General features: G+C 42.5%; 1 protein-coding gene, 1 long non-coding RNA gene and 1 other non-coding gene across 9 annotated transcripts; 2 read left to right on the top strand and 1 right to left on the bottom strand.

Moving 5' to 3' along the window:
* Positions 1-44388: 44388 nt before the first annotated feature.
* LOC130267898 (U2 spliceosomal RNA) lies at positions 44389-44575 on the top strand. The gene has a single exon (XR_008843328.1). It is a non-coding gene; the product is annotated as a U2 spliceosomal RNA (small nuclear RNA).
* Positions 44576-47444: 2869 nt separating this feature from the next.
* LOC130366965 (uncharacterized) lies at positions 47445-55459 on the bottom strand. Of its 4 annotated transcripts, XM_056569352.1 has the most exons (7): positions 53499-53553; positions 53316-53376; positions 50489-50577; positions 49720-49836; positions 49363-49475; positions 49219-49287; positions 47445-49127 (listed from the first exon to the last, which is right to left on the bottom strand). In XM_056569352.1, exon 7 carries the CDS (start codon positions 48566-48568, stop codon positions 47657-47659), a length of 912 nt encoding a protein of 303 aa, XP_056425327.1. In that variant the 5' UTR covers positions 48569-49127; positions 49219-49287; positions 49363-49475; positions 49720-49836; positions 50489-50577; positions 53316-53376; positions 53499-53553; the 3' UTR covers positions 47445-47656. The 4 variants fall into 3 exon arrangements, with proteins under 4 accessions (XP_056425327.1, XP_056425328.1, XP_056425326.1 ...); XM_056569351.1 differs by lacking the exon at positions 53499-53553 and having other exon boundaries at positions 53316-53454; XM_056569353.1 differs by lacking the exons at positions 53316-53376; positions 53499-53553 and adding an exon at positions 55358-55459.
* On the top strand, positions 53585-131512 carry LOC130366966 (uncharacterized). Of its 4 annotated transcripts, none has more exons than XR_008892015.1 (6): positions 53598-53692; positions 105330-105369; positions 118515-118544; positions 118769-118900; positions 127080-127159; positions 131147-131511. It is a non-coding gene; the product is annotated as an uncharacterized LOC130366966 (long non-coding RNA). The 4 variants fall into 4 exon arrangements; XR_008892016.1 differs by lacking the exon at positions 53598-53692 and adding an exon at positions 66992-67177 and having other exon boundaries at positions 131147-131512; XR_008892018.1 differs by lacking the exon at positions 118515-118544 and having other exon boundaries at positions 53585-53692; positions 131147-131512.
* The last annotated feature ends 2105 nt before the right edge of the window (positions 131513-133617 follow it).

Genomic DNA, 133617 nt, shown 5'->3' with positions numbered 1-133617 from the left:
AAATACTAATAATGACCTGGGTAATAGTAACGGAGCAGAAGCTCCGTTCTGAGAGGATAGAACAAGTACAGGTCCCGACTTAGCAGCCGTTCCAGCTGTGACCGCTAAGCAGATGGATCTCGGGCCAGAGCGGAGATGGGAGACACAGTCCTCCAGCTGCTGTGACAACGGTGTTATCAGCTCTATGGAAAGTGAGCACCAGTGTTATTGGTTACAAATTTGTTTGCGAGATCTAAAATAGAAAGTATTACTTTAATACAGGTGAGTCACCATTCTGAATTATTAATCTACCGTGCTATACTCCGGTGCCAGAGTATTGCTTTGTTGCAGGTTGGTCACCATTCCTGATTCTTGATCTGCCTTAGTAGACACATTGTAAGCTGACAACAAATTATCTATGGAGAAAAATGTATGTCCCGTACCTCGTTCAGGCAATATGAGAAAAAAAAAATATTAATAAAAAAAAAAATATATATATATATATATATATATATATCACATCCTCTTCTTACATATGAAAGGGATGATAACTTTTTTCCTCTATTTATTAAGGCCATTAGTAGTTGTAGTATTAGAAGTGGGAAGGGATATTCCATAGAATTATTTGATCACTTCTGTGACTTCATTAAGGCCTGTTGGTTGTAGGCATCTCAGAGTATATATCCAGAACATCTCTTTGTGTGTTAGAGCCTCTAACCTGTTGTTGCTGGTTGCTGGAATATGCTCTATTGATGTGATTGAGATCATGCCAAAGTCACCTTTGTGTGACATAATGAGATGTCTGGATAAACCGTGAAGTAGGAATCCTTTTTTGGTATTGCTCCTATGTTGATTTAGGCGTTGGTGGAGTTCTTGGGTCGTCCTCCCCACATATTGTTTTCCACATTTACAGGTGATAAGGTAAATGATATAGGATGATTGGCACGTCATAAAGGATTTTATAGGAAATGATGTACCAGTTTGTGACAAATAGTGTCACAGCACAAGCAGCTGGATTTGCTACACTGAAAAGCTCCCTTTGGTAGGGGGGCAATTAGTGATGGCTGGTCGTTTCTAGTCTTTTCTTGGTTCCCTCTGCTGGGTGCAATAATATTGCGCAGAGTGGGTGCCCTACGGTAGGTAAAGCGTGGTTTCTGTGGTAATAACTCTGCTAGATAGGGGTCGGAGCGTAAAATCCCCCAGTGTTTGATTATTATCTTTTGAATCTGTTTATGTCCTCCCGGGTAAGTAGTTATGAAGTTTGTGGTAGAATGGTTCTTATTTCTATTTTTATTTATATTTTTCATTATACTTTTGTCTCTGTTTTTGTTTGCATTTTCATTTGTTCCTGTTTTTTTCTGTTTTATCTGGTTCTTCTGGATTTCTTATGTATGATCCAAAGTCCGAGTCAATCACCACCTGGCTTTCAGAGGTGGACGGCAAGCAATCTTCCTGGGTAAGTGGATTGGCTTTCTGGAATGCATTATTAACCAATTGTTTTGAATATCCCTTCTCAGCAAATCGTTGTTTTAAAGTTCCGGCCTGTTGTATAAATGTTGGATTCTCTGTACAGTTTTTACGTATTCTTCTGAACTGTCCATAAGGTATATTTTCTTTCCACTTGCGATGGTGGCCACTCTGGAAAGGGATGTAACTGTTTGAATCGACTGATTTAAAGTAAGTGGATGTGATGATTTTTTCGTCTTTGTGGGAAATCTGTAGATCCAGAAACTCTATAGATACCTTTGAGTGGTTCGGTGTTAGTTGAATGCCCCAATTGTTAGCGTTGATTTGCTGAACCAGAAGGGGGTATGAGGTTGGTGTCTCCTTTCCATAACAAAAACAGGTCGTCTATATACCTTTTATAGACGACAGCATGAGAGGTAAATAGGGGGTTTGAGGTGATGAATTTTTGCTCAAAACACCCCATAAATAAATTTGCGTATGAGGGGGCCACCCGGGTCCCCATTGCTGTGCCTCTTGTTTGGTGGTAGGTTTTGTCTTTGTATGTGAAGTAATTGTTTTCAAGAACCAGTTTGAGGCAGTCCATCAAAAAGGTGACTTGTGATGCAGGAATGTTTGCATCCCTAGCTGATGTTGAATATTTGTAAATAATGCGGTGATATCCATTGTCACCAGCATCATATCCTCTTCCCAAGTTTGTTCCTTTAGGATGTTAATTAGCTCATCCGAGTTTTTGAGATAACTTGGAAACTTCTGTACGTAGGGCTGCAGGATCAGATCTAGATATTGAGAAATGTTACAGGTCGCACTGTTGACTCCGGAGATGATGGGACGCCCGGGCGGTTGTTTCTCATTCTTATGCAGCTTAGGTAGGTGGTAGTAGAAGGGGATGTTAGGATTGGACACGAAGAGAAATTTATTTTCTTTTTTTGTAATTATATTATTGTAGAAGCTTTCGTGGAGTAATGATAGAATAATTTTTTGTTGTAGTTTGGAAAAAGGATTATTTTCAATCAGTTTGTAGTAATTTGTGTCACTTAAGATGTTCATAGCTTCTTTGTCGTAATCCTCAAGGTCTTGGATAACGATCCCGCCCCCTTTGTCCGCAGGGCGGATTATTATGTTTTTGTTATCTTTCAAAGTTTTCCGGACTGCACGTTCGACTATGGTAAGTTGTCCCTCTTGTGATTGACTAGTGAATTTGGTAATTCCCGAAAATCGTTTTCTACTAATTCGTGGAAAGTTCTCAATAGGTGTCCCTGGCTGTGTAGGGGATAGAACTTGGTTTTTGGCTTGACATCAGGGTGTACCCCTGGGGTGTCCATGGCAGGATGGACCTCTTCCAGATTTTGATTGGCTGGAAGTGAGAAGTGGCGTTGTAAGGTCAAGCACCTGGTGAATTGGTGGAGATCTAAAAAGAGCTCCAACTTTTTCGGATCGAAATGGGGACAAAATTATGATCCTTTTTGTAATAAGGAATATTCTCCTATATTAAGTAGATGGTGAGACAGATTGAATATCTTGATAGTGGTGGGCTCCTTTGGATTTTTAGTTCCTAGGGTACCACTTGCTGCTAATACAGGTGTTAATGTTTTTTTCTGTATTTTTCCGCTTGCTGATCTTGGAACCTGCTCTCCTACCTCTTCTAGTTTTCTTTTTGTAGCTCTTATTGGAGGAAAGAATTTGGTGATTTTCAACTTCGTCGGAGTCCAAGGAGCCAGCTCTAAAAAATGCTGAGAAGGATGAGGAGAAGTTCCCGAGGGAATAGAGGATGGAGCTATGGAATCCTACTCCTTAGGCGGTTGATGAGGCACTATTGAGTTTTTCTTCATAGAAAAAGGACTTACCATAATCTCTAGTGCTTCCTCAGCTGGATCGTGTACTAGTGCCGTAGTAGTAATTTAGGATTTTTCAGGTATTAGGGGTTGTAAAAATGGTACTGAGGCCAGTTGCCCTGCTGTGGTGTTATCTATGATGGTAGACGACTAGTCTAAATTCTCATTCAGAGAATCATGAATAGTGAGTATGGAGCGATTAGCCATGTCAGTGCAGGTGTCATTTAGTAGTAGACGTTCGTCTGCCCCTATTTCTGTCACTAGCTGAGTCATACCAGGAGAGGGAAAGGACAGTGAGGATTTCAGGGTATCATCATTTTCACCCGTTGGGGTATCATCATTTTCGCCCTTTAGGATGTTCGTCCTTAGTTTTTCCCTTAGATGGGAAAAATTACTTTTGATCTCATTTAGGTGCTCATCCAAAGAGCGGGTCGCTGGTGTGAAGGGTGAATGTGGATCCAGAGTCTGTAATGTTTTATGTGATATCCCTGGATGACAAAGGGGTAGTTTCTCTTGGGATCTTCTTCTGGGTGGGGTTTTTACTGTTGGATCGTTTTTGGGTGGGGTTAGGGTTCTCTTTTTTGGTGTAGTCGTTTTCGGTGTGTTGTTATTTCTATTTCTTATATGTTCTCTATTTCTTATAGGTTCTCCTGTATGAAGGCCAGGTATGTAGGTAGGTAGCAAGCTATGTAGGTAGGTAGGTAGTTCAGCCAGGTATGTAGGTAGTTAGATAACCAGGTATGTAGGTAAGTAGTTAGGCATCCAAGTATAAAGTTAGGCAGCCAGGTAGTTAGTCAAGTAGGTAGCCAGCACCCCACTCCACCCAGTGGCGAATCCAGAGTCTAGTCACGGGAGGGGTATCAGAGTAGTTTGTGTTAGTGCACAGAAAATAAGGAGTTTCTTACGGAAGTTACAGGTAGGTAATGTCCCCAGGAGGTAGTGGCCCCTAACAGATCATGTCCCCAGGTAGGTAGTCATGCCCTTTATAGGTAAATCCCCCAGATTACTTCCCCCTGTAGGAAAACCCCCTATGTAGGTAGCCTTTCTATTAGTTTGGTAGGTGTAGGCAGCAGGGTCCCCCCCACAGTAGGTGTAGGCAGCAGGGTCCCCCCACAGTAGGTGTAGGCAGCAGATTTCCCCCACAGTAGGCGTAGGCAGCAGATTTTCCCCACAGTAGGTGTAGGCAGTAGGGCCCCCCCACAGTAGGTGTAGGCAGTAGTGTCCCCCACAATAGGTGTAGGCAGTAGGGCCCCCCCCCCATACAGTAGGTGTAGGCAGTAGGGCCCCCCTACAGTAGGTGTAGGCAGTAGGGCCCCCCTACAGTAGGTGTAATCAGTAGGGCCCCCCTTCAGTAGGTGTAGACAGTAGGGCCCCCCACAGCAGGTGTAGGCAGCAGGCCCCCCCCCCACAGTAGGTGTAGTCAGCAGGATCCCCACCCACAGTAGGTGTAGGAAGCAGGATCCCACCCCACAGTACATGTAGGCAGTAGGGTCCCCCCTACAGTAGGTGTAGGCAGCAGCCCCCCCCCCCACAGTAGGTGTAGGAAGCAGGATCCCACCCCACAGTAGGTGTAGGCAGCAGGGTCTCTCCACAGGAGGTGTAGACAGCAGAGTTTTTCCCCCTCCCCGAGTAGGTGTAGGCAGCCAAGTTTTTCCAACCCCCCCCCCCCCCCAATAGGTGTAGGCAGCAGAGTTCCCCCCTCCAAGGTTGAAGAAAAAATTATGCTCACCTGATGTCCCATGCAGCGCTCTCCTCTGGAGCTCAGCAGGGGCCCCTGTCTTCCTTCCTCCACAGTGCAAGCGCTGTTGAGTGACGTCATCGGTGTAGGCTGTGTAACGGCGGAGGTCACGTCTCCTCTCTGTGTAGGCCGCAGATGTGGCTCACACAGAGGGGATGCCTTCTACTGTGTCCTGGATCTTCAGCAGCAGCAGACCCTTTACCCGGCCGGGCCCTACGACCATGTCCGATCAGACCAGCCTGTCAGTCCACCCCTGATGGGATCCGATGCCAGAAGCCACTTTGAAAGGTATGCGGCATGGAACAGGGAACACATCAAGATCCATTCCCCAGTCCAGCCTTCCTGCATCTTGATGGAGATGACGGATAATTGAGCACTATCCCATTCAAATTAATGGGATCAGTTCTTGCATCAGAGCATATATGTAAAGGAGGCCTTACAAGCTATCAGGCCCACTAAAAAGAGAAAGGGGAAAGAAACTGCTGCAGCTCAAGTTATTGTTCCAGTGTTGTACTTGAGTAGGGCATATAAACGGACAATACAGGGCATGTTGTTCTGCAATCTACCTGGCATTAAAGGCTGACAAGATCCGGGAGAACTAGCGGGATCCCAGCAATGCAAGAATCCTATCATATACTACGGTTTCATGTTGTCTTTCTAGCAGCATGCTGAATATCTACTTCTTCAGCATATAACAACAAAATAATGAGTTATCTGTGCTTAAACTAGCACTGGTGACACAATAAAGCTTAAGGCATCAAAACCCTACAATAAATTTGCAATATGACAGGTTATTGCCTTTATATATCATTCCTTATTTTGTTCCTTCTGACTGTCGCTCACAATCCTCTAACAAGTATGACTCGCATACCAGCCCCATACTGATGAAGAAAATCCACAGTGGGGTCTAGGCTGACCCTCATTAAGGTGATAGCTGACAACTTGGCAGCAATGAATCTTTTCCTTTTTATTTATCACTGTGCTTTAGAGAATCTCTGTCATTGTTTTGTGTTTACATATTTGCCACATAGTTTTCAAATGTTAAAAAACACACAAGGCAGAATTGGCACATTTCAACTGAATGCAATCTTGTGTAGGAACAGCAATAGAGATGAGTGAACTTTTCAAAAATTTGAGGTTGAAGCATGAGGAGACCATATAGTAGCTGAATGACACAGCGTGTGGAGGTGTTGGCAGCATGAGGAGACCATATAGTGGCTGAATGGCACAGCCAGGAGTTTGCAGCACCATGGGTAGACACTAGGCCTTCACAATCCCTAAGATTATAAAATTAATTCTGAAATTTAAACCAAAGATTTTGGGTAGCTAGTGCTACCATAACAACATTTTTAATCCCAGACCCAGGCCCAGTAGCATCAGTAAACTATATATTGCCTGGATGACACAGCCTGGAGTTGGCTGAAGCATGAGGAGACCATATAGTGTCTGAATGGCACAGCCAGGAGTTGGCAGCAGCATGAGAAGACACTAGGCCTTCACAATCCTTAAGATTAAAAGATGAATTCTGAAATTTAAACCAAAGATTTTGGGTAACTATTGCTACCATAACACATTTTTGTATTCCCAGACCCAGGTCCAGCAGCATCAGTAAACCATATATTGGCTGAATGACACAGCCTGGAGTTGGCTGAATGAGGAGAACCCCAGGGCTTCACAATCCCTGAGAAAAAAAAGACGAAGTTTGAAATATAAACTGAAGATTTTGGGTAGCTAGTGCTTCCATAACAACATTTTTATTCCCAGACCCAGGCCCAGCAGCATCAGTAAACCATATATTGCCTGAATGACACAGCCTGGAGTTGGCTGAAGCATGAGAAGACCATATAGATTTGAATGACACAGCCTGGAGTTGTCGGCAGATGAGGAGACAATACGGCCTCACAATCTCCAAGAATAAAAGATAAATTTTGACATTTCCATTGAAGATTTATGGTACCTAGTGCTACCATAAACATATATAGATAATGTCCTAGGCCCAGCAGCATCACTAAACCATGTAGTTGCTCAATGACACAGACAGGAGCAGGCAGTAGCATGAGTACACAAGAGGGGTTCACACCCCCTAAGATTGAAAGATCAATGTAGAAATCTCAATTAAGCATGTATGTAAGCTAGTGCTAGCATCCAAACATTTAGGGCCCAAGCCCAGCAGCATCAGTAAGCCAAGTAGTTCCTGAAAGACACAGTCAGGAGCAAGCAGCAGCAGTACTCAAGAGGGTTTCATAACCCCTAAGATTGAAAGATCAATGTTGCAATCTCTATTGGAGAGGTATGTTACCTCGTGCGATCATCAAAGAATTTAAGGCCCAAGCCCAGCAGCATCACAAAGCACAGTAGTTCCTGAAACACACAGCCTGGAGCAAGCATCAGCATGAGTTTACAAGAGGTAAAATGTTAATGTTGAAATTTGATAGAAGATGTATGTAAGGCTGGGTCCACACTACGTTTTCTCCCATACGGGAGCGCATACGGCAGGGGGTAGCTAAAAGCTCGCGCTCCCGTATGTAACCGTATGTGCTCCCGTATGCCATTCACTTCAATGAGCCGACCGGAGTGAAACGTTCGGTCCGGTCGGCTCATTTTTGCGCCGTATGCGCTTTTACAACCGGACCTAAAACCGTGGTTGACCACGGTTTTAGGTCCGGTTGTAAAAGCGCATACGGCGCAAAAATGAGCCGACCGGACCGAACGTTTCACTCCGGTCGGCTCATTGAAGTGAATGACATACGGGAGCGCATACAGTCACATACGGGAGCGCGAGGTTTTAGCTCCCTCCTGCCGTATGCGATCCCGTATGGGACAAAACGTAGTGTGGACCCAGCCTTAGCTAGTGCTAACATCAAAAATTTTTAGGCACAGGACCAGCAGCACCACTAAACCATATAGTTGCAGAAACACACAGCCTGGATCAAGCAGCAGCAGATGTACACAAGAGGGCTTAATAACCCCTAACATTATAAGGTGAATATTGAAATCTGTATAGACTATATATGTTAGCTAGTGCTAACATCAAGAAAATTTAGGCACAGGCCCAGCAGTATCAGTAAGCCAAGTACCTGAAACACACAGCCTGGATAAGGCAGCAGGATGTGTACATAAGAGGGTTTCACAACCCCTAACATTAAAAGACCAATGCTGAAATCTCCATTGAGCATGTATGTTTGCTAGTGCTACCATAAAAAATTGTGGGTAATATCCAAGACAGTCCCAGCAGCATCAGAAAATAAGATATTGGCTGAATGACACAGCCTGGAGGTGGGGAAAGCATAAGGAGCCCATATAGTGTTTGAATGGTACAGCCTGGAGGTGGCCGAAGCATGCGGAGACCATATAGTGGCTGAATGGCACAGCCTGGAGTTGGCAGAAGCATAAGGAGACAAAATGGTGGCTGAATGAAACAGCCTGGAGGTGGCCGCGGCAGCATCAGAAGTCCTGAAAGTGACCCGGTGACAGAGTGGTACGGTGGGTGTCAATACCAGTACCTGGTGATGAAGGTGGCTGGAATGTTTGTAACTGGGGATCAGTGCCTTAAATCTGTTTGGCACTATCCATATTTGTGAAGTGTTGGCATAGCACCATAGCCAATCTACTCTGATGCATCTGGCATTGGTGGGTGGAATGATCCATGCCTGATTCATCTTCACAAAGGTCAGTGTCTCCACATTTTTCGTGGACAGACGAATTCTCCTTGGGGGGACTATGGCCCCCGCCGCACTAAACACCCGTTGTGATGGCACACTACTGGCTTGGCCAGACAGCCTTTTCAGGGCAAACTCTGCTAGTTGCGGCCATAAATCAAATTTGGCTCCCCAGAAGTCCAGCGGCTCTTCAAGGTTTGTTTACATGGCCATGTCAAGGTTTGCCATGACCTGCTGGTTCAGGTCCTGCACCATGTCTACCTGCGAATGATGAGCTGCTTCACTATGTGGGTGAAGAAAGGTACTCATCAGCGACTGTAGACTCAAGTTGCTGCTGATGGAGCTGGTACTGCTCCTGCCACCCCACCCCTCCCCAGCAGCCATGGCAGTGGAAGGTGAGCGCAGAGGGTCCCCTGAGTAAGACCTGCTAGTGGATGGATGAAGGCGCCGATAGGCATCAGCCAACTGGCTATGTAGGATCTCTCTGTAGTAGGTCAGTTAAAGGCCCTCATTTTGTGCTGGTAGTGAGGGTCCAATAAGGTAGAGAGCCAGTAGTCATCCCGCTGCCAAATGTTGACAATTCGTCAGTCACTACACAAGCAACTGAGCATGCATTGTGCCATTTGTGCAAGTGACTCGGAGGGACTCCCTTCCTCCATCTTCACTGCATATTGCCACGGTGTGTCTGGGTCCTCTGTCTCGCCTTCCTTATAACCCCTCTAGGTCCTCTAGTTCATCATGCTCCTCCTCTCCTGTCAAATGACTAGAAACATTGCCCATCTCATGAAACATAAACTGTGCTCCATTGTGCCCCTCATCCTCCTTCAGTTCAGCCCCCACAGGGCTCATGTGGCCGTGAGATGTAGGCACAATGTCTCCATTGCCCTGACCAGTCATTGTTTCCAACACTTGTTGTAGGAAATGAAGCAGTGGAATGATGTTTTTCATCCCGTAATCCTGGTGACTTACATATAATGTGGCTTCCTCAAAGGGCCTAAGCAAATGGCAAATGTCACGTATGAGCTGCCACTGGTTCACATTGAAGTTACACAGGAGAGTACCCCTATCAGTTGGATCATCAAGAAATCGGTGATGGTTTTTCTCTGTTCGTACAGTCGGTCCAACATATGGAGGGTGGAAATCCAACGTGTGGAAACGTCACAAATCAGACTGTTTGGGGATACCATTCTGATGCTGCAGCTGAAGGAGGGTGTGCTTTTCAGTGTACGAGTGGCTGCAGTGCATGCAAAGTTTCCTTCCCGTTGTTAGGATGTCTTGCAAATGGAGAAAACACTTCAGGAACTGCTTGACAACCAGATTTAACATGTGTGCCATGCAGGGCGCATGGCTGACACTTCCTTGTCGCAGCACGGCCAATTCAGTTTTCGTGGAGTAAGCCATGCTCCGATTTCTTTACAAATGACTTTTAGCAGTTCCTCCCCTGTGTGACTCTTTTCGCCAAGGCAAACCATGTGAAGAACAGCATGACACCGCCGTGCCCTGTACACATGGTATGCTGAAGGACCACTGAGACTTGTCCGGGCAGTAGAGGCTGAGGACACGGTGGAGGCTAAGGAGGCTGTGCAGGAACCACATTCACCCAGTGAGCCGTAAAGGACATGTATTGTCCATGACCGTAGTTACAGCTCCAGACGTCGGTGCTGCCATGAACTTTGGTACACACCGACAGGCTCAAGGACTGGCCCACCTTCTCTTGCAAAAAATTGTGCAGGGCTGGTACTGCCTTCTTCGCAAAGAAATGACGGCTTGGAACTCTCCGGCTCGGCACAAGCCAGCAGCTCTCTGAAAGGTGCAGAATTCAGCTTCTGCGCCGTTAGATAATTAGACGCATTGTTTGTTGTCTCTTGGACATGGCTTAGCGGATGAATTGTTTGTGGAATGGCTGACTAAAAGTGGAAGAAGCAGGAGCATCTGGAGCGACAGAAGGAGGGTATGACACACAGATCCCTTCTGCTTAGGTGGTGGAGCCTACGCTGGCTGAAAGAGGGAGTGGCGTGCCACTGGGGGATGCAGCAGGCTGGACCACTACATCAGAGCCACGGTTCTCCCAGGCCGCTTTATGGTGGCAAAGCATATGTTGACGCAGCGCCGTGGTGCCGATATTTGGACCCTGGCCACGCTTCACCTTCTGTCTACATATCTTGCATGTGGCTATGTGAACCTCCTCCGGATGCTTGCTGAAAAACTGCCACACTGCCAAGTAGCTGATTTTCCCACCAACAGTCTGCACTAATTGACTGCTACTGCCACCATCTCCAGGAACCCCTTCTCCACTACCTCCTAGGAAGGTAGGCTGCCGCGAAGCAGGTGGTCTCCCCCGGGTACGTTTGGCTCCAGAATTTCCACTTCTGCCACCACGCTGACTGCCAACCATGCTACCGCCTTGCTGGCTCAGCTGCTGCCTCACGGGCAACCTACAACTCTCTTCTCCTGATGATGATGAAGCCCCTTCTGCACCCGGCTCCCAATTGCCATCAGCTTCATCATCATCAACAAGTGTCTGCACGTCACTGATGTCCTCCTCAGGTTCCTCAACAGTGTCCTAGTGGAGGAAGCAGCGCATATTTCCTCCACTTCCTGGCTGGGCAATAGCTGCTGACCGTCCTCTAGTAGAGCGGAACCCACAGCGTAAGATACTTCTGTAGGAGAGGGAACAGCATAGGACAGAGGCAATGGGAGGACAGGGACTACTCCCGGGCCATTCCAAGTGAGGGTTGTGTCTGAGGAACCCACCAACTGTTGACTGGGGGTGTCAGATGTCACTTGTGATGACCGTGTTAACCAATCGACAATGGCAGATGGGTTGCTGGTCGAGACACGACCTCTAGCTGATAATAGGAGCTCAGGCCTCTCACTGCGACTCATGCTGCCACTCGACCCTAGTGTGCTGCGACCCCTGCCTGAAGTATTTAGGCCTCTGCCACTCCTCTGTGCACGTCCTGGTATTTCTTTGCCTTACATACTGACATACTCATGCGTATATGAGGGGAGTACAATACGCTTTACTACGCTTAAAACAGTAGTTGTCTAGAATAGCAGCAGGTGTGCACTTTTGGCTGTCCTTTCACAGTATCTAGGCCCTTGACAGATTAACAGGTACAAAATAGTACACTACTTAGATGTACGTATGCGGTATGCACTTATGAGGGCAGAAAAATGCGTTACAATCTGTAGATTTTTTTAAAACACCAGCTGGTGATTACTTTGGGCTGTCCTTTCACAGTATGTAGGCCCTTGACCAATTAGCAGATACAAAATCATACACTACTTAGATGTTGGTATGTAGTATGCACTGATGAGGGCAGAAAAATTCTCTACAGTACACTTAAAAAATATATATATTTTGTAAAACGCCAGCAGTACACAGCAGTGCTGCAGCCAAAAAAAGCTGTGTACCAAACACAAAATTGCACTCTGTCACAGACTATTAGGAATGGACTGCTGGTTACTATACCAGCTACAGACTAGTATAACCAGTAGATGATTTTTTGTGGAACAAAGACACTGACTTGCGTTGAAAAATTATTCCAGCCTCCTCTGCTAAGGTCTCTGAGCCATAACTTTATTATGCATGTTCCAGCATAACTTCCAAATGGTCGATATATTTAAATGAAACTTGGTACACATGTTACTTATATGTCGACTAAAATAATAGTTAAATTAGCCCTAAGCCACCCTCTTAGGCAAGGGTGGAGTTTTTTTCTGAAGTCCCATGCAAGTCTAAAGGACTTCTGGTACATCTCTTGATCGCATTACTCTCGGGGTGCAGAGATTGGTCAGGACTTTTAAACATAATCCAGATAGCGGAGAGAAAAGTAGTAAAGCAGCACTCACCCCAGATGACAATTCTTTATTCCAAATGGCGGTAGAACAGGGAGTAGGAGAACATACAGCGGGGAGGACAAAGACGGTAGCCACGGTCAGACGCGGGGGCACACCAATGAACAGCAACTAGTTTCGCGTCACACCGACGCTTCTTCCGGCTGCAGGTGTATGCCTCCTCTAAGCAGGTAAGTCTCTTATATACACCGTCCCACAGTACATTTTACAAAACAGTGAGGCAAAAAAGAATAAAACAATAATGTGCATATTTAAAAACACTTAGAAAAAGCATAAACGATAATCACAAGAAAGGGGAAAAATCGTGTCTTTCATTCAGTCCAAGAGGACCAACGGCATTCAACTTCAGTATCCACAGCGTTTCTTGCTGTAATAGATACTGATGCCTATCCTCACCTACGGGAGCGGGACCTACTCGCTCAAGGCCGGCAAACCTCAAACCATCAGGGCTACCTCCATGGTTTTCAGCCATATGCGAGATAAACCTGGGTGAGCCTTTGCCCGACCTGAGCAAGTATAGATGTTCCCTAAACCGTGTATGTAGTGTACGTTTTGTCTTTCCTATGTAGAAAAACCTACAAGGGCAAATAAGACAATAAACTACGTAGGTGGACTTACATGTTATTAATTGGTTAACAGTGACCACAGTGCCTCCTAGGGAAAACTGTTTAATTGCTAAATTATAATGACAGTACCTGCAATTTCTGCATGCAAAATTCCCCTTGGGTTCTGAGTCACTGAGCCAATTAGTAACAGCCTTGACCTTTATGTTGTAATTTCTTTTGACCACGTCACCTAGAGTCTTCGACTTCCTAAAGGTAACTATGGGTTTTTCCTTTGCCACTGGTCCCAACTCTTCATCATTGTCGAAAAAAAAACCAATTATCATGTATGGCCTTACGGACTAAATGGTTGATGGGGGAATTGGCAAAGGAAAATGTGAAGCGTCTGTCGTTTTTGTTTCCATTATTACTGTCAATAAGTTTTTTAGGACCTAATAATTCAGCACGTGTCTTTTTTTCTGTTTTTCTGTAAGCTCTCTCAATCACGTTTTCCGGATAGCCACGCTCCATAAGGCGCTTCTTCAAAGCACATGCTTGAGCAAGATAAGTATCGGGGTCACTGTTGACCCTTTTTAAACGAAGGAACTGGCTATACGGAATATTGTCCTTGACATACCTGGGATGGGAACTCTCATAGTGCAACAGGGCGTTCTTTGCTATGTCCTTATGGTACCCAGACGTGACTAAAGATCCACCAATGATTTCTAGGCGGACATCCAAAAAATCCAACCTCTTGTCTCCAAACATACTGGTGAATAACATGTTCACTGTGTTTTTCTCATTCATGTATTGTAGAAAAGCATTAAAGTCTGTCTCCTCTCCGTCCCACACCAACAGGACATCGTCCACATTGCGTAAATAGTATTTAATAAAATGAATGAATGGGTTCTTAGTATAAAAAAATGAAATCCTGTTCAAAAACAGCCCAAAAAATGTTGGCATAGGTACATGATACAGGCGTGCCCATGGCTGTGCCATGGGCCTGCCTGTACCACTGCCCATCATGAAGAAAGGTGTTATTTTGTAGGACGAAGAGGAGTGACTCACAAACAAAATCAACAAAATGACGCTCAATTTCTGTTTTGTTAGCTTCCACACTCCAAACTACAGTAGCCCCTCCTTTATCTGCTTTAGTTATATGTAATTCCTCTCTTGTCCTCAACCATTGTAGGGCTTTCTTTTCATTAGGGGGGAGATTATCTAGAGGGGCAGGATATATAAGGGCCTGTATATCTCTCATGACCGCCTGCTGGAACAGGTCGAGATTTCTGCCCGGAGTGATGGAGGGACTGAAGGTGGATTTATTACCACCTGAAAAATAACTATTGTTTATATGGCTGATGCCAGTGACAAACCCACTGGGGATGTCACTTTCAACTTCAGTCTCATCCATCAAACCGGCCAGCAACTCGACATTAGTTTGATCAGTTGTAGTAAATTCCTTGGACACATAAAAACCCAAACTGGAAATACTGCAAGGTTTTTCACCCTCTAACACAAGTGTAGATTTTTTTATTTTGGCCCCTTTTTTGAATACGTGCAAAAAAAAATTTTAAATTAACTTTTCTTAATGCTTTTTGTAAATCAATAGTGAAATAGTCCCGATCAAAGGCCTCATGCAAACCGAAATTGAGCCCTCTAGACAAAACTGCCAAGCAGTCTGAATTGAGCTCCACATCAGTTAGGTTAATGACATTGTTCGGATTACTCGTTATGTCCGCCAGGAAATATTTTTCCTCTTCACAGAGGCTCGCCGACCGTCTCTTTTTCCTGCCTCTGCCTCTTCTCGTTCGTCTGGTCTTGCAGGCCTGTCCCCCAAAGGGACCACTGCATTACCTTTAATAGAGGTGGTAGTAGGCGGTTTTCCCTCATCGCCAGTGTTGTCAGACGGGCTGGAGTCTGACTCTGTTGTCAGAAAATCAGTGGCCTTTTTATGAGCCTTTTTCTCAGCTGGGCGTTTATGGCTGGTAGTGCGTCTCCTGTTGTTCGTATTTACACCAGGTGGATTTTTCCATATGAAGATTTGATTAGATTCAAAATAATTTTTATCACGGACATACTTGTCACGTTTCTGTTCCTTGATATCGACTTGGAGAGCAGCTAACTTTTTTTCTAGGTTTTTCATTGAGATGGCAAACTTATTTTCTAGCAGACGTGTTTTTAATGCGTTTTTGGCTCGGCACAATTCTTCCGTGACGCGTGCATATTCGGCTTCGTTCTTTCGTAGCACCAGTAGTTGTAACTTGTGGAAGTGCTCTAAATAGGCTTGTTGCCAAGCCGCAACGAAAGCCGCATCATCTGTGAATTGCGACGGAGCTTTGTATGCTCGCAAGCCTCTCGGCACGCGCTGACTTTCAACATAGGCGCTCAGTGATTGTATAGTCCAATACAGACGCATCTCCTTTTCCCCCAAGGAGAAGACTCGGTGTTCAAGGTTCTTAGTGCTTAAATTTAAGAGGTCATCTTGTGTATCGCAGGACTGGAAGTATGCCCCCGCGTCAACTCGACCCACTCTAATCCCTGTGTGCATAGCCTCTGGTGTGTGTTCGGCATCAATCACCATGCTCGCCGCACCTTCCACGGCAGTGTCTTGTTGCATGCTCATGATTGTATGTAGACAAATCCCAACAGAAGGTATCTCAGAGAAAGAAAAGGAATCAGGCACTGCAACACTGCCAACAAGGTTTTGCGGGGTGGTGGATAACACGTAGGCTGTATAGGACAACCGCATATAGTCCTTATGGGGGTGCACACTTATAATGAAACAAAGTCCAGGTAATCCAGATAGCTGAGAGAAGAGTAGTAAAGCAGCACTCACCCCAGATGACTTGTGCAGACAGGAACGATTCTTTATTCCAAATGGCGGTAGAACAGGGAGTAGGAGAACATACAGTGGGGTGGACAAAGACCGTTGCCACGGTCAGACGTGGGTGCACACCAATGAACAGCAACTAGTTTTGCGTCACACCGACGCTTCTTCCGGCTGTGCAGGTGTATGCCTCCTCTAAGCAGGTAAGTCTCTTATATACACATCGTCCCACAGTACATTTTACAAAACAGTGAGGCAATAAAGAATAAAACAATAATGTGCATATTTAAAAACACTTAGAAAAAGCATAAACGATAATCACAAAGGGGAAAAATTGTGTCTTTCATTCAGTCCAAGAGGACCAACGACAGACATTTCACATTTTCCTTTACCAATTCCCCCATCAACCATTTAGTCCGTAAGGCCATACATGATAATTGTTTTTTTTTCGACAATGATGAAGAGTTGGGACCAGTGGCAAAGGAAAAACCCATAGTTACCTTTAGGAAGTCGAAGACTCTAGGTGACGTGGTCAAAAGAAATTACAACAATAAAGGTCAAGGCTGTTACTAATTGGCTCAGTGACTCAGAACCCAAGGGGAATTTTGCATGCAGAAATTACAGGTACTGTCGTTATAATTTAGCAATTAAACAGTTTTCCCTAGGAGGCACTGTGGTCACTGTTAACCAATTAATAACCTGTAAGTCCACCTACGTAGTTTATTGTCTTATTTGCCCTTGTAGGTTTTTCTATATAGGAAAGACAAAACGTGCACTATATACACGGTTTAGGGAACATCTATACTCGCTCAGGTCGGGCAAAGGCTCACCCAGGTTTATCTCGCATATGGCTGAAAGCCATGGAGGTAGCCCTGATGGTTTGAGGTTTGCCGGCCTTGAGCGAGTAGGTCCCGCCCCCGTAGGTGAGGATCGGCATCGGTATCTATTACAGCAAGAAACGCCGTTGGTCCTCTTGGACTGAATGAAAGACACAATTTTTCCCCTTTCTTGTGATTATCGTTTATGCTTTTTCTAAGTGTTTTTAAATATGAACAATATTGTTTTATTCTTTTTTGCCTCACTGTTTTGTAAAATGTACTGTGGGACGATGTGTATATAAGAGACTTACCCGCTTAGAGGAGGCATACACCTGCAGCCGGAAGAAGCGTCGGTGTGACGCGAAACTAGTTGCTGTTCATTGGTGTGCCCCCGCGTCTGACCGTGACTACGGTCTTTGTCCTCCCCGCTGTATGTTCTCCTACTCCCTGTTCTACCGCCATTTGGAATAAAGAATCGTTCCTGTCTGCACAAGTCATCTGGGGTGAGTGCTGCTTTACTACTTTTCTCTCCGCTATCTGGATTACCTGGACTTTGTTTCATTATAAGTGTGCACCCCCATAAGGATTATATGCGGTTGTCCTATACAGCCTACGTGTTATCCACCCCCCGCACAACGTTGGCAGTGTTGCAGTGCCTGATTCCTTTTCTTTCTCTGAGATAACTTTTAAACATAATGTTGACTGTCCAGTAGGCAGGTGCAGAGAATAGTTCGTGCTGGTGATGGAATAGGAGAACAGGATATCAATGAGGATGGAATGTGAGGACAGGATTAGAGATGAGCGAACTTTTCAAAAATTCGATTCGGCCGATTCGCCGAATTTTCCGAAAAAGTTGGTTTCGTTTCGAATTTTTTCGCGCTGAATCGCTATTAAAAAAGGCTATTTCTAGCCTACATCCAGCCTCTATAGTGGTATAGAACACTTTGCTGTGTTCTAAAACGCATATGGAGTGTGCTGGGTTAGTGAAATAATACTGTTGTTCAGAATAACATGCAGATTACCGGCCTCACTTTTTGAATCACTGCCGCACAGCAGCACAATTACAGAGCCTGGTGGTGGCATCAGTGTCAGGAGACCATATAGTGACTGAATGACACAGCTTGGAGGTGTTGGCAGCATGAGGACACCATATAGTGGCTGAATGGCACAGCGTGGAGGTGTTGGCAGCATGAGGAAACTATATAGTGGCTGAATGACACAGCGTGGAGGTGTTGGCAGCATGAGGACACCATATAGTGGCTGAATGACACAGCTTGGATGAAGCTGAAGCATGAGGACACCATATAGTGGCTGAATGGCACAGCGTGGAGGTGTTGGCAGTATGAGGAGACTATATAGTGGCTGAATGACACAGCGTGGAGGTGTTGGCAGCATGAGGACACCATATAGTGGCTGAATGACACAGCTTGGATGAAGCTGAAGCATGAGGACACTATATAGTGGCTGAATGGCACAGCTTGGATGAAGCTGAAGCATGAGGACACCATATAGTGGCTAAATGACACAGCGCGGAGGTGATGGCAGCATGAGGACACCATATAGTGGCTGAATGACACAGCTTGGATGAAGCTGAAGCATGAGGACACCATATAGTGGCTGAATGACACAGCATGGACAGCTTGTCAGCATGAGGAGACCATATAGTGGCTGAATGGCACAGTGTGGAGGTGTTGGCAGCATGAGGACACCATATAGTGGCTGAATGACACAGCGTGGAGGTGTTCACAGCATGAGGACACCATATACTGGCTGAATGGCACAGTGTGGAGGTGTTGGCAGCATGAGGACACCATGTAGTGGCTGAATGAAACAGCTTGGATGAAGCTGAAGCATGAGGACACCATATAGTGGCTGAATGACACAGCATGGACAGGTTGTCAGCATGAGGAGACCATATAGTGGCTGAATGGCACAGTGTGGAGGTGTTGGCAGCATGAGGACACCATATAGTGGCTGAATGACACAGCATGGAGGTGTTGGCAGCATGAGGACACCATATAGTGGCTGAATGGCACAGTGTGGAGGTGTTGGCAGCATGAGGACACCATATAGTGGCTGAATGACACAGCATGGATGTGTTTGCAGCATGAGGAGACCATATAGTGGCTGAATGACACAGCGTGGATGTGTTGGCAGCATGAGGAGACCATATAGTGGCTGAATGACACAGTGTGGAGGTGTTGGCAGCATGAGGAGACCATATAGTGGCTGAATGACACAGCGTGGAGGTGTTGGCAGCGTGAGGACACCATATAGTGGCTGAATGACACAGCTTGGATGAAGCTGAAGCATGAGGACACCATATAGTGGCTTAACCCCTTAAGGACCAGGCCATTGTACACCTTAAGGACCAGAGCGTTTTTTGCAATTCTGACCACTGTCACTTTAAACATTAATAACTCTGGAATGCTTTTAGTTATCATTCTGATTCCGAGATTGTTTTTTCGTGACATATTCTACTTTAACCTCCCTGGCGGTATGATTCTGTCTGGAAATGTGTACCAAAAGCGGTACAATTTTTTTTAACTGAATTTCACATCTCCCTCCGCCCATTTCACATCTCCCCCCGTCACATTCCCCTCTCCCTTGTCACATCCCCCGTCACATTCTCCCCCCTCCTTGTCACATTCTCCCCCCTCCTTGTCACATTCTCCCCCCCTTGTCACATTCCCCCCCTTGTCACATTCTCCCCCTTCATGTTACATTCCCCTCCCCCTGTCACATCCCCCCCTTGTCACATCCCCCCTTCATGTCACATTCCCCTCCCCCCTGTCACATCCCCCCTTCATGTCACATTCCCCTCCCCCTGTCACATCCCCCTTCATGTCACATTCCCCTCCCCCCTGTCACATCCCCCCTTCATGTCACATCCCCCCTTCATGTCACATTCCCCCCCCCCAGTCACATTCTCCCCCTTGTCACATCCCCCCCTGTCACATTCCCCCCCCCCCAGTCACATTCCCCCCCTGTCACATCCCCCCCTCTGTCACATTCCCCCCTTTGTCACATTCTTCCCCCCCTTGTCACCTTGTCCTGCAGCAGGATACGCTGGGTTTGCCGGCAGATTTCAAACCTAGTGTATTTGCTGCAGAACAAGCCCTTTCCCCTTCAGCCAATCACAGGCTTTACACCACTGCGGCCTGTGATTGGCTGAAAAGTGAAAGGTCCTAGAAGATGAATAGTGAAGAGAGGACACCCCGGACCGCACGGAGGGGAACGGCATCTGCAGGGACCGGGACTAGGTGAGCAAAAGGTTTTTTTATTTTGCTACTTCTTCCTTTTACACTTAGCTCAGTGTTTTTCTACCAGGGGGCCTCCAGCTGTTGTGAAACTACTACTCCCAGCATGTCCGGACAGCCTTTGACTGTTCGGGCATGCTGAGAGTTGTAGTTTTGCAACAGCTGGAGGCCCCCTGGTAGGGAAACACTGACTTTTAGTATTTTTCTTTACCTGCTCTGGCCGGCCCCCGCAACGGGAGCCGACCAGAGCAGATAATCGCATGTTTTCCCGGGGGCTGCATCCCTATATCGCACTGCTTTTGCGATATATCATGCAGCCCGGCCGGGAACTCTGCAATTCTACCCCGAGCGTGACTCGGGGTTACCGATCCTGGCAGGGAAAATTAACCCCGAGTCACGCTCGGGATTACCGCTCAGGAGGTTAACTTAGTGGTAAAATTTTATGGTAACTTGCATCCTTTCTTGGTGAAAATCCCAAAATTTGATGAAAAAAATGAAAATTTTGCATTTTTCTAACTTTGAAGCTCTCTGCTTGTAAGGAAAATGGATATTCAAAATAAAACATTTTTGGGTTCACATATACAATATGTCTACTTTATGTTTGCATCATAAAATTTATGAGTTTTTACTTTTGGAAGACACCAGAGGGCTTCAAAGTTCAGCAGCAATTTGGAAATTTTTCACAAATTTTTCAAACTCGCTATTTTTCATGGACCAGTTCAGATTTGAAGTGGGTTTGAAGGGTCTTCATATTAGAAATACCCCATAAATGACCCCATTATAAAAACTACACCCCCCAAAGTATTCCAAATGACATTCAATAAGTGTATTAACCCTTTAGGTGTTTCACAGGAATAGCAGAAAAGTGAAGGAGAAAATTCACAATCTTCATTTTTTACACTCGCATGTTTTTGTAGACCCAATTTTTGAATTTTTGCAAGGGGTAAAAAGGAGAAAATTTTTACTTGTATTTGAAACCCAATTTCTCTCGAGTAAGCACATACCTCATATTTCTATGTTAATTGTTCGGCGGGCGCAGTAGAGGGCTCAGAAGGGAAGGAGCGTCAAATGGTTTTTGGGGGGCATGTCACCTTTAGGAAGCCCCTATGGTGCCAGGACAGCAAAAAAAAAACACATGGCATACCATTTTGGAAACTAGACCCCTCAGGGAACGTAACAAGGGGTAAAGTGAACCTTAATACCCCACAGGTGATTCACGACTTTTGCATATGTAAAAAAATTAATAAAATGTTTTACCTAAAATGCTTGGTTTCCCAAAAATTTTACATTTTTAAAAAGGATAATAGCAGAAAATACCCCCCAAAATTTGAAGCCCAATTTCTCCCGATTCAGAAAACACCCCATATGGGGGTGAAAAGTCCTCTGCTGGCGCACTACAGGTCTCAGAAGAGAAGGAGTCACATTTGGCTTTTTGAAAGCAAATTTTGCTCTGGGGGCATGCTGCATTTAGGAAGCCCCTATGGTGCCAGAACCTCAAAAAAAAACCACATGGCATACCATTTTGGAAACCAGACCCCTCGGGGAACGTAAAAAGGGGTAAAGTGAACCTTAATACCCTACAGGTGTTTCACGACTTTTGCATATGTTAAAAAAAATTTTTTTTTTACCTAAAATGCTTGGTTTCCCAAAATGTTTACATTTTAAAAAAGGGTAATAGCAGAAAATACCCTCCAAAATTTGAAGCCCAATTTCTCCCGATTCAGAAAACACCCCATATGGGGGTGAGAAGTGCTCTGCTGGCGCACTACAGGTCTCAGAAGAGAAGGAGTTACATTTGGCTTTTTGAAAGCAAATTTTGCTCTGGGGGCATGCCGCATTTAGGAAGCCCCTATGGTGCCAGGACAGCAAAAAAAAAACACATGGCATACCATTTTGGAAACTAGACCCCTCGGGGAACGTAACAAGGGGTAATGTGAACCTTAATACCCCACAGGTGATTCACAACTTTTGCATATGTAAAAAAAAAAATAATAATTTTACCTAAAATGTTGGTTTCCCAAATATTTTTGATTTTTAAAAAGGGTAATAGCAGAAAATACCCCCCATAATTTGTAACACAATTTCTCCCGAGTACGGCGATACCCCATATGTGACCCTAAACTGTTGCCTTGAAATACGACAGGGCTCCAAAGTGAGAGCGCCATGCGCATTTGAGGCCTGAATTAGGGACTTGCATAGGGGTGGACATAGGGGTATTCTACGCCAGTGATTCCCAAATAGGGTGCCTCCAGCTGTTGTAAAAGTCCCAGCATGCCTGGACAGTCAGTGGCTGTCTGGTTATACTGGGAGTAGTTGTTTTGCAACAGCTGGAGGCTCCGTTTTGGAAACAGTGGCGTACCAGACGTTTTTCATTTTTATTGGGGAGGGGAGCTGTGTAGGGGTATGTGTATATGTAGTGTTTTTTACTTTTTATTTTATTTTGTGTTAGTGTAGTGTTTTTAGGGTACAGTCACACGGGCGGGGGGTTCACAGTAGTTTCTCGCTGGCAGTTTGAGCAGCGGCAGAAAATTTGCCTCAGCTCAAACTTGCAGCCGGATACTTACTGTAATCCTCCGCCCATGTGAGTGTACCCTGTACATTCACATTGGTGGGGGGGGGGGGGGGGGGGGACACATCCAGCTGTTGCAAAACTACAACTCCCAGCATGTACGGTCTATCAGTGCATGCTGGGAGTTGTAGTTTTGCAACAGCTGGAGACACACAGGTTGTGAAACACCGAGTTTTGCAACAAACTCAGTGTTTTGCAACCAGTGTGCCTTCAGCTGTTGCAAAAGCTACAACCCCCAGCATGTACGGACAGCGGAAGGGCATGCTGGGTGTTGTAGTTATGCAACAGCGGGAGGCATACTACTTTGGCTGGGGATGCTGGGGATTGTAGTTATGCAACAGCTGGAGACACACTGGTTTGCTACTTAACTCAGTGTGCCTTCAGCTGTTGCAAAACTACAACTCTCAGCAGTCACCGACAGCCAACGGGCATGCTGGGAGTTGTAGTTATGCAACCAGCAGATGCACCACTACAACTCCCAGCATGCACTTAAGCTGTTTGTGCAAGCTGGGAGTTGTAGTTACACAACAGCTGAAGGTACACTTTTCCATAGAAAGAATGTGCCTCCAGCTGTTGCAAAACCATAAGTCCCAGCATGCCCATAAGTGCATGCTGGGAGTTGTGGTGGTCTGCCTCCTGCTGTTGCATAACTACAGCTCCCAGCATGCCCTTTTTGCATGCTGGGAGCTGTTGCTAAGCAACAGCAGGAGGCTGTCACTCACCTCCTGCTGCTGCTTGATCGTCGCACAGGTCAGTCCCGCTGCCGCCGCCGTCATCGCTCCTGGGGCCCCGATCCCAACATTAACGCCGGGGATCGGGGTCCCCAGCACCAGGGGTGCACGTCCCGCACCCGCTCACGTCCTTCGGAAGAGGGGCGGAGCGGGTGCGGGAGTGACACCCGCAGCAGGCGCCCTGATTGGTCGGCCGGTAATCCGGCCGACGAATCAGGGCGATCGTGAGGTGGCACCAGTGCCACCTCACCCCTGCAGGCTCTGGCTGTTCGGGGCCGTCTCTGACGGCCCCAATCAGCCAGTAATTCCGGGTCACCGGGTCACTGGAGACCCGATTGACCCGGAATCGCCGCAGATCGCTGGACTGAATTGGGGGGGCATAATGACCCCCCTGGGCGATATGGCGCGATGCCTGCTGAACGATTTCAGCAGGCATCGGGCACCGGCTCCCCTCAGGCTAGCGGCGGGGGGCCGGGAAAGGACAGGACGTACTCCTACGTCCTCGGTCCTTAAGGACTCGGAAACGGGGCGTAGGAGTACGTCCATTGTCCTTAAGGGGTTAATGACACAGCATGGACTGGTTGTCAGCATGAGGAGACCATATAGTGGCTGAATGACACAACGTGGAGGTGTTGGCAGCATGAGGACACCATATAGTGGCTGAATGACACAGCTTGGATGAAGCTGAAGCATGAGGACACCATATAGTGGCTGAATGACACAGCGTGGACTGGTTGTCAGCATGAGGAGACCATATAGTGGCTGAATGACACAGCATGGAGGTGTTGGCAGCATGAGGACACCATATAGTGGCTGAATGGCACAGCGTGGAGGTGTTGGCAGCATGAGGAAACCATATAGTGGCTGAATGACACAGCGTGGAGGTGTTGGCAGCATGAGAACACCATATAGTGGCTGAATGACACAGCTTGGATGAAGCTGAATCATGAGGACACCATATAGTGGCTGAATGACACAGCGTGGAGGTGTTGGCAGCATGAGGACACCATATAGTGGCTGAATGACACAGCATGGACAGCTTGTCAGCATGAGGAGACCATATAGTGGCTGAATGGCACAGTGTGGAGGTGTTGGCAGCATGAGGACACCATATAGTGGCTGAATGACACAGCGTGGAGGTGTTGGCAGCATGAGGACACCATATAGTGGCTGAATGGCACAGCGTGGATGTGTTGGCAGCATGAGGACACCATATACTGGCTGAATGGCACAGTGTGGAGGTGTTGGCAGCATGAGGACACCATATAGTGGCTGAATGAAACAGCTTGGATGAAGCTGAAGCATGAGGACACCATATAGTGGCTGAATGACACAGTATGGACAGGTTGTCAGCATGAGGAGACCATATAGTGGCTGAATGGCACAGTGTGGAGGTGTTGGCAGCATGAGGACACCATATAGTGGTTGAATGACACAGCGTGGAGGTGTTGGCAGCATGAGGACACCATATAGTGGCTGAATGGCACAGTGTGGAGGTGTTGGCAGCATGAGGATACCATATAGTGGCTGAATGACACAGCGTGGATGTGTTGGCAGCATGAGGAGACCATATAGTGGCTGAATGACACAGTATGGAGGTGTTGGCAGCATGAGGACACCATATAGTGGCTGAATGACACAGCGTGGATGTGTTGGCAGCATGAGGAGACCATATAGTGGCTGAATGACACAGCGTGGAGGTGTTGGCAGCATGAGGACACCATATAGATGCTGAATGACACAGCTTGGATGAAGCTGAAGCATGAGGACACCATATAGTGGCTTAATGACACAGCATGGACTGGTTGTCAGCATGAGGAGACCATATAGTGGATGAATGGCACAGCCCGGAGTTGCCAGCAGCATGAGTAGGCACTGGGCCTTCACAATCCCTAAGTTTAAAAGATGAATTAAGAAATTTAAATCGAAGATTTTGGATAGCGGGTGCTACCTATGAGAAAATTTGAAATTCCCAGACCCAGGCCCAACAGCGGCATCAGTAACCCATATATTGGCTGAATGACACAGTCTGGAGTTGGCTGATTCATGAGTACACAATAGGTCTTCACAATCCTCCCCAAAAAACACAACATTTTTCGAAATTTTTGTAAAAGATTTTGGATAGCGGGTGCTACCTATGAGAAAATTTGAAATTCCCAGGCCCAGCAGCGCCATCAGTAAACCATATCTTGCCTGAATGACACAGCCTGGAGTTGGCTGATGCATGAGTACGCACCAAAGCTTCACAATCCCTACGAAAAAAGACAAACATTTTTTACGTAAATTTTTTACGAAAATTTAAGACAGCGGTTGCTACCTATATATTAACTGAATGACGCAGCCTGGAGTGGGCTGAAGGATGAGGAGACCATTGAAATGTCTAATTTTTTTTTTTAAATTTAGATCAAAATTTGTGTCCCGGACACCGCCGTGTGGGTACAAAGGATGTAATGTCATAAGCACCCACAGGGCTCATGTGGCCGTGAGATGTAGGCGCAACGTCTCCATTGCCCTGACCGGCCATTTTTTGTTTTTATACCTTTGTTTAAGAACAAGCGCATATCCAAGAGTCCAGAAGACTCTATAATGCAGGACGGTGGACCACCAAAAGACATTCTTCTCTAAAGTAATTTTTTCTGAACTAAAGAAGCAGAGTTCATCCCTCTCCGTATTATTTTTGAAAATGTAAATTAAAAAAAATCATACACAACAAGCGTTCCATGGTGTAATGGTTAGTACTCTGAAAAATTCAAGTTTATTACCAAAAATAGTATCAGAAACTTTTGAAAAAACAGTACCCAAGAAGGTTTAATAACCCAATACATTGCACCATAAATGTTGAAATTTAAATTAAGAATGTATGTATCTATTTCAAAAATCCTAAAATTGAAGGGCCAAGCCCAGAAGCATCATGAAGGCAAGTAGTTCCTGAAAGACACAGGAGCAGTCAGGAGTAGGCATCAGCAGTACCCAAGAGGCTTTCATAACCCCTTACATTGCACCATCAATCGTGAGATCGTGTTATTCCCTCAGATGTCCGGGGCTGCACGCGCGCTACACTGAACGGACCAGCCTGTGTGTATCCTTCAAGCGACAGGTGCGGGTAATCTGCTGAACCATGTTCGTGATAGGGATTGGGGATTGCAATTATTTGCCATGAAAGAAGAATTCTCACTAAGTGCGGGTCATAAGCTCGGGTTCATTAAGTCCCTGACCTTTGTACACACCGCCTGTCTCTACTACCGATTGGATGGTTTAGTGAGTTCCTCGGATCGGCCCCGGCGGGGTAGGCCACGGCCCTGACAGAACGCCGAGAATTTAAAGATCATTGTTGAAATGTGCATTAAGCATGTATTTAGCTACTGCTAAACATCCAAAAATTAAAGGCCCAAGGCACCAAGCATCAGTGTGGCAAGAAGTTCCTGAAAGACACAGGATGAGTCAGGAGCAAGCATTCGCTGTACCCAACAGGGTTTCATAACCCCTTACATATAAAGATCAATGTTGAAATTTGCATTAACCATATATCTAGCTACTGCTAAACATCCAAAAATTTAAGGCCCAAGGCCCGAGGCATCAGGGAGGCAAGTAGTTCCGTAAAGACACAGAATGAGTCAGGAGCAGTCATTCGTAGTACCCAAGAGGGTTTCATAAACTCTTACATTTAAAGATCAATGTTGACATTTGCATTAAGCATGTATTTAGCTACTGCTAAACTTAAAAAAATTATAGACCCAAGGCCAGAAGCATCAGTTTCCCCCATATTAGGAGCATAGTTGTCCCCCAGATTAGGCAGCATAGATGTCCCCCAGATTAGGAGCATACTTGTCCCCCAGATTAGGCAGCATAGATGTCCCCCAGATAAGAAGCATACTTGTCCCCCAGATTAGGCAGCATAGATGTCCCCCAGATTAGGCAGCATAGATGTCCCCCAGGTTAGGAGCATAGTTGTCCCCCAGATTAGGCAGCATAGATGTCCCCCAGATTAGGCAGCATAGTTGTCCCCCAGTCAGCATGGGCCGGTCAGAGCCAATCAAAGGACCGTATATGGCAAGCGGGCCATACAACGCCCAGGTCTGCCCCAGAGGGTTTCATAACCAACCATAATTTAGAAATTTTTGTTGTAGGAGCATGGTCAATCTACTCCGAGCCATCTGGCATTGGTGGCTGGAAATCCAGGCTGATCCATCCCTGATTCATCTTGACAAACGTCAGTCTCTCCACATTTTTAGTTGATAGACGAGTTCGCCTTGGGGTGACTTTGGCCCCGGCCGCACTAAACACCCGCTCTGATGGCACACTACTGGCCAGGTAGGACAGCATTTCCAGGGCAAACTCTGCTAGTTGTGGCCATAAATCAAGTTTGGCTGCCCAGAAGTCCAGCGGATCTTCAATGGTTGTTGGCATGGCCATGTCAAGGTATGCCACCACCTGCTGGTTCAGGTCCTGCTCCATGTCTACCTGCTGCTGATGAGTTGCTTTACTATGCGGGTGAAGAAAGCTACTCATCAGCGACTGTAGACTCGGGGTGCTGCTGATTGAGCTGGTACTGCTCCTGCCACCCCTCCCCTCCCCAGCAGCCATGGCAGTGGAACGTGAGCGCAGAGGGCCCCCGAGTCAGACCTGCGAGTAGATGGACCATGTGGCCGATAGGCATCAGCCAACTGACTACGTAGAAACTCTCTGTAGTAGGTCAGTTTGTCCTCCCTCTCAGTGGGTGTAAAAAAGGCCCCCATTTTGGGACGGTAGCGAGGGTTTAATAAGGTGGATATCCAGAAGTCATCCCGCTGATGAATTTCGACAATTCGGGGGTCACTACGCAAGCAACTGAGCATGCATCTGCCATTTGCGCCAGTGACTCGGAGGGACTACCTGCCTCCATCTCCCCTGCATACTGCCACGGTGTGTCTGGGTCCTCTGTCTCAACTTCCTCATGACCCTCCAGCTCCTCTGGCTGCTCCTCCTCTCCTGTCCGAAGACTAGAAACACCGGCCATCGGCCATCTCATCCAACCTAAACTGTGCTACTCTCTGCCCCTCATCATCCTCCTCCTCCAGTTCAGCCCCCACAGGGCCCATGTAGCCTGGAGATGTAGGCGCAACGTCTCCATTGCCATGACCAGCCATGTTTTCAATCATTTGTTGTAGGAAATGTAGGAGTGGAATTACGTCGTTCATCACAAATAATGTGGCTTCCTCAAAGGGCATCAACAAACGACAGGTGTCACGTATGAGCTGCCACTGGTTCACATTGAAGTTACACAGGGGAGTACTCCTATCTGCTTGGATCATCAAGAAATCGGTGATGGCTTTTCTTTGTTCGTATAGTCTGTCCAACATATGGAGGGGGGAATTCCAACATGTGGCGACGTCACGAATAAGACTATGTTGTGGGATACCGTTCTGACGCTGCAGCTCAAGGAAGGTGTGCTTGGCGGTGTACGAGTGGCTTAAGTGCATGTACAGTTTCCTTGCCATTTTCAGGATGTCTTGCAAATGGGGTGAATACTTGAGGAAGCACTTGACAACCAGATTGAACACGTGTGCCATGCAGGGCGCATGTTTCACACTTCCTTGTCGCAGCGCGGACACAATGTTCTTCCCGTTGTCGGTCTCCATGGTTCCCATTTCCAGATTTCGTGGAGTAAGCCATACTCGGATTTCTTTATGAATGAACTTTAGCAGTTCCTCCCCTGTGTGACTCCGTTCGCCAAGGCAAACCATGTGAAGAACAGCTTGACACACCGCTGTGCCCTACACACGTGGTACGATGAAGGGCCACCAAGATTTGGCCGTGCGGTGGAGGCCGAGAACAGGGTGGAGGATGAGGAGGCGGCGTCGCACACTGTAACAGGACCAACTGCCTGGGAGCGAGAGCATGGAGGAGGAAGCGGTGGGACCTGTCCAATTTGCTGTTGTGGCTGTGCAGGAACCACATTTACCCAGTGAGCCGTAAAAGACAAGTATTGTCCCTGCCCGTAGTTACAGCTCCACACGTCGGCACTGCCGTGCACTTTTGAACACACCGACAGGTTCAAGGACTGGCCCACCTTCTCTTGTACAAACTTATGCAGGGCTGGTACTGCCTTCTTCGCAAAGAAATGACGGCTTGGGACTCTCCACCTCGGCTCGCCACAAGCCATCATTTCTCTGAAAGGTGCAGAGTCCACCACTTGAAAAGGGAAGGACTGCAACACCAGCAACTTGGACAGGAGCACATTCAACTTCTGCGCCGTTGGATGAGTGGGCGCATACTGTTGTCTCTTGGACATGGCTTTGCCGATCCATTGTTGGCGGAATGGCTGACTAAAAGCGGGAGAAGCAGGATCGACAGAAGTAGGGTTTGACACACAGCTCCCTTCGGCTGAGGTGGTGGAGCCTTGGCTGGATGAAGGAGGGAGTGGATGGCCACTGGGTGACGCAGCAGGCTGGACCACTACATCGGAGCCACGGTTCTCCCAGGCCGCTTTATGGTGGCGAAGCATGTGGTGATGCAGGGCTGTGGTGCCGACATTGGGACCCTGGCCACACTTCACCTTCTGCCGACAGATCTTGCATGTGGCTACGTGAACCTCCTCCGGATGCCTTATGAAAAACTTCCACACTGCCGAGTAGCTGATTTACCCACCCGCAGTCCGCACTAATGGACTGCTACTGGCGCCGTCTCCAGGAACCCCTGTTCCACTACCTCCCGGAAAGGTAGGCTGCCGCGAATTAGGTGGTCTCCCCCGGGCACGTTTGGCTCCTGAATTTCCACTACTGCCACCACGCTGACTGCCAACCGTTCTACCGCCTTGCTGCCTCAAGGGCAACCTGCAACTCTCTTCTCCTGATAATGAAGCCCCTTCTGCACACGGCTCCCAATTGCGATCGGCTTCATCATCATCAACAGTTGTGTGCATGTCACTAATGTCCTCCTTAGGTTCCCCAACAGTGTCTGCTTCAGGACCCTGAACACTTGCAACACCGCCTCCCAAGTCACTCTCCGCATCACTACTTGGCCGTCTAGCGGAGCAAGCAGCGCATGTCTCCTCCCCTTCTTGGCTGTCCAGTAGCTGCTGACCGTGCTCTATTAGATCGCCCTCAGTAAATATTGGAGCTGAACCACAGCATAAGATACTTCTTTAGGAGAGGGAACAGCATAGGAGAAAGGCAATGGGAGGACAGGGACTGCTCCTGGGCCATGCCAACTGAGGATTGTGTCTGAGGAACCCACCAACTGTTGACTGGGGGTGTCAGATGTCACTTGTGATGATGTGGATGAGCGTGTTAACCAATACACGACGGCAGATGGGTTGCTGGTGGAGACACGACCGCTGGCTGATAAAGGGAGCTCAGGCCTCTCGCTGCGACTCCTGCTGTCACTCGCCCCAAGTCTGCTGCCAACTCTGCCTGAAGTATTTAGGCCTCTGCCACTCCTCTGTGCACGCCCTGGCACTTCTCTGCCTGACATACTTAGTGCATTTATGAGGGTATTACAATACGCTACACTACTCTTTAAACAGTATTTGTCTAGAACAGCAGCAGGTGATTACTTAAGGCTGTCCTTGAAGAGTATGTAGGCCCTTGACAGATTAACAGGTACTAGATGGTACAATACTTGGATGTACCTATGCGCTATGCACTGATGAGGGCAGTAATATGCCTAACTATTAGCAGAAAAAACTCTGTATTTTTGAAAAACACCAGCCCGTGGATACTATGGTTTGGACTTTGACGGTATGGAGCACCTTGACAGCTTAACAGGTGCTAAATGGTACAATACTTGGATGTACCTATGCGGTATGCACTGATGAGGGCAGTTATATGCGTAACTATATGCAGAAAAAACTATTAAAAAAAAAAAGACAGTGAATAGTATTGTTTGGACTTGCACAATATGTAGCCAGCCCCTTCACAGATGAACAGGTACAAAATGGTACAAATGCACTACAGTCCACTGAACAATCACGTATTTCTGAACAGCAGCAGGACCCAACAGTGCAGCACCACAAAAAAAAAAAAAAAAAAAAAAAAATCCAGGGATTAAACCCTAAATTGCACTCACAATTCTGAGCAGCAGGAGATTTGTGGAGCAAATAAAAATAAACTCAGTTGTGCTGAAAAATGAGGACATAAGATGCTTCAGAAAGTTCAGGCAGCTTGGAGATCTGTATGAGGCAGCTGACAGCTATCTGCCCCTCTCTGCTGCAATGCTCAATAACGTGAATAGGAGGTTTAGCTATCAATGATCCTTCTTCTCAGTGTAACAGGAAAGCACTCCCTTTCCCTAATGCTGATGTGACCAGTCCCGTCCTCTCTGACTGCATAGATGAAATGAAGAGAGGCAAGATGGCCGCCGATTATATAGGGCCTGTTACATCACAGGGGTCAGTGAACACTGATAAGCTGCATCTCACATGTGATTCAGGGTCAGCCCGCCTACCTTCATTCCCGCCACTGTTTCCCACCCTACCATAATCCCCTGGCCCATGTACTCACATATGGATCCGCCATCTTAGCTCTCCAATAGCCTGGAATGCTGTAAAATGGAGTTTAATGAAGCGATTCGCGCAATAGAATCGCGGCGATATTCGCATTAGTTGCAAATCGAATTTTTCATGAAATTCGTAACGAATTTGGGTTCGTCAACTTCGATTCGCTCATCTCTAGACAGGATATCTATGAGGACTTGTTACTTTTTCCTCTCCACCAAGGTTTAGGTAGGAAGACCAAGCAATGCCTGGTACTCTGCTATTCTTTTTTTTTTTTTTATAATATCCAGGATTAACCTTCCCTTCAGTTTGTGCTACAATATTTCTTCTGTTGGGTTGGATTTCTAAAACAAGCCAGACATGGAAGTGTGGTGGCCCAGTACAGGAGTTGCACCCCTGTACCCTTGCTGCCCTGTCAGGCAAACTCCATTCAGTGATCCCTGGGCCCCTCTTTTGTCTGTATTCCCTAAAAAGTTAACTACCACCTGTTGTCTAATGTAATGTATATAACTTGTCATATACTTTTTTTAAATACTGTTGTCATGTGTTGAAACCAAGGAAGGTACCAGTGACCATGTCACCTACAGGGTGACCTATGGGACCCCTCTAGAGTCTCCTTCATATAAACCCTGGGTGGAGCTAGTTTATTCTCTTAGTCTCTACAGAGAGGGGCAGAGAGCTGTATGTTGCCTCAGCTGAAGAAACAATTTCACAGGAGGGAGAAATAATTTTTTAAGGGCAAATCTGTGTTTGTGTTCCACAACAACCGGTCGGCTGTTTATACTAGTCTGTAGATGGTATAATCCATACCCAGCATTCCATTCCTAACTCGTATTTGAGAGTCTTTGTGCAATTTTGGGTTTATTACACAGTAACTCCAGCATTGTTGTGTACTGCTAGTGCTGTGCACAATTTTTTTTTTTAGCATACTGTAGTGCATTTTTCTGCCCTCACAAGTGCATACCACATACCTACAGCTAAGTAGTGTACTATTATGTACCTGTTAATCTGTCAAGGGCCTACATACGGTGAAAGAACAGCCAAAAGTAATCACCAGCTGGTGTTTTACTCTAATAAGTTTTTTTTAAGCGTACTGTAGCGCATTTTTCTGCCCTGTTTGTTCCACCACAAATGGTCTGCTCGTTATACTAGTCTGTAGACGGTATACCCAGCAGTCCATTCTGAATAGTCTGTGAAAGAGTGCAATTTAGTGTTTAGTACACAGCGACACCGTGCTGCAGCACTGTTGTGTACTGCTGATGTTGTGCAAAAAAATGTTTAAGCGTATTGTAGTGCATTTTTCTGCCCTCATAAGTGTATACCACATACCTACATCTAAGTAGTGTACTATTTTAAACCTGTTAATCTGTCAAGGGCCTAGATACTGTGAAAGTCCGGGCAAAAGTACTCATCGGCTGGTGTTTTACTCAGATACTTTAAGTTAACTGTAGCGCATTTTTCTGCCCTCATAAGTGCATACCACATACGTACATCTGAGTAGTGTACTATTTTGTACCTGTTAATCTGTCAAGGGCCTACATACTGTGAAAGAACAGTCAAAAGTACACACCTGCTGCTGTTCTAGACAAATACTGTTTTAAGCGTAGTTAAGCATATTGTACTCCCCTCATATATGCACTAAGAATGTCAGGCAGAGAAGTTCTAGGACGTGCACAGAGGAGTGGCAGAGGTCCTGCTCTTCCTACTTTTAGTCAGCCATTCTGCCAACAATCCATCGGTGAAGCCATGTCCAAGAGACAACCGTATGCGCCCACTCATCCAATGGCGCAGAAGCTGAATGTGCTCCTGTCCAAGTTGCTGTGCTGCAATCCCTCTCTTTTCAAGTGGAAAAGGGAGGGATTTGGAGGAAGAGAAGGTGGGCCAGTCTGTCTGCACGGCAGCATCGACGTCTGGAGCTGTAACTATGGTCAGGGACAATACATGTCCTTTATGGCTCACTCGTGAATGTGGTTCCTGCAAAGCCACAACACCAACTTGGACAGGTCACGCCACTTCCTGCTCCATGCTTTCAGGCCGTTGGTCCTGTGACAGTGTACGACTCCGCCTCATCTTCCACCGTGTCCTCAGCCTCCACTGTCCAGACAAGTCTCAGTGGCCCTCCAGAATACCATGTGTGCAGGGCACGGCGGTGTCACGCTGTTCTTCACATGGTTTGGCGAACAGAGTCAAACAGAGGAGGAACTGCTAAAAGTAATTCGTAAAGAAATCAGAGCATGGCTTACTCCACGAAAACTAGAAATGGGAACCATTGTGACTGACAACGGGAAGAACATCTTGCATGCTCTGCAACTGGGAAGGCTGAGCCATGTGCCCTGCATGGCACACGTGTTAAATCGGGTTGTGAAGCAGTTCCTGAAGTGTTCCCCCCATTTGCAAGACATCCTAACAATGGGAAATAAGCTATGCATGCACTTCAGCCACTCGTACACTGCAAAGCACACCCTTCTTGAGCTGCGTCAGAATGGTATCCCCCAACATAGTCTGATTTGTGAATTTGCCACACGTTGGAATTCCACCCTCCATATTGTTGGTCTGACTGTACAAACAGAGAAAAACCATCACAGATTTCTTGATGATCCAAGCGGAGAGGGGTACTACCCTGTGTAACTTCAATGTGAACCAGTGGCAGCTCATACATGACACCTGCCATTTGCTCAGGCCCTTTGAGGAAGCCACATTATTAGTCAGTCACCAGGGTTACGGGATGAATGACGTCATTCCACTGCTTCATTTCTTACAACATGTGTTGGAAACAATGGCTGGTCAGGGCACTGGAGACGTGGCGCCTACATCTCACGGCCACACGAGCCCTGTGGGGGCTGAACTGGAGAAGGAGGGGGAGGGGCACAGTGGAGCACAGTTTAGATTTCACCAAAATGGGTGGTTTTTCTAGTAATCTGACAGGAGAGGAGGAGCAGGAGCAGCCAGAGGAGCTAGAGGGTTATGAGGAAGGTGAGACAGAGGACCCAGACACACTGTGGCAGTATGCAGTGGAGATGGAGGCAGGGCGTCCCCCCGAGTCACTTGCACAAATGGCACGATGCATGCTCACTTGCTTGCGTAGTGACAGCCAAATTGTCACCATTTGGCAGCAGTATGACTTCTGGATCTCCACCTTATTGGACCCTCACTACTGCCACAAAATAGGGGCCTTTTTTACACCCACTGAGAGGGAAAAGACAAAGTGACCTACTACAGAGGCATCCTATGCACCATCGTCCATCCACTAGCAGGTCTGAATCTAGGGGCCCTCTGCGCTCACCTTCCACTGCCATGGCTGCTGGGGAGGGGTGAGGTGGCAGAAGCAGTAAGAGCTCCATCAGCAGCAGCCTGAGTCTACAGTCGCTGATGAGTAGCTTTCTTCACCCACATAGTGAAGCAACTCATTAGCAGCAGGTACACCTGGAGCAGGACTTGAACCAGCAGGTGGTGGCATACCTTGACATGCCCATGCCAACACACCTTGAAGATCCACTGAACTTCTGGGCAGCCAAACTGATTTGTGGCCGCAACTAGCAGAGTTTGCCCTGGAAAAGCTGTCCTTTCCGGCTAGTAGTGGGCCATCAGAGCGGGTGTTAATGTGGCGGAGGCCATATTCCCCCTAAGGAGAACTCGTCTGTCCACAAAAAATGTGGAGAGACTGACCTTTGTGAAGATGAATCAGGCATGGATCAGCCAGTATTTCCAACCACCAGTGCCTGATGCATCAGAGTAGATTGACCATGGTGCCACACCAACACTTCACAAATAGGGATAGTGCCAAACAGATTTAAGGCGCTGCTCCCCAGTTACAAACATTCTTCTGCATCAGACCTTTTTTCGTCCACCTTCGTCACTGGGTACTGGTATTGACACTCGCTGCACCACTCTGTCACCGGGTCACTTTCAGGACTCCTGATGCTGCTGCCACCTCCAAAATGTATCATTCAGCCACTACATGGTCTGTTCTCATGCTTCAGCCCACCCCAGGCTGTACCATTCAGACACTATATGGTCTTTTCATACTTCAGCCAGTTCCAGTCTCTGCCATTCAGCCACTATATGGTCTCCTCGTGCTTCAGCCAAATCCAGGCTGTGCCATTCTGCCACAATATGGTTGTCTCATGCTTCAGCCACTATATGGTCTGTTTATCCTACCACAAACTCCAGGCTGTGCCATTCAGCCACTATATGGTCTCCTCATGCTTCAGCCTCCTCCAGGCTGTGCCATTCAGCCACTATATGGTCTCCTTATGCTTCAGCAATCTCCAAGCTGTTCCATTCAGCCACTATATGGTCTCCTCATGCTTCAGCCACCTCCAGGCTGTGCCATTCAGCCACAATATGGTCTCCTCATGCTTCAGCCACCTCCAGGCTGTGCCATTCAGCCACAATATGGTCTCCTCATGCTTCAGCCACCTCTAGGCTGTGCCATTCAGCCACTATATGGTCTCCTAATGCTTCAGCCTCCTCCAGGCTGTGCCATTCAGCCACTGTGTGGTCTGTTTAACCTGCCACAAACTCCAGGTTGTGCCATTCAGCCACTATATGGTCTCCTCATGCTTCAGCCAACTCCAGGCTGTGTCATTCAGGCACTATAAGGTCTCCTCATGCTGCCAACACCTCTACGCTGTGTCATTTAGCCACTATATGGTCTCCTCATGCTGCCAACACCTCCACGCTGTGTCATTTAGCCAGTATATGGTCTCCTCATGCTGCCAACAACTCCATGCTGTGTCATTCAGCCACTATATGGTCTCCTCATGCTGATGCCACCTCCAGGTTCTGTCTTTGTGCTGCCATGTGACATATGACTCCTTGTTATATTTGACCATTCAGACACTATATGGTCATTTCATACTTCAGCAAACTCCAGGCTGTGCCATTCAGCCACAATATGGTCTCCTCATGCTTCAGTCAACTCCAGGCTGTGCCATTCAGCCAGTATATGGTCTCCTCATGCTTCAGCCACCTCCAGGCTGTGCCATTCAGCCATTTTATGGTCTCTCCATGCTTCAGCCTCCTCCAGGCTGTGCCATTCAGCCACCATATGGTGTATTCATGCTGCCAAAAACTCCAAGCTGTGCCATTCAGCCACTATATGGTCTCCACATCCTTCAGCCAACTCCAGGCTGTGTCATTCAGCCACTAAATGGTCTCCTCATGCTGCCAACAACTCCTTGCTGTGTCATTCAGCCACTATAGGGTCTCCTCATGCTGCCAACACCTCCAGGATGTGTGATACAGCCACTATATGGTCTCCACATGCCTTAGCCACATCCAAGCCGTGTCATTCAGCCACTATATGGTCTCCTCATGCTGCCAACACTTCCAAGCTGTGTCATTTAGCCACTATATGGTCTCCTCATGCTGCCAACACTTCCAAGCTGTGTCATTTAGCCACTATATGGTCTCATGCTGCCAACACCTCCACACTGTGTCATTCATGATCTCCTCATGCTGCCAACACCCCCATGCTGTGTCATTCAGCCACTATATGGTGTCCTCATGCTGCCAACACCTCCACGCTGTGTTATTCAGCCACTTTATGGTTTCCTCATGCTGCCAACACCTCCACGCTGTGTCATTCAGCCTCTATATGGTCTCCTCACACTGATGCCATCTCCAGGCTCTGTGATTCTGCCATTCTGCGGCAGTGATTCTAATAGCGATGCCTGTAATCTGCATGTCATACTGAATAACAGTATTATTTCACTACCCCAGCAAACTCCATATGCATGTTAGAACAAAGCAAAGTGTTCTACACCCCTATTGAGGGTCTCTGTAGTCCAGAAATAGCCATTTTTAATATAGATTCGCTGCAAATAAATTTGGATCAAACTGAATTTTTGCGGAAAAATTCGGTGAACCGGCCGAATCGAATTCTTTAAAAGTTTGCTCATCTCTATTTATAACCAACATTAGAAATAATGTGACATCCTTTTCATTTTAATATGGTTCATATTAAAGTAACATTCCAATGAAGAGGCTATAAATAAAACTGACCACTTCATGGAAAACTGAGGAATAGTTCAGCTTACATAATGTGTTATTCCATGTTCCCAATACTAATGGAAAGATTTGCAGCACATTGTATGCACATGGTGTATTGCCTGCATAAATGAGTTTTCTCTGTTTGTCATGTGCTTCTTGCTTTTCAATTCTTCAATCTCGCAGTTAGCCTCTTTCTGCTTCACACTGCCTTGAATATAGAGCACGCTCTGTTTCATGCAGTTTTGCTATGATTACCCATGTCCACAGATGACTGCTCAACTGCCTTTCCTCCAGAATATCTGATATCTAGGAGATGTTCAGCTTTGGGGCTTTTGGATCTAAATGGAATTTACATTTCCAATATTTAACCCATTTAAAACCATATTTCCAAATAATTTTGGCTTTAAAAGCTGAAAGTTATTTTAGCTAAAGGTATCCTTTAGCTGCTTCTACTTGATTTTTGAAGTTACCATAGTTTGAGATTTGTCATTCTCAATATCTACCCATACATTCAATGTTATGTTGTGTAGTATGCTATAATGTACCCATGTACCCAATAAAGTCTGGGCACTCCTCAGAACGTAGTGAAGGAGTGGGGTCACCATTCATGTGTTAGTTGAAAATGCAAGAAATGGTGTTCCTCAATGCCAAGGAGGTGTTCGTTTGCAAGGTGCCTTGCATCAGACTTAAAGGTGGATACTGTGGAGCTAGAAGTGAAAAACTGAATTTTTGTCTCCGTTGCAGAAAAGCCTAGCTTTACCTCTAAGTGGCTGTGTATTGTTCTGGATCTTCGTATAGCCTCATTACAGCATAGTACTAGGACTGTTAATCCTACTGCCTGGACAGAGCCTAGCAGATGGCTGAAGAGTGTGGAGAATTATGGGACTATGGGTAACTGGATCAGTAAGAGAACTATGTGGGATCAGCATCTATAAATACTCTCCTTTTGCTGGTTGAGAAAAAGTTGCAAAACATGTCAAGAAATAAGTGGTGCAAATAGCAAAAAAGTTACAAACAAGTTGAACTGTGCGCTGTGTTTTAAGTTAAAGTAATTCTCCATAAGGTAAAAGCCGTGTAATAGACTTTGTGAGCTTTTGACTTGAGAAATACTAAAGGGACTGCACCCTGAATATGTTGCAAGTGTATTCGCATTCCATCTACTGTCCACAACGGACCTGTTCTTGAAAATTCCAAAAAGCAAAAAGATTTTCTTGCTTTTAGGTTGCCATCTTATGTCAAATAAGCCAGTTTAGCTTTGATTTTCTGTCACTGGCCATTTATCAATGATGGTACTTTACTAACAGGATTTTAATTTTGCACCATTCTTTTTGAATCATCCTATAAATAATTCTGAAAATGCTACAATATGTTAGACTTCAACAAAGGAAGCAGTTTAACAGCTCAGGAGGACCATATTAATAGCTGTAAGCACTTTGAAGATATTATTACTGTAAAATCTTTGCACTGGAATAAGCCCTTGCCCTTTAGATTACTTTTTGGTAGTTAAATAATAACTGTTCTATCTAACACCTGGGACTGGATCCCACTTGGGAAATCAGGCACCCTAACCTCCGGCAACTCTCTATTAAAGTCACTCATCCGACACCTTATACCTTTACAGATCTGGCAGTTTCCTTCACTCATTATTCAGAAAGGTAATTTAAGAGCTTAAAAATAACATCTCCAAAATGCATCTACACTACAGAATGTAATATTCGGCTTAAGGCTTCTCTAAAGTAGTGTTGGACTGTTGTCTGCGCTTATATTTAGGTTTTGTCAATGCTTTTCCCCACCTCTTTTCAGCTTGTCTTTATCATTGCTTAACCCCGTAAGGGGCAAATCTGACCACCTTCACTTTATGTATTAATAACCCTGGGATGCTTTTACTTAAAGAATTTGATTCAGAGATAGTTTTTCCTGACATATTGTACTTTAATATAGTGCAAAATTTTCATCTATACTTGCATAATTTCTTTGTGAAAAACTCAGATTTAATTAAAATTTTGAAAATTCATAATCATAAAGTTGACATATTGTTAATTTTTGAAGACATACAATTTTCCAAATTTTCTCGAAAAATTCTAAATTTTAATATTTTAGCGGCCAGTTCAGTTTAAAGTGGATTTGAGCAGCAAAGTGGAAGAGAAAACTGAAAATCAAAATGTTTTAGCAGTAACATGTTCTTGTAGCCCCATTTTTTTCAATTTTAAAAGTGGTATAAGGAGATTAAGCCCCCCAAAATTTGTAACCCAATTTCTCTCGAGTATGGAAATACCTCATATGAGCAACTTTGGGATTTTCGAGAGAGAATTTTGCTGAAATGTTTTTTTTTGTTTTTTTTGGGGGGGCATTTAGTAAGCCCCCATGGTGCCAGAATAGCAAAAAAATTTATAGCAAAAAAGGGGTACAGTGAGCCTTGATGCCCCACAGGTGTTTGTATAAATTTTTGTTGAAGTTGGACGTGAAAATGAAAAATTAGATTTTTTTTCGCTAAAATGCTGGTGTTACCACAAATTTTTCATTTTCACAAGGGGTAATAAGAAAAAAAGCCCCCCAAAATTTATAACCCCATCTCTTCTGAGTATGCAAATACCTCATGGGGACATAAAGTGCTCTACCAGTGCACTACAATGCTCAGAATACATGGAGCAAAATTTGGCTTTTGGAGAGAGAATTTTGCTGAAATTGTTTTTAGGGGGTATGTTGCATTTAAGAAGCCCCCATGGTGGCAGAACAGCAAAAAAAAAAAAAAAAAAAAAAAACACATGGCATACTATTTGGCAAACTGCACTCCTCAAGGAAAGTAACAAGGGGCACAGTGAACCTTAACACCCCACTGCTGGTGTTCCACCAAATTTTTCATTTTCGCAAGGGGTAATAGGATAAAAAGCCCCCCAAATTTTTAACTCCATTTCTCCTGAGTATGAAAATACCCCATATGTGGCTGTAAAGTGCTTTATGGGCATACAACAGGGCGCATAAGAGAAGGAGCACCATTGGGCTTTTGGAGAGAGAATTTGGCTGGAATTCAAGTCTAGGGCCATGTGCGTTTAAAAAGCCCCTATTGTGTCAGAACAGTGAATGCCCCCCTCCCCCACCACATGTCAAAGTCTGTCTGGGCATGCTGGGAGTTGTAGTTTTGCAACTGTTGAAGACAACTGTTGGCAGAACATGTTGGTGCTATGAATACTGGGAAGTACACAGTCTCATAGATGGCAATGCACTTCTGTTTGGACTCCACAGGAAGAACAGACATGTCTATGCTTACTGCGGAGTCCGAATTTGGTATTTCTGCTGCAGAGACATCTGAAGCAGGAATTCTGCCGTGTGCACAAGAAGGCATTGGGGTGCTGGGCTGCAAAAGTTTGTTTGAGCCACCATCAATTGACAAAGTCCATTTCATTGAGGACTGTGGGGTCGATTTGGCTTCCTAAGCGGCCAACAAACCTAGATATCAGTGGCTCATATAGGTGACCCCACCGGGACTGGGGTCCAGACAGGGTCACCTATATGGGGAGGGGGGGGGGAAACGGAGGGACAGGGGGAATTGTATAGGGGACAGAGTCACTAGTATGGGGGACCTCTACTGTTATTGCCCTGCAGCGCCTTCTGGGGGGGCTCATCTTTACTGGATGATGATGGGGGAGGAGAAAGAAATGTGGGGTCTTTCTCCTCTCCCAAATTGGTGGTCTTGGTGTCGAAGGGAAGCACATGGCGTATGCCTCCCCCACCGAAAAGGCTTTTCATAGGGGGAGGAGGGGGTTGTTAGTGTAGTGTTTTCACTTTATTTCAGTGTGTAGTGTTGGTGTAGGGATTTTTACATTTACTGTAGGCTTTTTTTGAGCTGCAGGTTATTTATTTTTATTGCACTTTATGGGGAGCGTATGCGGTCCGTGCCACCAGCGACTGGAATGCGCTGATTGCTAATCAGTGAATTATTACTGATCAGCACTTTTTTTGGGTACAGGTTTTTCTTCTTCAAGCTTTTTTTTTTTTTAGGTGTTTCTGGTCCGTGCTACCAGCGACTGTTCTGACTGTACCCCAAAAAAGTAATAATTCACTGATCAGCAATCAGTGCGGTCTGCACATGGGGTACGGTCTGGGTGCACAGCACAGAATGGTCGCTGGTGGCACGGACCTCCCAAAAAAGTGCCTGCACCCCATAAAAAGCTAGGGGCAGGCTGCAGACCAGTGGTTGCCAAGGTGTGGCCCTTCAGATGTTGCAAAACTATAACTGCCAGCATGCCCAGACAGCCTTTAGCTGTCTGGGCATGCTGTGAGTTGTAGTTTTCCAACAAAGGGATGGCCACAGTTTAGAGACCACTACACAGTGGTCTTCAAACTGCGGTCCTCCAGATGTTGCAAAAATACAACTCCCAGCATGCTTAGACAGGCATTGGCTGTCTGGACATGCTGGGAGTAGTAGTTTTCCAACACAGGGATTGCCATAGTTTAGAGACCACTACACAGTGGTCCTCCAGATGTTGCAAAACTACAACTCCCAGCATGCCCAGACTGTCTGGGCATGCTAGGAGTTGCAGTTTAGCAAATTGTAAGGGGGAGAGTACTCACCAGCCTCCTCATCGCCACCAGACCTCCAGACACCCGCTGCACAACTCCCAATCCCGCCGATTCCGCCGCACATGCACACCCACTCAATCACTGATCGGGTTAATCAACTGGGGTCCCGGGGTGTCAGGCGGGAGTGGTCTCCCGCCAGACACCCCGGGATTTTAGCTAATGAACCCGATCAGCGCTGCGGGAGCACATATTTAATGAATGCCATATATACAGCAGAATGCGCAAAGGTATTGTTCTGTGGGAAGGAGTTCAGATATAAAGGGTTTTCTGAAAAGCACCTACATGAGTCAAAATCCTCAGTGATGCCCCCATAGGTCACTATAGTTTTTTCTCAGTACATTGTGTAGTGGCCGTATTGGGTCAATATAGAATACAAAATCAATCTTTATTACACAAATTACATTACAGACAAGGACAAAGATACCCCAGAAACCCTAAAATTACATGTACCCCAATTCCACTGGTGCACCCACAAGGCAGTCTATAGATCGTAATTATAAGGCTTCTTTCACACTATTGATTGTTTTTCCGTTTTTAACTCCTTAAGGATGTAGGGCGTACCTGTACGCCCGGTCCCAGTGTTTAAAACAGGATCATGCCGTGACCCCGCATCACATCGGGTCGGTCTCGGCTGCTAATCATCGATCGTTGTGCCGCGCGCTGTTAACCCTTCAGACGCGGCGATCAAAGTTGACCACAACATCTGAAAACTAAAGTAAACGCTTCTCGGCAGCTCAGTCGCGATGTTCCGATCAGCTGGGACACAGGCGGAGGTCTCCTTACCTGACTCTGCGGCATCTGATCGTCGATTGATTGCTCCAAGCCTGAGCTACAGGCTTGAGCAATCAAGCCCCTATGTCACTGATCCGTGCAAAGCTATGGCTTTGCAGGGATCAGCATAGGAGATCAGTGTATAGATCCCTATGGGAGCTATAACACTGCAAAAAAAAGTGAAAAAAAAAGATAACAAAGGTCATTTAACCCCTTCCCTAATAAAAGTTTGAATCTTGAACCTTTTCCCATAAAAAAAAAAGTGTAAGTAAAAATAAACATATGTAGTATCGCCGCGTGCGGAAATGTCCGAACTATAAAAATATATCGTTAATTAAATCGCACTGTCAATGGCGTGCGCGCAAAGAAATTCCACAGTCCAAAATAGTGTATTTTTGGTCACTTTTTATATTATGAAAAAATTAATAAGAAGTGATCAAAAATCCAATCAATACAAAAATGGTACCGATAAAAACTTCAGAACACTGCACAAAAAATTAGCCCTCATACCGGCCCGTACGCAGAAAAATAGAAAAAAGTTATAGGGGTTAGAAGATGAGAATTTTTAACATATAAATTTTCCTGCATGTAGTTATGATTTTTTTCGAAGTACGACAATATCCAACCTATATAAGTAGGGTATCATTTTAACCATATGGACCTACAGAATAAAGATAAGGTGTTATTTTTACCGAAAAATTAACTGCGTAGAAACGGAAACCCCCGAAAGTTACAAAATGACATTTTTTCTCACAATGAATTTTTTTTCCGTTTTGCCGTGGATTTTTGGGTGAAATGACTAATGCCACTGCAAAGTAGAATTGGTGGCGCAAGAAATAAGCCATCATATGGAATTTTATGTGCAAAATTGAAAGTGTTATGATTTTTAGAAGGTGATGAGGAAAAAATGAAAATGCAAAAACGGAAAAACCCTGCATCCTTAAGGGGTTAAATATCCGTTGGTGCTATTTTTAAAGCTATTTACGGACGTTTATGAACGGATGAATTAACGGATACATATGGATGAATATTTTACCATTCTTCTGTTATTGTAACGGATAAATGTTTATCCGTAAAGATCCGTTATAGCATGTCTTTCTAACGTCCGTTAGTAAAAACCTTTCACCCTTTCCTGAACTCTCCTACCTGTTCACACCTTGACACAATAGAAGCTCCGACTCCTATTCAAAGTGTAGGGTATAAAAAGGGTCTTCAATGATCTTCTAGCAGTCTGAATTTCAGCACTGAGGTGAGTACAGACTAGACCATATTTTAATTTCACCATCGCTTCTCGGTCTTTTGGCTAAGATCGAGTGTAGTATCTGTTCTTATCAGTTTCATGCTATTGGCAGGTGACGCCAGTGTGGGACTGGTGGGGATGGGTGCTGCATGGTAGGGAGCAGGTTTACCGGGGCGTTCTGGGGCTGGTTCTGATGAATCAGCCCAACGGCTGCCCCGATATGACCTGCTTCCTCCGGGTCTCGCCATGAGGCTGAGAGGATCTAGAGCCGAGGTACTTTTGTGCCTCGGGGAATGGTGACCCCGAGGTGCCAAAACTCACTGGGTGTACTGGCTCACTGAATTGAAGCACGGGCACCATAATCTCTTCACCTTGTGGCACTCACCTCTTGATTCCTGGCCTTCTGGCTAGGATCAGAGACATTTTTATAGATCCGGCCAGATGTCCGGGCATTATATCTGCACACATTCACTTATTTATTATTTTTTGTCTCACTGTGTCTCTTTTTGCGTGTTGTGTGTCCACAGGATTTGTCAGGATGCGGTAGTCCTTCTGGGTGTCCCTCCTGGCGGTCTAGGGGAGGTGTGTGTGGCCATTAGGTTCCGCACCTCCCTGCAAACACCCTGGGTAATCCTGCTTTGGCAGGGTACCAACCGTTATCGGCTCTGCGGGCAGATACCTTGGCTAACGCCAAGGGGGATGCCGGGAGCATTTGTGGTCCCTTAGTAGCTTCGGCGAAAAGGGACATCGAACCTGGAACCTTGCAGGTACCTTTTGGTCCAGAGGCGAAGGGTAAGGTTTGTTGGGGGGCCTCTCTCCTATTGGAGAAGGGCTTGCGATAGACTGCATCCTCTGTGCACGTTTTTTTAGTGTAACACGGTTTCACTTTTTCTTGCACTCTGGGTGATTCGAGAGCACGTTCCTCGGCTCTTAGATTAAAAAAAAAAAAAAAAATTTTTATTTCACCATGTTTCCCACCTACCTTTCCTACAGTTACGCTGTTCTGCTGTGGCGTGTCCAAAGAATGAGAAGAAGAATACGAGATGCTGAAAGATGCCGACAACGCAGCCGAAGATATTGGATCCATCCCATCACTGGCACAGATGACCCACGGGGTTCACAGCACTTTGTATGTGGAGCTGCGGCAGCACCCCAAGAAGTTTGCAAGCTACGTACGGATGTCTGTATCAACATTCGATGACCTTCTAGCACGCATCAGTGAACGGATACGTCGGCAAGACACCCACCTGAGAAGGGGCATCTCACCAGAGGAAAGCCTAATCATAACCCTCAGGTATGTATTTATTTTTTTGCTTTTTTTCTTGCATTGTGTTCTACAAAATACTAAACCCCCCTTTTTATTTTTATTTTTTTAAGGTTCCTGGCATCCGTTGAGAGTTTTTCGTCGCTCCCCTTCCAGTTTCGCCTGGGAATTTCCACCATCTCTGGGATTGTTCGGACCACCTGCAATGCCCTGTGGGATTGCCTTCTAGAAGAATTTCTCCCACAGCCTTCTCCAGAACTTTGGCTTCAAATTGCAGAGAAGTTCCACAAAGTAACAGTTTCCAAACTGTGTAGGTGCAATCGATGGGAAGCACATCAGGATCCAGAAGCCAGCGCACACGGGGTCAGAGTACTTCAACTACAAGAAGTTCTTCTCCATCATACTTATGGCCATTGCGGATGCACAGTACAGATTCATCGCAGTGGACATCGGGTCATATGGAAGAACCGAAGACTCACGTGTGTTCAAGAACATGGGAGGAGGATCTACTCTGGTGAGATGGGACTTCCTGAACCAAGGGCCTTTCCTGGGACCGATGGACCTCCAATGCCTTTTGTTTTTATTGGGGATGAGGCTTTCCAGATGTGTGGCAACTTGCTGAAGCCCTACTCATCGAGTACTAGACCAACGCAAGCGGATCTTTAATTACAGACTGTCACGTGCAAGACAGTCACGTGCCTTTGGAATTTTTGTTGGCAAATGGCGAATATTCACACGGCCAATCCAATTGCACCCAGACGTGGTTGATCAGGTTGTTAAGGCAGCTGCTGTTCTACACAAATTCATCCTAACCAAGGAGCCTTCCCCCAGTGATGCAGAAGAAGTTGAATCAGCTCTGCCTGGACTACAGCAGACATCCAGAAGATCTACCCAGGCCATCATGCATCTCAGAGACTATTTTTCACAGTATTTCCTGACCGAAGCTGACATGGTGTCTTGGCAGGATCAAATGTTGTGAACTTTGTTGGAATTCTTTATATTTTGTTTTGCAATAAAGATCTTTAGCTTATGTTTATATCATTGTATGTTTGATTGCTTGCATGATGTTGGAGGGTGTACATTCTACAGCCCAGTGTCACGTCTCCACTGGGGCATAGAATGTTCACCCTCAAACATCATGCTAGCAATGTGCTTATATCATGTTGTGTTTGTACACATTGATTGCATGATGTTGGAGTGTACATTCTATGGCCCAGTGTCACATCTACACTGGGGCATAGAATGTACACCCTCCAACATCATGCTAGCAATGTGCTTATATCATGTTGTGTTTGTACACATTGATTGCATGATGTTGGAGTGTACATTCTATGGCCCAGTGTCATGTCTACACTGGGGCATAGAATGTACACCCTCCAACATCATGCTAGCAATGTGCTTATATCCTGCTGTGTTTGTACAAATTGATTGCATGATGTTGGAAGGTTTACATTCTATGGCCCAGTGTCAAGTCTATACTGGAGCATAGAATGTACATCCTCCAACATCATGCTAGCAATGTGCTTATATCATGTTGTGTTTGTACACATTGATGTTGGAGGGGGTACATTCTACGGCCCAGTGTCACGTCTACACTGGGGCATGGAATGTACATCCTCAAACATCATGCTAGCATTGTGCTTATCCGCATTTTGATTTCAAGATAGTAGAGTTGCACCTTCTACCACAACATTGTGAATGAAACACTGGGTGGTAGAAGGCCTTTAATATCCTGAAAGCAAAACCTTGATTTGTGTAAAAAAAATAGACAAAGTCAATAAATCGTTTTAAAAGAGAAATACTTTTATGTTTTTTTTTATTTATTTATATATATTTTTTTAAATAAAAATAATTTAACTAAAACATGGCTTTTTTTTAAGACATGGCTTTAGTGCCAAAACAACAATATCCCCACAGGCTTGCCATAAGTATGTAGGGAGGTCACAGGGAGGTCACATCATAGGTCTGTGAAAGAGGGCTGGGAAGGGACTTGGGAAGGGTCATGGGAACTGGGGTCCTCCGGGGGCCACAAGGAGTCAACTCTACCTTATGGGTAGACTCTGGGCGTTTCCACGGAATTTGGATGGGTAAAGGAATATTGTTGAAAAGGAGTGACAGGGGTGGGAATATTGGGTGGCAGAGGAAAATTGGGAAGAGGTGTGAAGGATGGGGTTGAAAATGAAGAGGGTTCTCCCTGGGACAGCATTTGGACCATACTATTGGAGGGTGTGGATGTAGGGCCAAAATGCTGTGGAGTTCCCAGGGAGTGGGGCAGGGTGTGGGACCGGGAGCGGTGGCTGGAGCGGTGGTGTGCTGGGGAGCGGTGACGGGCTGGGGAACAATGGCGGGAGCGGGAACGTTGGCTGGTTGTGGTACGGTGACGGGCTGGTGAACGGTGAAGGGATGGTGAACGGTGACGACCTGGTGAACTTGGGGTAGGGAATATGTGTAAATACGGGGAGTGATAAGGGGGGGGGGGGTCGGCAGGTTTGGTGGAGTTGTGAGGGGGGGAGGGAGTGTCTGGAGTGGGACAGCAGAGTCTAAGCACAAGGTCTGTTGACTCCTTGCGGAACTGAAACTGCTTCTCAAAGGGCAATTTCTCCACAAAGGGAGCCAAGCTCTGGAGATGGAGTAGAACGTCCGAAGGGGGACCAGTTGACGGCCCTGCCCCCGCCTGCCGTGACCAGCAAAACTCCTCCCTTAAGGCTTCCACTCTATCATCCAATCTCATAAAGCTCTCCTTTGTGAGCTTTATGAGATCTTCCAGGGTCCCTTGCTGTCTCCTACCAGTCCCCAACGGCCGGACCAAATCTCCTAAGGATACTTCAATCCTCTGGCGATTTGGTCGGAACAATGAGGAAGCTGGTAGGGGAGAATCTTCTTGCCCCTGATCAGCAGTGTCAGGGGATGGGCTATGGAGGGGTTTGGAGGGGGGTCCTGGTGGTGGCAATGGAGCCATGTTGACACTGGATTGTGTTATGAAAGAGAAAGATTAAAAAAAATTATTAGTTTTGTTTTTCCAAAATATTTAAATTTACAAAGGGAGAATAAAAAGACATGACATACTTCCGCATATCATGGCATTTTTGCAGGAATCCGAGGAGTGTGCAGTGGACATATGGTGTTTTGTGGGAGGCCCCAGATCCACTGGGCCTCTGTTCCTCCTCCCTTAGGTCCCTCATGTGCCGATCCCTGATGGAGTGCCAGTGATTTTTGATTCTATCACCTAGAAATAGGTTTATTAATAAAAACAATAAAAAAACATATAAAATCATGAAAAAATGTAAAACATCTTTACAGACAATCCATCACTCATGTGTGGACAGGTCCTCCCAGGTGTTAGATTGCTCTGTATATCTCCATCCAAAGAGCCCGGCATTGCTCACGCTTGGCGGGATTCTGGTCGGACTTATCCCAATGAGCAGGACGAGCCTCGATCATTGCGATCAGTAAGGTGTCATCCATGATCACATGGGCCTGCCCTGCCCTTCATAAGCCCGACCAGACCGAGCGCAGCCCTGGAAATATAAAGATTATGTGATTAGTTTTTCAAAAACTATAGTGTATTCATTTGACTATGCAAGAAATCACAATCTATAAAATACTCACGTGACCACGTCCTCTGCCACGAATACTAAGGACTCTGCCTCTTGTGGGTGCGGGCTGAGGTGCGGGACGCTATATAAAAAAAAATGATTTAATATACGTTTTAAAAGATGTACAACAAAATGCAAAAATTGGTACTATACATACTGGTTCGGGCTCTTTGGAAGGCTTATCCTGGGAGTCCAGGGGGACGACACTTGAGGGACACTCTCCTCCTTGGATTCCTGGGCAGAAAGCTCCTGTTCAGGAACTTTTTTATGCTGTAAAACCCAGAAAAAAAAATTACTTAAAGTAATTTATGCTGATTACTCAAATGGGTAAATACTCACACTTGAGTCAAAGACTGAGGAATAAAATTTTTCATAGCTGGCCTCCTAGAAGTTTAAACTTTTTTAGGATTTGAAATATGATGATAGAAAAAATAAAAAAAATTATGTTTAAATTAAATATTAAAAATGCAAATAAATTGATATATAATTTTTCAAAAAATATAAAAATACTCACACTGGAGCTTGAAGACGTGTTGCTCCCAGATTCAGAATCGTCTTCTGAGGTGTCATCAGGAATTCTTATCTTTTTTTTCAACATTTTTTACTTTGAGAAATTTCTTTGACATTTTTTCTATAAAGAAAAAATATAAAGGAGAAAAAAATGTCACTTTGGAAGATAAAAAAGGATGAATAAATCAAATATATACAAAAGGCAAAGTTGCGCCACAAGGTTCAAAATCAATCTGCACACTACCCTAGCAACATCATTCATGCCCCCATCAAAACTGCGTGCAAAAGTGCATATGTCCTGCAAAAATGCAAGTACATGGTGGACAGAAAAATGGCGTAGAGTGGCACCACACGGTCCAAAATCATAATGCAAACTTCCCTACCTAAAGCATTCAATACCACACACAAACGGCTTGCAAAAATGCAAATGTCCTGCAAAAATGCAAGAACATGGCTGACAGAAAAATGGCGCAGAGTGGCACCACACGGTCTAAAATCATAATGCAAACTTCCCTACCTAAAGCATTCAATACCACACACAAACGGCTTGCAAAAATGCAAATGACCTGCAAAAATGCAAGAACATGGCTGACAGAAAAATGGCGCAGAGTGGCACCACACGGTCTAAAATGATAATGCAAACTTCACTACCAAACATTAATTACCCCATACAAACTGCGGACAAAAATGCACGCAGCTACAAGCACATGTTCCCAAATACACTGAATAAGTAGAAAAAATAAAATAAAAAATATAACCACACATGTACTCACCTTCAGTGAGGGGTAATAAAATTTGAGGAAATTGTGAAGGGTTACGTAGGATTACGTCAGATTTGTATGGATCCTGCTGCTGCTGCCTCCTGCAGGATCAAGGAAGTAGAGAGAGGGAGGGGGCGTGAGCAAAACCATGTAACCAGCCTTGAGAAGGCTTTACTGAGCATGCTCAGTAAAATTAACGTCCGTTACAATAACGGACATTTACGGATTAATTTACTAACGTCCGTCGGCCATAGACTTCAATGTTAAAATATGACGGACGTTAATATATCCGTTACTTGAAACTGAAAAAAAAATTTGTGCAAGTCCCGTCACATGTTCTGAAAAAACTAACGTCCGTTAGTCATAACGGACTATTACGGATCTTTACTGATAATAAAAAAATCCCATAGACTTTAATGAGATTTTGTAACGGACGTATAACATCATTTTTTTTAACCTTTTCTGACAGAATTTCAAACGGATTTTTAAAACAGAGTAGTTTTGTAGTGTGAAAAGGGCCTAAAGCTCACAGCAAGCCATGTAACAACTCATAAAGCAAAGTGCAAAAAAATCAATAAGCACAATGCAAACAACATCGATATTAATACACATTACCTGGGATGCTCATGGTGCCTCTAGCCATATGGGGACCAGAGTGAACCCTCGACAATCGTTTCGTGGACAGATTCACTTCATCAGGAGGACATCCTGTTGAAGTGGATCTGTCCCTGAAACACTCGCTAGGCTTGCTAGCGAGTGTAAACTGTGTTACATTTGGTGCACTGGGGCGACCATGCCCCCTTCTCGTGAAACCATGTCGTCAATCTCTCTCAAGCCCTGCCCATTTGGCGAGCATGTTGGAGAAGGGCAAAAAATCACATAGCTGTAAACTCTATGGTCCAGATTTATCAAACTGTGTGAGAGAAAAAAAAAGGAGATATTTCTCCACAGCAACCAATCACAGCTCAGCAAACAAGCTGAGGTAAAGTTAAAGCTGAGCTGTGATTGGTTGCTGTGGGGAAAATCACTTCAAATTTTCTGACACAGTTTAATAAATCAGGGCCAATGGGTAACTGATCTCCTTACTTACCTGTTACTCAGTTAACTCCCACCTATTTTTAGTTTAGTGCATTGCCATCAGATTAGTATACAGTACATTTTAGGTGAAATATTTGTTCATGGTCTATCCTAATAAAGCCTTATGTTGCTATTTGAAAACTTGAGTTATATCCATTACGCTGCCTATACTCAGCCCATTAGGAAAAAAAGACATGAAAAGGTTTTTTTGTGCTGTCGACAGAGGAAATTTGAGGGGAATGGAGTTCATCTTTCTTAAATCCATAGGATTATCTGACAAATGCTTCAGGCTACACAAGCCCAGATACATCCAATAAAGCATGACCATGTGTATTGTGGCGGCAGCAATTAGAAGAGGGGGGCATAAATCTCAGACTTGTGTCATTCCCATCAATATTGATTCATATATATATTATTTTGTTTTTAATCTTGTCCTTTGGAAATGTTTTATTGTAGCAGTAAATGTCATTGGAACATTCAGCTGTTTAAATGCTTCATGCTGGCTGCCAGTATTGAATATTACTTCTCGGGGTGTTTTGGTAGCATTCTTCTGCTGTGTGCAACCTTGGTGTTTCACAATACAATCAAATCATGCTGGGATTTTGTTCTCCTACAGTGTATGAAATATGGATCTAGGATTTCAGAAAGTAAATGGCTTTGTTTTATTTTTTTTATATTATAAGATTACATTTATGATGGTACTTTTACACAGGACTAGTCTTATGTTCTGCATCATTTATGAACAACTGAGTTGCTCACAACTTAAAGGGTATAAACAGTTATCCATTTTTCTCTATTGCTGCAATCTACATTAAATAAAAAATAAGCAACTTTGCAAATACTTCTGATTATATATACTCTACCATTTTGTGTACACACCTAGATGTCTCCATTATTTCAAACTTTTTCTAATTTCCCCCAACTTTTTCTAATTTCCCCTTACCAACTCTCATCACTTCTACAGTCTTCAGCTTATGAAGAATAGGGGGTAAATAGAAAGGAGTAACTAGATTGTAGGCTAAAAGGGTATTCCGGTTTTGAAAAGACCAGCATCTCACATATCGATCTAACTAAATCCCCAGCCAGCGCAAAAGGCATGCCGGATTTAAGTAGAGGTGCACTCCTCTGTATAAATTCAGCAAGCCCATCCCTCCCTGACCTGGCAGAGATTTAAACTGCAGTTTATGCTTGCTAGCAAGGATCAATTTAGTGAGCTTGGCAAAAAAAAAAAAAGCATTTTTGAGTACAGTTGGCTTTAGTGCAAATGTCGAGAATTTATTTTTTATTTTTTGCCAATTCTCACTATTTCCCCTTTGATAAATTCCCCCCATAATAGCACAACATGTCTTTTTGCCAAAGTAATATCTGTGCTGTGCGTTGTCTCTCTCTCTCTCTCTCTCTATCTCTCTATCTCTCTCTCTCTATCTCTCTCTCTCTCTCTCTCTCTCTCTCTCTCTCTCTCTCTCTCTCTCTCTCTCTCTCTCTCTATCTCTCTCTCTCTATCTCTCTCTATCTCTATCTCTCTCTCTCTATCTCTCTCTCTATCTCTCTCTCTCTCTATCTCTCTCTATCTCTCTCTCTCTCTCTCTCTATCTCTCTCTCTCTCTCTCTATATATATCTCTCTCTCTCTCTATCTCTCTCTATCTCTCTCTCTCTCTCTCTCTCTCTCTCTCTCTCTCTCTCTCTCTCTATCTCTCTCTCTCTCTATCTATCTATCTATCTATCTCTCTATCTATCTATCTAATATAGGTAGGCACTCACCAGTAGGAAGTCTTATAAATCCTCTAAAACTCTTTGTGCCCTGCTCTTTTCTTGGCTCCCCCTACGGGAAACAAAGATCATATGTCTTGTCTGTGTAAACATGGGCCTGGCTTGTTGCTTTGTCTCCTTGCAAGTCAGGCTAGGCTAGTTAGTCAGGGAACAATGGGGGATATTTTTCCAAACCTGTGCAGAGTGATGCAGTTGCCCATAGAAACCAATCAAGTCACTACTTTCATTTTTCACAGGTCTCTGTAAGAATTAAAGAAGTGATCTAATTGGTTGCTATGGGCAACTACACCACTGTTCCTCTGCACAGGTTTTGATAAAGTTCCCCCAATAAGCGGAAAGATGACCCAGATTGTTGAAAGCAGGCAAAAGTAAGTAGTATCCAGCCAATGGGGAGTATTTTTTTATTATTATTATTATTTTTTTTATGGATCGTTGGATAACCTATTTAAGACTACTTAAAAGATTTGCTTTCATTCTGTACAGTGATCCCTCAACTTACAATGGCCTCAACATACAATAGTTTCAACATACAATGTTCTTTTCTGGACCTTTGTAACTTGAAACCAGACTCAACATACAATGTACAGACAGTCCAGATCTGTGAATCACAACTGGAGGAACTGACCAATCAGAATGGGCATTTTACTGGTAAATCACCTCTATTAATGAAGTGTATGCACTGACTGGCTGTCTGGTAGCGCCCCCTACAGTACAGGGAGGAACTACAAGTTATGTACTACTCCTTACCTGTGCCAGGGTTAGCTGCTCCTTTGGACACCAAGTAAGGACGGCTCCATTTGGGACAGTGTACACTGTACAGGACCCTGAAGAAGCTTCTGTCCTCTACATAAACCATTGTTTTCCGACCAGGGTGCCTCCAGCTGTTGCAAAACTACAAATCCCAGCATGCCCGGACAGCCAGCGGCTGTCCGGGCATGCTGGGAGTTGTAGTTTTGCAACAGCTGGAGGCACTCTGGTTGGGAAACACTGACATAGACAGTGATTTACAGCTCCCAGCAGATCTTTCTTACTTTTATATGTAAGGACTTGCTTTATCTGTATTAGTTATCTACTTTTTTTTTTTCTTAAATTCTCACCTTTTCCTATTTTTGGATGACATTTTGGTGGCTTCAGAACCAATTACCAGGTTTCCATAGAGTTCTGGTCTCAACATACAATGGTTTCAACATACAATGGTCGCCCTGGAACCAATTCATATTGTAACTTGAGGGACCACTGTATACATAAAGAACAGAGCTGATCTTTTTGTCACCAAATACCTCTGCATTTGGGTACATGAAAGACCACACACCTATTACCCACCAAAAAGCATTGTAGTGGTAGTATGTAGATGAGTTCCCCATTCTATTCCATTAGGTGTTATTACAGTTTAACTTAGTGTTGCTCGCGAATATTCGCAATGCGAATTTTATTCGCGAATATCGCATATTCGCGAATATTCGCGAATATAGCGCTATATATTCGTAATTAAGAATATTCATTTTTTTTTTTTTTTTCTTTCACAGTACACATCACAGTGATCATCCCTCTCTGCTTCCAGATTGTGTGGTGTAAAGAAGGCTCTAATACTACTGTGGGAGACTGGTGTGTGATTTTTCGCATATGCGAAGATTTGCATATGCGAATTTTCGCTTATGCTAATTTTTATACATGCTAATTTTCGCATGCGCGGATTTTCGCAGGAATATTACGAATATGCGAATATTCGCGAATATGTGACGAATATTCATCCATATATTCGGGAATATTCGCGAATTCGAATATGGCCTATGCCGCTCAACACTATTTAACATGTTATACAGTTAGTTTTTGCCCCATACAAATCATAGCAAAAACCATTTCATAAGCTATTTTCTAATAAGCCAAGATGGAGTAGCTTTAAGTGGCATTGAGTGTTGGCATTTTCTCAAAAGAATTGCATTTTTTTTTTCATTTCCTTTAGTAACAAAACATCATAGCACTTTGTAAAAACCTCTTACTGCAATAATTCTTTGTGAACGTGCCAAGCTTACATTCAAATGTGCTTGCATCTTAATTTTCTTCTAAATATGGCTGTCATCCAAAAGGCACTGGAGAAAAAATACAGCTCTTCTCTGTTATAGCTTCCTGCAAATGTTTGACTTACTTCTGGTATAATGTGTCTGTGAACATACAGTATCTTCATGCTGAGGAACAAATAGAAACAGGGACTTATTGGCACTGAATCTGTCATATGTTTGTTGCACCTATTTAAAGGAACGCCAGGGAAAAATGATACTCTGTGTAATGCCTAAAGCAGTGCCTAAGGGGGCTATACATGATAGAGAGAAACCCTGCATAATGCATCACCCCCATTGCTATAGTTGTTTAGTAATATAGCAATGGGAGTGTCTTCATTTAGTTGGGTGCAGCAATACCCTTTCAAAACTCTAGTAGAATCAGAATGAAGCCCTCTTCTGGTTCATAGAATCCCAACACATCATCCTTGGACAGCTTGCTAGTTGGTTATCCTTTTGGCAGAAAATGGTGGCATAACTACTGGTTGTTTCAGAAAGTCTACAGTAAAGACAGATAACATTTGTATGAATTAAGCCCCTTTCTCATGGGTTCCATAGAGGTTGCAAACATATGTACATTCTGAGGTGACACATTGTTTTAAATTGACACAACCCCTGGACAAGGGGCAAATGTATTCTATCATCATTTATGTATAATGACCTATAACCTACAGGAATGACATGGGTCAGGCTTTAGAAAGCCCCACTAAGGTAGAGAGACATATATTTCCCTTTTCATGGAAAGGCCCTGCCCACCAGACCCACATGTTCATTTAAGTAAGGTTGTAGCATTTTATGCTCTTCAAAAATTCATACTCCTATTAAGGCTACATTCACATCAAGTTTATATCAATACGGCCGCCGCACCGCACGGACCCGTGCCGCACCCCATTCATTTGAATGAGCTGAACAGAGTCAGATAGGCCGGCTTATTTATGGACCTTAATCTGCCATGGTCTTTAGTCCGGCAATAAAACTGATATGGTTAAAAAATGAGCCAACCAGAGTCACTAGATTCAATTGAATGGGGTGTGGTGGGGATACGGCAGCGGACTGTTTTTAAATTCCCCTGCTGGTTTTGGCAGCTGTATTGCACAAACGTTTTGTGAATGTACGCTAAGTTGTATGGCAACCCATACAACACAACGTTTTAGGCATCGCAGATCAGCTCCTAATTTGATAAGTGTCATTAATATCCTTCTAGTTGTTCAGTTTTTTATTACACACTGCATGCTGGTCACTTTTCATTTAGCAAATTATTCTGTCATTTGGATCCAGAAGAAGGAATAAACCTCCAAGTCAGAAACCAATTTTCCTCATATTAGGGTAAAAATTCCCTGACTCCAAATATGGCAATAAATCCCTGGATCAGCAGTTCATCTTTAGCAATTTAATAACTTTAAATAAATTTACTATTACAACTTATTTTATAGTCTCACTGGGTCTTTACCTAGACATACCTGACACGTACTTGATATAGTTTGATCTATTAATACATTATTATTATTATTTTTATTATTATTAATTTTATGTTTACATCACCATTCATTTCAGAGTGCTGTAGATTGTGTAAGGGGCTAAAATACATAGCATCACAGTAGCTAGAACATTAAAAATCAATAAAGTAAATAACATACTGATACAGAGGCCAACCTTCCGCCATCTTTTTTTTTCTATACTAAATAAAATAACCTGACTTTTAATAATCTTTCTGGGTACTGTAGTTCACCCATTCTATTGCCCACCTTTGAACCTGCCCTAACCCTTTGTCTTGTGCACTGGTGCCCCAAACTGTACACAATGAGGGAGATAAATAAAAGCTGTCTAATTCTTAGACATTTTTAACTTAGACTAGACAGTCTAAGTGTACGCCAGATTTTTAACAGTGGCTCAGGCTGTTTAAAAATTTAGCAAAACTTTAAAACTGCCTAGTCTAAGTTTTAGACTACTTTAAAGTGGCTTACATTTCAAAACAAAATTGTGCGCTCAAAAAGTTGCACTTTTTTTTCAACATGTAAAACAGGTCCTTATTTCTGAAGTCACACCAACTTTTCACTAAGCTGCATCCCGCGCCATGCATGGTGCACAACCTTTTTTTTTTTTTGTCTAAAATCTGTCTTTTAACAAGAGCACCGGTTTATTTTAAGTGCAAACTGCACCACTATTCTGGCTTACATACTTTTATCTCCTCTATACATCACTAGGCAGACTGTAAATGGAATATTGGAGAAGTAGAACTATTTTTCCATTTTGTGTATCTATGCTTCGAACGATGTAGCCCATGATTTTATTTTCCTTTGCATATCAGGTGGAGTTAAAGCAAAATGCCAACATTGCCAAGGATCAGCATTCTGGTTTCTTAGGTAACTGAAAGATCCAGCTGGAAGCATAGGATGACATGTAAACTTGTTCATTAGTTGGGTAACCTCTCTTTATAGGGGTACTCCGGTGGCAAACAATTTTTTTCAAATCAACTGGTGCCAGAAAATGGAACAGATTAGTAAATTACTTCTATTAAAAAAACTTTAATCCTTCAAGTACTTATCAGCTGCTATGGGGAGCAAATCCCCATAGCAAACCTCTCCTGCTATGGACAGTTCCTGACACGGACAGAGGTGTCAGCAGAGAGCACTGTGGTCAGACAGGAAAGAACAACTCAGCTTCCTCTGGAGCATTCAGCAGCTGATAAGTACTGAAAGGATTGTTAGAGAAGTCATTTACAAATCTGTTTTAAGTTTCTGGAACCAGTTGATTAGAAAAAAATATTAATTTCCACCAGAATACCTCTTTAATACTTTTCTAGTTTTCCTTTTAACCTTTTCATGAAAACATTTGAGGAGTGAGAATAGAAAACATTCCAAAACACTGAATGAAAGCTCAGAATGACTTTTGAAAACACATTGCAAAATAATCCGTACAATGAAAGTAAACAATTCTATATGTGACCTCCTGTCCTGGGGACAATAACCATTGTATTCTGCTTGGATCTATAGAGAACCATAAGCATGCTGCTTAGAGAGGTGGTTCAGCTTGGCGAAATACATTTGCTGTAGTCTGAATACAGGTTTGGCTCTTGGCAAGACTCTAAACCTCACAATACCTTTAGAGCTGCATCGCTCAGAACAGTACTTCACTGTACATGAAAGCCATAATCTGCATTTATACGCGCCCAGAAATCAAGGTCTTTTGTAATGTTTTATAACACTCCATCACTTTCCAAACAGTTCGACTGATTGATATCTGTGAACCTGAACAGTGTCACCAAGTTCCAGCCAGTGTGTGAATAGGAGCAATTTACTGAAGAGCATATTCAATGCCGAGCACCGTATTGGCATGAACACGAATTACCTCAGCATGCACTGTCATTTCACCTTCTCCCATGTTAGATAGAACATTATCTATAGGGAGCGAAATTTATGAATAGAAATGGAAATCTGATCATGTGGCTACAGCATTTAAGTAGAAAGATATTTGGATCAATGGAAGTACTAAAAAAAAGTTGTTTCTGGGGTGTATGTGTTCAGATAAAGATATAGTTGTGGGGAAAAAGGTTTAAGCTTTGCATACACAAAAGGCAACATTGCAATATTTAGCATTTTATTGTAAAATGTCGCAAAATAAAACGTACTGAAGAATCTATTAGAAGACTTGCATGCCTTGTTCTGTTTTCCATTATGTATCACGTCCCCTCCAATAGACTTGCATTGAGGGGGCGTGGCGTGATGTCACACTGGGCGGAGTTGTGATGTCCCGATACTCCAGCCCCCGTGGTCATCACGTTGCACACTTGGAGCCTCCAGCGCTGCGGAAAGCTTGCAAAGGTGGGTGCTGAATTACAGATTGCGGGGCTCCCCAGCGGCAGGACCCCGCGATCAGACATCTTATCCCCTATCTTTTGGATAGGGGATAAGATGTATTGGGCCAGAGTACCCCTTTAAGTAATTTTTTTTTACTTACATATAGTAAAAATCATGGGAAATTAAGAATAGCTGCACATTCTAGTTGTGAACTAGACTATGATTTTTATTATGAACATGGTAGACAAATTTTGGAGCTTTTCCTTATATATATATATAAAGAAAATGAGATGTTTCCAGGGGTGATCTTGTTATTTCTGGAGAGCATTTCTATTGTCATGTGTGGTGGCCATTGTGATTAGTGATGCAAACCATTTTCATAGCTGTACTATAGAGATTTATTATCCTATGACAAAGATCTGAAATGGTTACTGGCATTCACACGGGGACATGTAAATAGAGCATTTGTGAGTGAAATAAGAAATGACTATACTTGCACACAAAAAAAACCTCAAACTATTAACCCATGTTAGGCACAACATCAGTCTTGTCTTTAAATGGACATATCAAGGTTGCACAGTTTTAATGTTGACTATTTGACATCTCAAAAATTTTCTATTATTTACAACAACGTGAGTGAGTTGCTGATAATTTTAATTCTACAGCAAATAAACTGAGAGACCTTCCATGGAACCCCATCTTTTTTTTTTTTTTTTAAGAAGGAAGCATACATATATGACATTGTGGCCTCTTTTTTTTTTTTTTTTTAGCCGGGATGGGTTTATGTTACCACTATATAAGCACTGATATAACCATTATTCCCCCCCCCCTTAAGAGTGACCATATAGGGGGACATTTATCAAAGCATTTAGTAGGTTTTTTTTTTTGCTTAAAATTGTCGCAAAAATCTTGCACTTGCGACTACTCTTTTTTTCTGCAACTTTTTGCATGTTCAGTGTCCTAAGCAAAAAATAAAAATCTTGCTTACCAAAGCAAAAAGTGATTTTTGACTTGCAGTGGCCAGAGATTTATCAAGTGCGAAAGTCGCAAAAAAAAGTCGCATTACATGAAAAAACCTACTAAATTTACTTCAGCTCAAACATGGAGCAGAAAAAGCCACTACCAAAGCCAAAAAAGAAAAATTGCTTACATGAAAGAAATTTATCAACAGGCTGAAAGCAGTTGATAAATAAGTCGCACATAAGCAAAAAAAATGTAAGAAATAAAATAACTAAAAAAAGGAATACATAAGCAAACATTGATAAATGTCCCCATAGTGATTACTTGGTATATACATGGAAAGCCAGCTCACCCTCTAACTGCGAAGAGATCCAGGCGATCGGATATCCACAGTGCAAGGGAGCAAATTGTAGCATCAAGAGAAAAAGTCCATCGCTCCTCAGATGGTAGATAAAATAAAGGCTGTATTAGAATGTATTAGAATCCTTTTATAATGCACTGGTACATATCTGTATGCTGATTTTAAAAGGATTCTAATAAAGCCGTTATTTTATCCATCATCCGAAGAGCACTGGACTTTTTCTCTTGATACATATATTGTGATTACAGTATAGATACATCCATTTGCTCCCAGGTGACGTCCTCTCTGATCAGAGTAGTTTTCTTTTCCATCTGGCACAGACCGCAATGATGACTTCTTTTAGCCAAAATTTGTCTCTGCAAAATCGGTCAGACAAAAATCTTAGGCTCCCCACTTCTCAAGCAATCTTCCCAAATTTTTCACAACCAAAGTGCAGCATACATTAATAATGTCCCCTTAAGCTCCTCACACAGTAATAGTGCTAACTGTATTAGTGCCCCCATATAGTTGTAGTCTTCCTTTATTTAGGTACACCTCCCCATTTGAGTAGACTCCCTAAATAGTAGGTAGGTAGAGTCCTATTTGGTAAATAGCTAGACACAGAATTTAATAGATAGGAAGGCCCCCATAAGATAGATAAGTATGCAAGTAAGTAAACGCCCATTAGGTAAGTAGCCTCAGTTTTAGGGAGACCTGTCCTCCCATAATAGTGAAGTAGTAACCCCTTCATATTAGCTAGGTAGCTCGTAGCACTACCATATTACACAGTTACATAGTTGATAAGGTTGAAAAAACACAACTTGTTCATCTAGTTCAACCTATAACTCTACTATGTTGATTCAGTAGAAAGAAAAACAAAACCTTATGGGGCAGTTGCCAGGTGCTCCATACTAGGGGGAAAATTCCTTCCCAATTCCAAATATATCAATCAGAATAAATCCCTGGATTGACATCCCACCTCTAGAAATCTATTGAGTACCTGTCACCAAATAAAACTTTTAATATAATGTTCCTTGTGTAATTTGCAGACACTTTCCCATTCACTTGCTTTTAAAATTATCAACAGGTGGCTCTGTTCTGTTCCCTGCCACAATTAATACAGTGAGTTCGGTCTCCTCCCAGCCTGGCCGGAGACCAAACTCAGGAAGTGTTTCTCTGCACTGAGCTTGATTGTCAGCTGCACAGAAAGTGAAAGCTCCACAGATTCTCACAGAAAGCTGCACAGACTGACAGCTGAAGGAGAGCCTCACTGAAATCTGCACAGACTGAAACACAGAGCACAGAGCCTGAGGTTTTCTATTTATCACAGTACTGCAACCATGTGAGGACGGAAGTGGTCCCCCAGCAGGCTTCAGAGATGTCATGCCTGCCGGGAAACGCCCACATTCTCCTGCTGGGAAATTGCACTATGCAAGCAAGAAGAAAGGTAAGATACACAGCTTTTTAAAGCTCTGAAATAGTTTTTAAGGGCAGGAGGGGTGTTAGGAATAGTTAGGGAACATAGCCTGAGGTAGTTGAGAACAGTTTATTTGGTGTCAGGTACATTTTAACCATAGCTTGTAAAGTTATATATTTTTTAACCCCTTTACTCAATAGCCTGTTTTGACTTTAATGACCAAGGCAAATTTTCAAAATCTGACATGCATCCACTTATTTGGTAATAACTTTGGAACGCTTTTACTTATGAAAGCGATTCTGAGATTGCTTTTTTTTTGTGACATATTGTACTTTACATTAGTGGTAAATTTTGATTAATATATTTAGCATTTTTTGTAAAAAATAAAAAAAGGAAAAATTAGCCATGCCACACCAAATTAATGATTATTTCACATCTACCATATGTATACTTTATGTTCCAATTATTTGATAAACATTCTTTTACTTTTTTAGAATGTTAGAGGGTTTATAAGTTTAGTAGCAATTTTCCAGATTTTCAAGAAAATTGCAAAATCTGATTTTTCAGGGACCAGTTCAGTTCTGAAGTGGAATTGAGAGGCCTGTATGTGACCCCATAAATCACCCCATTTTATAAAGTGCACCCCTTAAAGTAGTCAGAATTACATTAAAGAAGTTTATTAACCCTTTAGGCGTTTCACAGAAATAAAAGCAAAAGTGGAGGCGTAATTAAAAATTTTTTGTAGATTTTTCATTTTAATCCATTTTCTTCTGTAACACAGTAGGTGTTGACAAAAAAAATAAAACTCCGACATACTTAGAAATATCCTATATGTGGCCTTTGTGCACTACGTGTCTCTCACACAGGCCTCAGACATGAAGGCATGCTGTGTGGATTTCGGGGCATCCTTTTAGTTTAGGATATTTTGTTGGCAACAAATAAAATTACAGGGGCCTTGGGGTGCAAAAATATTTTTGGAAGACAAGTTGACGCTTTCATTGGTACCATTCTGGGGTACATGTGACACTGATCATTTTTTATTTTATTTTTTATGAGGTGGTATACATAAAATTTTTTATTCTGGGGTTGTTTTCTATTTTATTTTTTAGGTTGTTCGTCATGCGGCATAAATTACATGTTAATTTTACACTGCAGGTTGATACGATTATGGCGATACCAAGTGTATGTACTTTTTTAAAAATATTTTAGTTCATTTATGACATTTAAGTCGCTGCATTCTGTGAGCTGTAACTTTTTCATTTTTTCACTGACGCAAGGACTTTTTTGCGGGACATGTTGATGTATTAGGGGGGACTATTTTTGGGGGTGTATTATACACATATATAATTTATTTTATTATTTTTTTAATATTTTTTTTCACATTGTATTTTTTAATATTTTCACTTTTTTATTCCACTTTTTTCACACTTTAGTTTTTTTTCTTTTACTATTATACACATAATTCAATGGAGTACACATCTGTACTCCATTGAATTATGCCTATGTCTGTCAGTACTGACAGGCATAGGATAGATCAGTCCCTATCTTAGGTAGGGACTGATCGCTTATGTTGCCATTACAACGGAGGCCAGTGTAAGGCCTCTGGCTGCCTTGGCAACCATTGGCGGTCTGCTTTCACTTTGCAGAGTTCCGATCAGCGCCGATCTGTTACCATAATAGACGCTGTGGTCTATTATGGTAACAGGGTTAACCCAGGATGGGAGCGCAGCCTCCTCTGATGGGGCCCCCCTTACCACCAATCGCTTCACACAGTGAAGCGGCGGAGGAGAGGGGGAAAGAGGAGACCCACACCAGATCCCTGCTATTGGTCCGTCTGTACTGACGGACCAATAGCAGCGATCGCCGGCCGGGGACCGCTGCCCTTGGTCCCTGGCCGGCTTCAGGGAGGCTCGGCGGTGCATTTTATTCTCATCAGGTACATGTACGTGGTGATGCGGGAAGTCATCCCTAATCGCCACGTACATATACCTGATTTTGAGTTGTTTACTGTCCTCTAATACCTCCTAATACTTTTTAGTAGTTTTACCCAATGTAACTTTACATCAAACTTCCATTTCTCTGACCAAGCCTCCAGGCTCCCCAGATTGCTCTGTAGTGTGATACTATCCTCCTCTGTGGTGATTGCCTTACAGAGATTAGTATTATCTGCATATAAGCTATCATATTAGTTAGGGAAGTACTCATGTTAGCTATGTAGATAGCTATAATACGTAGGTGGTAAGCAGCTGCCATAGTAGCTAGAAAGGGAGTAAGTAGCCCTGCATATTATCTAGATAGGTCATAGGTAGTATCCAGGAAAAAACTTTTCTTTATATATCAACTTGCTTCAGAAAGTTAAACAGATTTGTAAATTATCAATGCAGTAAAGAATAGAATAACATCGGCACTCACCGGTCTTCTCTTAAAAAAGGCTTCTTTATTGATACATACTCACAACATGAAATGCAGTAAGGGAGAGGGACCCGTGCAGGGGGGGTACGTAGTAGGCGACAGATTCTGTTTCACTCGTTATACGAGCTTCATCCGGCCATTGGCCGGATGAAGCTCGTATAACAAGTGAAACAGAATCTGTCGCCTACTACGTACCCCCCCCTGCACGGGTCCCTCTCCCTTACTGCATTTCATGTTGTGAGTATGTATCAATAAAGAAGCCTTTTTTAAGAGAAGACCGGTGAGTGCCGATGTTATTCTATTCTTTACTGCATTGAAGATTTATACCTTGCTGAAACGTCAGAGCGCCACCATACCTCTATCGGTTTATCCAAGTCACACGCCCGCCGTACAATCCAGCCTAGCCAATAGGAGCAGTGCCGAATATCACATCTTCTCTTTGCTCTGAGATTTGTAAATTACTTCTATAAAAAAAAATCTTAATCCTTTCGGTACTTATGGGCTGCTGAAGTTGAGTTGTTCTTTTCTGTTCAAGTGCTCTCTGATGACAAGTGTCTTGGGAACCGTGAAGTTTAGAAGCAAATCCCCATAGCAAACCTCTTCTACTCTGTGCAGTTCCCGGGACAAGCAGAGTTGTCAGCAGAGAGCACTGTTGCCAGACAGAAAACAACAACTCAACTTCAGTAGCTGATAATTATTGAAAGGATTAAGATTTTTAAATAGAAGTAATTTACAAATCTGTTTAACTTTCTGGAGCCATTTGATGTATATAAAAATTATTTTTTTCCTGGAATACCCCTTTAAATAAGAAAGAAGTCTTCCACAATAGCTAGGTAGGTAGTAGTTAGCCCATCATTACTATTTGTGTAGTGGTCCACTTAATGTAATCCTCTTTGTGACAAAAATGTGGAAGAAAAAAAAAACTCCCCTATTCCACGCCCCCACACTTCTAGTCTGGTGTAGGTGGCACTATAATATCACGTTACTGCACTGCCTGCTCAAGGATGCACAGCTCCTGAGTGGTGCTTTTGGCCATGTAGGACACATGCTTGTGTGCACCAGACAGGGGCGCTGCAGCATTGGATGCAGGACAGGTAATTTTGTAAAAAATTTACATGCCTGCCTTTTTTCTTTAATCTTCTAATGCAATAGGTGAATTTAATGTGAGAGCAAAAATTCTGATTTCCTTTTTCCCCTGTAGTTTATGTGTACCGAGATTCAATAAAATGTTATCCTGACATTGTTTGTGTAGTTAGAAAGAATACTATAAGGACAAATTATGTTGTGCTGGAAGTCCTGAAAACAAAGTTATGCTGCAGATTTCAATGTAAACTAAATGACTGAACACGGCTTCAAATCTGCAACATCAAATATGTGCGGGATACTGTACATGTGAATACACCCTCAAGGTGTATTCCAGTGCACAATTGTGTTTCAAAGTGGTGCATGGTCAAATGCAAGCATACTCATCTGTTTTGCTTCAGCTTGATGCTTATAAAAGCATATATTGCTACTTAAAGTGACTTATAAAAAACGCTTGGCATGATGTAGAGACCTGTCAGTAAACCCCTTAAAGGGGTACTCCGGTGGAAAACAATTTTTTCAAACCAACTGGTGCCAGAAAGTTAAACTGATTTGTAAATTACTTCTATTAAAAATTCTTAATCCTTTCAGTATTTATTAGCTGCTGTATACCCCACAGGAAGTTCATTTCTGTGGTGTCCCTGTACAGGACCTGTACTGTACCATCCTTAAGTCCCCTCAGGAAGAGTCCCTTAGGTCCATTGGGCTCTCCTGCAGGGCTCCCCCCTTGTTGCCTGATATAAATACAATATATATTCATTGTATATCTATTGTTTTTATGTATAAAGTTGTACAGTTTGTATAAAATGTATAGAACCTTCCTTGGTCATGTGACCTACTGTCATATGATATACCCAGAGTTCCATGGGGACAGGAAACCCAGGAATTAGGAAACAATGAGCTTTAGTCCAGCCCCCTAGTATATAAGGGACTGTAGTCTCTCAGTTAGCTCTCTTAGTTCCTGCTCTTGTTCCTGCTTCTCATCCTGTACACTAAAGCAACATCAATTCCTGCACAATTGCATCTAGGCCAAAGCCTAAAGAAATGCAGTCACTTCTAAAACGTGTATTACAATTCTCTCTACAAATCCAGTGACTACTACTCAGCTAAGGAATATACTAATAGCACAGTGGCCTGCCTAAATATCTCAATAACTACAAGTTCAAGCAACCCTGCGAGGTATCCTGTGTCCCGGTTGCCTCTGAAGGAACTGCACAATTGTAAAGACTGTTCCCTAAACATTTCAAGTAAAAGTTCCAGTTTATTCAGAATCCCTGCTGTGGACATTACTTTGTTACAAACCATTTTTGGGTTGGCTGACGGCGCTTACCATACCGGAATAACCACATTGTGGTGTCACGAACACTAAGGGGTGAACAACATCTTTCTCCCAAGGTTAATACCACCAGACCCTGCTACATACTGCAACACCCCAGTCACCAATCTCTTTTTGAATTTCTTTTCTGTCTGACCACAGTGCTCTCTGTTGACACCTCTGTCCATGTCAGGAACAGCCCGGAGGCTGAGAGGTTTGCTCTGGGGATTTGCTCCTACTCTGGACAGTTGCTGATACAGACAGAGGTCCAACTGACAAATGGCAGCACAGTCAGTATAATTTGAAAACACCTTCCCTTGCTTTGACCGCTCACTCGAGTCCGGGCAGTGAGCGGAGGAGGGAGTTCTGCGGTGGCTGTAGGATGTAGCGTGTACAGTGCGGGTGCAGCGTGTACAGTGCGGCGGAGGTGCGAGGCGACTGCGGCATCTGCATCAGTGACCGGCATTCGTTGGTGAGTCAGGGTGAGCCGTAGGGCAGGCAGGGATAGTTAGTGGATTCTGCAGCAGCACTGCTCTGTGAGTCTGGGTGACCCATCAGTACATTGTGCTGCTGCAGCCTGCCCCTGTATCTTATTTTTTTTTAGGTGCAGGTTTTTTCCCCCCAGTTTTTTGTGCTTTTTTTTTTTTCCGGAGAGGGTGTTTGCAGTCTGTGCCATAAGTCGCTGTTCTTCACTGTGTGGCTGGACCGTTCCCCTTGTGTTTTTTCGGGAAGCGTTTGCATTTTGTACTGTGCAAAATCACTACACTACACTACACCTACACTTCCCACAAATAAAGTATGTAAAAGCACTTCATTTTCACACACACACTTACAACCCCTGTCCCCGTCCTAACCCCCCCCCCCCCCAAAAAAAATAAAAAAATAAAATAAATGTAAAATAGCCAGTAGGGTTTTTTTTCGGCAGAGGAGGCATACGCCAAGAGGGGAAGAGGAAGATCCCACCTTCTGCCTTACTTCCTTATCATTGTAGAAGGCGGCGGCAATTCAGGCCCCCCAAACTAGTAGCCCTGCCCCCCAAACTAGTAGCCCTGCCCCCTGTACAATGTTCCCTGTCCACCGTACAAGTTTCCCTGTCCCCCCCTAGAGATGAACCCGTCTGGACCCCAGTTAGGGACGATTATGCGCCATTGGATTCCTGGATTTGCTGGCCGCAGAGGAATCCAAATTGACACCACAGACCTCACTGAAATGTACTTTTGTTTACGTTTTTTTCAGTGAGGACTTTGTCAATTTGATGGTGGCCAAACAGTTTGTGACCCAGCACTCTGATTCTTTTTTGATTAAGCTCTATAGATAGGCTCCCATAAATGCAGCCGAGATGAGGACATTTTGGGGCTTCATACTGCATATGGGCTTAGTCAAAAAGCCGACCATTAGGCAATACTGGAGTGGGGATGTTCTGTATAAAACCCCACTCAACAGTATGGCCATGCCACGGGCACGCTTTGAGGCCCCCGTATTGTACCAGGGCAACATTTTCCAGGAGAGGTCCCTCACACTAAAAAAAAAGGACTGTCCTAGAAAAGATGCAAAGTCTGTCTTAAAAAAAAGGGATAAGAAAGGACACCATTTTCCAGTGTGATACCTGTCCTGAAAAAACAGGCCTCTGCAGCAAAGAATGCTCCAAAGCGTATCATACCTCTATGGAGTATTAAATGTATTATTTACCCCATTTTTTATCTTTCCCCAAATTAACTGTGCTTTGTACAGGAGCCATGCAGCATTGTACAATGCTTTTGTTCTTTTGCAATGTGTTTGGACCATGGCTATGTACAGCGCTTTTCCGATGCATTGGCAACACAGTGACATTCCAGTCCCTGGTTGTAATAATCCCCCAAAAGTCCCAAGAACGTTGATCCAGGGATATATTCTGATTGCCATATTTGGAATCAGGAAGGATTTTTCCCCCTGGTATGGGGCAAATTGGCATCCGCCTCGTAAAGTTATTTTTTTTGCCTTCCTCTGGATCAACACAGTAGGGCAGTGTTTCCCAATCAAGCTGCCTCCAGCTGTTGGAAAACTACAACTCCCTGCATGCTGGAAGTCACAGTTTTGCAACAGCTGGAGGCACCCAGGTTGGGAAACACTGTAATAGGGGGAGATTTACTAACTGCAGTGTTTTGGTACACCGCATGTAAGTAAAGTTCTGCAACTGTCAGCCGCTCCTATGCAAATCACTAATTTAGGCCTCAAATGGGCAGGGAGCTTTCTCACTCCTGAGCCCTCTCACATTTTCCTGGCAACAGTTTAGGGCCACATATGGGGTATTTCTGTCCTCGGGAGAAATTGCTTTACAATTTGGGGGAGGGGGGGCTTTTTCCCCTTTTACCCCTTCTGAAAATGAAAACTTTTTTTTACACTTAACATGCTAGTGGAGCCCCAATTTTTTTCAATTTCCCAAGGGGTAAAAGGGAAAAAGACCCCCAAAATTTGTAACATAACTTTTCCAGAGTATGGAAATACCCCATATGTGGATGTAAAGTGCTTTGCGGTTGCATGGCAGGGGTCAGGAGTAAGGGAGCACCATTTACATTTGAGGCCTAAATTGGTTATTTGTACTACAATGGCTGTTGCAGAGGTTCAGATGTAGAAGCTAAAACAAAATAACCGACAAGTGACCCATTTTGAAAAATGCACCCCTCATGGAATGTAACAAGGGGTGCAGTGAGCATTAGGACCCTACAAGTGTCTGTCAGATTTTTTGAACAATGAGCCGTGAAAATAAAAAATTTCATTTTTTACACTAACCTGTTGGTGTAGCCATACACTTTTCATTTTCACAAGGGATAAATGGGGAAAAAGACCCCCAAAATTTGTAACACAACTTTTCTCGAGTATGGAAATAACCCATATGCAGACTAAAGTGATGTGTGGGCACTCTGCAGAGCTCATTAGGGAGTGAGCGCCATCAGCCTTTTTGGAGAGTGGATATGGCAGGAATGGAGGTTGGGAGCATGGTGTTTACAAAGCCCCATTGTGCCAGGACAGTGGAAACTCCCACATGTAACCACATTTTGGAAACTACACCCCTCAAGGAATGTAAGAATGGGTACAGTGAGCATTTAGATGCCAAAGGTGATTCCAAGATTTTTGGAACAGTAGGCTCTGAAAATAAAAATATATTTTTCTGAGAGCTGTTCAAAACATCTTGGAATTACTGTTGGGGTGTAAATGATCACTGCACCCCTTGTTACATTCATTGAGGGCTGTAGTTTCCAAAATAGTGTCACATGTGTGAGTATGTGTGTGTGTGTGTGTGTGTGTGTGTGTGTGTGTGTGGGGGGTTCTACTGTTCTGGCACCATGGGGGCTTTGTAAATGCACATGGCCCCCAACTTCAATTTCAACCAAATTCTCTCTCCAAGAGCCCAATTGCACTCCTTCTCTTTCTGAGCCATGTCGTGTGCCCACAGAGCACTTTAGTCCACATATGGGGTATTCCTCCTATTACCCCTTGTAAAAATGAAAAATTTGGGGGAAAACCTGCATTTTAGTGGAAAACTTTTTGTTTTCATTTACGCATCCCACTTTAACAAAAAGTTGTCAAACACCTGTTGGGTGTTAAGGCTCACTGTACCCCTTTTACATTCCTTAAGGGGTGTAGTTTCAAAAATAGTGCGCCATGTGTGATTTTTGCTGTTCTGGCACCATAGGGGCTTCCTAAATGCGACATGACCCCCAAAAACCATTTCAACAAAATTCAGTCTCCGAAATCCCATTGTCGCTCCTTCCCTTCTAAGCCATTTAGTGCACCCACAGAGCACTTTACATCCACATATCAGGTATTTCATTACTCTTGGGGGGCTTTTTCTCCTTTTACCCCTTGTGAAAATAAAAAAATAACATGCAAGTGTAAAAAATGAAGATTTTGAATTCTTATCTTCACTTTGCTGCTATTCCTGTGAAACACCTAAAGGGTTAACAAACTTTCTGAATGTAATTTTGAATACTTCTTAGGGGTGCAGTTTTCATAATGGGGTCCATTATGGGGTATTTCGAATGTAAAGACCCTCAAATTCACTTCAAAACTGAACTGGTCCCTAAAAAATTCAGATTTTGAAATTTTTGTGAAAAATGTTAAATATCTGCTAAACTTTGAAGCCATCTAATGTATTCAAAAAGTTAAAACATGTCAACTTTATGATGCAGACACAAAGTATGTACGTATAAATGTACGTCTTGGTGCGCATAGTACCAATGTCCATAAGTGGATAACATTGATCGATTACTAGAACGAGCAGGGAGAGAAGTACTGATGACCAAGACAATTTCATAGACTTCTGTTGTAATTTAGTTTTGCCTAATGCACTATTTTTGCTGCTGCTTGCAGAAATTTTCATGATCAGATTCAAATATATTGTCACTAGAGATGAGCGAACTTTCTAAAAGTATCCAGTTTGTGGCGAACAAGGGGGTGGTGGGGTGGGGGTGGGGGGGTAGATGGGGGGTAGAGGCAGGGCCGGTGCAAGGATTTCTGCCAACACAAGCGAAGCTCCATTTTGGTGCCCCCCCCCCCCCCCCAAGTCGACCCCCAAACTCCACCACCGCCCACCAGTACATATAATGTAGTAGATGTGACCTGCAGTCCTATGTAACACCACAGATAACAGTGATAACCCTCCGAGTATAGATAATGTAGTAGATGTGACCTGCAGTCCTATGTAACACCACAGATAACACAGTGATAACTCTGAGTACAGACAATGTATAGATGTGACCTGCAGTCCTATGTAACACCACAGATAACACAGTGATAACTTGGTAACAACCCCAGCGTCTCCCCCCCCCCTTATCAATCATAAATATACAACCCCTCCCCCTCCTCAGACTTCTCACCCTCGGCTCCCAACCTTCCGATAGCTTCCCCCCCTGCACCCCATCTTTGTATTTATGTTGTCCCCAGCCTCCCCTCCGCACCTCATCCTTAGTCTTCTTGCAGCTCCGTTGCTCCTGAGGCCCGGCCGGCCCATGCTCAGCAGCATTGCTAGGGACCCAGTTTCACCTTGTGGAGATGCAGGGGGAGTGACGCATTGCTTCCCCTTACCCCTAAAATAGGAATGTACTGACACCAAAGTGCAATGTTCTGCACCCATATATGAGCGTGCAGAGCACTGAACCATAGTATAAGTACATTCCTATATTAGAGGTAAGGGGGTGCAATGCTCTACCCCCTACCCCTCCAACAGAGAAGTCCCACTGGGTTATGGGCTCTTACTAAATAAATCTCCAATCCCATTCAGGAGGGGAAACCCCCCCTTTTCCGGGGAACAATGCCCTAACTCATAACCCAATTAAAATTTTACTTTTATTGTGGTTTATTAAAATAACATGGAAAACGTGAAAATCAAATGTACATAAAAAGGTACAGACACTAGGGTGCAATGCTCTGCACAATCATATAAGGGGGGTGCAGAGCATTGTACCCTGGTGTCAGTACATTCCTATATTAGGGGTAAGGGGGTGCAGAGCATTGCTCTCCCTTACCCCTAATGTACTAGGGTGCAATGCTCCCTCATAAAAAGGTGCAGAGCATTTACCCTAGTGTCTGTACATTCCGATATTTGGGGGTAAGGGAGTGCAATACCCCTCGTATGTGAATGTTCAGACACTAGGGTGTAATGTAATACACCCCTTACCTCTAACATAAGCATGTACAGACAATAGGGTGCAATGCTCTGCACCCTTATAAATACGGGTGCAGAGCATTGCACCCTGGTGTTTGTACATTTTTATATAAGGGGTAGGGGGTGCAGAGCAGGTGTTGCCAGCAGAGTAATGGAGGAGGCACAGGCAGCCAGGCACTGGGCCACATGCTGTGCTGAACATGGTCATGGACTGCATGACTGCATCTGACCTGAAGTAAGGGGCTTGAGCCACGGAGAACACGGACTCCAGCTGCTGAGGATCACAAGAAGTAACGCTCTGATGCGCCCCCGGTGAATCTCCTCTTCTTGCACTTGGAGGTCCCGGCGCTCCTCTCTGGTCGTAGTGAGCAGCCGGGGGCGGGGCCAGGCAGGGACATTACAGACGTGCCGTGCGCGGCACGTGACCAGCCCGAGCAGCAATTGAAAATGCTAAAGAGGCTGCAGGGGCTGGTCGCATACAGGGGCGGCGGTACAGGGAGGGCTCGCCCAGCTGCAGGTGCTCGCAGCTTAGCATGCACACGGCTCTCCCCATCGCGGCCTCCTCCAATTGGACCCATCAAAGCCCGCACTGCTTCCTGCATTTCCGCGGTGGCCATCTTTAACGCAAGGCAAAAGGGGCAGCTGCTTTGGGCCCCCAGGAATGACAGGGCCCAGGGAAGCTTCCCCCTTTTGCCCCATGTTAAAGATGGCCCTGAGCTGTTCTTCTGCCGTGGGTCAAACACAGCCCAGCGGGCGGCGGGGCGCAACACAGCTTTAAAAAAAAAAAAAAAAAAAAGTCCTTCATTTTTCTGCCCTCTGGTCCGTACGCCCTTAAGCGACCACTTGGTCTGCCTTATGGAAGCGCCGGGCCTGGGTAGAGGGGTGTGGTGGGTTTGGTGGGGCTAATGGGTGGTTGCCTATCTACTTACCAACCTCCTTCCTCTGGTTCAAGCCTCTTCTTCTGTAGCCCAGCCTCTAATGATGACATCCCTGTAGCTTAACTTCAACTCCCATCATTCAATCAAAGGCTGTCTGGGAATGATGGGTGCTGTAGTTTAGCAACAGCTGGAGTCTTCCTGTTTGGGAAAACACTGCTTTATGGGTGTACTCCCCAGGAAAAGCGCATAATGCTCATCTTAGCAAAGGGTTGAAGTATGAGATGTACCCACAGATGTCTAGCTGCGTGCACAGCTCAGCCTCTATATTTCCAGGTTCACACGAGCCGAACCTGGCAATGTTCTAAAGTTTGGAAAGCCGGAATCCCACAGAAGTTTCGGATGGAATCCAGGGGGCTCAGCTCACTCACCTCTGTAAGTGCTGCAGAACAAAAGTATAAATGGGGGACAGGGTGACTTTCAGAAATTCTATTTACTGTGCTACATGCCCTCTTCCTGTCCTCCAGGTAATGACGCCCTGTCCACTGAGATGTCACATAACCATAGCAGTCATTGTCAGACTGCACTGTGAATGGTGTGGCTACATGGAATACTTAAAATATAACAAACAGCCTACTTGGACAATTTGTAAGTGATAATAGAAAGGGGACTATTGAAACATAATCATTTTTATTGCAACAAACTACAAACAATCCTTGTTGTTTATACTTAGACTTCGGTGCAAATGCATTAGTATGATAGGTTCTGTGGAAATAATTCAATGGAATTCCTAATATTAATGTTTTGCTATGTATGACTTTTTATAGTATATTATATTGGCACTAAATATAAAAGGACAGTGTTAGTAATCGCCATTAAATTGCTTCTTTCATTTCATGCTTATTGCTTCCATATTTATCTTTCCACTGTTCCACATTTTACCAGACAAGAACATATTTCTGGTAACAGCTAAAATACAGTGAAAAATTGAACCACACTGACTAGATTTTGCTATACAAAACATGGTGAAAAAAAAAGAGTGAGAAAGTTTCAATATCAAGGTATCAGGTATATTAACCCTTAATAATCATCACCATGAAATATGCCTTAAAGTGCCTCTGCCTATGACCCGCAACTTGACCAATGGGCTTTAGTCAAGCCCCCACTATATTGCAATTCACTCTCTTGGAGCACAGCAACTAAGCACAGCAAACACCAGAGATCTTAGTGCAAGTGATCAGCATCTGAAAGAGCCCAAAAGCTACATTCATTCCAGTAAGTCTCAAGTCTATGTCTGCTGTCAATGAAACTACTCAAGTCCTGCATATAGGCAGGAAAAAAGGAGAAATTGGGACAGTCAGAATGAGAAAATTAAGAAAGGGGAATCAGGATTGTGTCTAATAAAATTACATTTATTGTGAATAGTAAATTATATAAAAGTGAGATCCCAAGCAGGCCCCTTGCTTAGGACACCTCACAATACAAGTAATTAATAAATAGTATTTATATACATTGAAAACTAGCGATGCAAAAGATGAAATTAATGAAATAGTGGGGACATATGTAAACTGTGCTATAATAAGCGCAATGCAATAGTCCAATTTATACCGGTGACTTATTGCCGGGGTGATATGAGTCACAGTTCATTAAACAGTTAGTTGGCGCAAGCAGCGATAATAGATTAAATCCAGTATGGGGCTGCTGTATACTTCGTGGCTACCCAAATGGTACAACTAATGGAGCAGTTTCCCTGGAACCCTACATATGTGCTAGCCACTTTAGACATTAGCTCCTTATACACAGTGATCAGACATGATCTAGGTCTAACCGCAGTGAAACACCACCTTTTAAAAGCGAAGATTTTACCAGAACAGATATCCTTTATTTTAGATGCCATTAAATATATTTTAACACACAATTATTTTTACTATGAGGGAGAATACTTCCTGCAAATAAATGGCACAGCCATGGATACCTGGTTCGCACAGAGTTATGCAAATGTATTTGTGTCCTATTGGGAACATTTTAATATTACTCCAAAATTAGGTGCGGGCCTGGTATTCTGGCAACGTTATATAGACTATTGGGAGATTTATCAAAACCTGTCCAGAGGAAAAGTTGCTGAGTTGCCCATAGCAACCAATCAGATCGCTTCTTTCATTTTTAAAAAGGCCTCTGAAGAATGATAATAAGCGATTTGATTGGTTGCTATGGGCAACTCCGCAACTTGTCCTCAGGTTTTGATAAATCTCCCCCTATATTTTTTTAATCTGGGATGGATCTATAGAGGACCTTAACTCTTTTATTGGTAATCTAAATATTAATACCAGGAATACAAACTTTAGCCCGCACATCAGCGGTATATGTGTCGAGTTTCTCGACCTTTTAGTCACCTCTACCCCAACAAAATTATTATGTAGCACTTTTAAAAAACCAACGGCAAGAAACAGCTTCATACTATTCTCAAGCTGCCACTTGCCCAGATGGCTCCTCAATATCCCTAATAGCCAGTATAGGAGACTAAAAAGAAATTGTACAAACGATGAACGATACCAGACAGAGGCTCAGAATCTCACAAAAAAATTCCAAGTAAAAAGTTACCCAAATAAAATATTAACAACCTCCAAAGATAAAGTTGATAAATTAGAGAGAAAAGATTTTTTTCAACACCAAACCCGACCATTAACTACTGATAATAGTTCCCATCTCATCTTCCCATTCAATCAAGATTATAAAAAAACTCAGACAGATTTGTTCAAATAACTGGCACCTATAAGAGCAAGACAAAGTCATAGGCTCATCCCTACCCAATACTCCACCGATAGTATTCACAAAAGCACCTAACCTAAGTATTCAAGTAGCCCCCACTATACGCACCAAACGAGAAAGTAAATCAGACACATGGTTGTCGACAAGAGGGTTTCACCGGTGCGGCATTTGCTCATGCTGTAAAACCACCAAATTCCCGAAAAAAATTGAGAAAGTAACATCAACCGCAAACAATTTTCAATGGGAAATTAAACAGCTTTTAACATGTAATTCCAAGGGCGTTATCTACATCATAACATGTAGCTGCCACAAACAGTATATTGGGAGAACCAAACGCAACCTAAAGACCAGAATCGCAGAGCATATGTACAATATTTAAAAAAAGCAACGGCAAACACCCCTTATCAGCGCATTTTCATACACACCATAACTCGAATCCATCAGGCCTTACCTTTGCAGCCATTCAAATGGTTAAAAAGAATTGGAGAGGTGGCAACTATATCGTGCAGATGTCCAGGGCAGAGGCAAGGAAAATTTATGAATTTGGGAACCTTGAAGTGCCTAAATGCAGATCTGGAATTATTTGGTTTTCTATGAATATTTATTTAGTTTTTTTATAGTTTTTTACATTTTTTACATTCTGAACCAAACTGTATTAGTCTTATTTTTAAGCATTTTATCCATATTTTATAGCCGAAAACTTATCTACACACATTCTTAAATACAAATACATCAAAATCATTCTCTCTTATCCAATTTTAGTTGTATCATTGAAACCATAATTTGCCTCCTCTAAATGTCCATTTGCATTTTGATACAATGTAATTTCACCTACACACTACCCCCAACACATAAATCAGGCTCTAGCCTAATCCATAGACATGATTTACATATAATTTTAGTAAGTTCCTTTAAAAAAAATTTTGTCCCATTTTAACAATAATATGTCCTTTATAGCATACAATAATAGAAACACTGTAAATGTATGCTCCAATTAGCCACAATTCAACACAATCTATATTCGAAGAAATTCCTTCTCTTACACCACAAAAGTTTCTACATATCCCATCGTCCACATTAGGTCAGGAAAGAAGCGTATGCCGTATTTTACACAGCTCAATTGCATACATCTTATGCAATATCACGAATTTCGGGCTTATTCAGACGTAACATACATGCCCATACTATCTCTATCTATCTTTATCTGCCTTTTTTTCCAAATTTTTTCTTTCTGTCTCATCTATTTTCCATATTTTCCCTTTTTCCCTTGGTGTCTAACAAGCATGCTAGCCTTAATTAACCTATTAACCTCCCGGTACAATCCAAAACCGGAGTTTGCAACCTACCTGCATGACTTGCCAAAAACTGGCTATATAAGACTGCTATTTTATACCATGAGCGTTCAGTCTTTCCCTTCTCACCATTGAAAAAGGGGACAAGGCTCCCCGAAACGCGTCTGATCCGAGACTGCATGCATGCACAAAGATTGGGACCCATCACTACAGATATTGACAAATATCTCAACCTTATACAGTGGTCCCTCAACATAAGATGGTAATTCGTTCCAAACGACCCATCGTTTGTCGAATCCATCGTATGTTGAGGGATCCGTGCAATGTAAAGTATAGGCATCTGTACTCACCTGTCCCCGTCGCTCCGGACCAGGTCCTCACCGCTCCTGCTGCTGTTCCAGGGGCTCCAGATGCTGTCCCGCTGCTCCGGTGTCTTCTTCGCGATCCTCCGGTGTCTTGCGCATCTTCTTCAGGGTCCGGGCCTTGCTTTCCGGTGACGTTATTACGCTGCTGCGCCGGCGCGGCGTGCGTAGTGACGTAATAACGACGCCGGAAAGCAAGGCCCGGACCCTGGAGAAGATGCGCAAGACACCGGAGGATCGCGAAGTGGACCCTGAGCAGCGGGGATAGGTAAGTGAACCTGCTGGGGCACATTACACTGCTATCCGACAGCAGCTTAAGCATTTTGCGCTGTCGGATAGCAGTTAATGCGATGGCCCCGACATATAAAAGCATCGTATGTCGATGCTGACATCGACATACGATGGCCTCTGAGAGGCCATCGTATGTCGATTTTATCATATGTCGGGGCCATCGTAGGTCGGGGGGTTACTGTACCGGTAAGAAGCTTCCAGCACAGGACCTCCATCCCCCTCTCACACCTTTCCCCATACCGTCGAGGTAGAGAGGGAGAATCTCTGAGGACCGTTTACGCTGCCATATACTGGATTTACATCACCAACTCGGTACCAACAGACCTGGTAAGAGGCACATAGTGCCGGACTTCCTATTCTCCCTTACCATTTGTCCTTGTGCTGCCGGGCTGCGCATTCAACCAGTCTTGCGCAGACAAGGATCCAGTGGGCTCCCATTCAGGAGTCTCCAGCGCTACCAAGCGCAGCCACGAAGTATACAACAGCCCCATACTGGATTTAATCTATTACTGCTGCTTGCGCCAACTAACTGTTTAATGAACTGTGACTCATATCACATCAGCGATAAGTCCCCAGTATAAATTGGACTATCGCATTGCGCTTATTATAGCGCAGTGTACAGATATCCCCACTATTTCATTAATTTTATCTTGTGCATTGCTACTTTTTAATGTAGATAAATACTACATGGTGGGCCATTTATATGGATACACCTTAATAAAATGGGAATGGTTGGTGATATTAACTTCCTGTTTGGGGCACATTAGTATATGTGAGGGGGGAAACTTTTCAAGATGGGTGGTGACCATGGCAGCCATTTTGAAGTCAGCCATTTTGAATCCAACTTTTGTTTTTTCAATAGGAAGAGGGTCATGTGACACATTATTAGGATTTATTATTCTTATTGGGAATTTCACAAGAAAAACAATGATGTGCTTGGTTTTAACGTAACTTTATTCTTTCCTGAGTCATTTACAAGTTTCTGACCACTTATAAAATGTGTTCAATGTGCTGCCCATTGTGTTGGATTGTCAATGCAACCCTCTTCTCCCACTCTTCACACACTGATAGCAACACCACAGGAGAAATGCTAGCACAGGCTTCCAGTATCCGTAGTTTCAGGTGCTGCAGAATGGGCAAAACAAAAATTGGAACAGGACCCTCAGTTTATGCAGAAGATTTTGTTCAGTGATGAGGCCAACTTTTATGTGAATGGTGAAGTTAACAAACAAAACCACCAATATTGGTCTGACACTAACCCACATTGGATAGATCACTCCAAGACTGTTGGAACACAAAAATTGATGGTATGGTGTGGTATATGGGGTACAAAGATAGTGGGACCATTCTTCATAAATGGAAACCTCAAGGCCACTGGATATGCGAAATTGCTACATGATGATGTGTTTCCCTCTTTATGCAGTGAAGCTGGCACGTTCCCTGAGTTTTTCCAGCAAGATGGTGCACCACCACATTATGGGTGTCAGGTCCGAGCATTCCTAGAGGAACAGTTTCCTGGAAAATGGATTGGTCGTTGTGGGCCAGTTGAATGGCCCCTTAGGCCACCCTATCTGACCCCCTTATACTTTTATCTTTGGGGTCATCTGAAGCCAATTGTCTATGCTGTGAAGATACGAGATGTGCAGCACCTGAAACTAGGGATACTAGAAGCCTGTGCTAGCATTTCTCCTGCGGTGTTGCTATCAGTGTGTGAAGAGTGGGAGCAGAGGGTTGCATTGACAATCCAACACAATGGGCAGCACATTGAACACATTTTATAAGTGGTCAGTAACTTGTAAATAACTCATGAAAGAATAAAGTTACGTTAAAACCAAGCACATAATTGTTTTTCTTGTAAAATTCCCAATAAGTTTGATGTATCACATGACCCTCTTCCTATTGAAAAAACAAAAGTTGGATTCAAAATGGCCGACTTCAAAATGGCCGCCATGGTCATCACCCATCTTGAAAAGTTTCCCCCCTCACATATACTAATGTGCCACACACAGGAAGATAATATCACCAACCATTCCCATTTTATTAAGGTGTTTCCATATAAATGGCCCACACTGTATTTATTAATTACTTCTATTGTGAGGTGTCCTAAGCAAGGACCCTGCTTGGGATCTCACTTTTATATCATTTACTATTCACAATAAATGTAATTTTATTAGACACAATCCTGATTTCCCTTTCTTCATTTTCTCATTCTAACTGTCCCAATTTTCTCCTTCTTTCCCTCCTATAGCCTAGTAGGACTGTTTCATTTATATTTTATAGTGTTATACTTGGCACATTGGGTATGTGCAACACAGTATCCTCGGCTTAGGCCCCTTCCGTTTTATGTAGAGCTCCCACACCTATGTATTTTGTAAGTCCTGCATATAGTCGAGTCAAGTCCAATCTTGAGTCAAGTTAATTGGTCCAGCAAGCTGCAAGGTCCTTCTGGGTCCTGACCCCCTCTCTGGGAAATCTGGCCTTAGCTGTGCTGATAATTCCATCTGTCTTATACTCAGTAAAGCCTCAGTTTGACCATAACTGGTTGTGGACTCTCATTTCACTACTAGCCACTGGGATAGCGGAGAAAACCGGGCGTGTGGTATTCCGGAACTCTAAAACCACACTGGCGTCATGAACTCTAGGGGTTAACAACATCTTGCCCCCGGGGTTAATACCATCTGATCCCACCACTCACACCACTACACCTGAGGTATACACCCGTGGGACACCACATTATACTGTTTGCTGAGCCCCAGTATCTAATCCCCCCATTTGTTATACTGTTTGCTGAGCCCCTCTATCTAATCCCCATGTGTGATCGGAGCTGTGAATTTTATCCCTGCATGTTTGATACTGTTTGCTGAGCTGTGTATCTAATCCCCCTATGTCTGATACTGGTTGCTGAGCCCCTGTATCTAATCCTAAAATGTGTGACACTGCCTCTATATAATACTGTTACACTGTCTGCTAAACTAGTGTTTGTAAGGGTACGTTCACACTGAGTAATACTCGCTGAATCTCTGCTCGTGGAATTCAGCCTGGCCGCCGAAATTCTTTGGTGGTAGGACCACGCGGGACTGTGCCGTCACCATTGACGGCTATGCAGAGCTTGCGGATACGAGAACCAGGCTTCAAGGGGGAATTTATTTGCCAAGATGCGATGCATTTCACTCCGCCTGCGCACCGAAACGCGTTGCATCTTGGTAAATAAAGTAGTTTCCTTCAAGCTACTGTGCCAGTTTTATGTCTGGACCCGGTCAGCGCCACAAAATTCCTGTCACACTTGAAGCCTGTTTCTCGTATCCTAAGACTCATCAGGAAGACTGCAAACGGGTTGTCCACACTATATTTCACTACGTGCTTTCCATTGTTGTGTATGTTGGTACACAACCGGAATCGGTAAGAGAACATCTTGTCCCTTGTCCGAGACTTCCTCACCCTGCATGTGTGATACTCCACATGGAGCACCTGTGTTTCTAATTTCAGATGCAGAGCTTGCGGAATTCCGCTCAAAGAATGAACGTTCATTCTTTGCACGGAACAATTTCAGCAGCAGAATTGTCCACCGCTGAAATTGCTCAGTATGAATGTTAAAGTTCACCACACATAATCCTGCTAGCGGGAATTACGTAGTGAGAACGCACCCTAACACCCCAGTAGTAAGGAGAATACATGAGGAGGAGGAGGAGGTTTGGTACAGTGTGTCACCCCAATAGTAAGAAGATTACATGAGGAGGAGGTTTTTTACAGTGTGACACCCCAGTAGTAAGGAGATTACATGAGGAGGAGGTTTGCTACAGTGTGTCACCCCAGTAGTAACGTAATTACACGAGAAGGAGGTTTGTTACAGCGTGTCGCCCCAGTAGTAAGGTTGGGTGTTTCAAACGGTGGAGCCAATGGGTTGGCTCAAGGGGGTGGCAAAATTAGCTTTTGCCTAGGGTGGCAAAAGTCCTTGCACCAGCCCTATGTAGGCTTAACACTTGTGCTTGTGGCTTAAAACATTAGTCCTTACCTATGCGTTGAATAAACCTTTATCAAGCAGTGTGCCATAACCGTCAATGAGGGCACGCTTGTGAAGAACAAAATCCAAGACAAAATAGGATAACAGACAATTTATTGAACAAAGTTACAAAACCAAATAATTATGTGAGCCAGCCTGAACTTCAGAACTAGAGGTTTTCATTGACACTTACACTAGATTGTACCCTTTGCTGTGACACTACCAGTACCATGCAACAGGATGCCACGTACGCCATGCTCGGATGGACCTGCCTCTTGCCACAATCACCAGCGAAAATACCAGTAATGCTAGTGAGCAGCTGGCTCCATTTATGCTGACAAGCTGTCAGACTTCACTGACCGCTGATACATACCTAGAGCTCGCTCAGCCGCATCGATAATAACTAGGAAATTAAAGAGGCCTCGGCAGACTCGTGAGTAACCTATTGCCGGAACCCTAACCCAGTACTTACCTCTCCTGACCGACACTGAACCATGAGCCAACGCACACTCCACACCACCAGGACGTATGAGCTAATAGCAGTGTTTCTGTCACCAGAGAACACAAGGAACACCACATGCACCCTAAGGTGCAGTGCTGAAGGCATTAAATTGGCCCACGCCCCTCCCACAAAAACAGCCCTGCGGGCTTAACATTTGATGTTTCTACACCCTGTTCCAAATTATTATGCAAATGATATTTAAGTGTCAGAAAGATTAACCCCTTAAAGGGGTACTCCGGTGGAAAACTTATTTTTTAAATGAACTGGTGCCAGAAAGTTAAACAGATTTGTAAATTACTTATATAAAAAAATCTTAATTCTTTCAGTACTTTTTAGCATCTGTTTGCTACAGAGGAAAATCTTTATTTTTTGAAATTCTTTTTTGTGTTGTCCACAGTGCTCTCTGCTGACATCTGATGCCCGTATCAGGAACTGTCCAGAGCAAGAGGAAATCCCCATAGCAAACCTATGCTGCTCTGGACAGTTCCTGACACGGACAAAGGTGTCAGCAGAGAGTACTGTGGTCAACACGAAAAAGAAATTCAAAGAATAAAGAATTTCCTCTGTAGCATACATCTGCTAAAAAGTACTAAAAGTATTAAGATTTTTTAAAAGAAGTAATTTACAAATCTGTTTAATTTTCTGGCACCAGTTCATTTAAAAAAAAAAAGTTTTTCACTGGAGTACCCCTTTAATTTTTTCCTCATCATAAAATCATAACGCTTGCAATTTTGCACCTAAAATTCCATATGATGGCTTATTTTTTGCGCCACTAATTCTACTTTGCAGTGACATTAGTCATTTTACCAAAATATCCATGTCGAGGCGGAAAAAAAATTAATTGTGTGACTAAATTGAAGAAAAAATGCAATTTTGTAAATTTTGGGGGCTTCCGTTTCTACGCAGTGCATTTTTCGGTTACAATGACATCTTATCTTTATTCTGTAGGTCCATACGGTTAAAATGATGCCCTACTTATATGGGTTTTATTTTTTATTACTTTAAAAAAAAATCATAACTACATGCAGGAAAATGTATATGTTTAAAATTGTCATCTTCCTATAACTTTTTAATTTTTCCGCCTAAGGGAATTTTTTGTACCGTGATCTGAAGTTTTTATTGTTACCATTTTTATATTGATCGGACTTTTTGATCGCTTTTTATTCATTTTTTCATTATATAAAAAGTGACCAAAAATACACTATTTTGGACTTTGGAATTTTTTGGGCGCGTACGCCATTGACCGTGTGGTTTAATTAATGAAATATTTTTATAGTTCGGACATTTCCGCACGAGGCGAGACCACATGTTTATTTTTATTTACACAGTTTTTTTTTTAAATGGAAAAAGGGGAAGGGGTTAAATGATCTTTATTAACTTTTTTTGCACACTTTTTTTTTGCAGTGTTATAGCTCCCCCTAGTGGCTATTACACTGCACATACCGATCTCATACACAGATCATTGTCGTGCATTGACACGGCAAAGATAAGTGTTATCTGCGGTCGATTGCTCAAGCCTAGATTTCAGGCTTGGAGCAATCAATCCCCAATTGGATGCGTTGGAGGCAGGTAAGGAGACCTCCGCTCACATTCTAGCTGATCGGGACATCGCGATTTCACCACGATGGTCCCGATCAGCCCGACTGAGCTGCCGGGAAGCTTTTACTTTAATTTTAGATGCGGCGATCAACTTTGAACGCCACATCTAAAGGGTTAATAGCACACGGCACAACGATTGGTGCTGCACGCTATTAGCCCAGGGTCCTTACGAGGTTAAATATTTTGGTTTTCAGTTTAACTCAAGGATTGCATTGTGTCTCAGGGCTCTTTTGATCACTGAAAACAATCTCAGACACCTGTGAAAATTAGATTGCCAGATGAGCCCAATTTAAGGAAAAACTACTAATGTGGGTGTTCCACATTATTAAAGGGGTATTCCAGGAAAAAACTGGCTCCAGAAAGTTAAACAGATTTGTAAATTACTTCTATTAAAAAATCTTAATCCTTCCAATAATTATAAGCTGCTGAAGTTGAGTTGTTCTTTTCTGTCTGGAAACAGTGCTCTCTGCTGACATCACTGCTTGTCTCGGGAACTGCACCAAGTAGAAGAGGTTTGCTATGGGGATTTGCTTTTACTCTGGACAGTTCCCGAGATAGGTGTCATCAGAGAGCACTTAGACAGAAAAGAACAACTCAACTTCAGCAGGTCATAAGTACTGAAAGGATTAATATTTTTTAAATAGAAGTAATTTACAAATCTGCTTAACTTTCTGGAACCAGTTGATGTATAAAAAAGTGTTTTCCTGGATAACCCCTTTAAGCAGAGCACCATTTTCAAGCAATATGGGGAAGAAAAGGATCCCCCTGCTGCCAAAAAGAGTGAAAATAATTCAATGTCTCGGACGAGGTATGAAAACTTTAGATATTTAACGACAACTTAGGCGTGATCAGTGCACTATTAAGATATTTGTGGCTGATTTAGAGCACAGATGGGTTTGTGCAGATAAAGGCAAATTGAGGAAGATTTCTGCCAGATCCATGCATGGGATCAAGAGAGCAGGTGCTAAAATACCATTACATAGCAGCAAACAGATATTTGAAGCTGTTGGTGCCTTTGGAGTCCCACGGACATCAAGGTGTAGAGTCCAACAGAGTCTTGCAACTGTGCATAAACCTTCTATTTGGCCCCCACTAACCAATGCTCACAAACAGAAACCACTGCATAGGGCAGAAAAATACATGAAGACTCATTTTCAAAAAGTCCTGTTCATTGATGTGTGCCGTGCAACCCTGGATGGCCCAGATGGATGGTGTAGAGGATGGTTGGTGGACGGCAACCCTGTCCCAACAAGGCTGCGACATCAGCAAGGCAGTGGTGGAGTCATGTTTTGGGCCAGAATCATGGAAAGAGAGCTGGTAGGCCCCTTTAGGGTCCCTGGAGGTGTAAAGATGACCTCTGCAAAGTATGTGGAGTTTCTGACTGAACACTTTCTTCCTTGGTTCAGAAGGAAGAAATATGCTTTCCGTAATAAAATCATCTTCATGCATGACAATGCAACATCTCATGCTGCAAAGAATACTTCTGCATCAATGGCTGGTATGGGGTTAAAAGGAGAGAAAGTCCTGGTGTGGACTCCATCCTCCCCTGACCTCAATCCTATTGAGAACCTTTGGAGCATCCTCAAGCAAAAGATCTATGAGGATCGGAGGCAGTTTACATCCAAACAGCAGCTCTGGGAGACTATTTTGAAATCTTGCAAACAAATTCAAGCAGAAACTGTCCCAAAACTCACAAGTTCAATGGATGCAAGACTTGTGAAGCTGTTATCAAATAAGGGGTCCTATGTTAAAATGAGGTTAAAGGGGTTATCCAGCATAAGGTGATTTTAGTATGTACCTGGCAGACAGTAATTGACATGCTTAGGAAGGATCTGTGGTTGTCTTGTGCTAAATGGCTATGCTGTGAGATTACCAGAACACTGTGACTAGCTTTCTGTGAACTTTTATTTCCTGTTTTCAGTTTTCTTGTTTGCCTACAAATCCCATGATACCATTTTCCTCCTTCCCACACATCAGCCACCCCACCCATTGAAACATAAATGAGCTGCAGACCTGTTGTTTTCAATCAGGGTGCCTCCAGCTGTTGCATTACTTAGAGATTGCTCTCTCCACCCATTGAAGCAGACAGGCTCCCTGTCATCAGCTGACTAGTGAGTCAGGTCTCGACAGCATTGCAAGCTGGGAAAAATCCGAGACAGCAGTCATTTTGTATGCTGTTAAAAATAAATATTGGGATGAAAATCACATAAGAATTGTGAGAAAACAGTCACACACAGGTACAGACACTATATTATGAACTACACTAACTTTACATCCCCTGTAGCATAGTCAAATAAAAAAACACAACAAATGACAATTTTCAGTTCTTTACAACCTATAAAGTGTTTTAAAACTTACTGTGCGTAATAATTTGGAACAGTGCATTGTAAGTTTTATATGTTTAAAAAAAATTCTGTTATCATTTGGATGTTCAATAAAATCTAGAATTGTTCACTGCTCCCAATGAGTCAACTTCCCTTGTACAATATATATTACCAGCCTTTTGCTTAGCTGGAGATTATTATCAGAAAACAAAAGCAGTATAAGAGATAGCTGGTTTACATATCAATAACTATTAAGTAATTAATACACTGCCAAACAATAATAAATAGAAATGTATACAATCCATTGGTGTACAGTGCATTTGGAAAGTATTTAGACCCTTTTCCGAACTTTTGCAGCGATTACAGCACTCTGGATCAGGTTTTCATTAAATGGGTTTTCCAGGAATCTTTTTTATTTGACTATGCTACAGGGGCTGTAAAGTTAGTGTAGTTCATAATATAGTGTCTGTACCTCTGTTTGATGGTTTTCTCACAATTCTTCTGTGATTTTCCCCCCAATATTTATTTTTAACAGCATACAAAATGACTGTTGTCTCAGATTTTTCCCAGCTTGCAATGCGGCCGAGACCTGACTCACTAGTCAGCTGATGACAAGGAGCCTGTCTGCTTCAATGGGTGGAGCGATCAATTAATGCAACAGCTGTAGGCACCCTGATTGAAAACCCCAGGTCTTTTGAATGGATGCAACTCATTTATGTTTCAATGGATGGGGTGGCTGATGTGTGGGAGGGAGGAAAATGGAATTGTGGGATTTGGAGTAAAAAAAATAAAAAAAAAGTCAAACAGGAAATACCAGCTCACAAAAAGCTAGCCACAGTGTTATGGTAATCTCATGACACAGCCATTTAGCCCCAAGACCAGATCCTTCCTAAGCATGTCCATTACTGTCTGCCAGGTACGTACTAAAATCACCTTATGGTGGATAACCCCTTTAAGAATATCTCTTTACAGCTTTCCCTTAGCTCTGATCACTGTCAATGAGGTGTTGTTCACACATTGTGATTGTTATTAGCAAAAAAAAATAAAAAAAAATATATTTTTCATAGACAACATAGAAAGATTTGCAGCTTTTTCTTTGTTTTGAACATGTTCCCATATTTGTCTAAAATACTGACCAAAATTTTAGCCCAAATACTATGTGTGAACCCAGTCAAAAAGTCATTGGGCAAAACTACAACAATGCCTGAGCTTGACGCTGTGGCTTAAAAAATGCAGCTTGTTCTTCAACCACCTTAAACTGTACATTTAACTAAAGCGCCGTGAGAAACGGAACTCATAAATTTCCATTACTACCTGCCACTATAAAATCCCTGAATGGACCTTTAAACACGCGGTCTACTGTATCTGCAGGCAGCGTGTCACAAAGCTAAGAGGAGCTAAGCAGATTGATATACCTGTAGTGTAACATCATTTTCTTCATCTCATTCCCTGCACATTTCTGGGTTATGAGTCTGGTGAGCAGCTTCCGTCACCCTAATATAAAGGGGTTGTCTCACCATGACCTATTATAGATTGAAGCCAGATTGGTATTAAACTAATTGTCATGGTCCTAGCGTCAGAACCCCCACCCCTTCCATTAGCTTCTATTGCTGAGTGAAGCTGCAGTCACTGCAGGGGAAGGTAATACTTCATCGCAGCCTTTAAGTCAGTACATTTCAAGCTGTGTGCTAAATGTTTCCTTAGTACGAAACAGGCCATGATACCGCAATGGGCAGCTTGCAGAGTGAGGGTTAAGCCCCGGTAAATCTGAACGCTTTTGCTTTGGGGGAACTGCAGTGTTAACAAGCAGGGAAAGAAAGGGGGAAACTAATGTCAATTGTTTTATTTTTTGTTTTAAAAAACAGTGTCAATGTCAAGGTTGGGTGTGGTTTGGCAGCACTGTTCCATTGAAGTGAATGGAGCAAAGTTGTAATACTACACACAACCTGGGGACAGACGTGGAGCTGTTTTTGAAAGAAACAAGCTGTGTTTTTCTATTTCTGGATAACCCCCTTAAGGACCAAGGACGTACAAATACACCCTGGTCCCATTACCGTGGTTTGAAGCACGCTTCATACCTGGTGGGTCCTGGTTGCTATCGACAGCCAGGACCCACAGTTAATACTGGATATCACCGATCAGACTGATGCCCGACATTAACCCTTTAGACACCGCAATCAAAGTTGATAATGACATCTAAATGCGGGAGTTAACAGTGCAGATAGCTCAACGGAGCTTATTGGGACATCCGTAGTGAAATCGCGGGTCCCAATAAGCTGAGTAAAAAGTGTAAAAAAAAAAACTAACAAAAAAAAAAAACTGTTAATAAAAGGGATTTAACCCCTTAAAATCATGTAATAAAAAATAAACATAATCATATGTGGTATAGCCGCATGCATTAATGTCCGCCACTGTTGATGGCGTACACATAAAAAAAAAAATAAAAGTCCAAAATTGGAGATTTTTGGTCACTTCTAGAGATGAGCGAACTTACAGTAAATTCGATTCGTCACGAACTTCTCGGCTCGGCAGTTGATGACTTTTCCTGCATAAATTAGTTCAGCATTCAGGTGCTCCCGTGGGCTGGAAAAGGTGGATACAGTCCTAGGAGAGAAGTTCGTGACGAAGCGAATTTACTGTAAGTTTGCTCATCTCTAGTCACTTCATATACCATAAAAAATTTATAAAAGCAATCAAAAAGTCCCATCAAAGAAAAATTGGTTCCAATAAAAACTACAGACCACAGAAAATAAACAAGCCCTCATATAGCCCTGTATGCGGAAAAATATAAAAGTTATAGGGGTCAGAAGAGGACAATTTTAAGCATACCAATTTTTGTGCATGAAGTTTATAATTTTTTTTAAAGTAGTAAAATAAAATAAAACCTACATAAATTGGGTTTCCTTGTAACCTTATGGACCTACAGAATAAAGATATGGTGTCATTTATACTGAAAAGTGCACTGTGTAGAAACCGAAGCCCCCAAAAGTTACAAAATGACATTATTTTTTTTTCAATTTAAAATATGTATTTTTTTTTTGTTTCATCTTAGTTTTTGTGATGAAATGATTGATGTCATTACAAAGTACCATTGGTGACGCAAAAAACAAGCTCTTATGGGGTCTGTAGGTGCAAAATGGAAAGCGTTATAATTTTTAGAAGGGGAGGAGGAAAAAAAACGAAAGTGCAAAAAACGAAAACTGGCCAGGTCTTTTAACCTCTTAAGGACCCAGGACATATGGGTACGTCATGGGTCCTGGTCCTGCGATATAACGCGGGGTCACACGGTGACCCCGCATCATATCGCGGCGGGCCCGGCATCATAGTGAAGCCGGGACCCGCCTCCAATAGCGCGCGGCACTGATCGCTGTGCCGCGCGCTATTAACCCTTTAGCCGCGCGCTCAAAGCTGAGCCGCGCGGCTAAAAACGAAAGTAAAAATGCCCGGCTAGCTCAGGGAGCTGTTCGGGATCGCTGCGGTATAATTGCGGCATCCCGAACAGCTGTAGCACAGGAGGAGGTCTTCTTACCTTCTCCTGTGCTGTCCGATCGCCGAATGTATGCTTCAAGCCTGAGATCCAGGCTTGAGCATTCAATCGCCGAAAACACTGATTGATCCATTCCTATGGAGATGGATCAATCAGTGTAAAAGATCAGTTAATGCAATGTTATAGCCCCCTATAGGAGCTATAATATTGCATAAGAAAAGTGTAAAAAAATCATTAACCCTTTCAATTATCCCTTCCCCTAATAAAAGTTTGAATCACCCGGCATTTCCAAGAATAAAAAAAACATTATGTAAATAATAATAAAAATAAACATATGTGGTATCGCCGCGTGCGGAAATGTCCGATTTATAAAAATATACTGCTTTTTAACCGCTCGTTCAATGGCGTACGCGCAAAAAAAATCCAAAGTCCAAAATAGCGCATTTTTGATCACTTTTTATATCACAAAAAAGTGAATAAAAAGTGATCAAAAAGTCTGATCAGAACAAAAATGGTACCGCTATAAACTTCAGATGACGGCGCAAAAAATGAGTCCTCAAAGCGCCCTGAAAACAGAAAAATAAAAAAGTTATAGGGGTCAAAAGATTACCATTTTAAACGTATACATTTTCCTGCATGTATTCATGATTTTTTTCTGAAGTGATACAAAATCAAACCTATACAAGTAGGGTATCATTTTAACCGTATGAACTTACAGAATAAAGATAAGGTATCATTTTTGCTGAAAAATGTACTGCGTAAAAACGGAAGCCCCCAAAACTTACAAAATAGTGTTTTTTCATCAATTTTGTCGCACATTGATTTTTTTCCTGTTTCACCGTAGATTTATGGGTAAAATGACTAATGTCATTACAAAGTAGAATTAGTGACGCAAAAAATAAGCCATCATATAGAATTTTAGGTGAAAATTTTTAAGAGTTATGATTTTTTAAAGTTAGGGAGGAAAAATTGAAAAGGAAAAAACGGAAAAAGCCCGGGTCCTTAAGGGGTTAAGGCCAAAATGGGCTTGGTCCTTAAGGGTTTAAACAAAAGTAAAAATGTTTTAAGAAAACAATTATGTTTAAAATTTCCCTATTCTGATCCCCTATAACTTTATTTTTCCCGTTACACGATTGTATGAGGGATGATACAAAATTTTATCGGTACCACTTTTGCATATATGTGACTTTTTGATTACACTTTATTCCATTTTTTTCTGCGATGCGACTGAAAATCTGCAATTTTTGACTTTGTTACCACTGCAAGGGATCATTAACATTATATTTCAATAGCTCGGAACTTGCCTCATGTGGCGGTACCAAATATGTTTATTTTTTTACATTGTATTAATTGTAAAATAGAAATAATGTAAAATTTAGTTTCTTAATGGGGAGGGGTTTTATTCTTTTTAACAAACAAACCCCTTTTCATTTATTTTGTAACCACTTTTTAAGTACCCCACAGGAGATTATTTACTGCAATGTATTGATTGTTGTTACTGTTCAGTGCTATGCATTGGCCTAGCACTGAACAGTAATATCGCGGTCCACTTTATTAGTCATCTACAAGACAGACTATTCCAGTGGACAGCAGTTCGGAGAAGGTGAGCAGAGTTCTGGCAGTCATCTTGACTCATCGGACCCCCGCAATCATGCTATAGGTGGTCTGATGAGTCTCACATAGTCTCCCTAATGCTTTAGATGGGGAGTGTATTGATTATTGCATCTAAAGGGTAAATGGCATACATCAGCATGACCGCTAATGTCTGCTATCATCCATGAAGTCTTGGCTGCTGATAACAGCCGCCGGCTTGTTCCGATCATTTTGTTCTGAGACATGCACATTTAAAGGGGTTATCCACCATAAGGTGATTTTAGTACATATCTGACAGTAATGGATATGCTTAGGAAGGATCTGCGCTTGTCTTGGGGCTAAATTGGTATTTTGTGAGATTACCATAACACTGTGGCTAGCTTTTTGTGAACTGGTATTTCCTGTTTGAGTTTTCTTCTTTGCCTACAAATCCCACAATTCCATTTTCCTCCCTCCCACACATCAGCCACCCCACCCATTGAAACATAAATGAGCTGCATCCATTCAAAAGACCTGTGGTTTTCAATCAGGGTGCCTACAGCTGTTGCATTAGATGCAGATTGATCTCTCTCCCACCAAGCAATCCCTCCACCCATTCAAGCAGACAGGCTCCCTGTCATCAGCTGACTAGTGAGTCAGGTCTCGGCCACATTGCAACCTGGGAAAAATCTGAGACAACAGTCATTTTGTATGCTGTGAAAAATAAATATTGGGGTGAAAATCACAGAAGAATTGTGAGAAAACCGTCACACACAGGTACAGACACTATATTATGAACTACACTAACTTTACAGCCCCTGTAGCATAGTCAAATAAAAAAAAATCCTGGAATACCCCTTTAAGGAAACAGTCTCATGAACGGTTCCTTTCCAAAGTACACACACAGGTCTTATACAGATATGTTGTAGCGATGGTGCATTTAAACTATGAAAGATTGTAAAGACATGTTTCCAAAACAGTGTCCTTTAATACTGTCCTTTAACTTTAATGAAACATTTTGATTAGAGTTTTTAAAATAAACAACAGATAAATTGACATAACGCATACATTTAAGAAAATGTCTGTTCTAACGTCTTTTCTATCATTTAGGGTCAAAGCTATCTGCATAAAATATTTTATTGCAAACAAATAACCAATAGCTCCCGAGCTCATATCTGCTTTAAATTTAACAGCCCACTACTCTTCAATTGGGTAATTGCCACTCAACCTTGCTGAAAGCTGTAATTTGTAAGTAATTTTCTTCACTGGTATATAAGGGCGATGGAGGAGAACACAGCTAGCATTAGTGTCCTAATGGTAATTATGGCACTGGCATTAGGAAACACCTTGTTGGGATCTTTGTGTTTACAAGTTGATAAGAACAAGCGACAAATACAGAGCTATATTAAAATATCCTTGCAGTTTGTAGAGGAGACAATCTACATTTTAGATGTACTCAGATATTTTTATAATTATTCTGCTGTTTTCTGGTTGAAGTTATTTGACAGTTATAGACAATCTATTAATTACACTTACTTGATGGAAATGCTGAGCTTTTGATTATGGTCTTTTTTAATAACAGTGTGGAAAGAGCTCTTCTGCACTTAACCGTTTGACTTCCACAGACAAGTCTTTTATGACATTGAATTAACATCCACTGTTTAATCTGTGTACAAACTCCTTCCACAAATCTATTTACTGTAAATGCAAATAAAATTAGAAGCTTGATGGTATTAAAGGGCATTTATTTTTTGCTTCTTCATATTTTAGTGTTCTTAAATGTAATAGTCAGAGTAATATAGCTAGGCCAAGGTGTCTTGGTGCTTAGGTGCTCATTTGTATATAGTATGTTATGATAACTGATAGATTACAAATCAGTACTGAGAATTAAAGGGGCACTCTGCTGGAAAATATATGTTTTTTTTATCAACTGGTGACAGAAAGTTAAAGAGATTTGTAAATTACTTCTATGTAAAAATCTTAATCCTTCCATTACTTATGAGCTGCTATATACTCCACAGGAAGTTCTTTTCTTTTTGAATTTCCTTTCTGTCTGACCACGGTGCTCTCTGCTGACACCTCTGTCCATTTTAGGAACTGTTCAGAGTAGGAGCAAATCCCTTTAGCGTACCTCTCCTGCTCTGGACAGTTCCTGACATGGACAGAGGTGTCAGCAGAGAGCACTGTGGTCAGACAGAAAGGAAATTCAAAAAGAAAATAACTTCCTCTGTAGTATACAGCAGCTGATAAGTACTGGAAGGATTACGATTTTTTAATTTTTACAAATCTGTTTAACTTTCTGGCACCAGTATGGGTATGTCCTGGGTCCCGGTCCTGCAATATAACGCGGGGTCACATGGTGACCCCGCATCATATCGCGGCGGGCCTGGCGTCATAGTGAAGCCGGGACCCGCCTCTAATAGCGCACGGCACTGATCGCTGTGCCGCGCGCTATTAACCCTTTAGCCGCGCACTCAAAGCTGAGCCGTGCGGCTAAAAACGAAAGTGAAAGTTGCCAGTTAGCTCAGGGAGCTTTTCGGGATCGCCGCAGTATAATCGCGGCATCCCAAACAGCTGTAGTACAGGAAGAGGTCTTCTTACCTTCTCTTGTGCTGTCCGATCGCCGAATGAATGCTTCAAGCCTGAGATCCAGGCTTGAGCATTCAATTGCCAAAAACACTGATTGATCCATTCCTATGGAGATGGATCAATCAGTGTAAAATATCAGTTAATGCAATGTTATAGCCCCCTATAGGAGCTATAATATGGCATAAGAAAAGTGTAAAAAAATCATTAACCCTTTCAATTATTCCTTCCCCTAATAAAAGTTTGAATCACCCGGCATTTCCAAGAATAAAAAAAACATTATGTAAATAATGATAAAAATAAACATATGTGGTATCGCCGCGTGCGGAAATGTCCGAATTATAAAAATATACCACTTTTTTAACCGCTCGTGCAATGGCATACGCGCAAAAAAAATTCCAAAGTCAAAAATAGCGCATTTTTGATCACTTTTTATACCACAAAAAATAATAAATATAAAGTGATCAAAAAGTTTGATCAGAACAAAAATGGTACTGCTAAAAACTTCAGATGACGGTGCAAAAAATGAGCCCTCAAAGCGCCCTGAACACAGAAAAATAAAAAAGTTATAGGGGTCAAAAGATGACCATTTTAAACGTATACATTTTCCTGCATCTATTCATGATTTTTTTCTGAAGTGATACAAAATCAAACCTATACAAGTAGGGTATAATTTTAACCGTATGGACCTACAGAATAAAGATAAGGTATCATTTTTGCCGAAAAATGTACTGCGTAAAAACGGAAGCCCCCCTGATTTTTTTTTCCCTTTTCACCATAGATTTTTGGGTAAAATGACTAATATCATCACAAATAGAACTAGTGACGCAAAAAATAAGCCATCATATAGCATTTTAGGTGAAAATTTTTAAGAGTTATGATTTTTTAAAGTTAAGGAGGAAAAATTGAAAATGAAAAAACGGAAAAAGCCCGGGTCCTTAAGGGGTTAAATACTGATGGTTGTTATAGGGGCAGAGCTCCCACTTTGTTAAAGGAATCTGCTTTATTAGGATCCTTCACACATACTTTTTGCACTGATAGCCAGCCATCTTGCCTCGGGACCTAGGGGGGGGGGGTTTGTCCCCCCCCCCCTCTGACTAGCTGATTGCAGCGTTTTGCACAGAAAAATCCTGAGCAGCGCAGTGTGTGTGTCCCGATCACGGGAATCGGGACACACACACTGCTCTGCTAGGAGACCCCAGTGTCCCTTACCTGTTCCCCCTTCCCCCGATGTCCCTTACCCGTCCCGAGCTGCCGACGCTGTGCCCGCCGACATGCTTTAGCTCTTGTAAAAGAGCTGTTTTGTTGTACAACAGCTCTCCCTAGTGTCCTAAACCTGTTACTGCATGTTTTGTAGGGGGGAGCTGTTGTACAGAAGTAAAAAAAATAAAAAATAAATATATATATATATATATATATATATATATATATATATATATATGTGTGTGTGTAAATTAGCTCACCACACCACCTACACAGGTAGTGTGTCCTGCAAAACAGCTTAGGCTCCAGTTAAGAAGTCTCAGAACTGATTGGGATTCATGCCAAGCCAGAACTCTCTCCAGAAGGAAAGAGGACCCATCTGCAGACAGCTGTTTCAGGGTGTTTGCCCCTCGTCAGTACAGAGCAGGGTGATCTGGCTTAGCTGTGGTGAGAGGCCTTTACATGTTTTTTTTTACCCAGGAGCCCACGGAGTGCTAAGTGGCCTACTTGAATCCCCATAACACCTGAAGAGGTGTCCTCTCCCTGAGGAAAGTATTGACCCCATATATATATATATATATATATATATATATATATATATATATATATACACACACACACACGCGTATATATACACGTATATATACATATATTTATACGCGTACCGTATATACTCGAGTATAAGCCGAATTTTTCAGCACGATTTTTCGTGCTGAAAACACCCCCCTCGGCTTATACTCGAGTGAACTCTCCGCCCTCAGTGGTCTTCAACCTGCGGACCTCCAAATGTTTCAAAACTACAACTCCCAGTAAGGAACAGTCACGTTGCCCTGACGACGACGCAGAGGGACGTTCATTACCAACGTCCCTCTGCGTCATCGTCAAGGCAACGCCTCTATTCCGGGTCCGAAGCGTGGAGAAGAGGCCCCCCGGTGAAGATGGCAGCCCGAAACCACTATCCCACCGGACGACCTCCCCACTGGACAGTCCTGCAGCACCGGACCAGCGCACCCTAACGTCCCACCGAGCGGAGGTGAGTATAAAACTAAAGGGGGGGGGGGGCTGGATGATGTCAAAGGCCGCAGTGGTCTTCAACCTGTGGACCTCCAGAGGTTTCAAAACTACAACTCCCAGCAATTTTAATTGTATGGACCTACAGAATAATGAGAAGGTGTCATTTTTACTGAAATATGCACTGCGTAGAAACGGAACCCCCAAAAGTTACAAAATGACGTTTTGTCTTCGATTTTGTCGCACAATGATTAATAAGCCATAATATGGATTTTTAGGTGGAAAATTTAAAGGGTTATGATTTTTAAAAGGTAAGGAGGAAAAAACGAAAATGCAAAAACTGAAAAACCCTGTGTCCTTAAGGGGTTAAAGAGACACATGTCAGATTTGAAAAAACGGACTTGGTCATGAAGGTCAAAACTAGCTGGGTCATGAAGGGGTTAAGGGGTTAAAAAAAACTAAAACAAAATAAGTATGTTTTTAAACTTCCGTAATCTGACTCCGTACAACTTTATTTTCCCATATATGGGACTTTATAAAGGCTATTTTTTGTGCCATGATCTGTAGATTTTATTGGTACCACTTCTGCATATATATGACTTTTTGATCACTTTTTGATCCATTTTATTGGCAATGTCAAAAATCAGCAATTTTGGGTAGTGTTATGTTTACCGTATCCGATCATTTACATTATATTTTAATAGTTTGGACATTAACACATGTCGCGATACCAAATATCTTTATTTTTTATTGCTCATTCACATTTGTAAAAAACCCTTTTTTTGTCCATTGCTGTTAAAGGTTAAAAGTCAAAATAAATTATTAAATTGTATGACTTTTTAGCAGCGTAGTGCATGCCTAAAAGTGACCATTCACATTATGCATATGTTTCCAGAAGTGAATTTTGTAAATGTAGCATTCATGAAAGATAATTCAGAGCCTTTCTATGACTTCATAGTGCCAAAAACCCTTGTGTGACCACCGATCTCTTGCCCAGAAATGGATTTACGGTATATTTAATTATCATAAAATACAAAAATCTGCCCCAACAACATTGATTTGTATTTATTTTCCTAAAGTATGGACAAAGGGATCCATATGTACATGGTAGCTTGCAGTAAAAGAGAATCACGCGAGCTCTAATCTATGATACCCATGCTGACAATCCTCTAACCTCCATTCCTAAAACTTTCACCCCACAATGACCATTGCTACCCTGTTTATACATTCAATGTTTATGACATAGCATAGGAAAATAAACATTTATGTGAAGCAGCTGATATCTAATGTGCACTATAAATTAAATATGTATGGTTTTTGTAAGGCATCAGATACAATTCATTGGGGTGTGTGATTTCAATTTTCCTATGTATGCTGAGGTTGATGCAATGCATATTAGTATTGACTCTCTTGATACTGAGAAACCTGGAGAAATAAATTCTGTAAGGTATTCAACAGAACAGACGTGTGTTTTGCATCTTCACTGAGCAGTTACCTACAGTTCCTTTGTTCAATGAGACATGGAAATTAGGATGAGTGTTCTTAGCAGGGACATGGTTGTATGGCTGCAGAATGAATCTTTAGAGAGCACACAAATGTAACATTTTACTGTGGTTATTTGCATACCCTGTTCATAACTCAAAGGCTAAAACTTAAGACAGATTTAAACAAGAGCAGACTCTTAAAGTTGGCGGGGGATGCACTTTTGCAGCTTTCTATGAGCTGCATGACATTACACCATATGGTTTTCTGCACTGAATTTTCCATTATGTCTTCACATTTATTTTATTAAATATTAACAGCTCGCTTTTATCCTGCTGCTTTTAGATGTGTATGCCTGGCTCCACCAGAGTCTGACATCACATGAGGTTAGGAGCAGCGGATTGTCAACCCTCAACCTCTTGAATGTACAAACCTTTGGGTAAAGCACATGTTCTGCATTTTCTTTCTTTAATTCAATATGTTTAGATCTGTACAAATTTATTTTCTGCTTCTATTGTCTGTTCTATTCATCTGCATGAAACAAAAACATGAAGGTCTTATAGAAACCACCTCCAAAACCTCCATTTCCCGTTGTGTGCAGTGACTGCACATGATGTAGTATCAGTGAAATACACAGTATAGATATATCCATTAAACACATAGCTCAGACGACACTAGCTATATACATTATTAGGTATGCAGCAGTTCCCCCACATTAGTAGCAGTTTCTCCACATTGGGTAACAGTTTCCCCACATTAGGTAGCATAGCTTCCCCACATTAGGTAGCATAGTTTCCCCACATTAGGTAGCATAGTTTCCCTACATTAGGTAGCATATATTCCCCACATTAAGTAGCACAGTTTCCCCACATTAGGTAGCATAGTTTCCCCACATTAGGCAGCATCGTTTTCCCACATTAGGTAGCATAGTTTCCCCACATTAGGTAGCATAGTTTTCCCACATTAGGTAGCATAGATTCCCCACATTAGGTAGCAGTTTCTCCACATTAGGGTAGCATAGTTTCCTCACATTAGGTTAGTATATATTCCCCACATTATGTAGTATAGTTTCCCACATTAGGTAGCATAGTTTCCCCACATTATGTAGCATAGTTTCCCCACATTAGGTAGCAGTTTCCCCACATTAGGTAACATAGTTTCCCCACATTAGGTAGCATAGTTTCCCCACATTAGGTAGCAGTTTCCCCACATTAGGTAGCATAGTTTCCCCACATTAGGTAGCATAGTTTTCCCACATTAGGTAACATAGATTCCCCACATTAGGTAGCATTTTCCCCACATTAGGAAGCATAGTTTCCCTGCATTAGGTAGCATAGTTTCCCCACATTAGGTAGCATAGATTACCCACATTAGGTAGTATAATTTCCCACATTTTGGTAGCATAGATTCCCGACATTAGGTAACATAGTTTCCCCACATTAGGTAACATAGTTTCCCCACATTAGGTAATATAGATTCCCCACATTAGGTAGCAGTTTACCCACATTAGGTAGCATAGTTTCCCCACATTAGGTAGCATAGTTTTCCCCACATTAGGTAACATTGATTCCCCACATTAGGTAGCAGTTCTCCCACATTAGGTAGCATAGTTTCCCCACAATAGGTAGCATAGTTTTCCCACATTAGGTAACATAGATTCCCCACATTAGACCGTTGCATACTCACTGTCTAAAGTGCCCACTGCGCTTTTATGCCCCACGGCCGTTTTAGAACAGTGCGTAGTGGTGGCGCAGCAGCAGGGCCGGCCCTACCATGAACCTAGGAGGCACAAAAAAATTTAAATAAAAGGAGCAGCAAAGTGCCACCCTTCAAAAGTGCTGCCTGGGACCAATGGTCCCACTGGTCCCATGGTAGGGCCGGCCCTGGCTATTGTCATGATGGATTTATGTCTGTACTGCCCCTTAATGTTCCATAATATGCCACAAAAGACTATGGGGGAGATTTATCAAAACCTGTCCAGAGGAAAAGTTGCTGAGCTGCCCATAGCAACCAATCAGATTGCTTCTTTCATTTTTCAGAGTCCTTTTCAAAAATGAAAGAAGCGATCTGATTGGTTGCTATGGGCAACTCAGCAACTTTTTCTCTAGACAGGTTTTGATTAATCTCCCCCTATAAGTTCCCACAGGTTCTCGAGCCTGCAACTCCTACTGTTCTACACCACAGGTTTCAGCTATAAAAAAGTATTGTGATCAGGGGTTGCAGCAGTTACATTTATGACTAAGCCCCCATTATTGTTGTACCTACCATAAAGGTCAGGAAGACTCTCATACAGCTGCTCAGAGGCTGCACCAATTCTGTATACTATTCTCTTAGCAGCTAATTTTTGCTAAAATGCACTGTTGGATTGTAGAAAGCCAGTCAGCTGACCTGTTCTGCACCATTCAGCAATTGAAAAGCTCTGACTGCATGTACTCCACTAAAAGAGGTGGCATCTTTGTGTGTGAAGACATTGAGGGAGATTTAACAAAACCTGTCCAGAAGAAAAGTTGCTGAGTTGCCGATAGCAACCAATCAGATCGCTGCTTTCATTTTTTTAAGGCCTTTTCAAAAAATGAAAGAAGCGATCTGATTGGTTGCTATCGGCAACTCAGCAACTTTTCCTCTGGACAGGTTTTGATACATCTACCCAATTGAGGCTACCCACTGATATCTGCACCCTCCTGCCACTTACCAGGAGGGGGAAGACTTTATTATTGTTTTGAACCTTTTTTTTATGTTTAAAAGTCAACAATATTTTGCCCATTAGGCGTAAAGTCAATTTCTTTGAGTAAATCTGACTCTTTGACTCTTTTAAGACTTGAATGGTGTGGGACATTGCAGTGGTTAAAGGGGTACTTCGGTGGAAAACTTTTTTTTTTTAAATCAACTGGTGCCAGAAAGTCAAACATATTTGTAAATTACTTCTATTAAAACATCTTAATCCTTCCAGTACTTATTAGCTGCTGAATACTACAGAGGAAATTATTTTCTTTTTGGAACACAGAGCTCTCTGCTGATACCACGAGCACAGTGATCTCTTAGAAAATCCCCATAGCAAACCTATGCTGCTTGGGTCAGTTCCTAAAATGGACAGAGATGTCAGCAGAGAGCACTGTGTGAAAAGAATTTCCTCTTTAGTATTCAGAAGCTAATAAGTACTAGAAGGATTAAGATTTTTTAATAGAAGTAATTTACAAATCTGTTTAATTTTCTAGCACCAGTTGATTTAAAAAAAAAAAAAAAGTTTTCCACCGGAGTACCTCTTTAATTATTTATCAACTGAGACTTTTCAGAATTGTCGCAAAATGTTTACACAAACACTCAAAATTTTGTGCAATCTCATGGCAGCCCAGACCACACTTAGAAAATCCCAGGCAAAGCCCTTGAGGCACTGTGCCCAGTGTTAGAAAGACCATGACTGGTGTGAGAACTGCAAGCATCAACCATCCCACAGCCTTTCTTCCTTTTTGCACTCTGTGCTCTCTCTGGCCTGACACAATAGGGCATGGCAAGTATGGTACACATCCTGCAACTTATGCATAAGGAAAAATGTTACAGAGCAGGAGAAGCTGGGTACATTTATATATACATACAGTATATGTATATATTACCTCTCTAACCTGTATTTTATTGAATGAAACCCTTGCTGACTCTGACTCCATTGATTTGTCCTGTTAAGGATTGGTTAATGTGCTGCCTTAATCTGCGAGTGACTACCGCTGTACTATTTTTGCCACGTGCCGACATAAGAAAATTCACACCAGGCCAGGTTGGTATGAGTTCCCTTCTCGGTATCCCAGGGAGTTCCCTTTTAATTCAGAAAAAACTGTTGGTTTGTACATTGTGCAAAGAAGGAGGTTTAGGGAGGGTTAGTTATGACATCACAATTAACATGTTACAGTTTGATTGGTTGTTCAAATATTGTGTCCGTAAATATTAGCATATATAGTGTCCATTAATTTCTTGGCAAAAGTTCTCTGTTCGTCAGATGTTTAGTCTTTCTACTCCCGCATGGAGTCGTCTCAAGGCCTATATTCGGAGTCACGAGCCGATAGCATTCTGACATATATGGGTTGAAGGGTAAAACTATGCATCATTCTATATGCTGATTAGTCATTTGAGCATGGCATAGCATAAGTCTTTATTTTGCAAGCCCTCTAGCTTGAGATTTCTGCATTTTTCCATAAAGCCCAATGTTTAGACTTCTTGCCTCCATAATCTTCATCCCAAGGTTCTTGATTACGTGCAAAGAGCAGCTGAAATGTTTTGAATTAAGAAAGCAAAGTTCTTCTGTAATAGCATCTCTAGCATTTTAGCAAAGGCATATGAGTATAGATATAGCGATCAATATATCAATATATTATAAACCCAACAGTCCTACTCTATGATTGATAAGTATCCCAGTGTTCATTCTGACAGCAAATTTCAATATAGTTTAAATCAGAGTCTTTTGACTTTTGTTTTAGTCGTATTTTAGTTATCTTGTTGACTAAATCTCCAACATATTTTGCATTGGCTAATATTTCAAACCATCTGCCCTAAAATGCAGCAATGGGTTATCCTAAAAAAACACATAAATATTACATATAAACAGCAGCACAGCACTCATGTCACACATGTGAAAGCAGCAACGTTTCAATTCTCCAACAGAATCATATTCAAGCAGGTTCCATTGGATTCTATTGGAGAATTGAAACATTACTGGTTTGACATTGGCTTAATAAAACATATTTTTTCTTTTTCATGATATTTGGAGTGCTGCGCTGCTGTTTTTCTATGTAAAGGGACCATGATCAGGTCTGGAACACTGACACCCACTTCCCAAAAGGAATGGTTTGAGTAGTGCTGCATTACATAAATATTTATTTATATACATACATACATATCTCTAAGTATAAGATGATTTACTACACAAGAATACCACTAGTGATACCACTAGAGAAAGAGAAAATATTTTTAACATACTTTTTACTGCCGTGTTGCTACTGACCAAATCCAGTACAACAAGACCAATAATACCAGTAATCAAGGAGGAAATATTATCACCATACATATTACCATCATACTGTTACTGGTCAAATCCTGTATACTGAGATTAATATTACCAATAATACCAGTATTAAAGGAGAAAATATTTCCCTATACGTATTACCATTATACTGTTACTGACCAAATCCTGTATACCAAGACCAATATTACCAATAATATTAATGTATAAGAAGTAATATTATCATCATGCATAATATCTAGAGATGAGCGTAAGTTACAGTAATTTGATTCGTCACGAACCTCAAGGCTCGGCAGTTGCTGACTTTAGCCTGCATAAATTAGTTCAGCTTTCAGGTGCTCCGGTGGGCTGGAAAAGGTGAATACAGTCCTAGACGAAGGTCTCCTAGGACTGTATCCACCTTTTCCATCCCACCGGAGCACCTGAAAGCTGAACTAATTTATGCAGGCTAAAGTCAGTAACTGCCGAGCCGTGAGGTTCGTGACGAATTGAATTACTGTAACTTCGCTCATCTCTAATAATATCATCAAACTGTAACTGATCCAAATACTATATACTGAGACCAATATTACCAAAAATACAAAAAGAAATATATTCAAGATACATATTACCATCATACTGTTACTGACCAAATCCAGTATACCGAGACCAATATTCCCAACAATACCAACTTACAAGGGATAAATTATACCACCACAGAGAAATAGTAAAAACCCCTTTAGGCTAATTCTGCCGCATGGAGTTTTTTGGGCCAAAAAATGCTGCGGGCAGATGTTAGCTGTAAATCAATGAGAAATCGCAAAATTCTTATTCCACTTGGCGCTTTTCACTTTGGTGTCTTTTTAATCCTTTTGGCATTTTTTCACTCTTTTTTGGGTGTTTTTCATCTCCTTCACAGTTTTCCAAAATTGCAGCATGTTGAGCCATAGAAGTGTATGGGAGCGAAAAAATGCCAAAAAAAACTATATGTGGGTTTTAACTTTGGCGTTTTTGCAGGGTTGTTTTTTTTTTTTTTTGGACTTTAGCGATCCAAAAAAGTGATGGAGATACAGTAGTTAAGGAAAAAATTGTATCTAACGAAATTTATATTTTTTATTACAACATTTTTATAAATTTTTAAACAGGGATCAATTTATGTGGGCGGGCGGGGACCTAAAAATTTAGCTGACAATAATAAAAATGTAGTGTGTGTGTGTGTGTGTGTGTTTCACTTTTTTTTATTTTATTTTTCATTTTTTTTTAGGTAGTACTACTACTCCCAGCATGGAACACACTGCTCCATGATGGGACCAGTAGTACATGTACTAATTGACAGATCGCCCGTTGCGATCCTCCTGTATAATGTATAGATGCGGCCAGCTGCTCTTCTATGGTCCCCTGCACTACCGTGTATATACACCTATTCATATTCATTGATGGTTCCAGCCAATCACAGCTCTCTGTGGGAAATAGGAATGTGTATATATACGTCGGTGCAGAGTGGCCGCATCTATACATTATACAGGTGGCAGATAGTCTATTAATGCAGATACTACAGCTCCCATCATGGAGCAGAATGTGCTCCATGTTGGGAGTTATAGTACCTGCTGGTAGGAACAGATCACCCGCTGCGATCGTCCTGTCTATATCACAGATGCAGAGCGGCTTTCCCCTGCACTCACATCTCTGCACTATATTCCGGCCGGCCACTCACTCATTCATATTTCCCTCAGAGAGCGGTGATTGGCTGCAACCATCCGGCCAATCACCACTCTGTGTGGAAAATATGATTGAGTGATGTTCTATTCACATCAGTGGCCAGAGTATAGTACAGAGATGCAGGCGCTGTATATAGCCACTCTGCATCTCTTCTAAATTATGGACAATCGCATCAGGTGTCACGACTGTCACCCGGGGCGATATGTCTATTAGTACAGGTACTACTACTCCCATCATGGAACAATCTATTTCATGCTGGGAGTTGTAGTACTACCTAAAAAATGTTAAAAAAAAGAGAAAAAAGTGAAACACACTCACTTTATTAAAAAATAATAAAATTTCTGTTATAAAATATATAATTTTGTTAAATTATTTTTTTCCATCACTACTGCATCCTTTTTTTCTTTTTTTTTTTTTGGTACCCAACAAATTTTGGGTACCAAATAAAACTGCCAAGGTGCAATTTCCACACAAATGAAAAAACGCCAAATGCAGGAAATTGCACTGGCATTTTTTCAACCCAAAAAACACAGGACAAGAAAACAAGTAGAAACTTAGCCATACACTGACCAAAAAAACAAAACAATAATGCCAGTATACAATATCAGAGCACCAGGAACACACATTATACAATGCAGTGACAGACTAATAGACAATGATGCAAACAAATAAGACCACTGTAGACAAACCAGCATTCCCCCATACAGTGACTATATAGGTGTAGATACCAGCTGTACACAAGATCTGTATACCCTATAAGTGATTACAGGTAAATTCAGTGACCTACAGATGATGTCTACTCTGATCAGAGTTGTCCTCCTTCCTTTTCTTCCATGTTTCAGCTAAAACGCATTAATTTAGCATCTGCAAAGTTTCCCATAGCAATGTAAATTTTTTAAATGAAAAATTTATGTTATAGATTTCATGGCAGTAAGCAGAGACAAAGTTTGAGAAGACAGGTAAGTATGGTTTTTATTTGACTTATTTTTACTTACTTATTCTTTTTTTAATTTTTCTTTTATTTTATTACAAAAAAAAAAAAAGACCAGGACTACTTGACATCAAAAACCAAAACAAGATATTTTTTTTAACCTAATAAAAGGTTTTTTTTAATTTATAATTTATAAAATATATATTTTTTAACCCTTGTGTGTGTGTTTAAAAAAAAATTCTTTTTGGCTTTGTAGTGGAAGCCATCTGATAGACGGAAACCATTTCTAAGTCGGGGATTCGCTATAGCTGATAAAATGGCAAGTGTTAACCGCCCATTAGAGCTAGACCCAGAGTGTCAACCAAAATGTTATAGAAAATAAAGAGACTCACATTTTTTTTTTTAAATAAAAAAAAAAAAAGTGGTGTCCCCCCTATTTTCAAACAGTAGCAGCCTGACATTACCAGGGTGGCAAGGGACATTAATTTTTGCCACTGTGAGCCTCAAAATACCAGCCTGCTACCGATTAGTCCCAGAGCATCTTTTTTTTAGATGGGTACCTGGCAATAATGGGAGGTTAACACTAGCCATTAGACGCCATCTATCGGAAAGCTTCCTCTATTAAGCCAAAAAAAAGTTGTTGTTCTTTTTATTATAAATCTTTATTGGAAAAGGTCCCTCATTTAGCCTTAAAGTAAGAAAATATATATCTTTCTGCAGTACTGTTGTGCGGTAATAACTCAATTATGAATTATGGTCAGAAAAATATTAATTATGAAAAATTAAAAATTATGAAAATAATCAAACATATCAAAATTATGACCTGGTGAATTGTAGACAAAGCTAAGCAATACAATTCACATCTGAGTCCGACTATTTCCTCAGTTATCAACAAGTTCTTTTTATGACGGGATGACATTAACGCTTAAGGATGTAGTTTTGGAATATACAATAATACACAGGTATTATAAAAGTATTCAGATTTATTGGTTATAAGGTTATAAACATAAATGAGTAACAAACACAATGATATATGCAAATGAATATCAATTAGATATATTAGTAAACATTATAAGTTTGTTAATTGACTATATATAGTAGAACAATACATGTGAGTAGTAAGTAACTTGTTACAATAAAACAAAAGCTACTAGGTTAGGAATATCATATAAGAAAAAGGTTCCATATCACTGTGTTCAGAGGAAACCTTACGATATCAAGATGGGCAATATCTAATCATAGACATCTCAATATGGAATCTACATATCACATGACTCCATGGAAGAATACCTCTGCCCCATTCTGGACTATTTTTCACATGTATTGTTCTACTATATGTTGTCAATTAACAATGTTTACTAAGATATCTAATTGATATTGATTTGCATATACCATTGTGTTTGTTACGCATTTATGTTTATAACCAATAAATCTGTATACTTTTATAATACCTGTTGTGTATTCTTGTATATTGCAAAACTACATCCTTAAGCGTTAATGTCATCCCGTCATAAAAAGAACTTGTTGATATCTGAGGAAATAGTCGGACTCAGAGGTGAATTGTATTGATTAGCTTTGTCTACAATTTACCAGGTCATAAGAGTAGTCTTGGTGTACCTTTTTTTTTTTAATAAACACATTTTTATTGAAATTTAACAATATAAACCACATTTCAAGGATGATCAGAAGAAAAAGTGCAGACGTAGGCATAGAAACCGATGATAGATACTAAACAGAGCCCTGTTCAAGTGGCAATGCCTAGAGATGGCAGGAACGTTGGCGGGAAAGAAAATAATATAATACATAAAAGATACCAGTTAGCCTAATTGGGGGTGAACACCACTTCATAAAGAAGAAAAGCACTACTTTTTATCTAGTTATCATTTAGTTTTTGTCATTGAAAACATGCAGCTGACAAAACATATGATGAAAACATATTCCTCACAAAAATGAACACTGGCTCTTACAGAGGCACCTGTCAATCATTGAATCACTTTACTCAATTTATGAGCAAGAAATGTGATAATGAAATTGGGTGATACTCAATCTTATCCCACCCACTGTATTAATCAAAACATTTGTTCAGCTCCTTCATATGCCTCAGATACCCCTGATGATGTGACTGGTGTCACGAAACATGTAGGGGAGGCAGAGTGTTTACGGTTTTAAATACAGCAGTGTGCTTATCCACGTGGCCCTGTAGCACTGCAGGCACAGGGCCATAATAGACTTTCAGTTGGAAGTCCATAAAAAATAAGAGTGTGGCAAAGCTGCTGGGATTTTTAACCACTTGTTTTCCTCACTAGTTTGTGATTTAAAATAATCCACAATAAAAGTGAAGTTTTAAAGGAGGGTGCACTCTAAGGGGGTTTTGCACCCTCACCTGGAACTTATTCTAGGTGTGGGGTTTGGTTGTTCTTTTGTCAGCTTTTTGACACAAGCTTGTCACAAAGGTTTGGCAAGACAAGTTCAGAAAAAAAAAGAAAGTCCTTACAGCATAAAGGTATAGCAGTCCTTGTGAGTGAATCTCCAGCTGTTGCTTAGGGGCTTGCCACAAAGGTTTGTCCAGCATCTCTGTTTTATATTGTGTTTTTAGAAGGGAAAAGGGAATTAATCTAACCCCACAAGAGGGGGGGGGGGGTTCTGGGGGTTGGGTACTGCCATCCCTCTTTCCTGGTCCCTTATCTTAGTTTGTTTTATGATGGCCAGAGTGCCTGACTTCAAAGGAGGTATAACTTAGACAGACAGACCGCCCCCCCCCCCCCCCCAATAAAACTGGAATACACAAAAACAAACACACACTCCGGATGAACCCTCACCCATATCTTAGATTATACATTATACACAAATACAATTATAATACACAAGTATGATTCCACAATCATCCCTTGGGCCTGACACCTCCCCTTTAAGATGGAGACAGGGAGATTTTTGCCTCTCCAGACTGATAGATCTGTCTCCAATGGACAGTGAAATTATATTGTTGGAGGATAAGACTCCAGCAAAGCAGTTTGCCAGTGTTACCTGACACTCTGCCCAACCATTCTAGAGGGTTGTGATCAGTTATGACAGTAAAACCCCTGCCATACAGGTATGGCTGTAATTTTCGCAAAGCCCAGACCACAGCTAGACATTCCTTCTCTATGACCGCATAGGCCACTTCTCTAGGCAATAGCTTCCTACTTAGGTAGAGAATGGGGTGTTCTTCTCCATTGGAGTTTACTTGGCTAAGAACAGCCCCCAGACCAAAATTGGAAGAATCTGTTTGTACCACAAACCTCCTATTGAAATCAGGGGACTGGAGGACCGGAGAGTTGGACAATGCTGTCTTGAGGGCAATGAAGGACTTATAACAATCCTCAGTCCAGGTAATTTGCTTGGACACCTTCTTTTTAGTCAAGTCTGTGAGAGGTTTTGCTATCTTACTATAGTCTGGGACAAATGTACAATAATACCCTGCGGTCCCAAAAAGGACATGACCTGTTTTTTTTATTAGTAATTCGGAAAAAATGGGGACGTGTTAGATGGTGCCAAATCCTTGAAGAAACCAATGTGCCAAAAATATTTCTTAAAAACAGTTTGGCTTTTATTGGTAATAATTAGTGTTGCTCGCAAATATTCACAATGCAAATTTTATTCGTGAATATCACATATTCGCGAATTCGCAAATATTGCACTATATATTCGTAATTACGAATATTCGTTATTTTTTTTTTCACAGTACACATCACAGTGATCACCCCTCTCTGCTTCCAACTTGTGTGGTGTAAAGAAGGCTCTAATACTACTGTGTGAGACTGGCGTGCGAATTTTCACACATGCGAAAATTAGAATATGCAAATTTTCACATATGTGAATATATAAGTTTTTGTATATGCTAATTTTCGCATATGTTAATTTTTGCATACGCAACTTTTCACATATGCGAAAATAAAACGAGAATATTACGAATATGCGAATGTTGGGAATATATGACGAATATTCGTCCATATATTCGCGAATTTGAATATGGCCTATGCCGCTCAACACTAGTAATAATGGTAGGGTGCAACACAAAGGTTCCGAAACCAGTGCCGGGTTCTTCGTCGGGCACACTCTATGCTATCTAACATGTCCCCATTTTTTCTGATTTACCATTGACACTGCACCGTTACCTGAAAGTCACGGTGAAGGGCGTAGAGGCTGCCTCCCGCACATCTGGACCTCCAGGAACAGCGAGTCTATGGGAGTCTAATCTTATTGCACATACCTTGCTCTATCCCAAATAATACTCCACTAGGAGCGCACCTCGTTTTTCTTTCCTATATTCTCCTCATGACCTGTTTTTTGGTCTTAGCAATTGGCCAGACCATAATAGACTCCACCTTACTGGGCTCAGGGCGTAGGGACTCTCCTCCTACCCTATGTCCCAAATACTGCACTTCTATCATGCCAACTTGACACTTTTCTGGTTTTCTGGTAAGCTCAGGTAAATCAGGCGTTCCTTCCAGGTCTAGCTAAATATGGCAATATCATCTAAGTATGCCACGGCGTATTCCCTGTGGCCCTCTAGCAGCTGATCAACCAGTCGTTGGAAAGTGGTTGAAGCATTTTTCATCCCAAAAGGCATGACACAGCGCTCAAACACCCCAAAGGAAGTGATAAATGCTGACCGCTCCTGGGACTCTGAGGTCATAGCGATCTGCCAGTACCCTCGGTTCAAATCCAGGATAGTCATGTATTGGGAACCTGCTAGCTGATCAAGCAGTTCATCTATTCTAGGCATGGGGTAAGCATCAAAGGTATTCACTGCATTTAACCTTTGGTTAAATTTATCTTTTTTGGGCACCAGAACTACTGGGGAGGCCCAGGGGCTTTTTAACTTCTTAACTACCCCTAGACTGTATATGGGCCTTTACATCTGGGGATACCTGATGGGCTACCTTTCTTAGCGGTGGCTGGTCTCCTGTATCAACATGGTGGGTGGCTAGAGTAGTTCGCCCTGGATTCCCAGTAAAGGTGGCACTAAAGGGGCCTAGTACATGACTTGGCTGCCTCTTTCTTTCCTCTGAGAGCTCTGGATTGATCTCAACATCCTGAAGGGATCCCTGGCTCTTAGCTTCCTCCACTAGGTCCAGTAAGGGATCACTACCCAGCCATTCCTCTGGTGCACTGCATACACTGAGTACCACCTCCTTAGGGTCATAGTATGCCTTTTGCATATTAATGTGGTACTGTCTCTTCCTCTGACCTTTCTCATCAAGGGCTACTACATATGTGGTGGGTTCTAGGTGCTGTAAAAGCGGGAAGGGACCCTCCCAGGCAGCCTGCAACTTATTCTGCTTGATGGGGTTCAGAACCATTACCTTCTGTCCCCCTTCATAGACCCGGTCCCTTGCATTGCGATCAAATCAGTACTTCTGCCTGGACTGTGCTGCTGTGAGGTTGTCATGTACCAGCCCAGTCAATGCCTGCATCCTGTCCATAAATTCAGAACATACTCCACTACAGAAGTCTCAGGGGCATGTAGCCCCCCTTCCCATTCCCCCTTAACTAAATCTAGGGGTCCCTGCACTTTGTGATCAAGGGCGAGAAACATGTAGACTCTTGGGGTACCTCCCTGTAAGCGAATAACAGATGGGGTAAATACTTTTCCCAGTCTCCGCACTCTGATTCTACAAAGGTTTTCAGCATTTGTTTCAAGGTCCCATTGAACCTCTCGCAGAGATCATTTGTTTGGGTGTGGTATGGGCTTGCTACCAAGTGCTGTACATTCACCTTCTTACAGAGACTTTGCATGAGTTTGGACATGAACCGTGTGCCCTGATCAGTGAGCATTTCCCTGGGGAACCCAACCCTGCAGAATATACTGATCAGTGCATCTGCCACCTTATCTGCCTAGACGGAGGATAAGGCAACAGCTTCAGGGTACCTGGTTGCATAATCCACCACAGAAAGAATAAATTTTTCCCTGTGCTGCTGGGTATAGCTAGAGGCCCCACAATATCAACTGCCACATATGACTGGTAGGGGCACTAGGGGAATACGAGTAACATCCCCAGACTTATCCACCCTCTGGCAGACACGATAGGATCTACAATAATTTGCAACAGCAGTTCCCATACCTTTGTCTTTGCCACTCCCAAATGTCCTGCCAAGGGGGTCTGCAAAATATATATAAAATAAATAAACACTAGCTGTTATTGAAGTTGTTAAACTAAAACATTAGGGTGACTAACTAACTAGAGCATCCATAGAAAGATGGTAGTGCTAGCGTATACTATCACAATAATACTTATATAACCAATAAATTACACAATTTATGACAAAATGATGATTTAAAAATGAAAAAAAAATCACCTCAAGCAGATATTGGCTGCCGTAAGCCGTTCTGGGAGAGTGGGATACCGAGAGTAATGCCACTGGTATTGTGCAGTAACCTGTCCGTGCCTCACCCTTGCATTGCTGTTACTCCGCCACTGCGTGACATCATGGAACGTTACAGGGGAGGTCTGGAGGAGGAGCATGTCCATCCTACACTGTGCGGCAATGTCGCTTGCATAGTGTAGGAGGATTGGATCGGCAAGGAAACAAATGCACGGCAAGGCAGTGCAGCATTGAGGTGATCAGGGGCAGACTGACAACACTCAAGGCCCCCGGACCAAATAAAGCAAGGGCCCTCAGTCAGCCCCCCTGGCCACACCTCTGCCCCGCCCCATTCTATGAGGCTTGTTTTTTTCTCCACCAATTGTACTTTGTCATTACATCACTCATTTTATTATAAATGGTGAAAGCAAATAATATTTGTGGGTCGAATTTTCTTTTTAAAACAGCACACTTTGAAAATTTTGGAGGGGTTTGTTACTACACAAAAAAGGCACATTATCTTCATGATAATAATAGTATATTATTACAACGATACCCAAATTATATAGGTTTTGTATTATTTTACTACTTTTAAAAAGTTATAGCTTTATGTAGGAAAATGTGTATGTTTCAAATTATCCTCGTATCCCTATAACTCTTATTTTTCCGTATAGGGGGATGTTTGAGGGCTCATGATCTGTAGTTTTTATCTGTACCATTCTTGTTCAGATTGGACTTTTTGCTCTTTTTTTTAATTAATTTTTATATATGAGGGTTTATGAACTGACCAAAACTCAGCAATTCTGGACAAATGATTGATGTCATTCCAAAGCAAAATTGGTGGTGCACAAAAAAAGCCCTCATATAGTTATGTAGGTAGGAAATTGAAAGCGTTATGAGTTTTAGAAGATCAGGAGAAAAAAAAAAAACTTCAAAAATGAAAGAGTCCTATAATAACATTTTTTTCACCATTTTTAGTTCCTATAGGGAGCTGTTACATGTCACCTTTTGTTTGCAAACATTAACCAATACTATACTATAGCACAGCATTCATAAGTGTTATTGGCGTATATTTATACAGGCTGCCTATATTCTTGGAGTGCCGATCTGATGGCATTGAGCCAGGTAGGGCCCCTTCAGCCTGCCTCTCAGCTGATTGAGACCCTGCAATTTTGCTGCAGTGGTCCCAATCAGATTTAGGCACCGCCATCAACTTTGATAGCGGTGTCTAAAGGGTTAATGCCAGACATCAGATGGATCGGTGATGTCTGGCATTAGCCGATGTATAAATCATTAGCTGGAACCAACACAGTGGGAGCAGACACTGTGTACATGTACGCCTTGCATCCCTAGGGTACGTTCACACCTACAGGATCTGCTGCATATTTTCTGCAGCTGATTTTGCTACCCATTGAAACTAATGGGTAACAACATCAGCTGCACAAAATATGCAGCAGATCCTGTAGGTGTGAATGTACCCTTAAGGGGTTAATAATAAGTAAACAAGCAGTGCGTCCACATGTTGTGGCCCCAGCTGGGTCTATTTCCCTCCTCCAGTGTCCACAGGTGACCAACAGGTTGCATCGCCAGCACAATTTTTTTAGAAAAATCGCGGCAAAAATAGAGCGGTTCTACCGCGATCTTTGAAATTGCGTTAAAACCGCGCTATTTTTTGGCGAGATAAAAAAAAAGTTCTGGTGATGCAACCTGTTTGTGACCTGTGGACACTGGAGGAAGGAAAGTGACCCCACTGGGCTGCTACTTTATACATCACCCAGCCCCAGGTTATATTGCTGATCTGAGGGGAAAGAGGCAGGACACAGGGACATTACTCACCCTCACATGAAGAGGCCGGTCTGTGTTCCTGGGAGGCCTGTCAGCTCTCACCCCATCCTCTTCCTGTGCTGAGGGTGGAGCCATCAATCAGGTCCTCTTCATCCCTGCTCTGCAGCCTGTCTCTGCTAATGATACCCAGACCAGGATCAGCGCAGGTATATTTACACAGGTGATAGAGCCTCAAGTTTGAGGCTTGATTAGGGTGTGCCCAGGCCCCGTGCGCACGCCTATGCATGTCACCAGGGGCACACCAACCTCTCTTCCTAGCCCATCTCCCTAGGTTTCGGCATTGGTTATTCATTGTCATCACATTTTACAATACACCTCATTTCACTTTTGGAAAACATCAATGTTCAGTCACAGGTAAACATTTATCAATCCCATGCACTCCCTCCCAGTTATCACATTTCACAGTGTCTCCCAAAGTCTGGCACAGTACCTCAGAACAAATCGGGCTCTCTCCTAGCCCATCTGGTGTGCAGGTAGTGTCCTCTGAAGCCTAATGACAGAGCATCCAACCCAAATCATTCCCCAGGAGAACATTAACAGGGATGTCCTCAGAGACCCCCACCTCCCTCAAATCTTTGCCTGTACCCCAATCAAGGTACACACCTCCAATTCCTTTTAATGCCATGGTTCTTCCAGGATGATGTTCTCTGTATCCACCCCTTCAGGCCGCACCAAGGTAAATGAGGCTCTAGAATCCCGTAAACCCACTGTGGGGTCACCTGGTCCCCCACAGTTACACTCTGCAGGTTATCCCCTCTTTCCTCCACTGCTCCGGACACCAGAAGAATGGCTATGTGTCCTCCAGCTGCCGGTGGAAAAAAAATTTTGTTGGGGAAAGTGGCACTCTTATTGCATCTGTAACATCGGTGGGTGTCCCCCTGACCCAATGTGGCTCTTGTGGCTTTTGGAGCTGATGGCAAGAATTTCACGGCTGGCCTGGTGGTGCTCTGTGGTTTTGTGGCTCCCCTCCAGGTACTTGCTCCAGCTTGTGCAGATCCATGCTTTGCTGTTGGTGCCCGGTTATTAGCAAAGTCATCCCCTAGTTTTGCTGTTTCCGCTGCTGTCTTGAGCTTGCGGACCAAAATCCACTCTCTTGCTTCAAAGCTCCGTGTTTGGAGAAACTGATCTAGGACCATCAAGTCCTCCAGGACCTCATGAGTAGTAGTGATGCTCGCGAATATTCGCAATTCGAATATTATTCGCGAATATCACATATTCGCGAATTCGCGAATTTCGCAAATATAGCGCTATATATTCGTAATTACGAATATTCGTTTTTTTGTTTTTGTTTTTTTCTTCACAGCACACATCACAGTGATCACCCCTCTCTGCTTCCAGCTTGTGTGGTGTAAAGAAGGCTGTAATACTACTGTGTGAGACTGGCGTGCGAAAATTCGCATATGCTAATTTTCACATATGCGAATTTTCACGTATGCTAATTTTGTATGTGTGAATTTTCACATATGTAAATTTTGGTATACGCGAATTTTCGCGTATGCGAAAATAAAACGAGAATATAACGAATATGCGAATATTTGCGAATATATGACGAATATTCGTCCATATATTCGCGAATATTCGCGAATTCGAATATGGCCTATGCCGCTCAACACTAATAAGTAGGGACTTGTAGGCCCCCAGTCCATTGCTTGAATGCAGTCCTTAGCTGAACTGCATGTTAAGTACAGCTTTCTGTGGTGCTTTGTTGCAAAGCCCTAAACTTTTTCCGATAAGCCTCTGGAGTCAGATTAAAACTTTTTAGCAGGGCAGATTTTATTGCCTCATAGTCCTGGTCACTTTCAGAGGGAAGAGAAGCAAACAGATAGATATCGTCCCCACTGTTCCTTAGGTAGATGGAACTGCCGGCAAACCTTTTCAAATCCCCTCAGGAACACATCCAGATTACCATTTTTTTCCAACATGGGGAAATGTTCCAAGCGAGGTTTGTGGTTGCCTTGATCCTGCACATCACTGCGTGTGGATAAAGCATCCCCTCTCAGCCTCAGAACCTCCAATTCATGCCTCCGCTGGGCCTCTCTTTCTGCTGCTCTTTCTACTGCCTCTCTCTCTGCAGCTTTGGCCTGTGCCTCTCTCTCTCTCTCTCTCTCTCTCTCTCTCTCTCTCTCTCTCTCTCTCTCTCTCTCTCTCTCTCTCTGCAGCTCGTGCCTCTCTCTGCAGTTTGGTACTGGAGAAGCAATTGGAGTTTCATATTAGCATCCACATTCCCAAGGTGTTGTAAGGCAGTCCACATAGAAGAGTCCAAGGCCTCATGTGGAGTACTGTCCTGATGGGGAGTAATGTTGTTGCGTTCCCCAGGAGATATCACATCCTTGGATGGCAGTTCCAGCTGTAGAACTTTGTCTCTTGTCATTCAGCTCTGCTGCACAGGCATCATACTCCACAAGATCAGCAATAAGTTGCTCCTTGTTCTTTCCCGCAGTAGGGATCTCCTTTTCTTGGCACATTAGCTCCAGTGGAGGCTTGGACTCCTGCTTTACACACATGAATATGCATGCAATTTCTTTTAGTGCTATGATATCCGTAGAGGTATAATACAGCGAGCACTAAAACTCTCTAAATATATCCCGACGCTGCCACCAGATATCACGATCACACGGTCCAGTGAAGACGCTAGAGATGGTGCAAGGGTTAAAGCCACCAGACCTCTGGGTATCCACTACTAGTCCCAGCAAGTCAACAGATTAACCCTTTGATAAACATGTTTCACCTGAGCTTCCTTCAGAAAGATGAGCTCCTATAGTTAGAGATCAAACATCAGAGCTGATTAATTAAACATTTATACTGAATAAAGGTATTACAGTACTACATATAAAATAAAGAAATGACATACAGGTACAAAAATATATAAAAGAGTCTGGCAAGACAAGTTCAGAAAACAAAAAGAAAGTCCTTACAGCATAAAGGTATAGCAGTCCTTGTGAGTGAATCTCCAGCTGTTGCTTAGGGTCTTGTCAGCTTTTTGCCACAGGCTTGCCACAAAGGTTTGTCCAGCATCTCTGTTTTATATGTGTTTTTAGAAGGGAAAAGGGAATTAATCTGACCCCACAAGAGGGGGGGTTCTGGGGGTTGGGTACTGCCATCCCGCTTTCCTGGTCCCTTATCTTAGTTTGTTTTATGGATGGCCAGAGTGTCTGACTTCAAAGGAGGTATAAATTACTCAGACAGACCCCCCAATAAAATACTCAAAAATAAATACGCAGTCCGAATGAACCCTCACCCATGTCTTAGATTACACATTATACACAAATAAAATTATAATACACATGTATGATTCCACAATCAATCAGGCCTTGGGCCTGACATGTTCCTTAGCATAACTAACATACTTTGTAATATATATGCTGCTTAAAAAATAACTCCTTCTGTGTTTTATTTGTCTGTGAATTTCCGGCCACTGAATGTCTCCCTTTTGTCCAAGGATGCATTCAGTGTGTTTTCTCTACAACAGTTTGGTCTCATGCTGGACTGGCATGAGACCAAACTCAGGCACTCACTCTCTGGCTGTGAATCAGACAGACTAGAGCAGGAGCGAGCACGTCTCATTAGCATGCTCCAGCCTCCTGTAACACCCACTGTAAGAGATCCATGGCCAGCAGCGTGCACAGGCTCAGTGCAGTGCTTGTAATTAGTCTTTTCAGCAGGTCCCCGCCCCAGTCTTCCTCTTCTCTGCATAGCATGTGAAGTGATAAACAGAGAGGAGGAGATTCAGGAGCTGCCTGCCTCACCTGGCTGCATTAGTAGTGTGCACTCCTGGCATGGAGCGCAGCAGACAGGTGAGAGGGCTAAGTGATACCTGACATGGCTTCAGGTGACCTCACACCTGCAGGGGATTGCCCCCTTCCTTTCTCATGGAGCTCACAAACAGTGATTTTTGGGGGAAAATGAGCAGGATGCTTCTCAGCATCAGAAAGGGGCATAAATAGTAATAAATCAGGGAGAGAGTAGTTGGTGACAGGTACTCTTTATGGACTGCTGTTTCTCCTACAAGTTTTAATAGTTATTATCAATTCTATCTAACGATTCTATCAGATTTTTTACTGGACATCTGGATATCACCTAAGTGCATAAAAAGTGCAGAGTGCCACACAAGCAGTGCACAAGGATATAGTGGACCGCAAACCCTTTCTTAAGGTAGATAAGTGGCGCAAAGCTATCCCAACCCTCCAGGTTTGAAAGCTCCGGCAAGAGTTGGGAATTCAAGGAGTTCTCCAGTGGAAATATTTTTTTTTTTTCAAATCAACTGGTGTCAGAAAGTTTACAGATTTGTAAATTACTTATATTTAAAAATCTTAGTTTTTCCAGGACTTTTCAGCTGTTGTATACTACAGAGGAAGTTGCGTAGTTCTTTCCAGTCTGACCACAGTGCTCTCTGCTGACACCTCTGTCCGTGTCAGGAACTTTCCAGAGTAGGAGCAAATCCCCATAGCGAACCTCTCCTGCTCTTGACAGTTCCTGACATGGACAGAGGTGTCAGCAGAGAGCAATGTGGTCAGACTGAAAAAAACAACTCAACTTCCTTTGGAGCATACAGCATCTCATAAGTACTGGAAGGATTAAGATTTTTAAATAGAAGTAATTTACAAATCAGTTTAACTTTCTGAAACCAGATGATTTGAAACTTTTGTTTTCTACCAGAGTACCCCTTTAATGGTCACCTGTCCCAAAGGGAAGAGCCCATCTTGCTCCACCACAGGGAGCCATAAATTGACCATAGCTTTCTCGAAAAGCAATACTGCACATGATTCTCAGTGTTTACAATAGAACAAGCATAAAAATGTACTTAAATTAGGCAAATTAACAACACCATTTTCACAGATGCTATGTTACTACATTTTCTTCCTGTAAAATTCATACGTAGATGTGTTAACTCACAATGGATCTCACACAAAGTATGCAATTTAAAGTAAAAATAATGGATGCTAATGACAATGTGTTCATTTCAGTATGTTAATTGTTTTTCAGACAGGAATCCTTGCGCCGTAGAAAAACCAGGTGCTTAATTGTTGTACATTGTACATACTTGTATGGATCTTTTCCATCCCTCACAATATTATTATATTCTGCACAGTTTGTTTGTCCCCTTCAGACATTTCAACATTAGTTTTTCCAGTATAGAAAATGGCATCGTACAAGAGTATGACACAATGATATCAATTTTAATCTGAATAAAAGTGCATGTGAAATGTTCTTTAAATTGCATATTGATTTCCTGCTAGCACATTGTTTCGGGGCCTTGAGTTATGTGAAAAGGAAGAGGTAGGAAGGAGACCAGCCCCATGGAAAATTCTAGCTGCATCCACGCATTTCTCAACTGAACCTTACAATTATCAAGAACAAGCACTTAAAAAGTAATTACTGTACAAGGTTCTTTATGTTGCTATGAAATAAACAATACAAATCACATTATAATTACAGTTTGAATGACCTGGCAACTCTGGAATATAATTATTATGTATGCTGTGAAATGCAAAGCTCATAACATTGGAAGCGAAGGGTAATTTACCCATACTAAGTCATGTGGTAATTACACTGCTGCCTTCACTCTACTGTTACAAATCAAATGGTGACACTTTTTTCAAGACCTGTTGAATATGATTTTCATTTTGAAGGCTAAAATAGGGACTTGGACTGCCCCAAACATATTGTTAAACTCATCAAGAAGCAGCTGCTGTGTCAGCATCCTTAGCAAACACAGCTGTGTTATCATTGTGGAGTAAAAATTGCCCCTTCAAGTAGACGTGAAGACAACATCTTCGTAATGGAATGGTAAATCCAAGATGTTTGAGCGCATCAAAACTTACTTCTAGAAACTGCTTATTAACTTTGACAATGAACAGTGCTCCCCTGGTGTTGCCTGAAACAAAGTCAAAATGTGTCAGGGTTTCATCTTTCACCAAATTGTGTGTGTGTGTGTATATATATATATATATATATATATATATATATATATATATATATGCAGACAAGGTAAGGCTGCTCACCACTCTCGCGTTTGCTGCACGATCTCGTGCTGCGGACACTGGTACCGCTCCCGGCTTAGTAGTAGTCTCACAAGAAAAACGTCCGGCACTCGGGAAGATGCAGGTAAAACTTGTCAATGGCTTTATTCACACGCTTAAGGCAGGACACAACTAACGCGTTTCGCACATCTACGTCTAAGCACCTGAGTGTGCGAAACGCGTTAAATTGTGTCCTGCCTTAAGCGTGTGAATAAAGCCATTGACAAGTTTTACCTGCATCGTCCCGAGTGCCGGACGTTTTTCTTGTGAGATATATATATATATATATATATATATATATATATATATATATATGTAGTGGAGAAGAATGATCAATATTGGCTCACCATACAGTCAGTACACTATGTTCTCCACTCATGCTACATGATAGGGCAAGCGCCTTGTTAATAAATTAGTTTTAGAAGAAAAACAATTCCAGGAAGGACCAAGATGAAGCTTTTATAAGGGGCAACTTTCAAGCCCTATTTATTTTTTTTTTCAGTTTAAGGTGCATATGTTGGAAAAAATGGTACAGGGTCTATGTAAACATTATGACTTAATTCCATTTTACACCGTATTTATACAAGAATACAGATGTTCATACATTGATAAATCTTCCCCAATGTGTATTGTTCTGTGCTATGGGTACAATTTGGCCGTTGAAGTAAATGTGAGTTTAGTACTGTAGAGATTTTACTGCATGTTTATGCTTACAATATTATGCAGAAGTCCCCAACCCAGTCCTCAAGGCCTATCAATGGCCCAGGATTTAATTTTTTCCCCTGTTAAATTCCAATAGGGTAACTGAAAAAAAAGTAACTAAGGACTGGGTTGGGGACCACTGAATTATAATGGTCTATAATAGTTTTGCTGCTTACAAAATGTAGGAAGTGTAACCATCAAGCATACTATATGGGCACATGTGAAGCTTTGCCCAGAGATTTCAGCTCAGGGACTGTATCACTAGCATGTAACAAAGCAGCAGCACATTTAGTGCAGTGTACCCTAAACCTGAATTATAGAAAGTACAGAACCACATTCAATCATGTAGAAACACCAGTGCGAAGAAACCTGAATGTGAGGGTGATGTAGTTTGACCATAACATCAATGCATTATTTTGGCAACTCATTCAGTCTGGTAGGATTGCGTTTAAGTATTGAACTGATCTGTCAAAAATGGTGCCTATTGCCCAAGTCTGTTGCAGACTGCTTATTACAGTAAACCTATGCATTAAAATATGCGCAATGCAGGTGAGGTTTTATGAGGGAGTAACATACTGATAACGAGAATAGTCTTACTCCTCCTACTTGCATATTTGCAATGCTTAAATAGGCACTGTCAGATCCAAAAACTGTTTACATGTTGTTACTGATGAAAATGAAAGCCCTTTTGTATTATGGTTGTTTAATTTCTTTTGAATATTTAATAAAGAAAACGACCCCTGCAAATCTCACCACTAGGGGTCCTTAAACCTACTGAGACACTAACCAGTTCTACAGCAGCATCTGCTTTTCCATGAGTCATGGACAAGAGATGACTCATGCACAAGGCTGCATGACACGCCCCCTTACCCTGAGAGGATTTCTAACACTGTGAGCTAATGAATAGAGGAATTTTAATTATCAATATAGGTGATAGAGGCATAAAATTAGAAGTGTAATTGCCTTAGTGAGTGCAAGGATCCTGCACTCCCATTTTATGTAATTTTATACTGTAGCTCAATAAAATTATTATTTTTCATATCTTGGACATAGACATTTATTTATTTGATACAGAGTCACACCACATTTTTCACCTACATAGTTTCACACCTCTACATAGTCGCATTCTAACTAACCCACAATACATTTTCAACCACCATCCTCTAAACCACAAGCAGATTAACTATATTGTCACTCTCATTCATTCTCTTCTCACTCATTCACACATTTATATACATACACATTGACATACTCATAAATACATACACCCACCCAATACAGCCCAACACACTCGTAGCATATCTAGGCCTGGAGAAGTACGGTATCATTAACATTTTATTTTAATAGTTCATATATTTATGCACGTGGCGATACCAAATATGTATATAAAATATTTTTTTTTAACACTTTTTGGGGGTGAAATAGAGAAAATGGGACAATTTATGTTTTTATTGGGGGAGGGGGTTTTTCACATTTTTTTAACTTTATTTTTTCCCTTTTCTTACTTTTATTTTTTACACTTTATTAGTCCCCATAGGGGACTATTTATAGCAATCACTCGATTGCTAATCCTGTTCAGTGCTATGTATAGGACATAGCACTGATCAGGGTTATCTTTCATCTTCTGCTCTGGTCTACTTCTGCTCTGGAAGGCAGATCAGAGCAGAAGATGCCAGGAAGGCAGCGGAGCAAGGTGAGGGGACCTCCGTCTGCCATGCTGGTTTATCGGATCGCCGCGGCAGCGCTGCGGGCGATCCAATGATCCATTTTAGTGACCGTGATGCTGCAGATGCCGTGTGTTAAGTAGCACCTCACCAGGACATACATTTACCGCGCTCATCGTTAAGGGGTTAATGAATTATTAAATTTTAATTTTTATCAAATATCCATTGTACATCCATTTTTGGTTGAGATATTAGAGGACTGGTACTCTGATATTCTTTCCATTCAATTATTTACCACACCTATATACCTATTTACCACACCAGGTATAGGTGTAGCCAGTTAACCTCATACAATTTTTGTTGTTGAGCTGTCCATACATTTAGATGAATTTAGATAAATTTGGACCAAAACATTTTGGCCTTTCCATAAGATTTTCATTCATAAATGTAAAACAAGACAATTATTATTTTATAGTTATATATCTCATTCCTAATATCTTGCTTGAATAAGTGTTTCTCAGGTTATTAGTGACAGCCCTTTTTCACACTTCTTTCCATTACTTTGTAATATGCATGCTTCCTGTGCATGTTTGTGGCTTACGACTGGAAAAGGTTTTGCCATGAAGTATATAAAGGAAAACCTTAATATGTCTTTGTAATTAATAAATGAGAACGGAAAACTTTAAAAGTAAAGGACCAAAGTACAGTGAATTGATCAAGGTGCATGTGAAGCACTTGAGTTCATAATAGGCTTCTGAGAACAGAACAATATTATTGTGCAAATGATGATTAACGGCTCTTAAGATTATAAAGTGGTAAGTACACAGTAGTTAATACTTAGAAGAATTGTTAAGTAATTCAGATCCTTTCCACTTTTAGGTATTAGCAAAGAGAACACTAATACGTAATAGGCATGCACTATGCTCACAAGGATAGATACTCACAGATTATAGAGTTGTGATGAAAACAGAATAACATAGGAGATGAATGGCAGAAAAAGACCATCTGGTCCATCTAGTTTACCCTTATATTATCCTTTTTCATTTTTTTATGTATTGTGATAAAGGGGCAAGGAAAGGGTGCATTTCTTGGACTCACTCTGAAGTATCCCTTACCTGTGGCCTAAGTAATCAGGCAGCAGACAGGGGAGGTCTTGAAAAGGAAGAGGCTGAGTTTGATCTGGGCTCTCCCTGGGAAACAGCAGGTCTCTGTAAGGGGGAGACAGCGGGCCCTGTTGGAAGCACACAGCAGGAGCTGTGAGTGGCCCAAGTGACAGTGTGAACTGTGAGTAATCAGGTTGCAGGTGGCACATGTTTTAACTGGATGATGGGAGCTCACCAGTTAGTAGACAGGGCATGATGAGTGTTGTAGTCAGTGACCAGACGGTCTAGGACTTTATTTTGTTCCTGTTTTATGTTTTGTTTTACCTGCAACCTGTGTAAATAAAGCTGGCGAGGTGCCAGGCTTGTATGCTGAACTGTTGTCTGGCGAGTTATTGCGAGGAAACGTGTCCCGTGGCAAGTGACCAGGAGGATCCCAGAGCTAACCCTCACAGTACAATATAAATATATATATATATATATATATATATATATATCCAACCAGAACGAAGACACAGCAAACTGCAGCGGTGTATGGGTGAACAAAGTGGCTAAAAGTTTATTGCACCAACAAGTACATGCAACATTTCGGCCAAATGGCCTTTCTCAAGCATAACAAAACATACAAAATACCCATCTATTGGCTGTCAGGGCATTCTGGGAGTTGTAGTGGGGAAACAACTGGAGACACACTGTGGTGAAAACAGTATCTGTGTTCTGGCAATGGCCGCAGCTGCCACACATCCCGCTCCCCCAAACCCCGATGCGCAGCCCGCTCCCCCGCCCCTATGCCCACCCAAAAAAGACTAAAGTGCTGCGCAGTCCTAGTGCAACACTGCTTAGCAGCAGCAGTGCATAAGATTCCACCTCACACAGGGATCTGGGGCAGGCGTGCGAGGCCAGGGAGCCTGCACGCATACTCTTTCAAAGCGCTCGCTCCCGCCTGTCTCATTAACAGGCAGGGAGCGAGCGCAGCCTGACTGAATTCGGAACGATGCCTGGCTGGGATCAGTCCGAATTCATCTGTGACGTCACAGCAGGCTGCAGCCTTACAAAAAAAAATTAAGTATTAGAAATATGTTGTATTACATCAGTACTACAAAATATAAAAAAAGGTTAATGACAGTGCCCATTTAAGGGGTTAAAGGGGGTACTCCACTGGAAAACCATTTTTTTAAATCAACCTGTGCCAGAAAGGTAAACAGATTTGTAAATTACTTCTAGTAAAAAATCCTTCCAGTACTTATCAGCTGCTGTTATGATCAACAGGAAGGTTTTTCTTTTTGAATTAACTTTCTGCCTGACCACAGTGCTCTTTGCTGACACCATTTTAGGAACTGTCCAGAGCAGGATAGGTTTTCTATGGGGATTTGTTCCTACTCTGGACAGTTCTTACAATGGACAGTGGTGTCAGCAGAGAGCACTGTGTTCAGGCAGAAAGGAAATAAAAAAAAAAAACAAAAGAACTTCCTGTGGATCATACAGCAGGAAGGATTAAGAATTTTTTTATAGCAGTAATTTACAAATCTGTCTACCTTTCTGGCACCAGTTGATTAAAAAAAAGCTAAAGTTTTCCAGTGGAGTACCCCTTTAAGGTGAAAATGGGCTTAGTCCCTAAGGGGTTAAACAAACATTGTTTTGTAGTTTATCTGTGATTTGTGTATTTGCTATGAAGCAAAAAAGCTTGGTGAACATCTTCCAGGAGTGCGTATTCCATAATGTTACCAATGGTTGTAAAATTTTCTTTTTGCCAAGACCCCAGATAGCCTGGAATTGTTAATTTCTCTTAATCTGCCATTGTATTTCATAACATGTTTCTTGACTCTTTGTTCATCTAATTGGTTTTCTATTCTTTGAACTCTTCTTTTTGTCTTTACAGTGTGTCACCGGACCTAATCTTCACCTCTGCCCTAGTTTGATTTGACTTCTTTCACCTTTCTTCTCTTCTTTCATCTCTTTCGTGATATGAGGCACCACATAATCTTCAGATAACCACCTTTTGGATTTTATACTGTAAAAAAGAAGAATCCTGGTGACCTTGTCTTTGATAGATACTTAACCTTTAATTTTATTTTTCACCATGAAGCAATTTTTAAACCTGACTGTCTGTGGTCACTTCTCATTACATTTACCTCCTATGGAATATATTTCTACAGTTTGACTTTTCAATTTATGTAAAGAAATTGCATGTTATTTAACCTATTGTGCTTTTTTTGTCAAATAGATAGTTTGCAAATTATACTAATGGTATTCAAAAGTATAAAAACATGATTCAGAGTACTGTATAAAGTACTTGCCATGTGGGTTCATACAGAGCCAAATATTTTGATTACATTGAAATAAAAAAGTTTTTACAGCTCAAACAGTCGATGTCCCTGATGGTCCCCTAGTTCTGTTTGGAGATGTGTCCTGTAGCTGCTACAAAAAGTTCAATACATCCACCTAATGTATCTACAAGTCAAGTGGGCTGGTTCTTATAGTTTTCTCCACCTGAAGTAACCACAAGTCAAATATTTGCCCTTTTCTAGTTTGAAACTAGTGTTTCACTCCAGGGGGAGATTCCCCAGTTTATCTGTTACCTTGGGAATAAGCATAACATAGTAAAGAACAGGTAGCTTTTTAAGATTATATAAAAAAAAAAAAAACACTTTGTATTATATTCACATACCGTATATACTCGAGTATAAGCCAAGTTTTTCAGCACGATTTTTCGTGCTGAAAACACCCCCCTCGGCTTATACTCGAGTGAACTCTCTGCCAAGTCAGTGGTCTTCAACCTGCGGACCTCCAGATGTTTCAAAACTACAACTCCCAGCATGCCCGGACAGCCATCGGCTGTCAGGGCATGCTGGGAGTTGTAGTTTTGAAACATCTGGAGGTCCGCAGGTTGAAGACCACTGGGTCTTCTCCATCATACAGAGCCCCCCCCCACCTTTAGTTTTGTACTCACCTCCGCTCGGCGGGAAGGAAGGGTGAGCTGGTCCGGGCCATCTGTGCTGCAGGGACCGTCCGGTGGGGAGGGATAGTTGTTCCGGGCTGTCCATCTTCAACGGGGGCCCGGAATAGTGATGTTCTTCGGGCCCGGAATAGTGATGTTGCCGTGACGATGACGCACAGAGACATTGCACATGAACGTCCCTGTGCGTCGTCGTCAAGGCAATGTCACTATTCTGGGGCCGGGCCCAAAGCGCGGAGAAGAGGCCCCCCCCGGTGAAGATGGACAGCCCGGAACAACTAACCATCCCCAACCATCCCCGCCGATGGCTGTCCGGGCATGCTGGGAGTTGTAGTTTTGAAACATCTGGAGGTCCGCAGGTTGAAGACCACAGTACAGACATTGACAGGCGGTGATGTGGTGATGATGAAGGGGGGGATGATGACAGGTGGTGATGATGAAGGGGGGGTGTGGGATGATGACAGGGGGATGATGACAGGCGGTGATGATGAAGGGCGGGGGGGATGATGACAGGGGGATGATGACAGGTGGTGATGATGAAGGGGGGATGATGAAGAGGGGATGTTGACATGGTAATGATGACAGGCGGTGATAATGACAGGCGGTGATGATGACGGGGGAGGGATGATGACAGGTTGATGATGACGGGGGTGTTGATGACGGGGGTCTGGATGATGACAAGGGGATGATGACATGGGGAGAGGGGATGATGTATTTCCCACCCTAGGCTTATAGTCGAGTCAATAACTTTTCCTGGGTTTTTGGGGTGAAATTAGGGGCCTCGGCTTATATTCGGGTCGGCTTATACTCGAGTATATACGGTAGGTTAAAAAAATAAAAGCACATCACCAAAACACTGTCATGTGACACACCAAAGTTCCTTGCCACAACCCTTTGTTTTGCTGTTCTGGCTCCTTCTGGGGTTTCCTGCATGTGCTAAACATTACTGACTACAACTAGCAACCAATCTAATATTGCTTAAAATACATTCTATATATTTATAATGTGATTCTGTGTGGTGCCAAGGTCAAGAACACTGTGGTTCTCTTCACTGCGGCAATGCAGTTATCTCTGGGTGTACTAAAGCTGTCTCTTCTTTACTACAGCTACAGATCATTTACCATGATCAAGGCCTGGGAAAGGCTGAAACACAGACAACTTTAAATATACAGCTATGATCTAGATGGTAAATATTTTCTTCTTGTGCTATGCTAACTTCTTGTAAGATAACTCGCTGTATAGTCTACTAAAACTACTAACAAATGAACACAATAGCATCCTGAACCAATTGTGTTATATTTTAGAATATGTCGTTGTAAAGTGTAGACTGACTTTTAACGTGGTACTGTTATGGAATACCACCATTGCAACAAATCAGTTCATCATACAGCTATATTGAACTGACAGCATATGGCAAAATGTTAGCTGTTAATCTTCATTGATGTGCATAGTGTTTTTCCTACATAATGGCCTACATTTACTAAGCTGGAACCATCTAGTTTTTGTTGGATTATTCCAAATAATTTTGGCGCATAGTGCCTGCGACATGGCACCACCAGTGTGCGCCAGGAAAATCCAACAAACCCAACATTGCATTGGGAAAAGCCGAAATGGGGTATAGTCAGTTGGAAAAATGGGCATTGTCTCACAACCCAACCTATTTACTATTGAATAAATGGCTTTCTCAGATAAATAAGATGCAAAGCTAGCACAGAGTTCCAGTCACATTCCAAATGGGCTCAGACGAAATGGTGAGAACAAAAAAAGGAGAGGACAGCGCCTCGTGTAATTCCGTGGGCTAAATGTCCCGAACGCCCAGAAATATTGCTCACCTTAGGTGACACTTGGTTTCGTGCATTGAACCCCTGAGTGGCGGGTTGGTCGGAGAAATCCTTGGCTGCAGCCTGCAGAGATAACCGGGCTCTTTGCGGGAGTCGGTGGAGTTCCAGACGATTGCAGAAAGAAAAACTACTGCGGTGGCGCTGCCCAGGTGGATAACAAGAAGATCGGACTCGGATGATGTGGTGAAACATGTATTTTATTCATACATGAATCGGTCATGCAATTGAATAAAATACATGTTTCACCACATCATCCAAGTACGATCTTCTTGTTATCCACCTGGGCAGCGCCACCGCAGTAGTTTTTCTTTCTGCAATCGTCTGACATTCCAAATGGGAACACACCTTCAGAGTCTAGCACATACTACAAGAGAGAAATGCATCTAAATCTCAGTAGAACTACAATTGTCATGACAACCAAATGCCAAATCTGCAAATTACTTCTGGACAGTGACCAGTGACAATTTCACAATTGCTCCTAAACTACAAAGTGTATTTCAAGTACTACATCTCAATTCTAAAGCATTCCAATGTGTCATTTTTCTATGTTGAAACTTCACCTGACGTAAAATTCAAGTTGTTTTCTATAAACCCTTGCTTTAGAGGTGTGATTTCTCAGGGCCTTGTGTACAGAAAACAGTTTAAAGTAGTGCGTTGTGGGAAAATTGATATCGTAAAAAAGATTCCACCACTCATGCTTTGTAATACTACAACCCATCATACATTTTAGCCTACATACATAACTCTTCTTCTGGCTTCAAAAACTTTACTCTTGCGCGACCCCTGGCGTGTTTGCTTTGCATGTTTAGTATCACACTGTACACAGCCGAGCACCTCATTACTTCTGTATACATTACATCATTTATATGTGCTTACTAGAATTATCAGCTGTACCCACATATATGGGCATATCTAGCCCTGATTCCATAACACTCTGTGAGAGGTTCTACCTATAACTGCCCACCCCTGAAATAGAGGCTATATCTTCATCTGCATATTTATCTACCCCCTTACTGTGTATTCATCAGACATAGTATTAGGGATATGCCCGGCTAGCTAGCAAGTAATATCCTTAGTTAGCTAGTTAGTCTAGTACAGGGATAGGACAGTTGGTGTTAGGAGGTTCCAGTGCGGGACTGTCCTTCTTAGGACGACAATTCCGCCTAGGGGTAGGGTTGAATTTAGGGATTAGAGAGTGACAGGCTCCCTATCCCGGCCCCCCTGTTGTCCCTATCTACATCTCCCTCTGAGTCATTGGGGGACAGGGTCTGTCAGATACATACTGGCCCTCATTTACTAAAGGAGAACCGACGTTTTTTCTCGGTTATTGCGCCCAAAATTTTGTCGCATCCCACGTGCGACCAAATCTGCGCCCAAAATTTAGGCGCACAACCTACATTTTCAAAAACACCCGGAGAGTTTAATTTAACCTAAAAAATGGGTGTTGTTTACCAAAAATGGGCGTTATCCCAACAAAATGGAAAAATCACTCGGAATAATTGTGAAATCACTCTGAAAAAAGTATGATTTCTCAACTCTGAAAAACTGACAGCCCAGGGGTCGAGTGAAAATGGAAAAATGGAGTGTTTTTGTGGAAGGTACAGCTGACCATTGTGGTTCATGATTTAATTACTTGTTTTATACTTTAAAAGCACTTTTAACTTCTCAACGCTATTATGATTAAATTATGTAATAGATTTTTTAAATTTATATATATATATATATATTTTTTTAATATATATATTTTAAAAAAACTTTTGGGTTGTTAACCCATTAACAATCATGAATGTAAAGTTACATCCTTGTGCAGAGTAACTTTACTTTATTTATTTGGTTTAATTTTTATTTTTCCAGTGCAACATTTTTTATTCCCGTGAGACAGAATTTAATATCATGCGACACAAAAAAAAAAACGACACATGCGACAGATTAGTAAATCACAAGGAAAAAAAAGACGAGTCCACTGAAAAAAGAAAAACCTAACCGACACTCCTGTCTTTGTAAATGAGGGCACTGTGTATACTAAACTTTTCTAGTTTATGGCTTTGGTATTATTATTTACCTTTGGATTTATGGTACCCATAGTGGCTGATGCAATCTGTGTTATTTGCTTTATCGGATGCATCTAATATTATTCTGGTGTTCATTCACCATATTGGAATTATTATCAATTTGTTTAGAGTGGAATCCCTCGTTTTATGGGCTCGTATTAAAACTTATATTTTAAATTTGTCTATTTTTCTGTGATTCCTGATTAGGAACATATGAACCTGTCAGATCCCCATACACACTATTTATTCTGTTCTAACCTCACTTACCACATATCTATAATTGGAGAGTTCTTCATAAATTATACTTGTTATATGAACACATTGGCCCTCATTTACTATTCACAACCCGACAACTTTTGTCAGTTTTTTTGTCGCATTTTTTCTGCGACGTGGCGCAGACATGTCGCAGACATGTCGCAGACATCATGCGTCAGTGCGTGACAGTTCTTCCCGAGGCTGGAACCCGAAAAAGGGGCGTGTCCTGACAAAGAAGGCCCTTTTACACATATTTATCATTGTAAAGCACCCGAATTGTCATTTTTTTTTTTTTCCCCACAGGTCTGTCCTGTTGCAAATAGCCCTATCTGACCTATGGAAAACCTGATATGTTGTATTTTTTGGTGTGATGGTTTTTTCTCATAAATTAGTGACTGCTTCTTTTTTATTTGATTGTTTCTAATGCATATATATATATATTTTTTTTTTTACTTTAAAAAAAATGCAACACAAATACGAGCGTGCAACACCAAAAAAAAATTACTTGCGACATTGACTGCGACACAATAGTAAATAAGCGAGGAATCTAAGGTGTTGGGTTCAAATACAACCAGAAGCCCGACCCGACTTTCTAAGTAAATGAGGGTCACTATTTACATATACTGTATAATGGTCAAACCAATGAATGAATGATGTTAAATTGCAGGAGGCTGTAAAAGGATAGAAGAATAGTGATGTAAGATAGGCTTACTCTGCCAGTCAGTAAACAGAACATCCAGCTACAGCCTCCTCCCTGTTGGAACCAGAATTAGTAAACAATATAAAGCACCTCAAGTTTATGTTGCCATAAAAATAGCAATGTCCCATTACCGTGAGCAAGCATATGAGTATGGCCAATGCTTTTTATATTACTTTTATATTGCTTATTGTCATTTGCAGCTATTTCTGTTTAATGCATCTTTACTGGTTTGTTCATTATCATTTGTAATATAAATGTAAGCAGAATGAAGCTGTGATATCAAATTAATATTGTAATCGCTTTCTTATGTTTCTCTAATATTACAGACAACCTGAAACAAAATGAAAATTGGATTTCTATCACATGGACATTCTCTAGTTTTTATTACTGTAATAAACTTTGTTTGATGGTATCAAATAAGATATTATTTAACCACATGTGCACTTGACTTGGAGTATTCTTTGTTTTCTGGCTACGTAAACAAGAATTGCAAGATCACATATTTTTCTAAGGCAGAACATTTTATGAGAAACAGATATTTTTAATTCCATAGACCTCTCAAGTATTACACTTCTGATTATGAATTATAAGCTCTGAATAAAGTGCAATATTCAGCATTGTATTTGTAATGTATTGGTTATTCTACATAGACTTGCAGAAATGGCATATCTTCTAGAGATAGATTTACAGGTTAAAGGGGTAGTCCAGGGTTTGTATTTGACTCTGCTACAGGGGGTGTAAAGTTAGTGTAGTTCATAATATAGTGTCTGTACCTGTGTGTGACAGTCTCTCACTTCTTCTGTGATTATTGCCCCAAAATTTATTTTTAACAGCATACAAAATGACTCATGTCTCGGATTTCCCAGGTTGCAGTGCGCCGAGACCTGACATTACTAGTCAGGTGATCAGAGGGATCCTGTCCTGCTTCAATTTTGCGACAGCTGTAGGCTCCCTGGTTAGAAAACACTGTGCTTCAATGGGTGGGGTGGCTGATGTGTGGGAGGAAGTATAGTGATCTCAAACTTTCAAGCATGGAACTATGGGATGTGTAGTTTAGAGAACAAAATCAAACAGGAAATACCCAGTTCTGGAGTTCTGGCAGGTAAGTACTAAAATCACCTTATGGTGGATAACCTCTTGAAGACCGGCCTCATACTAGAATAATACAGACACATTTTTTTTTTATCTGTATCCTTGCCTGACTACAGGTCTGATAACAGAGCTTGAGTCAGGCCTACAATTTGCAACCATAATGAAAATGCAAAAATGCATTTCTACTATGCTAGTGGGAAATCAGGTATTTTTGGCATCTAATTTTTATGCTCACTTACAGATAGCTATAATGACCATTTTATATTTGTTTTTTGTAAACAAAAAAATATGTATTTTAAAATGAAAAAAGAGGATTATTAAAACATTTTTATTAGGAAAGGGGCTTACATGTGTTAAAAGGCTTTTTATTTTATTTTAATTTAACTTTTTAGGTCACCAAAGAGGTCTTTTACTTGCAATACTCAGATTGCTTACATTGAGTAATGCTGTGAGGTTGCAAGGCATTACTCAGTGTTATTGGTGATCTGCTGGTAGAGCCTGGCTCAGCAGGTTCTAGCAGCAGATTGTAGCTGGGACCTGTGCAAAGCAGCTGAGAGGACCTCCAGTGGGCAAACAAGCCAATTGGATTCCCCCATACATGTTCCAGGGGTGCCCGTCAGTTAGGGGGACAGAATTTGAGGCACTTAGGTGCCGTAATCGCTATTGATCAAAGCACTTAATGGGTTAATGCTGAAGAACAGCAGTCAAAGTCTGTTTACCGCTGAGGACATAAATATTGATGTGTATGTACCAGGCACCTAGACGTACATTTCCGTCCAATGCTGCAGAAGTGCCGCATACTGTATGCACAGGAAAATCCACAACAGCTGCAGATTTATCAGAAGGGAAACTATGCAATCCGTCTACCAGGAGATTTTGGAGCACTTACTGCTTTCTTTGCTTTGCTTTTTAAATTGAATTAATGAAATACAATGAACCTTTCCACAATATTCAAATGTTTCGAGTTTCCCCTGTAGCATTGCTTAAACTCTGTTCTTATATCAAACATTACATATTGGTGGTCCCTGAAACCTAAAATTTCATCTACGTTGTCCCTATATTTCAATACTTAATCTAGACTGTTCTCTCCTGATGATGATGTCTTCCCAAGCTGTTTCTGATATGCTCCTAGTCTCTATTGGATTCCTGCTCTTACATGAACTGCACTAGGGATATTCCAATCAACATCAGACATGGTGACATCATCCATAATGACAACATCTCCTTTTATTGCTATTTGAGTAATTTCATCTATCCAAAATCATAATCCTTAGTCAGCCTGGAGGTCACCAATGCTGGGACCCCCCCCCCCTTCCTTTCTCACATCTCCTGAATGGAGCCCATTCTCTGCCTGCTCCACATACCAGTTGTGTCTTCTCTCTGGCCTCCACTATTCAGAGACACACTTGTCCTTAGCAGTAGGGATTGCCTGCTCAGCAAATCTCTGGCTGAGACAAGGTACCATCACAGCCAGTGATTAGCTAAGCGAGCTGTCACTCCTTTTCACCTCGAGCGTGTCTCCAAAGGTATGGGCCAAAATGCTCAGGGGAGAAGACGCGACTGGTAAGTTGAGCCCATAGAGACATTGCTCCATTTAGGAGTTCATGGAGGGTCGCAGCAGTCAGACCCCCGCAATCCATAGGCGTGCGCACAGGGTGTGCCGGGGCACACCCTAATCAATCCCAGGGGGGGTCCACAGCCACCA

Source organism: Hyla sarda, chromosome 4 (genome assembly GCF_029499605.1).
Source record: "Hyla sarda isolate aHylSar1 chromosome 4, aHylSar1.hap1, whole genome shotgun sequence".
Taxonomy (NCBI): domain Eukaryota; kingdom Metazoa; phylum Chordata; class Amphibia; order Anura; family Hylidae; genus Hyla; species Hyla sarda.
The sequence above is the reverse complement of the archived record's forward strand: the minus strand, read 5'-3'. Positions and strand labels throughout refer to the sequence as shown.

Coding starts and splice junctions, on each gene's coding strand:
- LOC130366965 (XM_056569353.1), bottom strand. CDS start 48,568: ATGGCTCCATTGCCACCACCAGGACCCCCCTCCAAACCCCTCCATAGC.